Source organism: Phaethon aethereus, assembly GCF_964289735.1.
Source record: "Phaethon aethereus genome assembly, chromosome: 1".
In the NCBI taxonomy this organism is placed as follows: Eukaryota; Metazoa; Chordata; class Aves; order Phaethontiformes; family Phaethontidae; genus Phaethon; species Phaethon aethereus.
In genome coordinates this window covers 82,588,470-82,732,648 of record NC_138575.1, presented here as the reverse complement: position 1 = coordinate 82,732,648, position 144,179 = coordinate 82,588,470, and the positions used below count along the sequence as shown (strand labels likewise).

Here is a 144,179-nt window from a genome sequence, read left to right as displayed (position 1 = left end):
CTGACATGTACATGTGTAAAATGAGGGGGAGAGCACTATGCTGAGTGACATTGAGAAGTCATTCATTGCAACCATAAGGGCCATATATTGTTATATAGATATATAAATAAACCAACTCAGCTGAAGATCTTATACACACACACACAAAGTAATCAGTGTAAAACTGAATGTCCTGATGTGAAAATTCAGATGTTTTGGTACAAAACCTATTTCTCCCAGCTTCTTATTGAGAAATGCTAGTATATACAGTATGTTTACTGATAATGGTGTAGCGTCACACAGCTAGCCATTTTAACCACTGCCACAGTGTGTGCACACATGATCGCTCACATGTGAGTGTGATGAAGTATCAGAGCTAGTTCATACATATGTGTATACATACATGTAGATGTTATTCACACGCACACACACTGGTCAGAATGGGACTTGAGAAATACTGGTGTGGAATCAGGTCAGTCCTAGTACACTGTTGTTCTGTCCTATTTTGCAGCACAGCTTACACCAGTCCACTTGAACCGTATCCGTGAATCCAAATTCTGCAGAAGGAGGAGGTTACCAGTACAAACTCACAGGACACCTCCCTACACCTGTCAAGTTGCGTACCACAGTCTTAGCAGCAGCAAGTATAATTCTGATTTTTTTTTTAAGCCTCCAGCTATGATAGTTTTCTACATCTGTTACCCACCAGTTCCGAGATTCCAGAACAGGCCATGACCCTCCCCGCAGCTTCCTTGTTCCTACCATCCAAGCAGCATTTGCAGAAAACCTTTGCAGGCATGCCTTCCTTCTCTGGTTCAGGGTATCTGTGTGTTCCTTTTACAAGCAGACTCAAGTGCTCTTTGCCTGTGCTTCAAGCTGGCCCACATGCTGTATATGCATAACACAGTCTCCAGCTTCTCAGCAGGACTTACTTAGATTTCACCTTCCCAGCAGGACTTATTTAGCTTTCACCTTCCTGACTGCTGTATGAGACATAGAGCTGGCTTAGACCACAAGCATGGTGAGCCTCCGTACACCTGTGCAATATTATATAGGTCACAACATTTCACCTGCGAGTGGAACAAAGCTCCTTAAGGACCCTATCTGCCATCTTATTTCCCTTGACATAACCACACATGCATACGTTGCATGACCAAGCAGCTTCTCACCATGTGACGTGACGTTGTGCGTTCTCTCAGGCTCCCAGACACCTCTTACGGGGAGGTGGGAGAAAATATCTGCACCTTGGCCATGGGGCAGATGGCATCTAATTCTAGCACTGGGGAAAGAGGATGACAGGGCCTTGGGATGCAGAACTACCCAGGGCAACCACTGCTCACTTTCTGTCCATGCCTGAGGTGCACTGGGAGGAGGAGGAGGTGACTGAAAAGAGCAACATAGGCCGAAGCAATTACTCTGGGCAGCTGCCTATATAATCCAGGGGCCCTGGTGTAGTCTCACCCTTGTCCACCCCCTTGTCCCTTAGGCACATTCTGGACAGGCCTGGATCAGAACCTGCATCCTAGATCACCCCCAGGCCACACGTAGTGATGCTGCCTACCACACGTGCACACGCTGGTGTGAGACTAAGTAGGAGTTGCGACTGAAGCTCTTCCCACAGTGTGAGCACTTGAAAGGTTTCTCCCCAGTGTGGGTACGACGATGACGGATGAGGGTAGAGTTGTCACTGAAGCAGGTCCCACACTCGGCACACTTGTAGGGCTTCTCCCCAGTGTGGGTGCGACGGTGCTGGACAAGGTGTGAGCGCTGGCTGAAACTCTTCCCACAGTCAGGGCACAAGTATGGCTTCTCACCCGTGTGGACACGCCGGTGGATCACCAGCTTAGAGCTCTCACTGAAGCACTTACTGCAGTCAGCGCACTTGTAGGGCTTCTCACCCGTGTGGAGCCGCTGGTGGGCAATGAGGTTGGAGCTGTCACTGAAGCGCTTCCCACACTGGGGGCACTTGTAGGGTTTCTCACCCGTGTGAAAGTTGGCATGGCGGAGCAGGCCTGAGTTCTGGTAGAAGTTCCTCCCACACTTGGCACAGACATAAGGCCTCTCGCCAGTGTGGTTGCGCTGGTGCTGCACTAGGTGGGTGCTCTGGCTGAAGCTCTTCCCGCAGTCCTTGCATTGGTATGGCCGCTCACCTGTGTGAACGCGCTGGTGCTGGATCAGGTGCGAGCGGCGGCTGAAGCTCTTGCCGCAGTCAGCACACATGTACGGCTTCTCCCCAGTGTGGATCCTCTGGTGGCGGATCAGGTCGGAGCTGCGGTTGAAGCTCTGCCCGCACTCAATGCAGATGTAGGGCTTCTCTCCCATGAATGCTCGTTGGTGCACCACAGTCTCCTTACGCTTCCGGAAGCCACAGCGAGAAGTTCTCCTTGGCCCCGTCGCTGGGGAGAGAAGGTCTGACCTCGGATGGGACAATTCCTGGTCGCAGCCCGGAGGAGAAGCTTCCCTCATGAAAAAGTCCGAAATGGCACCGCAGGGCTTGGCTGCCTCCGGCCCGTCTCGCTGAAGATCCCCGTCATTTTCACTCATGCTCCCATCACCAGCTGGGGCAGAAGGAGAGTCCAGACACCACCAACACGTTTAGTCACAGCCGGCAACCCCTCTTCTCCACCCGTCTCGGCCACCGCAGCCGCCCCACACGGCCCCCCGCCAGATGCCGCCCTCCTCCCGCCCGGTGCATCCCGGCTCCGCCGCTTCCAGGGGAGAGCCGAGCGCGTCGGGACCGGCTCCATCCTCCCTCGCTGCCACCCCCCTCACCCCCGACCGACAAGGGCGCTGGGGAGGCGGCGCATCCCGCGCCCGCCCCTACGGCCGGCGGCAGCTTCCCCCCCCGCGGGGCCGAGCCGGGGCACGGGAGGCCGAGGCGCAGGGCCAGGGAAGGAGCTGCCGGGAGCAGGGGGAGGAGGCAGAGCGGGGAGGCCGGCCGGCGGCGGCGGGGCCTGGCGGCGGCGGCGCCCGGCCGGCCCTCCCGAGCTCCGCCGCCCTTCCCTGGGGGCAGACCCGGCGGCAGCGCTGCGGGAAAACCAACCCCTGCCCCGGGCGCGCCCCCGCAGCCCGGCCCCCCCCGTCCCTCAGCCGCCCCCGCCTCACCTCCGCCCGGCGGCGCGGCCCCGGCCCAGCCCAGCCCGGGCGGGGCGGAGGGGGCGCCGGGCGCAGCCCCGGCTGGGCGCGGCGCGGCCAGCGGCCGCGGGGAGGGGACGTTCCCCCGCGCCGGGCCTACCCGCCTCCCTGCCCGCCCCGCCGGCACTTCCTGCGGCTCCCGGGAGGCGGCCGGCCGGCCTCCATGGTTGTAACCCTTCGGGCCCCGGCCCGCCCTGCCCTCCGCTCCTCACCGCGGCGGCGGCGGCGGCGGCCGGAGGTTCCCCCCTGGCCAGGTGCGGGGCTACAGGAGGCCCCGGCGGGCGAGGCCCAGCCCGGCGGCTGGGCTGAGCTGGGCTCGGCCGCCGGTGGAACTCCTCCCCGCCCGCGGCATCTGCCGGTGGCCGCGCCCGACCCGGGGCGCACCTCGCAACCTCTCCCGCTGCCCCGCGGGCGGCCGCCGCCCTGCCGAGGCCTGCGCCGCCGCCCGCCTGGCGCTGCCGCCCAGCCCTGCCAGCCCCCGGGGGATGGGCCTTGCCCTGTGTCCTGGCCCCATTCAAGGACTTGGAAGGGCCGAGGAGAGGCTGCAGCGGGTCTCTGGCCAGGCACCGTGCTGATACGGGTAGGGCTGGATCTAGCCCTGGAGGCAGAGCAGCCCTGCTAGCTGGAAGTGTGGCAGCTGCACTCGGGGGCCACAGGGCAGTGGGAAGCGAAAAGGACCAAGGTTTCGTGGGCCTTCTCAGTTAGCTGTTCTTCTCTCCTGCTCTGCCCGTGCCATGGCTTCCAGTCCTTGCAGTGCTGTCCCACAGCTGCTGCTCTGCTGCGCCGCCTTCACAAGCTTCCTCTGCTGACACATTTTCCTATTCCCTCAGTTGTTTTCTTCACCTAACACTCCCTGGCATGTCTTTGCATCACAACTCTCTCTGTTTCCTCCCTCACATTTCTTTATTTGGGCTCTGGAATAAATAGAAGGCTCCAGGGAGACCTTACTGTGGCCTTTCAATGCTGAAAGGGGCCTTATAAGACAGATGGAGAGAAACTTTTTGCCAGGGCCAATAGTGACAGGACAAGGGGCAACGGTTTTAAACTGAAAAAGGGTAGCTTTAGATGGGGTGTAAGGAAGACATTTGTTACAATGAGGATGGTGAGACACTGGAACAGGCTGTCCAGAGAAGCTGTAGATACCCCATCACTGTTAAGTGTTGAAGGCCAGGTTGGATGGGGCTTTGAGCAACCTGCTGTAGTGAAAGGTGTCCTTGCCCATGGCAGGGGATTGGATGAGGTGATCTTTGAAGGTCTCTTCCAACCCAAACCATTCTATGATTCTGATTCCCAAATTCCAGCACCAGACATGTTCCCAAACTGCTCTATAAATAAGGAACAGTGACTGTTTTGACGAAAGGAGACTTAGAGCACAAAAAAAAAAAAATCCCAAATTTTTGATTTACCAAAAGGCAAGAAAGAAGCCTAGAATTTCGTAAGACTTTCACGCAGTTGAGTCACATAATTTGGAAGTAATGAGTCAACCAAGAGGACAGGACACACCTATTTTTGGCTCTGGATGCAAACGTTTGCAGAACCTGACCTGATACTTGCCTCTGTGCTTCAGTACTGACATGAATATTCCTTAAAGAGTTGACTACAATTGTTAAATAATCAGTGTTAAATGCTAGCGTTTTCCACAGTTATTCAATGCAGAAGAAACAAATGACTTTTTTAAGCTTTGGTGCCCTTGAACAAACTTACCACAAGTTTTCCTTCTGACCTGATATGGTCAGAAGACAATTCTGTTGTCCCTACTGTGCTTGCTGAATTGTTTTCTGATTTATTCCCTGTCCCTTTTAAACGGCTCTGTCTAGTAATTGTTCTGCAGACCTTATACCCAAATGTTGCTTCATTGAGGCATTATCAACCAGGAGAATTAGTCATTGCAAGAGAGAAATTAAGTTGCGTAAATAAGAAAATGCATTCCATGAGATAGAAAAACAAGAGGAAGGATCAGTGAAGTACATACCCGCAGAGTGCCCAGTATAGCCAGCTGGAGGAGGAGAAAGCCTTTGCCAAAGGCTTTCACAGAGGCTGTGAGGGAGCACAGCTTAAAATCCTCAAAAACAGAGTTTAAGGAGCAGGTGGTAAATGGGAAAAAATTTGGTGGCGATTGTGTTCAGCCTCCTCTCCACACGTTGGCGATTTGGTAGTTGGGATGTGTACCTGGAACATAATCACAGGTAGGGAAGATGGAACCTGGGATCAAATTGTCAGTAAGGCAGCTGTGGGAGCACATCACAGAGGAGTATTTACATGTCGATGCAAAAGAAGATGCTGATCCTAGGACAGGACAACATCAACCTCGCAGAGGATGGCAGCACAAAGGAAGAAGACCTGCAGTTGTTTGGGAATGTGTTTTTTCTGTTACTCAGGAGAAGTGCTTCCTTATCTTTGGGGTGGCATAGCTGAAGGAAATGGAAATTAAGCCAGTCGCTCACCGCGTAAGGAAAAGCCGGGAAGATGGCCAGGGACGCATTGCTAAAAGCTTTGAAACATAATACTAACAGACGTGAGCATCATCAGAATAACAGCTATAAAAGGCTGGAGGATGACAGCCGGATGGTTTGTTGTGAATAATTTATAGTAGTTTAATTAATAGTAAAATAAATTATAATAAGAATTTTAATCATAGTTTAAATCACCAAGTGAGCAAGTTTGAATTAAGTTAGTGATGTTAATCATATTTTGTAGGCATACTTTTAAGGGTTTTCTTCCCTAAAGGAAAGATTGATTCTCATTGTTTGCTGAACATTCAGAAGTCTTAAACTGACAGTAATCTTTTCACAAAATAACCCTTTTTTGTTAGCGAGGAGAATACATATACACACAAGTAGTTCTATAAGTTAACATGGATTTAATTAGTTATTTAACCCACATCAATTTTGAATGTCATGATTTTGTAAACTGTTGAATTACACTTCCTATTTATTAAATAATTCCTTTGTTTATTCCAGACTTGTTTGTGGAATTAGAATAGTGGAAAAGAAAAAACTAGAATTTTCAATTTGTCTTGTAACTGAAATATAAGGAATAGATCTAAGGAATGCTTTATGTTTAAAGTTGAGCTATTTATTAAACAAAGCTTAAGAAACTGAGATTATGTTGTAATAAATCTCACACCTAATGATTATTCTGATTGGAAGGGGAAACTAAGCTTTCTGGCTTTAATATTGTCTAAGTTCGTGGCTGATTTTCTTTAAGACCTTGGCAATAGGTATAATGTGCTTCAATTTTTTTTTTAATGTAATATAAGCAAAATTATTTTTATAGGTTATTGTAAATCTGGGCTTTAAAGTGGATGGCCATCTTTTCATGTGTAATTTAAATAGGTTTAACTGGGGAAAAGATTACACTCAGATTTAAAAAAAAAATCAAACAAATGTTTAAATATTTCTAGTTTAAATAAAAAAAAACAGAACCACAAAGAAAATATTTTTTAACAACTTGGCTCGCTGCTCTTTCTTTCACACCATTCCTGGCCCAGATGCTCTCCCATTTCAAGTGCTCCGCGTCCTCCAATATGTTGATAAACAACATGCAGCCTCTTAGTTCCCAAACTGAACTCTCTTGTTATTAAGATAAAGTCTTACAGAAGGACTGGGTCACAGACACTGTCTGCTTGATAGCTCCCCAAGTTCTTCCTTCCTCTCCTCCTTCTTTGAAATGCTGTGCAGATTCCTCTCTCTTTCCTTTTAGCAACTCACACTGTGTCATGTACCAGTCTGTGGTGGTTTGCCACGGTTCCCAGAGTGTGATCCATCACAGGTTTGTGGCCATCAGCTACATTCAGCTGTGGCTCTCCAAGTCTCACAGACTGTGAAGAATAATGGTCTTCAAAACAGTTTCTCTTTTCTTGTTTGTATTGATGGAGAATTTCCTTCTGCATACTGCAGTTCTCCTGGTTGCACTGGAAGGTGTCCTCTTTGTTCCCTGTAGACTTAAATGCTTTGTCTCCTTTGGCACTTTGAAGTGCGGCGCAGGTTGAGGTTTTTTCAGCACTTGATTTTGTCATAGCCCTGTCTGTCCAGATGTATTAGATGGTTACTGCTATTACTTTGCCATTATGTCCATTTTTTTTTTTATTTCATGGTTATATACAGATGTTGCTCACCTGTGCATAGTGTTTTGGGTCTGTTGCTGCAGAAGGCACTCTAGCTAAGAAACCTCTATCCACCTTGTGGTATTAGCCTTTAAATCTGTTTGGATTAGTGATTACTCCTCTTTAAACAAAAACATGTGTTGAACACATAATTTGGGCTTCACACAGAGGAGCAGGAACAGTTGCTCATTACCATAAGGTGGAATGAAAAAAGTATAATTTTAGTCAGTATTATCCCATGCTGTTTGAAATTTGGAGTCTCCCACACAATAATAATCTTCTCATCTACAATCTTGATCATTGAGATTCTTTCTTGTGCCTGGGTTCAGTTTTCACATCCAGAGTTTAGCTGATACCATTATGGACAGATGTAGCTAGTAAATGACTGCCAGCTGTGTAGATGTCTTATGTAGCTCAGGATGACAGAGTTAATTTTTGACATCACAGGCAATGTACCCTTTGTACTGGACACATCGGTGATTTTTTGTCGGTCCGTGTCCTTGTTCTTGCTCCACTCCACTCTGCTCCTGGAACATGGACTTGGAGCTTTGCTGTGCGGAAGGTAAAACACTCAACAGTCCTAGACGAGTTATAATTACAATCTTAGACAAGTTACCTCTTCCCTGGGAGGTAAGGAAATGTGATTTTTACTAATACCTGGCTGGGGAACAGAGACTAAGGTCTAGTTGCAGAACTCAACAAATGGCAGATGCTTAAATATGAGTTGCTCTGGCACTACAGAGCTTATGCAAGGTATCACTGGCAGAGCAGGAAAATGAAGCTGGCACTACAGAGCCTGGAGGAAGCTAAGACACTTCTCTCATTGTTGGTATGAAAGTTATTATTAGTGTTTCAATCTGTGCCTTTTCTATGTGTGAGACTTGTAGCATCTATCAGGAGTGCTGTAGTCCTGGAGAGTGAGTCCCACAGCAGCGACACTGACATTTTCCCATCAGTAGGTACTTCTCAGTGCCTCAGCTGATTTCTTATCTAAACTGCAAGCAGATCCTAGTGTAGCTGAGCACAGGTGGACGGTGTACTGATAGTTCTGTAAGCAGGTCTGTGTGTTCAAATGTATTTGCATGTAGCTGCTGTAGTGTGTGTTGGCACTTGGATTTATGGGCTTCTGTCTTCACTGGAGAACCTGAGACTGAATCCTGCTCCCCTTTCTGTTGAATAAATAAAGAGAATGAATGGGTCATGAAAGTCAGGCTTCATATAGTGTCCCTAAATACCTGTTTAGAGCAGGAACTCCCTCTCTCTCCTGTATTGTGGTGACAATTCATCCAGAAGAGATTGATTATCTAGGAATGAGCAAACTTTGAGAAACATTAGCTGGAGAAGCAGGACTTCTTAGGACTTCAGATGTGAGATGGGGATGTATCTGCTGGATTAATGCTAACAACACAATGCTTTTTTTTTTTATATATATATATATGTATGTCATGGCACATAGTTATCTTTGCAAGTGACTTACATGCTCCAGGAGGCAGGTGCAAATGAAGATATGTCACTACTTTGGATCAAGGCTTTGTTGGGCCAAACTGTGACTTCAACACTGCATTATCATGGACCCTATCTGTGATTCTTTGTCTCCTGAGTTGTCATGATGGCTACACCGAAATCAGTGGTAGTTTCCAATAATTTTGCTTTCAATCACTTTCTCTAAGCATAAAAGAAGAGGCCCTTTTGCTTACTCTGACTCTAAATCCATTTACTGGCTTCTTTACTGGGAGGTTGGCAAAGGAGTCGTTTTCTGGTCTTCAGGCTCCTTTTACTCGTGCAGCTTATAAATCAAGTTATACCCTGGTCTTAGGACATACAGGGTAAGCATGGGATGTGGGTGCATCCCTGCTGAGAAGCTGAGGCATTCTAAAGGCTTTAGATCCCCAAGTCCCACTGAGATTTACCTGGGTCATGGGATAACTTCTAGAAACCTCTGAAGTGCCTGACTTAATGCTTTCAACACAGGGGAAATCTTGCCTGGCTTTTCAGAATTTACCAATGTTTTCAGAAACTGCTGGCTTTCCAGGTGGGATATTTCAGAATTATCCCATTACTTCGGTGTTTTTTTTCCTACCAGTCCTGGTGAGACTGAGAGCGATGTCTGCTGGCATTTGGCTGAAATGCTGTTTGCCAGATTGCCCAGGTGGTGGCAGATTTGGAGTATATTAAATAAAAATTTTCAACCTGTTTGGAATTTTCAGATTGTTTCCCACGTGTGTTAAAGATGCCCTCTTCTAAAATTGTTAGTCTTTCATATGTCTGAAGCCATTTAAATGGCTTACATTTAAAATGGAAAACCTCTGCTTTTGAGTACAATCAGTCCTTAAACAGAAGTGGTACCTGCTGTTATATTTTTTTGTTAAATTTCTGCTAAATCAAATTCTAATGACTAGATTTGTTGGGGAAGTGCTTTTTATTAGTTTGGCTACTTATTTAAGCTGATGAAGTGCTAGTGATTTACCGAGTGTGTGTGTCGAATTAACCCCTGCGTCTGTTGTGCCATGCAGAAAACCCTCAGATTGGCTGTCCCAAAGTTTCTGGTGGGTCAGGACTTGCTCCTAGAAGGGAGTATTTGTCCATTGGTGCTGGGAACACTCCCTGAGGCTTTTAAATGACACCCCCCCCATAATGACACCATAGCCATACAATTTCCTGGCCTCACTCCTTGTTTCTTGAAGGCAGAATTTACATCTTTCTTTACTTTCACCCTCTTCCTGCTGCTGAAGTTTATTCAAGCCTGCAACGTTCTGATATGCTCTCTTTATTAATATTTCTGTAGGTTTTTTTTAGGGGGTACCAGCAAATTAAGTGCCACAGGACTTTGGGGGGAAGGGGAAGCAGAAAGGATGACTGTGATAGTTTGACTTCTTGCTTAATACATGCCAAGGAACTTCTTTGTACTAGTTCTTTCTTCAAACCCAGTAGCTAATCTGTTACTGCTGTAGTAATTGCCTGAGTGACAAATACAGGGTGAATATTTTGAGTGTCTTTAGTTTTATGCAGTGTTCCCTGGTTTATGTTTCTGCGGGCTATGTTAGCTATTTCACCCCAGCATCACCATTGGAGCTTATGTTCTGCTGATACTCACCATGGCTTTTGAAGTCTTTTGCTGAGTCTGTGCTTCCCGTGACAGATTCTCCTATCCTGTAAGTGTGGTTTACAATCACCAAAAATCAAGTCCTTTGCATTTGGGAAATTTACTTCATTATTCTTCCTTGAGAAACAAGAAAATCCTCAAAACCAGGAATCCTGCCCAACTCCAAAATGCACGTACAATATGCTACCAAAACCAAAATGCATGGAGTAAAAATAAATGTGGTGGATCATACTTTAATCCTAATCTTAAAGTCCTTTGAAGCTTTTCCAATTATTCATATACTACATTTTTTCAAATGTTTTTAGCCTTTTTGTCATCCTCAGATATTCAAATAGCCATACTGTGTATAGCCACGCTTTATGTAATTTGTTAGTTTCCTTGGGAATGTGGTGAGCCTTTTTTGTCCTGGATGATTTTGGAAAGCTAAGATTTGTGCCGTATTCAATCACAAAATGCCAAACATTCAATAAATCATGCTAAGACTTCATTATATATGCAAGTGCGTTCCATTTGAGGGAATTGTGTTAATGCTACTCTAGACTGCAAGTTGTTTGTGGCAGGAAACACTGTTTCATTTTGTATTTGGACAGTACCAAAGTACAGTTACGTCTCCTTCCGGTACAGTGTCACCAAGAAGCTGTTGTAATATAAATATAGTACAATAGTAGATCTCCACCTGCTGGTTTATCTCATACATTGCAGCTAAAATTAGACAACCACTTAATTTTAAGAGGGAAAAAGTATTTTGGCCTTAACTTCTGCTTCTTCATTTTAGGAGAGAAAGGATGTACATAATATTCAAGATGATAAATTTGTTATCCTCTGGTGACCTGACAGAGTTGCCACTGAGTCCCTGGGCATCTGCACATTCCAAATAGCTCTGCACTGCTGAGATGGAAAAGCAACCAGTTTGGCTTTTCATTGCGGAAGGTATTGAGTTGCAGCACAGTTTTGTCTCTGTTCTCTATTTAAGCTCTGTGTAAGCAAAGAGTAAATACATGTGTCTTTCCCTTGCCATTGTTTTAAGCTTTATGTGGGTAGAAATGTAACAGGTTGTAGGTTACAGCAGGAGAGTCTGTGGTGGTTGTACTTGGAGGATTATTAGGACTCTTAAGATGACTCCTGAAAAGGGACCTTTGCCTACAACTGGCCACATCTGACACAGCTCTGCAATAGGGCTTTTAAATATCCCAACGGATTTTCTTTTAATTTCTAATAAGTTTAAAATTAAAATGTTTAATTGAAAATAAAGTTTCCTCACTAGCAATAATTATTTGTAGGTCACTCTTGAATCGGTTCTCTGACAGGTCAGTCATGATGTCTGGTTACACACTGGCTGCTTCATTTCTCCCCTAGCAGGTGTTCACCTTTCAGAAATAAAGAAGGAGGAACTATAAGAGAAGAAAAGGCTCATCTGGAAGAAAGAAGGATCATCAGCAAGATTTAGTCTTCCTCTGAACTTCTGCCTTGAGAGTTAAGTGAACTGGCTCCTCCTAGGTGAATTCCTTAACTTTTCCACTGAAGATGAAGGGAATAAGAGATGTGGTTGAAAGGGAGTGGCGTTTAACTCTTGTGCCTTTGCAAGCAAATACAATGGTATTTTATGTTTTAACTTAATTTTTGGAGTTAATGGGACTATGCCTTATTCTCAGGTATAATGAAAAAGAGTTGTTACAGCAAGTATTTATTTTTCTAAAAACTATTTTAACAAAACTGAAATACTTTTTTGGAATGTATCAACTTTGACAGACTTTAACAGTCTTTTGGAAAGGAACAGCAGTCAAAAGCAAACAGATTCTTCTTTTATAATGTGCATGTGTAGAATATTTCGTTTCCTTAGACAAATGGAGAAATGTGTTCCACCTTGCTTTCTGAGCTCTTGATCTGTGTGCAGATGGTATGGAAATGAATGTGAGTGAATGTGAGTGTAAAAGAACTGATGATATCCCTGGATAAAATGGGGAAGCAGAACTGTGATGCAGTTTAAGCTGTGGAAAAGGCCAGCTTGTGGAAAAACTGGAGGTGAAGCAGGGTTCCCAGGGAACCTGGGAAGGGAAGGAGCAGAGCCACAGATAGTGGGTTCTCCTGCCCTTCTGCTGCGAGCCTGCAGCATTACATTTGCAGCACGTGCAAGTCCATAAAACACCACCCATTCAGGCATGTTTTGGAGGAAGCATGTGCTGTTGGGGAGGTGTGACTAATTCAGGGAGCTCATGGGAAGGGTGTGGAGCACAGCACCCAGCACAGGGTGGTGATGCCTTCCAGCATGTTTCCTTACCCATGGCTCCTGCCTGCCAGTGAGGGAGCCCGAGGGCAGGGGAGAGGTCTGGGGGTCCCCTGAGGAGTGGTGCTGCTGAGTGGTTAGCTCCTGAAGCTCCATGTGAAAGGGTGACCACCACGTCTGTCATTTCTGAGCTCTTGAGTTTCAGAACCCTCTCTCTGCCATGGTAGCTGCTGCGTGTTTTCCGGTCATGACAGGGCAGGTCTTCCTCTTTGCCGTCCTTCCTTTCACACCTTGCCAACCTGTACCCCACCAGGCACAAAAGCCCATGGAGAAAACGAGCACCTCTGCCGGAGCAACACTGTCCATCTAGTTCTAGTTGAAGATCTAGTTGTTCTAGTTGAAGGTGTCCCTGCTCACTGCAGGGGGGTCGGACTAGATGACCTTTAAAGGTCCCTTCCAACCCAAAGATTCTATGATCCTCAAAGGGGGAGCCTGGCCTCACTTACGCTCTGTGCTGTGCAAGGGATGAGTAAAACAGCCCCCTCTCACAGTGACCCCGTGGTGGGGCCGGATGAACCCAGACAGTGAACATGGCCATAACGCGAGGTAACAGAACCACAGAGTCACTGGAGAGCACCCAGGCCCCATCCTGGGACAATTAAGGAAAAGCCCCTGCCGTATTTTGAGGGGGTGCCGATACCGAAGGCAAACCCGAGGGGTGCCTGATGAGCAGGCAGCACCCAGGGCGCCTGCCCCACCGCGCCGGGCCTGTCGGCCGTTACCCCACGCCCGCGGGGCCTGCGGCTGCCCACCTCCCGGCGCCGCCGCCGGGGCAGGGCTCCCCGGGGGCACGGGGCGGGGCGGCTCGCCAGGCTAAGGACGGGGGATCGGCAGCCCTGGCCGGCCGGCAAGCGCCGGGGGAGGAGGCCCCGAGGCGGCCGGGGTCGGGGACCAGTCCTGGCGGCCTGCGCCCCGGGGCCGGGCCCGCCGCCCTGCCTCTCCCCCACCTCCCCCGGCCTATCGGCCCCATGCAAGAGGGGTGGGATGGGGCGCACCGCTTCCCCGGTGCCAGCTGCTGCCTTTCCCTCGCCAGGAAGGGTCAGCAGCAGGCCCGGGGAGAAGTAAAGCCCGAGCCCCTGCCGCAGCAGCCGGCCTGGGAGCCCGCGAGAGTGAAGGTACGGGCCCGGCGCCGCTGCCGCGAGGGGCCCGGGCTCCGCCGGCGGCCCCTAAGCAGGCCTGGGGTAGGCTGAGGTGCCGCTCAGAGTCTTTCGGGTAAGGGTGGAGCGGCTCTGATGGGAAGGCGGACGCTGTTAGCTGGCGGGGGTGTATTAAATGCTGGGAAGAAACGCGAGGTTGCGGTGCGGGGAGCCGATGCAGCCCTCAGACGGGGCTTGTTGGCGTTACAAGGAAGGTTGAGGTTAGGTAACATTGCTTTTTATCACGCCGATCTTCTTCAGATCTTTCTGAAGTACGCCCAATTTCAGATCTTTCCAGCAAGCTGTCATCTCTCTGTGTAGGTGGTGGGCAGTAGAACGTGCAGGTTTGCCCCTTTTAGGCAGCCTGTGGGTACTGCCGAAACGCACTGCACCTGTGTCTGCCTCCTCCCCTTCTCCTCCCCTCCGTGTGGGGAAGGTTTCACCTCCAGGTCTCCTCTCTTCTTCTAGATGGAGCCAGTGATAGAGTCTGTATTTTCTCTTCTCCAGGAGCCTGGGAGAAGTGATATGGCAGGATATACAGGTGAGGTGTAAAGTATGCTGGTTAAATCGCGGAGGGAAGGTTGAGGTTCTACCAAGTGGTGCTGAGGACATGGTGTTCCTTTTCAGCTGGCTGCTCTGTCCTGGGTTGCCAGGATGGTGTGGCATGCTAGGCTCGGCAGGGTGGTCAGTGGTATTTTATGTTTCTTTCTGCTGCGGGTTTCTAGCAGCTATTTTAAAATAAGACAGTACAGTTCACTTGGAGTGAAGGAAAGCCAGCACACTTCTCTTTTTCAGGCTTTTTCATGGGTGAGGACAGTCTGAGGGGGTTGCACAGCTGGATAAGAAATGCATGACTCCCCAGTACTAGCTCTGGATGGGACTGGAGGGTTATTTGTTCCCATCTCACTGTTAGAGACCTGGGGTCTCTACATGGGCCTCTGGGAATAATTAGATGCTTGGCTGTAGAGCCTCTGTGAGAGGGAGTCTTCTTCATCCCTCTGGGAGAAAGCTACCTCTTGGGTGTAATTCCTTGGAGTAAGATATGAATCCTCCTCTCTCAGTATGTGTTTCTTTTCTTTTATCGCTGGTATTGGTATCTTGGCAGTTGTGGCCATGTAAATAGAGAGCATTTTTGTCTCTTCAAGGGCATGTTAGTCAAGAATTTTATTCCTTGGTGTCATAGAGGTAGGACTGAATTTGCACTGCAAAGTTTTACCTTGAATGTAGAAAGCCTGTTTTTTTTTGTTAGTGGAATAATTAAACTTGATGTGTTAAATGGAAGTACATGTAGTGTGAGTAATGAGTATTTTAATGCTAAATCAGAGACGCTTATGCCCAAGTCTTCTATTTGAATTCATAGTAAACATCTTAAGATGCTTGCAAAAACAGAGCTTGGATAAGTATATGTCAGGTGATACTTCTATTAATGCTGAACTGATCTAAAAATAAAATTTAGTCAGCAGAGTAAGATAACTGAAGTTTATTGTGGGGTGCATGATCATACATACTCATTTCTGAAATACATAGGTTGCATTCTTTAGGAAAGATAGGACCATGTTTGAATGTTTCCTGTGAGCTTCCTTAGAATGCAATTTTATTTAGCTTATCATTACAAGAAAAGGAGGCGTCATGCTAGATCTAGATATGAAAGGGAGAGATTTTTATTGATAAATAACTCATTGCCAATTAACTATTGCTAACTCCTTTGACTTCTGATGCATAAATATACAGTATCCCTATAATAACTATAACTGTTGTTGTGATAATTAGGGAAAAAACCTGATGTGCTGACCTGTAAAAGTAGTTTAAAAGTTTCAGTAAATATTAACCAACAGCAAGTGAGAAACAACCTAAGCCTCCCCGTTGATTTTGCCTAACGAAGGTTAAGGAGGTTAAGGAGACTTTCTGTTGAACCATCCCCACCCAAACGCACAGATTTAAAACAGAGTTTTAATACTACTTTAGCAGGCCAGAAGGCTTTTGAGCAAAGTCTGCAGGAACAAATAGCTGAAAGTACATATTTATGACATGTAAGACCTTTCAGCAGGTTCCTTTGCCTTCCTTCACTTTGGCAGTTGTCTCTTTCTGTTACCTGAGGGGGAGGAAGAACAAGGAAATGGGGAGGGGAAGGAATAGAAGAGGTAGGTTTCCTACCTCTCTCTTCTTCCCTGTGCCACTTTGCCTTTTCCTTATTTTCTTGTCTCAATCTTCATAATTTTCCTTCCTCTTGGGAAAGGGGAATTTGGTGCAAGTTGATGCTAGGCCTAAGAAATTCAGTTATTTTACAAGGAGCAGCTTATCTGTCTTAGGGAAGGAGGATTGTGAGATTGCTCTCTTACTCTGTCAGGAGACTGGATTTTGAGTGACAATGAGGAAGAGGGAAGCATCCTGGGAGACCTGAAGCAAGATGTACTGCCTCAACTACCTGAAGCCCACAGTCCAGACTGTGGGGCAGCCAGTAATAAACCCCCTCACCAAAAAAGAGACTCCAGGAAACTCGCCCTTATGGCTGATGGTCAGAAAGAGCACACAGAAGAGAAACCCTACAAATGTACAGAATGTGGGAAGGGCTTTAAGGGAACTTCCAGGCTCTTGAACCACCTGCAAACCCACACAAGAGAGAAAATATTTGAGTGTACAGAATGTGGGAAGAGCTTTAGCAGGAAGGCCAACCTGGTGGTTCACCAGAGAATCCATACAGGGGAGAGGCCTTACAAGTGCAAGGAATGTGAGAAAACCTTTAGCCGTACCTCAAACCTTATCGCTCACCGCAAAACCCATGCGAAAAAGAAAGCCTTTTCCTGCACTGTGTGCAGGAGAAGCTTCAGTGGAAGCGCAGCTCTCTTCCAGCATCAGAGAGTCCATATGGATGAGAAACCCTATAAGTGTACTGAGTGTGGAAATAGCTTCCGTCGGTGCTCAAACTTCATCAAACATCAACGGATTCATTTAAGAGAGAAACCCGGTGAACACACAGCAGGTAACTGAATTGAAATCTGTGGAGTTTTATTTCAAGTTGTACAGACTCACAGGGGATGTGTTGGATACTGTGGTCTCTATTTGTTCCTAAACACTTCCCCCTCCTTGCTGTGGGTATGAGTGGGGTTGGTTTGTTTGTTTTTCCTTTCCTATATGATATATTTATCTCTATCATTTGAGGAAGTGCCTTGAAAATGACAAAGTTGAAATTTCAGCTTTGCCGTGAAAGCTGCCTGAGACCTTAGACGCTGCAAAGCTCTCAGATCCCACTAATTCCTGCTTCATAGTGTTGCCTGATGTCTACCCCTAGATCTTCAGAAGTGCTTAGCCAACAAAATACTAAGCTTAGGGAAGTGGAAGGGATTTAGACTGTGAATCAGGGCCTTGGTAATCTTTAGCAGCTAATTTTTGTTATATGTTGATATTAAATGAGCAGCTTTTGTTGTCTGCAGTGGGAAGTGTCTGCTGGCCATCTCTCCATAATACTCTCCATAATACTCTGGCTGTAAGGCCAGTTGATTGTTTAAAGTAGGGAGTTTTCTGGATTTTGCAATATTCCATGTTCTTGTAATGACCAGAAACTCTGGGATAGTAACTGACATTGTGGGGTTTTTTTTTCTGTTGTTGTACCTTTACATGGGCAGTCCTTTTATACTTGGTGAAAAATGTTTTAATTTTTAATCTTGGGTCTTGCCTAGCCACCCATAGAATGGTTCTGAGTGCTGGAGTCTTGACCAACAGGTCATGTAAAAGCAGGGCAATTAAGACATGAAGCCACGTGAGAAGGTGTTTTGTGCGAGGTTTTTCTGTTTGGTGGGTTTTTTTTTTAAATTTGTTTTATTTTGGTTTTCCTCATGAAAAAAATTCCCGATCAGGAGAGCCCTTCATCTTAACAATGGTAATAATAATGAAGTTATAATGAATAATAATGAAGATATTATGAAGTGGCAAAACTGAATTCCTAAGTTAGGGTTTGAGACCTCAGTCCGTATATACAGAGAGGTGGCCTAGTAACTCTGCTAATGAGCCCTAAAGATGGGACCTTACACTCCTAATGCTTCCCCCACCACCACCCCCTTGAGGTCTTTTAATAGTTTTTTTTAAATGTAAGAGTTTTTATAATTGATAAGAAAAAAAATGCAGTCTCATTTTTACCCTGGCAATTGGCCAATAATTAATTCTTTTTTTAAAATACTGCTTTTATGATCAAACATATGCCACATTGGCCTTGCAGCGTGTGGTTTAGCAATGAAACCTGATTTCTGTATCTGATATGATTTCAAAGAAGAGGTTTACATATTCGCAACATAAGTACATTTTTACTAAACCTCAGCTGTCCTATTCCTTAACAGCTCCCTTGCTCATCTCTGCTTCATCTCCCCTATGCCCTCCCACCTCCCAGCAAAGGAAAAAAAAAAAGGTGTGGGGGAAGTAAGAGGAAGGTATCTTGACTATGATAAAACCCAAGTCTGTAATGTTTCATGGGGCTGTATCTGCCTAGTCTTTGCTCTGGTTTGATTTAGTTTGGGCCAACATGTGACTTGAATTAAGTTTTACGTGTAAAATACAGGTGAGAGGAAAGGTTGTTCCTGAGCTGCCTTTTCCTTGTGTGAAAGCATATTTAAAATGCTGACCTAGCAATCTGTGATGAAGTGGGCTCTTGGCTTACACTATCTTCCTTTTAGATGCAAACCATTCTGAATTTACATCTCTGCATAATAAAGAAGAGCAAAGGTGTGGTGCAGAGAAACGTGAGGGGGATCACTTGAATCTTGTTCTTGAAGAATGTAAGTATAAAAAAGCTTCTAAATTGCCATGTGAAGAATTTTTACATAGCAAGCATTAACATTCTCCTCTTTTTGTACAGTGAAGAAAATGAGGGAAAACATGGATATGCTTCTTCTGAATCAGCAAAGTCAGTTGCAGGTCCTGCAAGAAATTCAGAAACAACTGAATATACTCCTCCCAGGCAATGATCTCATTAATTCAAACGTCTATAGCTTAGGACTTTTGCTAGGACGGCAGGCAGCTGCAGCGGCATCTCTTTCTTTTCCCCTTCTTAATCCCAGCAGTCTCCTCCCTGAAAATGCCAGTCTCTTATCCCGGTCATCTGCTCCTGGAGTTCTGCCTAACACTCAGCTCCCAGTGTCTCAATATCCTGCAGCTTCTACAAATTGATCAGCTTTGTGTTGTGAATGTATCCGATGTAAACAAATGTGACTACTGTTTTGTACTGTTTTCTCAGTCAAACATGTGATCTCTGTGTTGTAATGTTCAAATTGTAGTATCTGTGAAGATGCTGACCATACACTCAGACTTGCAAAGATACATGCCTCAAGATGCATCAGCAAACAGCAGTTGATCAAATCCACTGCCCATTCATTCATTGCAGCATGCAGATGTTTTGGCCACCAATGTGTTTGGCCAAGGCAGCTCAAGAGATCTTCATCACTGGGGTGTAGTTAAGTGCAACACCCAAACATAAGATAATGTATAAAACTTAAGCATATTTTTCTACCTGATAGGTCTTTAATATATACTTGGGCAATTGGACCTCTCCTAATAAGCTGAAGCTAATGATAAAATCATCAGGGATGCTTTAAGCAATGCCTATTAAGTCTGATTCATATAGAGGTAAGCAACATGCTTATGTAAAGGTGTTCAATTTAACTGCATTTCTAGTCCCAGCATCCATTTGCAAAAGCTTCCTTCATTCAGGAAGGCTTTAAATTAGGTGACCTTAGCTGATTCTTAGGCCAGCATCACTACTAAAACTGCAAAAAATTTTCTGCTTTTTGTTTAAAACAAACACTGTTGTCCATGTGTCGTGTCCGTCCCCCCCCCGCCCCTCTTCAGGTCTACCTTGCTTTCTAAGAGTTTATGAGGAAAAGCCAAACTGGTTTATAGGATACTTGTTCTTTTGTTCAAAGGTGAACTTGCTTGAGGTGTGTTTTTGGATATTGTGTCATCCTATTTGGATTATTGCATGTTGTTGACTGTTATGTATTAATTTATTGCGGGTAGGACAGGGGTAAATAACTACCGTTTGGGGAGGAACGCTGAGAAGCTGAGGTGCACCATCTTGTGAACTCTGCGAGGAGGGGGGGAGGAGGGAGGATGATGATTTCTGCCCCTCCCCCCCCACCCCGGCCCTGCAGAGCTCTGAGGTGGGGTCTTTTAAGGCTAGTAAGTGCAGAGTTTTAAGATGTGTTAGTCTTTTCTACCTCCTTGTTTCTATCAGTGACACAGGCTAGTAGCAGTGTCAGAGCCTTTGAGCTTCAACAGTGCAAAAAAGCTAAGTATGAGTTACCTTGAAGAGCTGCTGGGATAAAGAAACTTCAGGGCTTGCGCCTATGCCAAACAATCTTTCTCTTGAACTGACATTCTGTTTATGGGTTGTTGGTTTTGTGGGGTTTTTTTATGATGCCTTGTTAAGAGTGGGCTGTTAGTAATTAATAAATATAATTTTGATTTTAAGAATGGGAAACACTGCTGCTTTTAGCAAGTTGCCTTGTTGGTGACAGTGCAATGATGTCAGATTCTGGTTCAAAGATAAAACTCGTTGTGATCAGGTATGACTCTCTGTGTGTGTGAATACAGACTGTGAAAGTCATGCACTGGTTCTTACTATGTAGCATTTTATATTAGTCTTAACTCAGTAGGATATTCATTTAAGCCAAACTGAGAGCCTTTAGAGGGCATTCCTTCAGTGTGAACTTTACTGAAGTGTTTGGGATTTATTTTCCATCAGTTGCGCATATCAGAGTCATGTGGCTCTAGACTTCAGAGCTCCAATGAGAGTTGCTGACGTTCTATGGAAACTCTGGGGTACTGTTCATAATTTCTTGGATGTTTAATTTCATTTTGCTTAGAAGCAGGATCCTCTCTTCAAAGCAATTGTTAAAGTTTGTATTTTTGTGTTTTTTAAGATGTTCAATATTAAAACATTGCCTTTTTGTTAGAAATTAATCTTTGCTGAGTTTCGGTCCTTTATAAAAGAACACTGGTGCTTAGACTTTGATACCTGAACTGGAGTTCAGTTAGTCTAATGTGTGTGTCTTCCCTGGCTCCTTCTGACTTTCTCCTTCTGTCTTCCCCTTTCCCTGCGTCTAGGCATCTCCTTACATTTCTGTCTTTGGAAACTCTTGAAAAAGAAATCATAGCTAAGCCTGCCACTTCTGGAACTTAGACCAGGTAGGAGGAATCTCTTATTTGAGGGCCTAGGTAGGATTTTCACCTGTTGGGAGGGAGTTTGTATATGATGTTGCTCTTTGTAGCTGGCAGGCTCAGGAGCAGTTTCCAGCAGACCTAAGATGAGCTACATCATTTCGTGTTGGTGTTCTCTAATATGTTTGTTGAGTCCCATCTGAACTTGAGGATAAAGTCCTGAAATACTTGTGAACTGCAAGGGGACTGGAAGAAGTGATGGTTTCCTGTTCTCCTCTATATCAATATACTTCCTATTTTTGGGTTACCTCTCTCTCTCCTTCTAGATAAATGAGAGTGGATGCCAGAAGGCCTTCTCTTCCTAGACTCCCAAGCACTTAAGTGGTTCCAAAAAGCACCTCTGATGCTAAAAATATGCTTATTCCTAGGTGGGCTGGGGCCAGGGGGCTTCTTGCCCATGTTGGAAGGTATCTAGAATGCTTCTTGCCTCCTTTTCTTCCTTGCAGTGCTCTGGCAATGATGTAAAAGGGTGTGTGGGGCGGTATCTGATAGCTTGCCAGGGATACTGGAGAGCTCTGCAGTGTCCAGGAATATGTAAGAGGATACCACAAATGCTCTTCTTGTGAACTTTGAGTCTGTGGTCTGTGCAGGTGTATTTGATGTTGTGGACTGGACAGTGTGTAGATGAGCGAAAGGTAATCTGGAGGAGATGCAAGCTTCTCTGACAGCTGTCAAATCCTAGGATTGGAGGTTTAGTGTCTTAGATCATATCCATCTGCTTCTCTAAGGCCCAATAAAAGAAAATAAATCTGTGTGCAAGGAAAGGGCTGGAATTCATTCCATGCTCAAAATATTGGGAGTTCTGCAGGCAGGATAATGTAGTCCTCTTTACAGTCTGCTTTCTGAAGGAAAAGTCTATTAAAACCTCCTGCTTTCAGCCATGTGAAGGAAGTAGGAGTCTAAGATCACATTTGTCTATTTCCATTCCAGTTTAAGTTATAGTGGCTCAGGATCTCAGCACCAGTGAGAAACATATTTGTAAATACAAGTGTTCTCACTGCTTTAGTGCAGCTCTTCTGACAAACTGTAAATAGCTTGTTCAAGGCCTATTAGAGGTGGGAATTTGATATTTTCCTCCATCTTTATCTTCTGTGATTAACTTGTGTGACTTTGCTTGAATCTTACCGCTGTAGTCCTGCAATGATTTTTTTTTTTGTCTTCCCTTAAGCTTTTGTATTTGTTTTTTTAAAAAAATCTAGTAGTTTCATGACATCAACAAATCAATGCAAATCAAAATTCAATCCCTAGAAGGGGACAGTGCCTTTTCCAGTGAAGTATTAGAGCAGAGCTGCCATGTGTGTGAAGTCCTTAGAGTCAGTGGGCCCTGAGAAGAGGGGTGTTGGAGTTCAGAGACACTCTTCTCTTTTGTCCAGAACTCCTCCTTGGTGAAGTCCACTGCTATATCACCAGTGATGCTAGTACCTGCAAGAACGAGCATGATCACTGATCAGGCTTGTGTTGAGTAATCCTGCTGTAAGGTCATGGGCAGTGTGAGTACTGTTGTCAGTGCAGTAGAGAGCAGTACCTAGCTGACCTAAATGTGTCTCTGGCCCTATTTTGTGCAGGAAGATATAAAATAGGTAGAGGAGGTGACAAGAAGAATGAGGCGCTGTGGGTAGGGTTGTAACAGATGCAGAGATATAAGGACAGGAAAAGTACCAAATACTGATGCTTTAAAAAAAAATGCAGCTAATTATAGGAAACAATGTCTTTCTATTTGTCTGGTCATATGGCAGCTCTCTTCACTGTGGAACAGCTCAAGAACAGTCTCCACTCTCCAATGTGTATTCTGGACTATGTTGGGACTATTGTTGGCCTTTTCTTTAGTAAGTCCCATTTGCAGAGTACCAGTAACATATTAATTCTTCAATGCCATTATCAGTTTCCCTACCATCAAGTGGACTTTCCACACTTCCTGCAACCTTAGCATGTTGTCTTCCTCCAGATATTTGGAAATTGCAGTCTTGAGTAGGTAAAGGTGATAGCAAGATCCTCAAACGTGCTAGATTATCTCTGGATGCAGAGTTACCTAACAAGGGCAAAAAAATTGTAGGAATAACCCCAGTGGTAACAGTTTTCTGTAATAAATTATTAAGAATTTACTCCACTACTTATTAACAGCACTCTCACTGATTATAGATTCCCGTAATCTGTTATTAAGATCAGTGGATAACTTTCACCAGCATTACACAATCCCTTGGTGACTTACCTGGAAGTCAGAAATAATGTTAACGCTAACCTCACATCATTGTATGTCTACATTTCACTTGTATTATTCAGACTGGATATTTTTCACCATACTTAGTATCATTCTTACTAATAGTTTTCTGATGAAATCAATGTTTTTAATAGGTGACTTAGATTTTTGCATGATCTGAAGAAGACATCTTTGTTAGTCCATGTGAACTATACTCCAAGAAAGACATGCCAAAGTAGGTACCAGATAATCTTGAGGGCCGCCTGCCATCTTATTTTCTCTAAGATTCCTCAAGAACCTTTGTCTTCATCAGTGTCTGTCTTCAGGGGTTCTTAGGGGGTTTTTGCTGCTGTCCTTTGGCTTTTTTTTTTCCTTGAGTTACGAGACTTCATTTCGCTTTTATGAATGGGATGCAGGATACACATAAAAACTCCACTAAATGTGGCAGAATCTTAGCAGCATTAAACTACTGTAGGAGGAAGGTGATGCCTGTTATATGTTATTATGTAACTCGTTATTCTTTATTCTAGCTAGGTGTTACGATGCTTTACTCCTGTTCCTACTACAGCAAAACTAGCAACTGGTTTGCCCCCTTTTTCTAAACTCTACAATTACTTAATACTAGTTCTTGTTTTGAAGATAAATCCATTCCTTATGGATTTGTAAAAAATAATGACAAAGCAAATCTGGGAGAACATGCATATGCCCTGTGTGCACAACAAACCAAAGAAAGGAAGCGAGGGAAGAAATAGGAGAAGGCAGCATAGGAAGAGCAGCCTCAAGAAACCTCAGCTGTATTAGGACAAACAGAAGAGGAGGTGTATATTGCATCCAGACAGCTGAAGAAGGAAGGTATATTGACTATAAAATACTTGCCCAGCCAGTAGTATGTACATTATACCTGCACTGATAGCTCTGTGTAGGTAGCCTCTCTTGATTAATGCATTGCCCTGCCCCTCTCCTAGGAGGCAATTAGGTGCCAAATCCCATCTGGAAGGCAGTGAAGGATCTAGATGCATCCTTGACTGAGGACCTGGGCTTCCTTTCTAATCTCACTGCCTCTGTGCTTTGGGAGGCTTTGCACCATTTTGTATCAGCACAGCTGAAGTGGTACAGCTTCCTGGAGGAGAAAAGTCTGTACTGAGGCTATGTTTGAGCTGTCAGATGGCCTACATTGCTATTCAGTCACTGAACAAGCCCCTTGCATCTCTGTTGCTCATTCTGAAAACTTGTCTTGCAAGGTTTTGTTGGCAGGCCTTTTTGTATGAGGCAGCTGAAGTCAGTAACAGAAGACTTTCATTTTTGCTGGTAGTATTCACACAGGATCCCAAATGGTGTAAAATAGGCTCTATTTTGCCACTTCAGTGCTGCCCTTCAGCAGGGTTGCATGTGCAGAGCTGTGGTACGCTCCTAATGAAGCAACTTGTGATGGTCAAGCTCCTGCTCACTGAGTGGGTTCAGGTTTTGCTTTTGCCCCATTTCTGGAAGTGCTCGGTCCTAATATATTTGTTCATTACTCCAGTTTACTATTAGTTTAGCTGATCGCTCTCTTCCACTTCTCATCAATTGCAAACCTACTTCCTCATCATTTGCTTGTTGCTGTGCTTGCCTTGTAGTATTTAGTCTGTAAGGTTCCCAGGACATGTTTAAACAGCTCCAAATAAATAGTTGTTGACCATAATAACATCCTCCGATAAGACTTGGGGGCCTGTTTTCTTAATCTTTTGTTCATGTAAAATTATTCCTACTATTATTTCTCCTTTTAATATACTGTTATGAATCCATGCATGATGAAATATTTAAAAAGTAATAAGAACTGCAAGATAAAAAATTTTTAATTTATAGTATCTTCTTGGAACCAGGAACAACTGAAAGAAACAGGAACAAATAAGTCAATAATCCAATAGCAAGGACTAGTCCCTTGCAGTATCACCTTGAATGCAAATAGAACTTTTCCCAAAGACCAATTAATATTTTTGAAACTGGAATTAGTGTAGAAGCAGAGCTGAAGGAATAGCAAGCTTCAGTTAGGGAAGTTTGGATGGTCATTGGGAATCTAGAGCCTTAAACAGGCAGAGTAAATACTGTACCTGATGATAATATTTCAACTGCACAATGTTCCACTTGCTTGTGCAGGGAGGGGTGTGTGTATTGGTTTTCTGTTGTTTGTTTGTTTTTTTTTTTAAGAATAGGCAGACCTTGACAGTTTTAAGTAGGTCAGATAAAAATCTAATTATCAATCCCAGTCAGGTTTCATTTCCTGCACTTTAATCTCTGAAGCCCAGCTGTTTATCAGCATCCGTTGACTAAAAAACAAATAGAAAGAAAAAAAATTCCTTGCTTTCAAGTCTTTTCTAACAATTAAAGCAAAACAGCACATAAATTCTGCTTTTATTCTTTTTCTGCTTAGCTTTAGACATATTTACCATTTCCACCATGTCTCTTCACACAAGTATCATCTTTCAAGAGATTGTTATACTTTGCATCTGTAAGTCTGTTTTGTCATCTTTGCTTTCCTGTGCATTAATGTTTCTATTTAAATGATCCCAGTACACATTTCATGGCGAGTGGAATGCCTGAATACTTAGGGCTCAGCAATTTCAAGAAATGAATCTATTTGAAAAAAAACTCATTGTTTTGCCCACATTTTAACAAGTGCAAATCCTCAAGAACTTCTCCTGGAATATTTCCAGTGTTCCCATGTTGCAGAACAGGAGCCTCCAATGTTTTCCTTTCAGCTCCATGTCCCTGTCTCTTTGTCTAATAACACATCTGATCTCAGTTTCCTTCCCCAACTACTAATTTTCTGTCTCCACTCCCCTTTTTTCTTCTGTCTTGGTCACCCAGTTTCCCTCACAGATTCTAAATTTCAGATGTCTTGCCTGACTGCTAACAGTTGTTCAGCTTTCAATCACACTTTGTTTCTTTGCTGTCTGAGGTTTACCACATGAGTTGTGCCACCTCCAGAGACTTAAACTGAGAGTAAGACATGGGCCTTTTGGAAAAGACAGCAGCCTAACTAGGCAAAGGTGGTAAGACCGCTGGTCAAGAGCAGGAGGGAGGTTAGCAGAGTAGGGAAAACAGTGGAGTGCTGTTTAGACTCAGCTGCAGCAGTGGGTAGCCTAGAGCACAGGTTCTGGTATAGTTACGCTCACCAGCAGCATCTTCAGCCTGAAGGACTGGTGGCACATGCTGGCAGTGTGGTGGGACTCCCTCATCAGTTCCCCAAAATGACATTGTTTTGGGAAGGGCAGGTGGGAGCTGATTTTGCTCATGTGCAAGGCTGCAATTCAGAAGGACCTAGTGAGGCTAGAGGAATGGGTTAACTGGATGCAGTGGGTTGACCCTGGCTGGATGCCAGGTGCCCACCAAAGCTGCTCCTCAGCTGGACGGGGGAGAGAATATAAAATGAAAGGCTTGTGGTTTGAGATAAGGGCAGGGAGAGATCACTCACCAATTACCATCACAGGCAAAACAGACTTGACTTTGGTAATAAATTAATTTACCCATCAAATCAGAGTAGGATAATGAGAAATAAAATCAAGTCTTAAAAACACCTTCCCCCCCACCCCTCTCTTCTTCCCGGGCTCAACTTCACTCCCAATTTTTCTACCTCCTCCCCCACAAGGTGACACAGGAGGATGGGGAATAGGGGTTGTGGTCAGTTCATCACACACTCTCTGCCGCTCCTCCCTCTGGGGGAGGACTCCTCACACTCTGCCCCTGCTCCAGTGTGGGGTCCCTCCCATGGGAGAAAGCCCTCCATGAACTTCTCCAACGTGAGTCCTTCCCACGGGCTGCAGTTCTTCAAGAACTGCTCCAGCCTGGGTCCCCCCATGGGTGCCGTCCTTCAAGCAGAGACGGCTCCAGCCTGAGTCCCCCACGGGGTCACAAGTCCTGCCAGCAAACCTGCTCCAGCCTGGGCTCCTCTCCCCACGGGGCCACAGGTCCTGCCAGGAGCCTGCTCCAGTGTGGGCTTCCCATGGGGTCGCAGCCTCCTTTGGACATCGACCTGCTCTGGTGTGGGGTCCTCCCTGGGCTGCAGGTGGAGATCTGCTCCAGCGTGGAGCTCCATGGCTGCAAGGGGCACAGCCGACCTCACCATGGTCTTCACCACAGGCTGCAGGGGAATGTCTGCTGTGGTGCCTGGAGCCCCTCCTGCCACTCCTTCTGCCCTGGCCTGGGTGTCTGCAGGGCTGTTTCTCTCACACTTTCTCACTCTTTCCAGATGCAATTGCACAGGTTTTCCTCCCCCCCGCCTTAAATATGTTATCCCAGAGACGCTACCACTGTCACTCATGGACTTGGCCTTAGCCAGGGGCGGGTCCCTCTTGGAGCCAGCTGACATTCGCTCTGTTGGACATAGGTGAAGCTTCTAGCAGCTTCTCACAGAACCCACCCCTGTAGCCCCCCCTTCTACCAAAACCTTGCCATGCAAACCCAATACACAGGACATCATTTAACATCATTAAAGGAAAAAAAGCACAAATGCAGAGTTTTTCACCTGAGGTGGACTAACCCCATGCAACAGCAGGGGCCTGACTTGCTGTGTAGCAGCTCTGATGATAGGACTTTGCCAGCCCTGGAAGCAATGAGGATAATAGCTTTTGGGGCCATGTCATCACAAATGTAGCCAGTAGATCCAGAGCAGTCATTATTCCTTTTTTACTTGGCATTTGTTAGACTGCATCTAGCATTCTGCATCCAGTTTGGGGGCCCCTAGGACAAGTAATATATTAAGAAACTTTTGTTTCCAAAAACGGTGCTCAGCAAGTGACCTGTGGGGAGAACTGGGTTTATTGAATTGGGGAAAGGGATGGCTTTGGAGAAGGCATAGGAGAGATGTAATAGCAGCCTTCCACTACTTACAGGGTGTTGAGAATATGAAGTGAGAGACAATGGTCATAAATTGATACAGGGAACATACCTATTGTATACAATGAAAATAATATTTTACCAGGATGATAACAAAGCATAGGAACAGGTTGCCCAGAGAGACAGTGAAGTCTCCATCTGTCAAGGCTTTCAGGATGCCACTTGGCAAAGCTCTGAGCAGTGGTTGGACTTGATGATCACAGAGCTCTTTTCCAACCTTAATGATTCTATGAACCTTGTCTGAATTCAGTGTTGACCCTGCTTTGAATAGGAGTTTGGACTAGAAACCTCCTGAGGTCCCTTCCAACCTGAATGATTTTGTGAGTCTGTGAAACAGCATGGGACCTCCTCACCTGATAGCTATGGTATATCCATTGTATCCATTGTCATAGTATCTTGAGAACCTCTGTAAAATGAATTTGGAGAAGACATTGTCCAAACTCTATGAGAGGAGCTGTTGCAGTAATCTATTGAGCTAGTACTGGCACAGCCATTACTGATGCTGGGATCCTTGTCCCAGAGGATCATTTCCCAGACCTGGGTAGGGATGAATAATTGTGGGGCTATTACTGGAAATGCTGTAGGCCACAGAAAATTCCTGACCTATCCTACCATGAAGGAGCATGCCCCTTCTCCTCTGTGTTAGGGGATGTACACTGCTAGCCCTAGAGACTGAAAGTGTTTAGGGAACGTTAAGTGTCTGGGGTAGTTCAACAGCACAGATCCTGGGGACATGTCTACTCTTAGAGGTAAGAAACTCCTAAGGTGTTCTGGAAAGCAGTTCAAAAAGACCTCTGGGGCAGTTCTTTCTAGCTGGGTCCTGGTGGCTCATTGCATTTGTGAATAAAGGATTGTGGAGGGAGTCACAGTCCTTATTTCCCAGTCCCACAAGCCCACCTTTGCTGTGACAGCCTTTTTCATTCCTATGGAATCATTTCTCATCCTTGCAGGCTTTCCCTCTGTTGATGTACAAAACAGTGCCATGATACACCTATATGACGGGCATCCTGCAGCTGAGTGAATGGTGCTAAGTCCCTTCTGCTTTTAGTAGTAGCCACTCCTTGGTGCTGCTCTAAACTAAGGTTATTGTTTTGTCTGACTGCTGGTTTTCAGGGCATTTTCCTTTATTTGTGGAGGATGTAACATGTTTTATGGCAATCTCAGGTGCTGCTCATTGTTCCAGCTTTTCCAGGTCCCGTTCTGCAGTGTGATTTAGAGGATCTAGGTATCCCATTCAGGGTTGCAGATACTACTTTGCAGTAAAACTGGGTTATTTTCCCTGGAATTCATAGTCTATGATATAGATGTTAATGAGCTTGTTGCATTGGACACTATTGATTGTCAGTAGACCTTTATGCAGCATCCTAATATAGATTCAAATAAATCACAGCTCAAATAAATCACATTCTAGAAAGATCTGTTCTTCCTTGCAGAGAAAAAGAGAAGCCTAGATTAACTAGCTTCAACATGTCTGAAGTTGGTAAAATGATTAATATTCCCAGTATCTAAATTAATCTAGCCTATAGGTATTGCAGTAATCAGTGTCATAGAAAAATGAGTAAAGAAATGAATTGTTTTGTTGGCTTAGCAGAATTTGAATTAGCAGAATCATGTGTGTCATGATTGCTTGTAAGACCGTACATAGGTAATAGAGGTGCAAAAAAGATTCTTGAAGAGTTTTCTCATTCATCCATCAAGTTCACTGAAGAAACCAGTGGTTCTTCATGCAAAAATAGCATGCAAGTAATTAAAGAGCCTGTCATAATACCTCCTTTGGATAGAAAGCTTTGATACAGCATTTTATAATTTTAAATTCTTGAGTCTGGAGAATTAACAATGTTCATTTATATAAAATCCTTTCAAAACTATCTCTGAAATTAGCGTAGTAAGTCCATATTAGATATCTGTGCACGTATTTTTAATTTGAAATACATCATTTTCACTAATGTAAGTAGAAGCCCTGTGTTCCAATATAATAGGAATATTCTGAGTTCTAACTAATCCTGCCCTCCACAGTGCTTGCTTGCAGCCTTCCCACCTTGTGGTCAGCTGCAGTTTTAAAGAACATATGCTGTATCCTGTCATTCAAAGCATTAATGAATCTGTTGAATCTCTCTGGTCTGGGGTAACACATAACATAATTTGCCAAGTTAGCACTGAATTGCAAATAAGTATTGTGATTTTATGACAGGTTTTTGCATTAATTTTATAGTATTCTAGCCTCAGCTTATTCGTGAGAATAATCATGTGAAATAGTATCAAAAACCTTTTAAAGCGTAGACTGTATGCCATCTTCAACTCCTCTGTTTTTAACAATGCCTCTCACTCTATTGTAAGAGAAAATTTGATGTGACATAATTTGGCTTTGGAAATCTATACTGTCTGTTATTCTTTTCCTTTTTAACTGCTATGTAGCTGTGAAGTCTTGTTTCAGTATTGTTCTTGTATTGAAGTCAGGCTCACTAAAATTAATTCCTAGGTTCTTCCTTTTCCTCTTTTATTTCCTTTGGACTCTCTTTTACAATCTTGCCCATCTTTCATGAGCTCTTCATGACATCTACCAGCCTACCTCAGCTTGTTGAAGCCTACAGGTGACATTAAAAAATCTAACCTAAGTACTCTGTAACCTCTTCTCTATCTGCTTTAACCTGAGTTCTTACCCTTTTATTGATTATATTAATTGTGTTAATTGTGTAATTTCTGCAGTTCTTTTTAGCAAAGACGCAGATCTTGGTTTCTTCTGTTGATGCTTCCCCCATCTCACTGAACAGAGAGTCAGCTCTTCCTATAGTCTTTGTCTTCCAATCAATAATATTATAGAATGCTTTCACACTATTCTACTTTCTAGTGACATTACCTTTTGTTGCTTGGTCATACTTGCAGTTGCTTTTTTTTGTTTGTTTTTAATTTTTTTTTAACATCATCTTATGTCATCTGACCTACTTGTCACCTCCCCTGTGGTTCCTGTTCATGATTTCAGACCAGTGGGGAAATTTGTGGCTTGTCACATTTATTCTCTTCACCTTTAGTCCTTTCTCTAGTTTGAGATAGTGCATACTTGCACACTTAAGGTCATTTAAGAAATTGTTAATCTTCCCACTGACTGTTCTCCGAGGATTTGCTTGCCTTGGGATCTTACTGTCTGTTTTCTGAGACTGCAGGTATCTAATTTCTGGAAATACAGTGCCCTTACTTTATTGTTCTCCTCCTTTCCATTGGTTCAGTCACATTTCCAAATGTCACCCAGAAGCTCTCTAATGGTTATGGTGTAGGCTTAAGAGGGACAAATACTACAATCTTGTGGTGAGGGAAATGCAACCGATTTCATATGCCTTGAAAAGTGACCCCCCCAAAAAAATTCCAGGTAATTTTATGGTATAACGCCTAAAGACAACATACAACTGTTTGTCTAGCAAATACAGCATTTAGTAGCCAGCTTGCAATACTTTACATGAAGATATAAAATCTTTCCATGCTCTAGTGGTTTGGTAATCATTATTGAAAGATGGAAATGAAATAATGTGTGTTGGATTCTTTTCTTTAGATATGTTTGCATTTTAAATATTTTCTTAAAATATGTCCTGTGTTATTTTTCTGTATGAAAACACTTGTGTGCTACACCTGCTCTATTTCCCTGTATCCTTATTTGTATATTCATTATCTTGCAGCCAAGTATTCAAATGACAGCATCTTTAAATATATTCCTCAAGCATTTGCACCATGTTATTTTATTTAGAATCATTCTACAGATCATTTATAATAACATGTATAAAATGTTTTCCTCAGAACTGTTTTATAGGCACTTTTTAAAAATAATATAGTCTTTTCAGTGGCAATTTTTTCCTTCTCCGGATTATCTTCCTCAGTTTGTTTTCTATATGATCTGCAAGTACAAATAAAAAAAAAAGTTCAAAAAGATAGGTGGCAAAATAACCATTTCTACTAAACATACTTAAATTCTTTTCCCTTCCATTCCAAAGCCACCAAAGCAAGTCAACATAATAATCTCTCATTATTTTTAGATTAAAATAGATTGGTTATGTAATGGACAATACTATCATTGCCAGATATGTTCACAAATGCATACAAAGTTTGTCTTATAAATGTGAAATATAGCCAGACTAAGAAATACAGACCTGTCAAATTTAAATTTTTAAATACATATTATCACAGATGGACAGAATGAACACCAATTTGGTAGTAATTTTGCTGCTTCTGCAGCTGCCAGGCTCTGAGCTGTCAACCATGGGGTGTTCTTGTCTGCTCTTTGCAAAATGTACCCTCCTTTTACCTTTTACCATCCTGAACTGGACAAACTAACTTCTCAGCTGCTTTCTATCCACCTGTTCTTAAATGCTTTCAGAATGCTTTGGAGAAAACCAAAAGTAATTCAGCTGCCTTTTGGTAAGGAAAAGCTACAGGAAGACAGCCCCTCATGATTTATTTCCTTGCTGTTTTTTGTTTTGGCTTTTCTCAGTGTTCAGATCACTGGCTCCCAAGGATAAACATTGAGATTGGTTTGAATTCCCGAGGTCTAGAATTTTGAATGAGGAAATTACAATTTGTTCGAAATGTTTCGTTCTTCACCTTCCCACTTCACTTCATAGCTTTGTTAAACACTTTTAAGTCCTTAAAGATATAAAATGGTGTTTCTTATTCTTTAAAAAGTCTTTGACATATGGTGGCACAAAGCCTCTGACCTTTAGAAATAGCAGAACTAATATTTCCATAGCAGAAAAATGTAGTCTTATTTCATGAAAAAATTAAAGCACTCAAGACTAGGGAGTTCAGTGTGTAATCGCTACTATGCAAGGAAGCATTATCTTTAAGTTAGGAATTACATCAAAATCAAACAAAATATGAAATATTATCAATACATCTCTATAATTCTGCAAGCTATATAACACATTAATTTACCCAGAAATAAATACATGCTACTTTTTAAAAATCAGCCAGGCCTTTTAAATCCTGATCATTGACTGTTATGTTGGCATTGTTCACATTTTTGTGACAATGGTCATTTAAATTTTAGATTTTTGTTCACAAAAAAAATTTTTTAAAAGCTCCTTCTGACCAGCTATGCAGAGCTTTTTAAAAGAAGGAAAAGAAGAGAAGAATTAAAAAAAAAAAAAAGCACAATCACCAAATAAGTCTTGTCATAGACCAAATAAATCATGCCAAATTTTAAGATTCTGGAAGGCATAAAGGACTGTCACATCAAGGACTTGATTCAGTTCACTCATTTGTCCTTTGCAGTAAGAGGAGGATGGTGAGCAGCCTTTGCTTTGGTGGATATGCATTTTGTATAGCACAGAAATATAATCCGTTCACTGCTGAAGTTGGTGGGACTTCTGCCATTAAAGTGTAACAGCATTAATTGTACATAGGATTCTTACTACTTAGCTGCAATCTGGAGGAAAAACAGCTTTAAAAAAAATCTGAGTACCTTTCACTAGAAAGCTGGAAAGATCATTTTATATATTTGCTTTTCACAGTAATCCTCTTTTCTGCTGAGCAAGAGAATGCCTCAGAATATTACTGGGATTAAAAGAGGTCTCATGCTTAACTCATTTTGTAAGAATGATATCCTCTATTCCTTATCCCATAGTAGTTCTCTGTATCACTAATGCTCGTCAATCATTCTCTCTGTCAGCTGCTGCTCCTTTTCTACCTTATCACAGAAAAGACAACACGGCATTTTCCTATTCCATGGCTTTCCTCAGCACCCATCCAGCCACGTCATCCATTTGCTGTGTAGCTGAGACCTAATGTAAGAAATGAGTGTAACTCAATGTGAGAGTTTATGGAAATAGGAAGGTGTTTTTCTGGTGGTTCGTTTTTTGTTTTTTTTATTTTTTTTTTTTTAATGAACTCTCTAAGCAATTTCCTTTTATTCACTCACATTCATTCTTTCATGGATTTAATTCACTCATACTCTCACACACAGCTACTCACCAAAATACATGTGTCCAAGTGTGGCCTGGCCACAATCAAATGTGTGCAGCATGGAGGCAAAGCGATGGCGGAATATCAAGTTCTCATCATGTGTCTTGGGTTCTTCTTGAGAAGTGAGGAATGGACTTTCGACTTGCCTTTTGTATCCTGTGGCAGCAGATATTGTCTGGGATCTTTTCTTTCATTATTTTGTCTTACTCCTCATAAGTCATAGGCAAAATTCCTGAATTTCACCATTTTCCTGTTCCCTTATGACGTTTGATGGATCCAATCCTGCTCTCAGTTTTCTTCTTACCTTATCTGTAGGTAAATTTGTTCCTCTTCTTTTTGCTGTCATTTGCATGAGAGCACACAGATGGTGCTCAGTTATCAACACTGAATGCAAAAAGAGAAGGCGTTTTCAGGAAGCAAAAAGTACACACAATTTTTCAAGTAATTTATTCCAGAAGCAGAATTGTGCCTTGTTACTGTGTGTATTTCTTTCTTTTCATGAGATGGTGGCAGTATTGGCATGTAGCCTCAGGAGTGATGGAGTGATGTCAGCATAGAGACTTAAATCTTCTACTAAAGGGAATGACAGGTCTTGATGTAGTGATGAGATGTGCACACTCTGATCTGTTTATCTACATCATATTGGTCTTCTCTGTGAACCTGGCTGGTTCCAACAAGGTTTTTCTTGCAGCTGCTTTGTGGACAATACTATATGATGGTGACTAGACAAGAATATCATCATGTAAAAGCAGGTGGATTTCTTTCTCAACACCATTAAATAGCTGGGTGCCGGAGGCAGGAGAATTGGGGTGAGTCCTAATACGCTCACCAGGTGGGACTCCTCCTTAAGGCATATGATCTATTAACATCTTACAGCTGATGGACAAGATAAAGATCTACTGTTCTCGTTTCTCTGGTAACCAAGAAGCTGAGAAAAGCCATGATGTCCTGGCATATAGTGGGGTACTTGTTAGATTAATGATCACAATATCGACTTTCTGGACAACTAAAATGTGCAGTCTAGGTTCAGCATCCTGAACTGTGGCCTCCTCAGTCAGCTTTCTCAGTCCAGGGCCATGTTCACAATCTGGTCCATTTTTCCTCCAAGGCTTTTTCTTCCCCTGAATCGTTTGCCAGTTATAAACTAGACCGACCCGTTTCCACTTCCATGGGCAAGCTCGGTGTCATTCAGATAACTGGAACAGAGCGGAGTGTGGAAGTGTTCCCACTCACTTCCATCACCTCCATTTATCATGATCAGCATTTCTGGAGGAGGATAAGGAGATGCAGGGGTCCTCTCTCTGATACCCAGCAATGGCACAGGCTCAGTTGGGGAAAAAAGGTGCTTACTCAGCACAGCTATCTAAGAGACTTGGGCTGACCAGCGTTTCCTGTCTGGCGGAGGAAGCCAGTTACCAAGATCATCTTCAAGACAACACCTGCTGAGAACTCCACACAGAAAACCTAGACCCTTTGCAGTAGCCAAACTGTCGTTTATGTCAGGACAGCCAGAAGAGTTTGTTGTGGAGGGTATACCCTCCACACAGGTTGCTGTGGTGACAAATGGGGGGTAAGTAGGCTCTGTGGCATAGGCGCTTGAAGAGGAGACCTGGAACTTCATACATTGCAGTTCCTCTGCTTCCATTCAAGTCTGATGTCTTGGCAGGTCACTATAGGGCTTGAAGTGGGCGATTTTTAGCTAGGCTGAAATTTAGACATGCAACTGCCAATCTGACATCTCCGCTCAACGAATGCCTAGACTCTGTAGGAAACGCAGTAAGCAGTTACTGAAAATGATGAATAAGCAATAGCACAGTCTCCTCACTCTGAGGCATCTGAAGCACTGAACCACCACATGAGGAACAATACTTCCATTCTTCTTACTTGCCTTCCTTGCTTTTCCTGTGAATCCCTGCTGGTGGCATAATGACACAGCCTGCCTTTAGGAGTGCAGGAGGTTGTGTAAAGTGAGTTCATTCTTGAAATGTCATTACAGCATCTTTCTTCAGGATTAATTCAGTCTTTAAAATAAATGACATTAAACGTTTTTGGGTGGTCCTCAGCGTTGCTGAACTCGTGTCAGTTGTTTCTAATGTGCTTTATCAGGCCAGTAGGCCTGGAGTAGAAGCAGCAGGTTAAGACATGACAGCATGTTCTAAGTACAATCAAAACATTGCAAATTTTCTGCCTAGGGGCAGGGTGATAAATTATGTACATCCACTTACCATATTTGCCATAATTCAATTAATAATAATCTAAGTTTTTATTAGTGATTAGAGAATAAGACATGGGCTTTGCCCTGGAGCAGTGTTCTTCTGGCAGTGAACTCGTGTTCTTACTGAGGTTTCCACCTGCAGGTAACAAAAGACTCTGTTTTCCTTGCACCTTCACTTCACTGATACATGGGTAAGGTTTAATCCCAGCTGGCTGGCCACCCAGTGCTGTTTATTACTATCTTAAAAGAATTTCTGTGTTCATACTGATTTTTTTTCCTGCTATCTTTGTAACATGAAACTATTTCTATTTTTTCCCCAATATTTTTATTACCTTATTTTTACTTTTCTGGTCAATAATTAATATTTCTAAGTTATATTATTTAAAACGTAGTTCTTTGGAATACTTTTGTGCTGTTTCCACCCGTCCCCAACTTGTTCCTCAAACATCTTTGGTTCTGAATTTGGGCTAGTGAATGAGTAAATTAGTGCCCAGGTAAGGAACATTTGCTTCCAGCTTTGCTAGGGCCAGGGATTTAAGGGTTGTTCGTTGTTTAACTGAATGAGAATCCTCATAACACAATGAGAAATTGTGGACTTCATGGATAAATCATGTAACCAATTCTCTTTGCCAGGAGAAACAAGTAAATATTCTCCATGTTGTAACAAAATGAATTTTTGTTCTCTGTGAGGGACATGATTCTTCTGTGTATGAGATGGTTTAAATGTAATTTTTACAGTACTAGGCAGATTAATTAAATTAATGAAAAAATAACAGTGCAACTACATATACGTGGGCACTTAAGGCAGGAAAAGAGGGGAACGTAATGATCTGTTAATAGAAAATCCTGTGTGTAAAAAAGGATCCAAGGGATATGACTTTGGTAATATTTTCATAGCGATGACTGAACTAAGAGTAGTCTTACAGTTTCCATAAGTTTTAGCAGAGAAATGTGGGGCTAGAATGGGTAATTTCTGCCAGGAAATTTTGATTTTTAATTTGGAATGCTGCAGGTGAAATGATATTATAGAAATTAACGTACAAAGATCTTGCAGTTGTGCCATAGGAAAAACTAAAAAAGGTTTAGGTTGCCAAAATGGGTGTGCTGAAGTGAATTGCACTGTTATCTAGGGATAAATTTGTAATTCATTGTTTCATTTTATAATGATACATATGCAAGCATACATGAGAATATGTAACTTAATTGCACAGTTGAAAGGTGCGATTCTGATAATGACAAAATGCCCGTACAACGTGAGATGTAACGCCTGGTTCCCCAGCGTCGTGCCATTCAACCAGGTCACGTTTCATGCGCCTAGCCTTGCAGGAAAGTAAACATTTGGTTGTAGCATCCTCCATGTGTGTCTTGGGTTTGGAGATTGTCCAAGCCATATTAACCTGCAAAGTCATGTTACTTTGCAAATTCCATCTTGTAAGAATGATACTTAAATATGCACTCCTGATGTGCTGAAAAAGGTATTGTTCAGTTGTTTTTTGCTAATGACAGCAATGACTGGATCTTGCAATACTTGTATGTCTCAGCCCACTTAGGAAGATCTGATCTGTCTTCCCATGAGAAGGCTACTTCTGTCTCTCTCTCAATTTACCATGAGATCTAAAACTTTGCTCTGATAATTTAAGTGTAACAGGTGTAAAAAGGTGTGGGTAGTGAGTATCTTAACCTCTAACTTCTGTTCCTGCAGGGTTTTTTTGGTAACTATCTTGGTTGTTGATCATGGAAGACTGCCAGCGCACACAGAGTCAGGGCGTTCATGCCCATTTTTGTTGCTGAGAGTAAGTAAAAATTATGTATGTGTCTAGTTTAGTAAAACCATTTTAATGCTTCAGCTCCATATTTGTCCTAGAACATAGCACTTCCAAATAAAATGCCAATTGCTATAATAAAATGAATCCTGACAAACAGCTTATCAGCAGAAAATTCTTACTTTACATACCAAAACATATTTGCTATTTTGTATTGCTCATTGGCTGATTTTAGTGCTTTCTAGGGCTAAAGAATATCCTGATTAGAAGAAATAACAATAGAAGCTAGTTTTAATTTAATGCGTACTAGATCTAGTTAATTCTTTTGCTTTCTTTCATGTTCTTTATTTTGAGTCAGTAATCATGCAAATGAAGTTTTGAAAAAATACTTTAAAAATTTCTTTCTAGAAATATTAGACTCACCATACTGCCAAAGATTAATAAATAAATAACAATAATGTAGCTATTGCTTTTATTATATAGTGGTGTTAGTGTGTGCATGGACCACCACTGGGATTGTCTTTCTATCAAATACCTAAGCTCACATTCTCTCTCCCAGCTTTCTCCTTCCTTTTTCTGTTACTTGATTCATTAAAGCTTTTAAAAATCTTGCTGATGGAGGGATTGCTTGGTCATGAATCAGGAAAATACCATCGCTTTCTTAGTTTCATCTTGTTATCTCTCACTTTCACTTTTTTCTAAATAAATCTCAACTAAAGAATTCCCTTTCTTATGGTTTGATTTTTAAATGTCAGATCCTTCCATCCTAATCTTCATCTTTCCATCCTTTTTTGCCCACTGCTGTACAGATCATCTGATTGCTTTTAGACCTAGGAGGGCCCTTTTTGGGCTGTTAACACTGACCCTCAGAAGTAGTATTCATAACTGAAACCTGGTAATGGAATATACTATAGTAACAGCAATAAAATAAGTAGGATTTTGCTACTGCTGAAGTTCTGGTTGGAAAAAATTAAAACAAAACAATAATAAGCTGTACTAAGTTTGGACAAATCAACTGGAGTGATTTCTGATAAAATGGCTTGCTTTACCAAATGGCATTGTGCCTGTTAATTGTTTGGCTGATAATTCCACAGGTCTTTTCATTTACCTGGTGCACCTGAACTTTCACTCGTACTTTGAGAGTGGCTATTTATTGTTTCATATTTATTGTGGTATTAGGGTACCAACCTAGAACTAAGCTTGTTGTAGTTTGGCTGTTTTTGTTTATATTTATTTTATTATTTTATTTTATTTTATTTTATTTTATTTTATTTTATTTTATTTTATTTTATTTTATTTTATTTTATTTTATTTTATTTTATTTTATTTTATTTTATTTTATTTTATTTTATTTTATTTTATTTTATACCTTCTTACCCCAGTGGTAAGCCAAAACCTACATGAATCAACTTAGATTGAATAGATTTAAGCACAATCCAGACTGGCAATTCACTGCCTTACCGATAAGTGTTCTCCCAGAGCTTTAGTCTTTGATAGTTTTGATCATAGGCTAGAAGTCCTAGCTCAGGGTTCAGTTTTACTTTGACCATCTCTGCAATCAGTATTTCAGAGCAGCCAATGTAACATCAGTGAAGTTCTCAGGACTTTTGACAAGCAGGCTCTATCTGCTAAGGAACTAAGCACAGTGTGATATATTGATTTTCAGGCTCTCTGATGAGAAAGCATTTTGATCCCTCAAAGATTGTACTGACATATTACTTTATATCAATAGTTACACTGGTAAGGGAGGTACTAGGTCACAAAAAGATAGGTAATAATATAGAATAAGGTGATAGAGTAAAAGGACTATGTCTACAATGTTTTTCTCTCTTTTATTTACCAAAATAATATAAACGGGACCAAAAATGCTTAGATTATAAATGTAAATGGTTAGAAGTGCAATATTTGATTTGAGGGAGAGGGTTAGTTATCCCCTGGTTATGCATTATGAGCATATTTTAGAAAATTGGAAGCTTGTATTGAAATCTGAAGGTTGGAAAGAATTTTTGATAAAGTTAAAACCTTCTGAAAGAGAAATTGTGTCCATTACTGAAAAAAACACCCCAGTTTCTGTTCTACTATGTCTTGTATGATTTCCTTAACTCAAATTCACATATATTTCAGCAAATTAAAGGGGAAAAAAATTGAGTGTGTTTTACAAGTGATTCAAAACACAGACTTGGGAAAGATGTTAACCTTATTTCTGATGCTATTTAGGCATAAGTTTTGACTCTTACCTTACGTGGACATGGAATGACCTAGGTCTTTTTCTTGGGGTGGCTCTAAGTGATTGTGTGGAGCTCCACGAAGGCAGGGCCCGTGCGTGGTGGGTACAGAAGGCACCTCCAAGTGGGTCTGTCTCCTAGCACTGAGCCCCCCGTGATGTGCATGGGGACGTGCCACACGGCTCCTGAGCAGATCTGCCAGGCAGGGGGGCACTGGCTGAGTCTGGAGCTGGAGCGGGGCGAGCAGAGCAGAGGGTTGGGCAGACCCGACCTGACGCAGGTGGTAACTGGCCAGGGAAAAGTCTTTTTGGGACCATTCTTGGGGTCAGGTCTTTATATGTTGGGAGAAATCCTCAGAGGCTGTGTAGCTGTTGGTCATGCAGCACAGGAGTGAGCTTCATTTTCTCTGCTTTTCTGTTTCTCCCCTCTGCTGGCTTCTCCCCTTAGTGCCCTGGCTCATCTAGCCTGCCAAACCATTTCCTTGCTCTCTGGTTGAACTGGTCGCAAGGAGACTCTTCTGCTTGCACGGCTTTGCTGTGTGCACATACAGTCAAGTGGCTCAGCATTTTGGGCCAAGCCACCATCTTCTCTTGTTGCAAAGGATGTTTAATTGTCCTGAACTGGGCAGTCGGTGTGTGTCTGCTGTACATGTCTTTGTGATTGTGGTTTGAGATAGAACTGGTAGGGCTTCCTTAACCTGCCCCTTCCCTCAAGAGAAAAGAGTTGTCCCCGTCTCCTCAGCTACTCCCCATGATGCCCACTACTGCTACTGCTGCTGCTCTTTTCCATCTCCACCAGGAGCTGGATCATAGTCTCAGACAGCCCCACAGTGGAGGGGCCAAAGCTGAATGTTGCATCTCTTGGTTTCCATGTGGGTCCCAGCCACCTCATGGCCGTGACTCTTGCCACTCTCATAGTTCTCCGCTGCATCCCACTTTATTTCCCCAGAAAGAGACCTAGCTTCACTTACTGCTACTTTGCTCCCATGTTTTGTCCCTCTCTCCCTTTCCCTTGTTTAGTTAAAAATGAGGACGGCTTCCCTGCCTTTTTAATTTATTATTTATTTTTAAAGTAGGAGCCATATTTGAACCTGCTTTGTTTCCTCTGTTTTTGATGGGCAAATACCACCCCTCTGGCTGCTTTTTGGGAGACTCTCATCTAGTGGGAAGGGGCAGCTGCTCAGAGCACCCCAGAGATTCACAAAGCAGTGTTGAGCCATGCGAGGGGAACTTCAAGCTAAACCTGCCCAAGGCTGGTCAGAGCCCCACACCAGTGAGTACAGGCAGTGTTCCTTTGGGAAGAGGCTCGATGCCGTAGGGTGAGTGGTGGCAGAGGGGCCAAGGATGAAGCAAGGTGGGGTGGTGCTTGTGTAGCAGGGCTGTCTGGGGAGGGATGCATCTGCTGTTGTGGTGGTGGAGCAGCTGCTTGCATGCATGAGCAGCTCTGCAGGGCGCTGTCATCTCCTATGGGAGGAAGCAAGTGTTTGTGCTTGGCCCATAGCATTGGTTTTCAGTAGCAGCCAAGCAAAGCTTCCCCATGAAGGACGTGGGAGTAAAAGGGGGAGGAGAAGGGAGAAAAGGAGTGGTGTGGGGAAATGAGAAGGTTTGGCACTGCCTAGGAGTTTAATTTGTGATCTAAATGTTGGAGTACAGTGTGTGCTTTTCAGCTTTGTAGATGACATCAGGCTGGCAGTGAGAGCAGAAACATCAGAGGATATGATTAGAATTTGAAATGACCTTGATGAATTGGGAAGAATGCCCTGAACACCTCGGAGATGATTCAATACAGAGATGCTCAGGCTCAGTGGTGAGGTGGAAATAATGAGCGGCACTGCTCCAGGAGGGGAGCTGAGGTAAGGAGGCCTTGCAGTGGCTCATGGGGGAGAAAGAATATGTGACAAAGCTGGAAAGAGAGTGGTGGAAGGAGAGAAGAAAACCAGGAAAGGTGATTACAGTATTTGATGACTCAGGGTAACCTGAACTGACGCTAACTGCTGTGCTTTCACCTTATTTTCAACATGTTGTCACCCCACAAGCTTTAGCGTGAAGATAATAATGGGGTGATAGATAAGCTGATCATAAACTAAGTCTTTTTGCAGGTGTTGCACCATGGAACAGGTTGTAACACAGAACTCAGTTTCATCAGGGATTGTTAATTCTTACCATATAAAAATCTGCCTGGATTTACAAAACAGAAACAAATTTTTCCTTCACAGCGAAGGAGAAACTTTAAGGCTCTGATGTCTTTTTTCATGGTAATGTAATTAACAATATGAATCAAAAACTCAACGAATACAAAACCAATGCAAGATTACCACATATTTTTCAAGACAGCATACTGGGAATGTGTGGCTCAGACTGCCCAGAAGCAGCCATTTGAGTGACTTGTTGGACTAGATACAAATAGATGTAATTTTCTTTAGAGCTGCTGCCTAGCTAGTTACTTATGCATGTGAATGTCTGTTAGGTCCCACAATTGGCTTGTGAGGTTTGTCTAAGGAGCTCCCCATCAGAGGATGCAGCCATATCCATGGAAAGTCACTCTTGCAATACGATGAGTAACTTTGAGCGCTTATGTACTGAGGGGCTGTGGTATTTGGGAAATGCAACCCTGGCTACTTCCCAGACTGCAGTTTGGTGACGTGGAGCACGGTCACAAATAAAAAGGGTTGCCTGTCCTGCATAGCTCCCTGGAGGTTCCTTACTTCGGCTGCTGAGACAGGCAGCTGGCTTTCTAAGACCACAAGAAATCGAAGAGGGTAAGGGCTGGAGGGATAGGCTCCAGGAGCAGAGAAAAGGGTTTGGAGGATGTCTCTTCATCTTGTCTCTCTCTGTGGAGAAACATGTGTTTTCTAGCTCCTCTTCCTTCACTTGGCCAGTTTGAACAGATCCAAGTTCCCCAGTAGTTCTGGGAGAAGTTGTTCAGATGTGTTTGGGACATAGTGATGCACAAAATTACAAGTTGTCCTGTGCTCTGGCTTGCTTATAAATGAGTTGGCTTTCATTTGAAAACATTACACTTGGGCTAGTGCTCTGCCAAGCCAAGGCCAGGATTTACTGCCAGCGGGGCTGAGGGCTCTTTTAGCACTGGTGGTGCAGCCAGAATCACACAGCGTGGCCCTATCTCCCATGGGGACTGTGCTTCCTTACTTAACCTGTGCGGAGCAGAGTTGTGCTTACCCGACCGCCAGACTCAGGGTGGCTCACGGGAGGCATTGGCAGCGTGACTATGGGGCAGATAAACTGTATGCATGGAGGTGCAGTATGGGTGGCTTCCCAAATTAGTCATTACTTATCATTACAAAACCCAGAACTTTAAAGGTTTTGTGTATGACACCTTGCTCACAAGTGTCACAGCTAATAAAAGGTCTGTGTCTGGCTGGGGTTATCACCTGGTATGTGAAGTCAATCTGTGTTACTTGAGTTTAATAAATGGAACTGAAAGTCATAAGTAGTATGGTTGTGTATATCTGCTTTCTTTCACTAGAGCAAGATGAAAAATTTGTTTATTTCTCTCTTTACTTTCTAAGTTATCTTGTTTGGCCCAGCTTTAGTTTAATTGTTCTCCTGAGCTGCAGAGTATCAAATCCCTGTCTTCAGCCTCACTTGCCTTTTCAAGCTAGTTTACTTTATTAGTCTGTTCACTGCTGAATTTGCCCTTGCAGACTTAATCTTCCTTAGTATTTTTCTTGGCGTAGCCTATCTAGCAGCCCTTTATTTATCAACAAAGTTTCCCCAAAGGTGTTAAGTGGTAGCAAACTTTCCAGAGACCTCCACAGGCAACTGAAATTTCTCTTTTCCCAGACCAATTGTCACATCAACCTCTGCTGGGGAGGGGAGCAACAAAATGTGCTAAAATGATCAATACTCATTGATTGTGAAGGCAGGACTAACTGAAGGAAAAATTTCCCCTTAAGTTCAGTGTTGCATAAACATAGTCAGTGTTGTATAAGTTACTGTCATTCACGCTTCCAAGTAGCCAAACTTTTATTTATTACTCTACGGTTGAAAACTCTAGTTTTTACTATCTCTAGTTGTAAATTTTTCTTTAGTTCCTCAAGGTACAAAATGTCTTCATTTTTGAAGGCCTGAGACAATGAGAAAAACTAAGATACAGACCTTTAAATCCACTTTCCTTTCTCTGCAAGATTATGCCATACTGTTAGTTTTCTATTACTTTCTTTCCAAGATGTAACTGTCAGAAGCACTGGGGTACTCACCCCTTATTTTGGGGCTTTTCAGTGTCTTATACAGCAAATACTGTTACAAAAATGACAAATGACAGTGGCAAAGGACGAGCATTATAACTAGCAAAACATTTGCCTTGCATGCCTCAAATTTTACTTGCTCTCTGACTACATTTACTGGTCTAAATACAGGCACGACAGCAAAACTGCTATCGTGGACTTCTGGAGGGCAGACTTCGGCCTGTTCAGGTCACTGGTTGAGAGAGTCCCTTGGGAGACAGTCCTGAAGGACAAAGGGGTCCAGGAAGGCTGGACAGTCTTCAAGAAGGAAATCTTAAAGGCGCAGGAGCAGGTGGTCCCCATGTGCCGTAAGAAGAGCTGGCAGGGAAGGCGACCGGCCTGGCTGAACAGGGAGATTTTGCTGGGACTCGGAAAAGAGGAGAGTTTATCACCTCTGGAAGAAGGGGCAGGCAACTCACGAAGAGTACAAGGATCTCGTTAGGTCAAGCAGGGACAAAATTAGAAAGGCAAAAGCCCAGCTAGAGCTCAGTCTGGCTACAGTCGTAAAGGATAATAAAAAATGTTTTTACAAATATAATATCAACAAAAAGAGAGGCAAGGAGAATCTCCATCCCCTACTGGATATGGCAGGGAACATTGTCTCCAAGGACGAGGACAAGGCTGAGGTACTTAATGCCTTCTTTGCCTCAGTCTTTAATAGCCAGTCCAGGTATCCACAGGGTATTCAGCCCCCTGAGCTGGAAGACGAGGATGGAGAGCCCAATGTACTCCTCATAATCCAGGAGGAAGCAGTCAAGGACATGCTAAACCACCTGGACACCCACACGTCTATGGGGCCTGATGGGATCCACCCGAGAGTACTGAGAGAGCTGGTGAAGGAGCTTGCCAAGCCACTCTCCATCATTTATCAGCAGTCCTGGTTAACAGGGGAGGTCCCAGAAGACTGGAGGCTTGCCAATGTGATGCGCATCTACAAGAGAGGCCGGAAGGAGGATCCTGGGAACTACAGGCCTGTCAGCCTGACCTCTGTGCCGGGGAAGATTATGGAGCAGTTGGTCTTGAGAGTGCTCACAGGGCATCTACAGGACAACCAAGGGATTGGGCCCAGCCAGCATGGGTTCATGAAAGGCAGGTCCTGCTTGACCAACCTGATCTCCTTCTATGACCAGGTGACCCACCTAGTGGATGAGGGAAAGACTGTGGACGTTGTCTACCTGGACTTTAGTAAAGCCTTTGACAGCATCTCCCACAGCATTCTCCTGGAGAAACTGGCGGCTCATGGCTTAGACAGGTTTACTCTTTGCTGCGTGAGGAACTGGCTGGATGGCCAAGCCCAGAGAGTTGCGGTGAACGGTGTTAAATCCGGCTGGTGGCCGGTCACAAGCGATGTTCCCCAGGGCTCGGTTCTGGGGCCGGTCTTGTTCAATATCTTTATAGATGATCTGGATGAGGGAATCGAGTGCTCCCTCAGTAAGTTTGCAGATGACACCAAGTTGAGCAGGAGTGTTGATCTGCTGGAGGGTAGGAGGGCTCTGCAGAGGGATCTGGACAGGCTGGATCGATGGGCAGAGGTCAACTGTATGAGGTTTAATAAGGCCAAGTGCAGGGTCCTGCACTTGGGCCACAACAACCCCATGCAACGCTACAGGCTTGGGGAGGAGTGGCTAGAGAGCAGCCTGGCGGAAAGGGACCTGGGGGTGCTGGCTGACAGCCGGCTGAACATGAGCCGGCAGTGTGCCCAGGTGGCCAAGAAGGCCAACAGCATCCTGGCCTATATCAGAAATAGTGTGGCCAGCAGGAGTAGGGAAGTGATCGTGCCCCTGTACTCGGCACTGGTGAGGCCGCACCTTGAATATTGTGTTCAGTTTTGGGCCCCTCACTACAAGAAGGATGTTGAGGTGCTGGAGCGTGTCCAGAGAAGGGCAACGAAGCTGGTGAGGGGTCTGGAGCACAAGTCTTATGAGGAGCGGCTGAGGGAACTGGGGTTGTTTAGTCTGGAGAAGAGGAGGCTGAGGGGAGACCTTATCGCTCTCTACAACTACCTGAAAGGGGGTTGTGGCAATGAGGGTGTTGGCCTCTTCTCCCGAGTAACTAGCCATAGGACAAGAGGAAATGGCTTCAAGTTGCGCCAGGGGAGGTTTAGATTGGATATTAAGAAAAATTTCTTCACTGAGAGGGTGGTCAAGCATTGGAACAGGCTGCCCAGGGAGGTGGTGGAGTCGCCATCTCTGGAAGTGTTTAAAAAACGTGTGGATGTGGCACTTCAGGACATGGTTTAGGGGACATGGTGGCGCTGGATTAATGGTTGGACTTGATGATCTTGAAGGTCCTTTCCAACCTAGTGATTCTGTGACCTGTTCCTACAAACCTTTTTGCTATTTTTGCTGCCATTTTTACCGGCCCTGATTTCTCTAACCAGTTCATATATATATTTAGCCCAATGAATTATGTTGCCCTTTGGTAGCAGCTTTCCCCAAGTACCTTCCTAAGCTAGTGGTTCCCAAGGGGTTGTTCTCTCGGGAGTGCTTATGAGCTCAACAGCTCATTTTTGGAGAGGAGGAGCTTGCAGTGAGAAGTGAATCAGAAATACAGAAGCAGGGGCACCAGCTGAGGTAGGAATTTCTGTTGAAAGCCCTCTGCAAAGCTCTCTGTATACCCTGTTTAGAGAAAATTGGGGAAGGGTGGAGTTTGCTGAGAAATTTTAGATGTTACTTTTTGCCCTGGCCCTGAATCGAGTTTTGTGCAGACCAATCTCTATGCAGGTAGACTTTCACTTTTATATGTGTGCTTGCAATCCCTGTCGATGGACCTTCATCTATAATGTTCTTTTTTCACACTCTCCTTTTCCTCAGTGAGACCTGAACACATATCAGGACATAGACAAGGCCAGTGAGTAGGGATGCAGAATAATGGTGTTAAGGCACTTTGGTGTGTTTTCCCCTGTTGTGTATTGTTTTGGCAGCCTACGGAAAGCACTACCAGGTGGCTTTTCAAAGACAGCTTCAGCCTTGATGCTGTCTTGCCTAATCTTCATTCTGCATCATTGTTATAGAAGACTCATTTCTTTGATGTGTACTTTTAACATAGTTTTTACATCTGGGTCTCGGTGAAGCTTACATGATTAGCAGTGTATTGTGTGCTGTTTCCCTGGAAGGAGCAAGTCCCCTCTCAGGTTGCAGTACAGGGAGTTACGGGAATTTGTATCATCAGGTCACTTCTGGCAAGAGAAGCAGATGAGCATGTGCCCCTCTGATGGCTCTGAATGGGACATTCATCTGACCTGCAGGCAGCCATTGCTTCCTTTGCTTTGATATCTCCACTCAAGGAGATAGGGTGTGAATGCTGGAGTCCAAAAATCTATTTTATCACTGTGCCACAGCACTTTTCAGAGTCAAATAATCCTGATTCAGGAGTCTATTCTTAATGAGAAACAGTAACTTCTGGTTGTCCTTAGTTGAGGGAGTTGTCCCCCGCCTTAGTTGGGACAATTGTCTGGGATCCCTTCCCTTGACACCGGGTGCTTATTCTCTCATCTAAGCTACGGTGTATCAGCTAAGAATTGGTTGTCCTACATCACACCACTTTACTCCTCCCTTATTTGCTTCTCCTAGAAAATGAATAGTAATACAATTTCCCTATTTATTTAGTTGATTATTTGGCTTGATAATACTATGTCATCAGAATGTCAGAAGAAAAGCTTTAAATATTGAAGTCTGCAGGTTGACCTTTAAGTCTTTGTTCTTTAGAATGAATTTGAACTTTCTTGCTGACGGCTTTAATTCATTGATGCATCTTAATGGAAAATTGATTTTTTTCTCCCTAAAGATCACATTTACATAAAAAAAAGGAAAATGATATTTTAAGAAAAGATTTGCTAACAAAATGAAAATGATGTCTTTGATGTATTGCAAGGAAGCAAGAGATGATTACTAGACATTTTCTGTTCTTGTTTTACAGAAGACCAACATCGTGAGGTGCGGTCTCTGTCCTTAATTTTCAAAACTAGTAGGGCTGAAAGGCTTATCCTCTATTTGTTCCCTAAAAACAAACAACACTGAGAAACCAACAACAAAAAGCCCTCAACATCCTTCTCTTTTCTTACTGGACTAGGACATGTAGTATGAATCTTACAAAACCTAGAGCAAGATTGGAAAAATGCTGTTCTGATGAAAGAGCATCGTTATAAAGTCAATACCAAAGGCCACTAAGATTGCCATTAACCTGAAAAGAAGAATGAAAAATTATTTCTGTCTAATCTGAATGGGTCAGATTTTGGTTTTGATGCTAAATTCTGTTAGGCAAGACTGGAATAAGGTTGTGGTGGCTGTAGCAGTAGCAGGAAACTGATGCAAAGGTTGAGACAAAACCATGCCTTTTATCTGGAGTCCTTCAGTGCAAACTGGGGCAGCTCCCCTATTGTTTCTCTCCTTTGCTTTAGTCTACATCAAACAACTGTGAACCATCAAGTGGATATTTAGGCACTAAAAAATGTCAAGCTCAGCCCTCTTTCTTCTCCTCTTACAGTGAAGCTGTGACGAGCTAGTTCCCTTCTAATCTTGGCCAACAGACACCCCAGAGCCTCTCTGGACTCTCCTCTCTTTCCTCCTCATCTCTGATAAAGAATGTTCTTATCATAGAATCATATAATCTTTGGGTTGGAAGGGACATTTAAAGGTCATCTAGTCCAACTCCCCTGCAATGAGCAGGGACATTTTCCACTAGATCACGCCCCGTCCAACCTGACCTTGAATATTTCTAGAGATGGGGCATCTACGTAGCACCTCTCTGGGCAACCTGTGCCAGTGTTTCACCACCCTCATTGGGAAAAATTTCTTCCTTAGATCTAGTCTAAATCTGCCCTCTTTTAGTTTAAAACCATTACCCCTTGTCCTTTTGCAACAGGTCCTGCTAAAAAGTCTGTCCCCATCTTTCTTATAAGCCTTGTTTAAGTACTGGAAGGCTGCAATGAGGTCTCCCCGCAGCCTTCTCTTCTGTAGGCTGAACAACCCCAACTCTCTCAGCCTGTCCTCATAGGAGAGGTGTTCCATCCCTCTGATCATTTTGGTGGCCCTCCTCTGGCTCCTCTCCAACAGGTCCATGTCTTTTCTCTGCTGAGGGCTCCAGAGCTGGACACAGTACTCCAAGTGGGGTCTCATCAGAGCAGAGTAGGGAGACAGAATCCCCTCCCTCAACCTGCTGGCCATGCTTCTTTGGATGCAGCCCAGGATACAGTTGGTCTTCTGGGCTGCAAGTGCACATTTCATCCACCAGTACCCCCAAGTCCTTCTCAGCAGGGCTGCTTTCAATCCCTTCATTCCCCAGCCTGTACTGATATGGGGGCTTGGCCTGACCCAGGTGCAGGACCTTGCACTTGGCTTTGTTGAACCTCATGAGGTTCACACAGGCCAATTCTTTGAGCTTGTCCAGGTCCCTCTAGATGGCATCCTGTCCCTCAGGCGTGTCAGCCGCACCACTCAGCTTGGTGTTGTCTGCAAACTTGCTGAGGGTGCACTTGATCCCACTGTCTATGTCACTGATGAAGATTAAAGAGTACTGGTCCCAGTATGGACCCCTGAGGGACACTGCTCGTCACCGATCTCCAACTAGACATTGAGTCATTGAGCACTACCCTCTGGATGTGACCATCCAACCAATTCCTCATCAACCCAACAGTCCACCCATCACATCCATCTCTCTCCAGTTTAGAGAGAAGGATGCTGGGGGGGCCATGTCAAAGGCCTTAGAGAAGTCCTTGTAGATGACATCGCTAGCTCTTCCCTCATCCACTGATGTGGTCACTCCATCATAGAAGGCCACTAGGTTGGTCAGGCAGGACTTGCCCTTGGTGAAGCCATGCTGGCTGTCTCAAATCACCTCCCTGTCCTCCATGTGCCTTAGCATAGCTTTTAGGAAGATCTGCTCCATGGTCTTTCCGGACACAGTGGTGAGGCTGACAGGTTGTTAGTTCCCAGGGTCCTCCTTGCTACTTTTTTTAAAAATGGGTGCAATGTTTCCCTTTTTCCAGTCTCCAGGGACTTAACCTGACTGCCATGACTTTTCAAATATCCTGGAGGGTGGGTTGGCAACTACATCAGCCAATTCCCTCAGGACTCTGGGGTGCATTTCATCAGGTCCCATAGACTTGTGTATGTTCAGGTTCCTCAGGTGGTCTTAAACCTGATCTTCTCTTACAGTGGGAGGAACTTTCCTCCTCCAGTCCCTGTCTTGCAGTCCATCCCCTCGAGAGGTGTGGGAAGAGACACTGCCAGTGAAGACTGAGGCAAAGATATCATTGAGTACCTCAGCTGCCTTCTCATCCGTTGTTACCAGTGTTTGCCAGTCTTGCTCACCAAGGTGGGGTGTGCTTTCTTTGACCTTCCTTTTCTGGCTGACATACCTGTAGAAGCTCTTCCTATTATTCTTTGCATCCCTTGCCAAGTTCAGCTCCAGCTACACCTTGGCCTTCCTGACCTCATCCTTACACAACCAGGAAGTGTCCCTGTCCTCATCCCAGGATACCTGTCCCTGCTTCCACTGCCTGTGTATTTCCTTCTTGCCCTTCAAAACATTCTGAGAGGGGTATGTAGAGTGGGGAAAGAGAACAGATTGTGATGAGAGAGGAAATTTGGGAGCTGCATGACTTCTAGAAGAGTGAAAAAGATGTGATGTTGGGATAGCAGAAGCATTGTTGGGGTTGGGGACAAGACAGCAAGAGCCAAACTGGTTGTCTTGGCAAAGAGGTGCCTTTGAGAAATGTAATGGTGTAGGTTTGGCCCTAGTGTTGTTGCGAGTCAAGTTCCCTTGCCTGCAGCAATGGATTACATCTGCAGAATTTGTGGCACCTACACTTTATTCATATATATATATATGTACACACACACATGCACACATATATGTGTGTGTATATATCTATATACAGGTACACATACACACACAGACACAAATGTCTTTATGTCTGTTTAGCCTAGATGAAAAGATATCGTTGTCTGCATTTGCCAGCATTCTGTCTGCTGTATGTTCCACAAGACCTCTTCTACCACAGTGTTTTGGAGAAATCGTCCAACTAATAATGAGTAACAGGCTGCTTGCATGATTGTTTATACGGTAGGAAGAAAGACTTCTCATCCAGAATTAGTCATATGTGCTAAATACCACCTCAATCTTCGTGCCTTTTTTTCAGAGTTGGTCTGGTTGTTTCTTGTTTTGCTTTTATCAAACTATTCTTAGTTTTCAATGAAAAAAAAAGTACTTTTTGGAGAAATTTAAAGGAAAATATATTTGTGGTTTGGCAAAATAAGACTAAGATGACAAACTTTCTACAAGTACAATTTTTGAAAAGGAGTTAGTAAAACAATTTACGACTCTTGACAAAAACATTTTTAACAATACATGGTGAAAATATTTCATAGCGTGCTTTTTGATAAACAATTTTTTTGAAATCTAACAAATTTGTAAGGTTTTTTATTTTTATGATAATGAAATGCTTTTTTCTTGAATAGTGTTGGACAGAAACTGAAAAATACTATTCCATTCACATCTACTACCTCCAAGTCTTGGTCCCCTATAGCCCCTTTGGAAGTTAACAGCAGACATTTCTGAAAGACATTTTAACTTCTAAGCATTCAACATAACATCTGAAAAAAAATCTAAAGTTTTGGTCACTGAGTATGTATTATTTTAAAAATTAGGTAAGACATGGCTTACCTTCGTACTGAAATTAAGGCAGCTCTGGCTACATTTTCTGTTAAATTAGTTTCCCATTACATCCATTGGCAGTGCATAGCATGTCACTATTTACAGCGTGCTACCGTTGCTACCCTCCTGTTACACTTAATTGTAATGGCAATCAGTATTATAATCCACTCCTCTCCCTTTCCAGAAACACAGCTATATGGGGATTTGACCCTACAGAGATTAGGTCTGCCTTCTTCCCGTGCCTTCCAAAATTTTGTGTTTGTCTATGTGCTCATATGTTCATCCATGGATATATAAATTCCAAATAAATATTACGACCAGTCCTGTCTTGAGACATATGTATAATAGATATATTATTATACATATATATATCTAGAAATATATACACATACATATTTATAAGATTACAAGTTTCTGAAAATGAGATTATTGCAAGGAATTGCAGTCTAGAATGAAAATGGAAGTACTGAAACACAGAACAATTACAGTTTGTGCTCAGCACTTGGGGTCACTGATCCTGCTGTGTTCCCGCTGGGTGCTGGAAGAAGCTCAAGTAACCTACCTCTCATGCATCTTTGTGAAGTGTTGGGGAATGAGCCAAGATCCAGTAGACCCGCTAGAGGAGATGTGAGTGGACTAGCGGTAGGCTGTGCTGTGCATTTGAAAACACACTTTCTGCAGCAGCCAAGGGAATGGAAGTGTTTTGATTTCAGGCTCTTCCAATGCAGATAGCTGGAAACATCTACTAGACTAAAACGTTAATGTTAAAATATAAACAAACACAATTGTTTTTTTTTCCCTGAAGATTTGATAGGGGGGACTTCTGAGGGATGTGACATTCTCTTTATCTACAAATATATGGGCAGACTGCCTGAACTCAGACCTTGAGACAGTGTCTTTGCTTTGGGCAGCTGGAGATTTTTGACTATTGAAGTTCCCAACTGTGAAGATTTTATTTCAGCAAGAAATTTTTTTTTTTTTTCAGAACTGGAAAAGGTAAGAACTGTTCTACTTGTAAAACAACTTTCTAGTTAGTCCTGCTGTTTGTCAAGGTGATTTCATTATCTTTCTGTGCCACTGCTTCCCAATGGCCTTGAAGACATCATTTGAAGTACACTGAAGTATTTATCGTAGAGTCAGAATGTTCTTGGCAAACCTGAGTATTGCTACAGTAAGATCTTACCCAACAGCCTGAAGTAGTATTGTGTACATTTCTTGGAAACACATACAAACCATGATTATTTCCCACCCCCTGACGCATGCCTATGCAGTAACATCCTTAAACTTTTCTCACTGTGTGACTAGGGTCATGAAGTAAAAGCATACCGTATTTCTCTGGACTTTAAAAGCTCTTTATGCCAGAATAGCATTATGGTGTTAACACCAAATGTAAATTAAAGTCCTTACCTTGTAAAACTAAGAAATTGGGGTAATAGTCTCAGGTGCAAATGGTAGGGTCGGGTTATTAGCAATTTGTCTTTACTGAAGATCTGTCCCTATCACCTTCTGGAGGACACTCATCAGAGATGGACCCTTGCAGGTCGTATGTATCTGGGTTAAAGTCTCGCAGTCATTACTTTTAAGGTTTGGGATTTCCCCCTCCTTGTTTTCCCCTTCCTTGCCTGTGCAGCAGGTCCTTGTCCTGGCAGCTGTCTGTAGGTGGGGCTGCTGTTCCAAGCAGGCTGGGACACCCACAGCTATGATACAGATGTGTACAGAAGTGCTGCAGATGCAGCCTGTGCTGAACTGCAATGGCCATCAAGTAACATCTCCTTTAGCAACTTAAGCGATGCAAAGTGACCACAGTTTTAAAATATTTTGTTTTATTAAATGTTTAAAATAACATAAACATCATATTAACAATTTTATGGCTGAGGTTCTCATAATTTGTGACTTTACCATTTTATCTGATTTGAGAGCTCAAGAGATTACACCTTAACATTAGAAACTTTGTAATTAAGATTTGTAACAGTAAGTTGTCTTAGCTAACGAGAATAGAAATAGCAGATAGAACTGTATAAACTTTGGACAGTGGGAGAGTACATATTTTACTATAAACTGGGGTCTGCCAAGATTATATAAGGACAAGAAACCTTTTACAAGCAGTTTCATGTTAATCTGAACAAACCAACTCAATTCATAGTTGACTTTTAAGCAACAGAGAAAAGTGGGATAGTACATCTTTAACTATTCCCCAAATACCCTTTTTTTTTTTCTTTTAAATTCTCTTAAGTAAGTCTGTATCAGCTTCATACCGATATTTAGCACCAGGTAATGGGATATTCACCATTTAGCTTTTGGGGAAATGTACAGTATGCTATTTACTCTGCGCTGGAATAAAGGGTCCAGTTGCAATAAAAGTTCATCCTTGCTTTCTGTGGTAGAACATCAATGCTGGAAGTGCAACAGCATGCTTTCAACCATGAAGCTGTAGCTTATTTACAAACAAAACAATGCCCCCCTCCCTCTTTTCCCAGTTGATTATTCATGATGATGATTTGATTAATAGTACTACAGGTTAGGTTTCCTTCACACTGGAAACTAGGGTAGGTTTTAATCACTTTGTCTTAAACTGAATTGGAACACTGCATACCAAACAAGCACAGCCTGGCATTTCAATATGAGCTCCACTACTTTCACCATCTCTGTACGTTGTATGAGAAGACCGCTGCTGAAAGATGTAACTATATACACCGGCATATATAATCATGTTTTCTTAGAAAATGTAAAACAATAAATTCCTTGAGGAGGTGGGTAATGGGCCAACAACCTGTAATTACCAGTATGTCTGTTACCCACCCTCTTTACCAAGAAAGAATTGTATTTTCTTAGCAAAGTTTTTGGGATAGAGGGCGGAGGGGTGAGAAATTTTAATTTTTTGGTAACAGGCATACTGGAGATAAACAGCTTTTGTTGTCAGTCAAAAGGCAGTTTAAACTTTGATTAATTTCAGGGATTTGTTTTTTTTTTTGTTATCGCAATTTAATTAAAAAAAAAAAAAGATACTTCTTAACGGCAAGCTTTTGTCCATTGCTCTTTGACAGTGAAATGACACTCAGTGTTCCATCGCTTTCACACAGCAGTTCATAGCTGTAGCCTACAGATTAGTGTATATGCATAGTATTAACAAAACATTAGTACATCAGAATCAGCAGTGGTCCATGTTATTTCTGTAGCAGCACTGCAGCCTTCTGACACTGTGAAGCAGTTGATACACTGCAAGTTCTTAGGATACAAAAAATTACAGAGGACAATCCTATTATACTGCCTTGTGGCAGATGGTACTTTCTTTTGTTGGCTGTGCAGAATGACTGCCAATACTGTTCTCTACTCTGCCTGTTGGTAGCTGGGGGAAGGAGAGAGGACCCTTTCATATATTTTATTACAAGTACCCACAACTGATAACAAAATGCTGATGGAGCTCTTCCCCCACTCCTTGGGAGTCAGAGTCCTCTGAGTCTGGCAGCTCATACTTCTCTGATCCCTTGAGTCTCTCTTTGCCTGTCTGGCTGGATGCTCCGTGCCTGGCAATGCTTCTGCTGCCTACGAGCAGATGCTGCATGAATGCTCCTCTCTCCTCCCCATAGCACTGACCACGCTACTAGCAAAAAAAAAAACCTGAGTCTTGCTTCACCCTTCCAGGTATTAAGAGCTCTAGCTTTCAGCCATGAGTAATACCCGCTCCTGAGTTGTTTGCATTAATCTGTGCATGGTTGCCACAGGACCTCCGATTTAACTTAATAACAACTGTATTTGGCTTTTCTTTTCTTTTCTTATACACTTGTGAGTATACATGAAAGAGCAAGAGATAGAAAAGGGAAGAAAAGAAGTGGTTTTCACTGGGTGTTTTCTTTTAGATATTTTCTCCAAGGCTTGGCTTTCTTCAGAGCACATACACATACACTGAGGAGCACACAGTAAAACATCAAAGATAAGTAACTGCTTGAGGTGAGAACAAGTTCTTATGCCAGGTCCAGCTCTCCATGATGACAGTCGTGACTGACTGGCACCCAAAGACCATTGCCATGTGTCAGTCTCTGCATTGAGGTTTTTCTGAAATATTTCTGTGGTTCAATCACCTGAAAACATCTCAAGCCACAAGAAAATGGATTAAAGATTAAGTTTCACTGCATGTTATGTCTGTCTTAAGAAAAGCTAACAAACAGCTTGATCCTCTCCACACTGGCAAGGCCAGAGCTCTGTAGCCAGCTGCTTGCAATGCTGCGTGGGGTATGAAAGGTCTCCAGAAGAGCATACACCAACTGCAACAGCTACGTTTCTGCAACATACCAAGCAGTTCCTGCTGCTTTTTCAGGGCTGAGCAGTAGCTTTGCTGTGGCTGTTACCTTCTGCAAAATGATGAAGAGCTTTCAAACATGATACCACCATTGTTCTCAGTGAAACCTGAGCCATCTTTTTGCATGTGCAGAAAACAGGCCCGGATATGCTTAGGTGAGCAAAAATACATCTGAGACTTGTTGGGACAACACAGCCTGTGCAAATAACTGTGAACACCTACAGGCATACGTGAGGAATGCATGGCATGTATTGGAGGAAGGAAGGCAGAACACTTGTAGTAGGTCTGGTCTACATCAGTCAGCTGTTGTAGGCATAGCAGGTCTGCAGTATTTCATTTTTCTGTAACACTCAAGTTTGTCTATTTTTACACAAGGCAGGCACTTAAAAAGACTTCTAGGATAGGAGTTAAAATGATTACCTACTTTTTTAAATGAAGTTTTTTCCAAAATAATCTGCAGTTTTGTTATGTTTTGTTTTTTAGCCTTTCATATGAGAAGACGGGAAGCTGGCTGGTGACCTTATTATTTACTTGAGGGAATGCAGTCTTTCCAGAGGAATCCCTACCGCAACCCACCTCACTCCGCCAAGGTAGTCACAGTCTCTGCATAGCCAAATTAGCCAAGTATAATTCAGCTAACCTTCACCCTATACACTGCTACAGAAGCACTGTACGTGAAACGTCTGGTCCCCAGAGGCTGAACCCATAGCTCCTAGTTTCCCAGGCAGGGACACCTTGCTAACATGCAATGCACAGCATGAACTGCCAGCTTTCTGAAGGTGGAAAACACATAGCTAACAACCATCACATTTTCATTTTGAAAGTATGTTTTCAAGGCAAGAGCTTAAAAATTTGCATCTTTGTAAACTGGGTGCTTGACCTAATCGAGTATAGATCAGAAGTAATACGTGTGACAAACACAGGAGCCTTTGCTAGGGAACCACAGAATCATTAAGGTTGGAAAAGACCTTTAAGATCATAAAGTCCAACCATCAACTCGACACCACCGTGCCCATTAACCATGTCCTGAAGTGCGACGTCTACACGGTTTTTTGTTGAATTGCCAGAGCCTTGCCATTCTGGACAACACGTTTCTGGTCAGGTTCTGCTGCAGGCGTCCTTTGGCAATTGCTTGAAACTAGACCTCTGGGGCATGCAGGGGAAGATTAATTCCTTGCACCTTTAGAAAGACTTTTGAACTTGCTTGGAGGCCTGATACAAATACACTGTCAGCATAACTTGCTCTTGCCTTCACTGCCAAAAACAAGTATAATTTTTGAAGAATGCCAGCTTTGTAAGCAGTTTGCTATTCTCAGCTCTCCAAAGAGCAACTGTGTCATTTTTGTGATGTAGCATTACTTTTTCAGACATCTAGCATGACACAAGACTAGAGAAATCAGATGCTGCATTGTTTCAAAGACTAGCTGATTTAAAGTCTGATAATCTTAAAATGCTTATTCAGTGTGATCTGAATAAAAAATATTCTGTGTTAGATTTGACTTTGAAAGTCTGATAGCATGATAAATTTGTTGCTGTTGCACTAAGGCCGTTGTTGTACCGGCTACTTGGAAGAAGGCTCTCTTTCTCTCTCCCCCTACAGGAATTCATACTTTACTAGGGGAAACAATTCTCTCCAATAGCCATGAGTGTTAGGAAGATCCTTGGGTTCCTTTCTAAATTGAGTGTAGGACAAAATGCATTACCTTCACAGTGCATGATTGTTTTAACACCGAAGTCAATGAAACCTTTCCTATTCTCAACAAATCCAAGTTTCAGACCTTCTAATTCCTACTGACAGGAGTGGCAGCAGAACTGGCCTGATGGGATTTCCTCCGTACATGTCTTTACATTTTCTTTGCCAGTGGAAGTGATCAACTGCAAAGTGATTTAGCTGTAATGAAAGTGTGAAGGACAGTATTAGGCTGTTTTTGAGCTACAGGGAGAGAAGTTTTCTGCAAACAAATCCGAGGGGGAAAAAGACCTATTCCTCAAAAATAATAGTTTCTGAATTCTTCTTCAATCTTTTAGGAAATCTCCTCTTCATTCTCAGAGTAAATACAGCATTTTTCAAGCCAAAAAATAATGGTCCAAGCAAATGTGATAAATGTAAGAACAGGGTGTTTTAATAGACTGCAACCTTAACCACAGAGAGAAAAAAAAAATCTCTCCATAAGAAAGCAGCTTATGAGTGAGTTGAGTTAACACAGGTACATGAATTCTATGTGTGTCTTCAGTTATGGCTTGAAAGTATCAGTCCTTAGTAACAATATAAAATAAGATCTGAAAACTGTTCAGTGTGTTCACTGGCCTAGTGTAACTGATTTTTTTTCCCCTCTCAGTTTTGTAAAACTGAAACTATGAAATCATGTTTTTCAATAAGGTACCATTTTATGGAATCAGAATGAAGAAATAGCCTCTTTAGGAAGGTCTCTTAACAGGTTAATTTCCTTGGCTGGTTCTTCTCTGATGGCATCGTTTTCTTCCAAGGTTGTATGCTTTAAATTTGCCACTTTTGAGGAAGTAGATGGGATTAAGATGGCCTAGGTAGTACATGGGAAGACAATGACTTTGGTTAATCCTTACTCTTACACATCAGACTCTAGATGAATGGTTCCAGCGTGACCTGTTCCTAAAGCTTCAGTTATGGCTTTAAAAATTGGCCTGGTCCTACAGAAGAAAGACCACCATGTATTAAAGCATTAGTTAAAATTAAAAAGGTGAACATATAACAGTACACAATAAATGCAGGCTGCTGTTGGAGGGAGTGGATTTTTCTGCTACTTTCAGACCCCGATGCCCATAGTTGCTGATTAGAGGAGATGGAGGTCCTTCTGGAAGAGGCTGGTTGCTGATGGACAGCTTCAGTGCCTGAGGGTGCTGGATGCCCTGAAGTAGGAAAGGAACTTGTAGCAGAGGCTCACTACAAAGTACCAGATGTTTCGAGCCATCTGTGACCTTGCAATGAAAATGCGCCAGATGATCACAAGGAGGGTGGTGTTGAATGCATATCGGATGTTCCTCAGCCTAGGAAAGAAAGGGAGGCATCTCATGGAGGAAGACAAAAACAATAAAAAGCATACCAGCTTGCTGCTTTTGCTACAGGTCATTTTGTAAGAAATCCTGTTTACAAGTGGTGCTTGGGCTTTTTGCCAGTGTTATTTTAGTGAAGACACTGTGTCTAAAATGTCCCTACCATCTTGTCAAGGGCTGTGTTGAAGTTATGGTACAGTGAATAGTTAATGGAATAGGTGGAATATTTGTATTGCAAGTCTCTCTTATTCCATGTACTCTCATTTCAGACCAGAAAAGATACCGAAGTCATACTGAGAGTTGTTTTCTTAATGACAGTCTAGGTCCAATACTTTCTGCTTTGATTTGGTATATTGGCTATTTTTTACTTAGTAGGACTGGTGATAATCTGGAGGACCTTTGCAGGAGCTGATGAATAAGGTTCTCCTTTTTTGGTTGAAACCCTGCCGTTAATGTTGGAAAATTACTCAATAATCATAAAAAGTCTTCACTTTCGCAGTACTGCAACACTGGTTTGGTTGGTTGGTTGGTTTTGTTTTGTTTTTTACACAATATATTTAAATGGAATTATTGGGTCTTTAAGATGCTAATCATCTTGTCCTCTTTCTGTCAAGCAAATGTTTCAGCATTTCTCTAATTCTCACTTTCCCAATGTCTGACCGAGGGAAGAAAGCTTCATACCTAAAGTGCCCAAGACCAGTTTAATTTTTCTAAGAGTCTTTTTTTCTTTTTTGGTCAACTTTATCAGAGCACTACACCACACTGACTATTATTTGGGCTATGGGGCAGTTACTGGCCTGTTACAGAGGTTCTTATAAACCCTTTAAAAATGACCCATGTTTAGGATTCCTTACTATGGCAACAGGCTGTTTTATGCTTCTAGAATTTACAGTGCACAAGAATGCTTTGCTTAAAGAAAACAACCAGGCTCTTATTCAAAGAGAGCTGCTCTTTCTCCTTTTGCCCACACTTCTCAGTAAAAGGGCTGGAGGAGACAGGAAGAGCACAATCTTTAACTGAATAGGAGAAGGACAATCTCAAATTTGTCGTTCAGACTCTCTTAAACTGTCACCAAGGATTGAATGCATAAGCTTTCCACCTTTTTTGGAGAATTTCTGCCCATTCCCCGCAAGGAATTAGAAACTTCAACTTTAAAATAAAATTTAAAATAATAAAAATTTTTAGAGTTTTTATGCAATGTCTTTGAAATGCCAAAACCTTCTAGGAGCTTCACAAAATGTAAATCTTCCCCTTATTTTTGTGTTGTAATTTGAATGACCAAGTTCTTCTGCATTCATGTATTCCTCTTATGCATTGTAGCTTCGTTACTTGGGTCTTCTGCTGGGAAGGCATAGTATCTAGCCCCTGATGGTTTGTGTCATCAAAAGTCCTCTTTTTCTTACAGGATGGAAAAACAAAACACTGACAGCTCTCTGCTGTAAGAAATAAGCTATGCTATGTTTATCTCCATATTATTCAACAATAATTCTTGCAATGTAAATAGAACAATTCTCCTCAAAAGCCATTCAGGGTAGCCAGGAGCTCTTGTCCTTGTCACTGGGTATGACTTACTTTCGTAAGTGCTGCTTTGCTGCTGGAATGCCAGCCATGTCCTCATTTAGCAAGTACTTCTTAGCACCTAGGCAGTAGCTTTCAATGTATTCTGACCAGTGCAGCTGACGAACATCAAAGTTGTATAACTGGGATTTAAAGGCAAAGAGCAGAAGTTAAATGCCAGAATTCAAAATAAGTTCACTTTAAGCATCAGTTCTTCACTGACCTCTGTTCCTGACAAGACGCTCTCTGTTAAGTTCTTAAAGCCACCAAGTTTCCAAGAAGACATGGGCACTAACATACTATATTGCACAGTTGTCAATTAATGTCTAACCCATCTGGGAATTTGGGCAAAGCATGCAGAAACTGAGTGCTAGGTGGCAGAAAACAAAGATAAGTTTGTCTTTCAGGTGGCCATCTGTGCATAAATATGTATATTTCTACAAAAACATACACACATATATATTATATATACACACACAAAATCGTGGAAGAAAAATGGTATTTCAGTGTGGTAAATGGATTAATCTGAAAACCTCCATACAGTTTTTAATGTCACTAGAAATATATATAAATAAATGAACGGGACATTGAATCAACAGGTGCTTCTGCATCAGTATTATGCTGTGCTGTGCTGCATTCTTTCTCAGCATCTAAATTGACAGAAGTCCAAGAAATGGGTTACTCTGTTGTTTGGCATCAAAAAATCTCATTGTAGAGCTAATTACCCCAGATACTTTCATATGCTGATATTGGAAGAACTGTTAGCAAGCTCTCAGATGGCTGTCTGTCTATTAGAGCAAAGAAAGGATTTGTAAAGAGGAAGAGGTTTTGTTGTACAGAATTCTTTTTTTTTTTTTTAAATGAATGAGTGAAGTGAATGATATTTCTTATTTACGAGGTCTTACAAGGGAAGATATTCAGAAAAATATCTTCCTTTAACCCCTATGCCAATCCAGGCCATTTGCTTTGGCGCAAGAGCTTTGGTATTAGACCAGCATTAACTTAAGCAAAGAGGGGCTAGCTAACTATGTCAAATACAGGGGGTTAGCTACTGTGCAGATCCTGGGGTGTCTGTCAGATATGTATAGGGATCTGTGCTGCCCATAAATTAACTAGCTTGAATACTGCTTACAAGGTACAAGGGCAATACGGGATGCAGTGCATCTCACAAAGTTCTCATAAGAAGCTTGGTAAGCCTGAAACTCTGTCTAGCTTGCACTGAGTCCTTGATGCTGTAACTTTTTGTTTATCTGCCTCAGAACTAGTTCCTATTATACCATTTCATTCAGTTCCCTCTACATCTGCTGTAGTCACAGCAGTGCCACTGCCCTTAGAAGTTAGAATTTGCTGCATGCACTCCCTCCGGAGACTATGGAAGACGACTCTTGACTATTACTGGGAGTCTGTGAAAGAGTTTAATGATGTGAGTGAGACCAGTTTGATGTGAATGCCTAAGTATCTCTTTGCAAGGAGATACTGACTAAAGGTGCAGTCAAGCTTATCACGAAGCTACTTTTTGTATTCCTTCATTCTTTCAGTTACAATCCCATTCTTAAGGAGTAGTATTTCAAACCTATGAAAACTGCAGCAGAACTTGACAGCCTGCAAAGTAATTGCTGTCTGGGGACTTAAGCCAAACAGGGATTTTTTTTTATATTGTTCAGGGTACGACACTATGTGTTAAGTAAGTATTGTTCCCTGTGCAGTGCCCATTAAAACCAACATGGATGAAAACATCAAAATCTTTCAAGTATCTATAGTATATCAAGTATCATCTGTATCACCCACCAAAAGCTACAGACTGCCAGAAGACATGAGGGAGAAAGTGATGTTGTAAAGGAGCTTCCTAGTTTTCCAAGGGTGAGACACTTAGAAAATTAGGATGAGAAGATATTGGGAATGCTACAGAGTTTTTCAGTGATTAATTAATTACAAGTGAACTCCCCATAGCACATATCTTTGCATTACCATTGATACTGTCTTTCTGGGGTCCCTGTACAGCACGTTAGTTAACATGATAATATCACCCCATGAAAGGAGATGCCTGAAATTCTCAGGGCCCAGAGTTGTGACGTGAAAACTGGAACTGACCTTTTCTTCTTAGAAAGAGAAATATCATGTGTCTATCAAAAAAGGAATGTCCTTAGCTTTCCTGTCCACTGGGTATTCCAGTCTATGTAGCCAACCACATGGGAAGTAGTAAAGTGGCCACTGTTACATATGATGCCCTCAACTTCTCCAACTCAAATGGCTGAGTACAGCTGGGTCACTGAGGATATAAAGTTATGTTTCCTTTGTACAGTCCATTTTGTCTGTGGAAACAAATCTAGCTTGTTTACAGGACGAATAGAATCCTGAGAGCAAAAGGTAGAGAGGTACCATGTTAACTGGAAAGACTGCAGTGACTGACCTGTCTCAGAAGAAAGAGCAATACATCTCAGGAGAAAACATTCTCTTATAGTAACTGGAAGGTTCCTGATAAGTTTTTTAATAAAAAAAGGAGGAAATAAATGATTTCAAGTTAAAGTCAATTCTGGTCATCTAGGCAGATGACAGTTCAACAGTACAATAAAAATAATTGCTGCAGATGAACAGAACTGGATGAACAGAACTGGAGTTTAGCAATCCATATTGAGGACAGTTCAACAGTACAATAAAAATAATTGCTGCAGATGAACAGAACTGGAGTTTAGCAATCCATATTGAGGACATACTTACCTTTTTGTCCTCTGTGTTAAGATGACTCATTAACATATTCATATTATCTGAAGACCAGTCCCAGGACTGGGTGGAGAAATACTGCAGGAGCATCATAGACTTGTGCAGTCGATTGATGATCTTCATCATTCTGAAACAGAGGAGGAGCGTCAGAGGTGGATAGGAAGTTTGACCTTATGCAAAAGCTGTTGGTTTGCTCTGTAGGTGTTTTCACCAATCCACATGAATAGGTATTGCAATTCCTGATGAGCACTGCACTGGTGCTCACCAGGCTGAGAACTTGCTCAGCAAGTCTTACTGCTCCAGCTGAGTCTTGAGCCTACAGCTACCCAGCTTCTATTCTTGGCTGGAATATGGGTGCAAACATGCATTTCCCAGGGCAGGACTGATGCCTAATTACTGGCCTGAACTAAACAAGTGTTGGAGGCCATATCTACATCACGTACCATGTGAGAGGTGACGGGCCCATCTGAACAAATATGAAGTCTGCACAGCAGACTGCAAAACCACAAAGGTATATTGCTTGCCTCCTGAGGGAGATACTTCCCTCTCTCCCACACAAATGCTCTTCTGTTCTCAAGACTGAATTGGCTCTCAAAGCAAAGCTCTGATTTTTGGAGTTAGCTCCAGCACAGAGGTGACTGCATCTGCAGCATGCACAAGCTTTGAAGTCAATTGCTCAACTTCAGTTTTCAGACAGAATCACAGAATGGTTTGGTTTGGAAAGGACCTTAAAGATCATCTAGTTTCAACCCCGCTGCCATGGGCAGGGATACGTTCCACTGGGTCAGGTTGCTCAAAGCCTCATCCAACCTGGCCTTGAAGACTTCCAGGAAGGGGACATCCACAACTTCCCTGGGCAACCTGTTTGGTGTCTCACCACCCTCACAGTAAAGAATTTATTCCTAATATCTAATCTAAATCTACCCTCTTTCAGTTTAAAACAACTACCCCTTGTCATACCAGTACAGTCCCTGATAAAGAGTTCCTCCCCATCTTTCATGCAGGCCCCCTTTAAGTACTGCATTTAAGGCTGCTGTAAGGTCAACCCGGAGCCTTCTCCAAGCTGAACAACCCCAACTCTCTCAGCCTGTCCTCATAGGAGAGGTGCTTCAGCCCCCTGATCATCTTCATGGGCCTCCTCTGGACCCACTCGAGCAGGTCCATGTCTTTCTTATGTTGGAAGCTCCCAGAGCTCAACACAGTACTCCAGGTGAGGCCTCACCAGAGAGGAGTAGAGGGGGAGGATCACTTCCCTTGACCTGCTGACCACGCTGCTTTTTATGCAGCCCAGGATACAGTTGGCTTTCTGGGCTGCGAGCGTACACTGCTGGCTGATACTCAGTTTTTCATCCACCAGTATCCCCAAGTCCTTCTCTGTAGGGTTGCTCTCAATCCACTCATTGACCAGCCTGTATGCATGTTTGGGATTGCCCCAACCCAGGTACAGGACCTTACACTTGGCCTTGTGGAACTTCATGAGATTCACATTCACCCACCTCGCTAGCCTGTCACGGTCCCTCTGGAAGGTATCCCTTCCCTCTAGAATATCAAGCACACCATTCAGCTTGGTGGCATGCTTTTCATGTCTTTGGGCTTCTTTGATCTATCTCTCTCAAAAAAAGTTTTTTTTTTGTCTTAAAGGCCATTCTTCTCTCTGTATAATATAGTAGCAGTTTGGAGCGGTTTTTGTGTTCTTCCTTATACAGGAAGGATCTGATAGCAAGCACTCCTGGTGTATGACCTTGAAAATCGTCCAAGTCCATAGGCTATTTTTTTGGGGGGTGGGTAACTGTTTGAATGTCTTCCTGGAGTGCGAGTGCCCTGATAAAGATGAAAGCTGCTTCAGGGGCATGGCTGCTAAACAAGGACTTTGGAAATGTAGGTTCAGGACTCTCATGTGCCTTGGCCTTTTTTTATTATTCATGTTTTATATAAAAGGGGATGACAGTAATGCTGTCCTACCTTGCAGGATTATTTTACAGTTGTCCCAATGGTCATGAGTACAAAAGGCCTCTGGGAGGCAGTTCAAGTGTGATGTACAGTGCTCAGTCAATTTTGAGAGAACACCACGTTCTCTCAGACTGGGTAAGGGCAAGAGAAAGCATTGAAAGGCTGATTTCTGTGGAAAACAGAGCTGTTTTCATGAGAAATTTTGAGCTGCCCAGAGGGTAACAGTCGCCATGACAAATAGAAGGCGGCAGTTTGGGGAAGAATGGTGCCAGGCTGGCCTCTCCCTGTGCAGATGTGACTGCCACAACGATAAGCACTAAGCACAGCAGAAAAAGACACAATGAGTACATCAGTTCAGAGAAGAACTGTGCAGCTTAACCAAAGCAAACAGAGAACTAAAACCTTACATAGGCACTCCCACTCAGAATTAAAGTGGCTTTCATTTTAGAAGCAAAGCAAACCATCAGATTAAGGGAACCTTAATTCTGAATAATTGTGTGCACATTTAGATAAACTGAATGCAGTTTATCTAAACTACTTTAAAATTACTTCAGATTAATCTTCCTGATTGTGCCTGTGCAGGCAAATACTATGGGACAAAGCTTTGTGAATATTTTAATACCTTTTAGGATCTTGGGAAACAAAATATATGGCTAGATTGCAAAGATCTGAAGTTGCTCCTCAAACTGGCTCCCCAAAAGCCATCGATATCTTTAAAGTGCTTAAGGCTAATGGAATCCATCAGGAAAAATAAGAGAATCAACTATGTTTCCCTACTTAAGTTTAGAAAATAGGCTATCCATCTGGCCTCCTGTCAATGTGGGCAGAATAAGCTCTGACTGTAGATCTACCCAAAGCAACATATCCGAGTGGCTAAAAGCAAGGGTCAAAAAGAGAAATGAAGCATCTAAAGAGGTATGTATAAAAATTGTGTTTCATACTGATTGAGCTAAAATGGTGTGACCACATTAAAAATATTTATTAATTTGGATGAAGGAACAGTCCACTGAAAGACATTAACCAAGTAGAACCATGCTTTTCTGCAGCCTCTGAGAGGCTATGGCAAAGAGTTCTTCTAGAAAATCTTATTTTCCACTGTGGAGAAACCGAGAGGAAGAAAGCAAGTATTGGCTGTCACCAATAGCCTTATTAGCTACACTTCAAAAATGCATCTTGTCTTCTAGAAAACTGTTTACAGCAACAATTTCTTTATTTTCTCCCATACTGAGCCTTGCATGAGCAGATTCTCAGGTGCGACAGATTGCCCCAAGAGACTACTAATGATATAAAACATGTTATTTTCTAAGTCATAGACAGATGATCAGCAATAACAGTAAAGCCGCTTAGGGCAGTTTTGCTAGACGTCTGGCAATTTATGTGAAATAAGCAAACACTTAAAGTAAGCTTCTCAGAAGAGGCAGTATATAAAAATCTAAAGCTGAAGGAGATGACTCTTGTACTTACCCTTTGGTAGATGGGGTACTGCGTGTGATAACTACAGAGGAACTACAACTGAATTCCCCCAAACTACACTTCAATTCAAATTAGTGAAGGGCATAGGCTGGTCTTGAATGAACAGCTGAGTTCTGAAACCATAAGCAGCTCCCAAATAACCTATTGCACGTAATAACCCATCACCTTATGATGAGTACGGATACAGTAGAGAACTGAAGCCTGAGTCTTGCTCCTGGCACAGAAGTTTCTTCTTTCCGCTTGCAAATCTGGCATAGGGTCATGGAGAGAATTCAAGAAACTGCCACAAAGATGGCTTGTACTTCAATAGATGGGAGTGACAAGTGGGAAGACAGTTAAGCCTAGGTGCTCCGTTTGAAGCAGAGGGAAAAATTAAAGGGAAACATTAAAGCAGGTTCAGTGACACATTCAACTTTTTTTATTTGAATGTGGTTTACTGTCCTTAGAGCTTAAAGGCCTGATATTTAGGTAGCTGTGAAAAAAGCAAAGAATGAGCTTCTACTGTGTTTTCTACCACATTGCAGCAGTACCTGGATGAACTTAAGTAGCCTGTAAAAAGAAAAGGGGATTTACATTTTAAAAGGAAAAAAAAGGAGACTCAGCTCACAAGTTCATTGCTGCGCTGTGTTTGCTTAGGTCACAAATCTGACAGTTCAGATGAAGAGATCTTTCTCAGCATGAGTTTCTATTTGAAATTTAAGTACAATGTTGCAGCCAATATCCATTGGCTACTCATGCCAATCAACTTCATGATGCCAAGACCTTACTGCTGCCTGTTTCAGCAGAGCTTGGAGATTCCAGCCTGTTCTTACTCATTTTCAGTTTACCTCTATTTCTAGGGTAATTCTTGCCTCCTGCATAACTGGAAGTCTTTTTATGGACCAATTTCCCTCCATAGCAGAATGTCAGAGAGAAATCAGAGCAATACATCAGCCAGGAATTTCCCTACAAACAGCTGAAGCCAGCTCTCTAACTAGCAGAGGAGCACAGAGTGGCTGCCGTGGAACACAGTGCTGGCATGCCGTTCTTGTCTTGCACAATAACTTCTCTTCTGTGGTGGCAGGGAATAAAGAAGGACGTTGGCTGAGTTATGTTGTTTACACCAGGATTCCTTCCACATGGGACATGTGTGCCTGTGTTCCTCCAAGCCATGACACTGCCAAGGCTCAAATACCAATTGTAATGGTAAAATGTCCTTGTAAATACAATTCAGAATTTATTCATACTCAGAAATGTCCTAGATTTCAGGGTGCTAAGCCAGTGCTGGCAACTACTTATTATGCATCTGATTTATGGAAAAAAATATTAGCTGTAAGTTCTAAACCCTGCCAGTTGCAAGTCTTTATGCAAGCCCATGACAGATAGAGGCAATCGCATCAGAAAGTCTGAACGGTGAAAATCTTGCTGTATAGAGGACAGGGTAACTGCCAGTCCTCTTCTCCGACTTGGGAACCTCTGAAGTGCGTATAGCGGAGTCTAAAAGATGTGCTGTCCCCAGATACTGGAAAGGGTGGGAACCCTAGGCTATGCTTAGCTACAGCCATGTGGTTCCTTTTCTTTTTGAGCAATCTCATCAAGACAAGGAGATGGGAAGAAGACCAGGGACCCCAGGCTGAGGCTGACAGTTCTCAGAACTTGTTAGAGATCTGCTCTCCATAACAGTGGCAGGCGCGCAGGAAGCTGAAGGCGTGTGTTTTCTTACCTGGGCTTTCTCCCTGTGAGCCTCATGTACAGGTCATAGAGTATGGCTGGTGCCTTGTGACTGACAGTTATCCAGTATTGGTTTATCAAGTAGTTGGATGTCAAGTGAGCGTTGGGTGTTCGGAAGGCCTGCTCCAGTGGGTTCCTTTTGAATGTGGACATGACATACTGCTCTGTAAGGGAACAGGCATTTTACTTAAAATCAGGCACTTAATTTGAGTTGAGTTGGGCACAACCATACCAACATGCTGCAGTTACGGTTCTTAACATGTTCAACCTACAGTTCTGCAGACTATGTAACCAGGGTTTGGACAAGATCATGTCATAGTCCCTTCCGGCATTGAAATTGATGACTCCATCTATTGCCTATTTGAACCACAATCTGACTCTAGACTTAATAGCGGCAGACATAAATTTCCTTATCAAAATGCCAAAATGTAATGGAGGAAAAGCCAGCAGTTGTAACCTGAAAACCTATGACTCCAAGGAACTGCAGTTCTGCTTTCACCTGCAGCAGATGTAGTAGTAGATAAGTGTTGTCATATCTTCAGGTCACCAAAAGCAAACTTCGCTCTGCTAGCATAAAACAAAAATGACATTTCTAATTTCTAATTTCTAATCAAATTTTCAAAAGGGCTGGGGTCAATACTTACGGACAGGGTTGTGCTTCTAGAAAGACTTCATTATATCCTTTCAAACCACATCTGACCCACAACACCAAATACCTTAGCCTGTTTTCTGAGGAGCTCTGGATGCACTAAAGCAGCAAATTGTCCTGCTTGTTTCTTAACTTGAAAACTAATGATAGGGTAGCAATCTTTCATTTCCTTTGTATGTTAAGGCACAAAATATGTCGGGTCTGATTCTGAGCTCTTGCAATGGCACAGTGCCACAGAAGTGGCATCTAGATGTGCGTATCTGGGGCGTTTGCATATTGCAGAGGCTTAATAGAACTGCAGCAGTTGAATATGAGACTATCATCTTAGGGACTGATAAACAGATGGTGCTCCTATTCCTGAGTACCAGAGAGCTCAACAATGAAGAATATGCAGGCTTTTGTTACTTTTTTAAAAATGAATTTGAGAGTTATGACATCAATCTGTGCACATATAATAGTTTACTCTCTAAGCTTATGTTACAAATAGAAAATCAGATGAGAATTTGCAAGTCACAAGAAACATCCAGATCATCCTCGGATAAGCAGATTCCAATCATAATATTCAGACAGTACTCATGTATCTGTGGTTGGCTCATTACTGCACTTCAAGTAGTCATTTTGGCTGTACAGCAACTAGAGGAGACTTGTTAGCCACTTAGCTGCTAAGTTTAGACGACAAAGATTTTTAAAATAGTACAATTTAGTTTTAGTGCAAGTTCATTGATAATTTTTGTATCCCGTACGCTGCAAGTGTAATGGCTGAAGACCAGTTCTCCTGAAACTCATCTTGCATCTGAATAGCTAGAACTGACTGCCATCCCTTCTGTTTCACGTAGCTGCACTGCAGTGATGTGGTCATCTTGTGGTCATCTTGTGGGCTGTGGTATGGAAATCTTATCCTTTGCAGCATATTCTCTCAAAATGGCAAGGATTAGCAAAAAACCTCCTATTTAAACTTTCCCATGTAGTTGTGCCTGGCAGGGAGGGCTCACTGGAGCAGTTTTTACTGAAGATTTGGAAAGGTGTTTACTCCTGGCAGGGGAGTGGTGATAAGCAGTTTGGGATGGGCTACTGGGAAGGAAGCAGCTGTCCTGGCCCAGCTCTTGGCAGAGTCTGTGTCTAAGCAGTGTGTGAGAAGTTTCTTTCCTCTGTTAGCAGCATGGCTAAATATTTACTACAATCATAGTTCGACAATGCCCTAGCTGGCTTAAACATAAAGAGAACTGCTCCTAGTTTGGGGTTTGGAAGAGCTGTGTATCTGTACCCATTCAAATAGCTCATGGGTCAGGAAAGCAATCCTTTTTAGGTGAATCCAATTCTCTTCTAGAAGTTTGTTGCTTCTCCCCTTAAGGAATTTTCTCCAAGAGGCACTTTAAATCGCAGTTTATTTACAAACTCTCATCTGCTTATCAATATCTAAGTTCATTTAGTTTCACTTGGTCACTTCATTTCCTAATGGAAGCCTATCAGTTTAACTGGGAACCACTGATATTTTGGAATTGTGATAGTTTTGATATTGCCTGCAGCATGTATTTAAAGCTCTGTTTATTCAAATCCTGATGTTAATATACTGCAGATCTAGTTCTCAGCTGTGAACTGGTTGAGAAGGTTTACCTTTGGAAACATGTTAAAGACATTACTGCCTTTCTTTTCTCTTTGCATTTTTGGCATCTTTGGCCAGGATAGCAAGAAAGAACTAATCAGTAAAGTAGAAAATGCAGCCCTTGTCATTTCAGATCATCAACCATACACCAAATTCACAGAAATCAGCAGCACTCTTATCTTGGTTACTTAAGGCTTGTAAGCAGAAAATGCAGCTGTAGTAAAGGAGCTACAGTATTATGCCATGATATTACTCAGTGCAAGAAGCACATATGTCAAGAGCAGGAGAGATGCCTGCTGAAAACTCAAGAAAAATTCTGAAAGTCAGGAATGAAAGTGGTTTTGTTGTAAAATGCACATAAGAAGCAGTGGGACCAACCTGAAAGACTTACTGGAAGGAAGTCGGTAAAACACCAGTTTCACGTAACTTGGAACAGCTATTGCTATGGGCGTTTTCTTTACAAACCTCCCTTACCCTGGCTTGCACTGACTCAGCACAATTGCACGATCTTCTGATTTCTGGAAAGCATTCAACTTCGCAAGTATAGCAAGTCTCTTACGCTACAACAGTTTGTGTTTTGGAGAGAGAGAGAAAGAATCAGACAGACAGACGGGTCAGGAAGGCAGAGAACCCTGAACCAGAAACTCATCACCTCTAGGAGCTACTGAAACAACTTGGCGGGTGGGTGGTCTTTCCCTCCGCCCACAGCGCAAAACCACAGCAGCAAATTCTACAACTCAAAGGCAGATTTAGCAGGGGGAGAATCGGACATCAGTCTTGCCTAGGTAGACTGTCAAGGATAAATTGAAATTAATTTTTCCCACACTGAACACCATCTAAAAGCCTGCTTTAAAGGTTTAGTTTTGAGCAGAAATTGCAAACTGTACTTCAAAAAGTCAGACTAGCAAGACTTAAATTGCAGCAAAGCAGAATACGCTTCTTCAGAGTAATACTCAGTCGTCTGACCACATTTTTCTAACAGCAGGGAAAATAATAGCAGTAATGGAATAAAGTAAGAAAAAAGTCCCAAGGCATAGCCTTATTTGGAAAAGAAATAAATCAGTTAAGGTTCGTTTTAACACTAGAGGTATGTCTGTATCTGGAGATCTAAAGAATAAACTGGTTTGTAATGGATGTTTAAGAACAAGCTTTTAAGTAGACATATATTTTTCGAATAATTCTCTTCTAGATCTCTTTCTCCTCCTTCCCTTCAAGCACATCACTTTTGTACTCAAAATGTCTGCATCTCGTCACTTCTGTTCCCTACCCAGGGCATCCTCATCTGACTCCAGTCTCAATTTCTCTATTTGATCTTTCTCTTCTTTCCTCCTCTCCCACTGAAAAATCCCTGCTCTGTTGTGTTTGCCTGTCATTCCTACAGCTGGTCCTGGTGTAAGTCTCCCTAACCAGGTAGTCCAGGTCCTCCCCTCTGCAAACCCCATGTTTGAATTGCACTAAAATGCTTAGTCCCACGCCAGATGACTACCATTCCCCATTCCCCGCCAGCAGCTTCCAGTCTTGCTCTCACAACCCTCCATCTTGATGACCGGTTACAGACCCTGCGCCAGCCTGGCCTCCACAGGCTCCTTGAACAGACTCTCTTTCCCTCTGCTGATCCTGTGTCTCCTGTATGTTTCAATCAAACATCTTCTTTCATGCTGGTGAAAAAGAAAAATTCTGAAAAAGTTGAAAAGCCACTGGAGGTAAAGACCTGGCCTCAACAATTTCAACCTGAAAAGTCAGCAGAGTTAAAGACAGTCGGAAACAGGCTTTCAGGAAGAGAAGGTGATGACTTGAGTAGCAGATGCTGCCCCATGTGTGAAGGAGGCAACTGGTGGGTCCTTCTGTGCAGGGGCTGGACTACTCAGTGGTAGCTCTTATTTCAGAGACATCATGGCTCTGAAAGGTCTGTTGAAAGTTCATGCGGTGAGACTGGCTGCCTAGAAGCCAAATAATAGTGATTAGACAGAGAAAGTAATGTGAGTGGCTTGAGAAAGTCTGTCATATATACAAGGAAGATTTTAGAATTGTGTGGATTTACCAGAAAGAAATTGGTAAGAGACTGAATTGAGAATTCACACTGGATGGTCGCAGTCGTAACATCCTAATGTAATAAACCTTTCCCAAACTAATTTCTTAAACCATGCAACATCTTCAAGGGCAAAATTTTGCTCTTCAATACTCCATCCTAATTCCTGTTCATGAATTTATACTTAATAGCCTGCAGCCTGCCAATCTCCGGAAAACTGTGGCTACAACATGTGGTAGAAAGAGCTCCACAGTCTCACCCAGGGAGAAAATTTTGCCTTCGGTCCCATCACGCAGCTGAACTGCTTATGCAAGCTTCCTCTGCACTCAGGTGACTTCATTGCTAAATGCACAGTTATGAGCAAAGTAACAGAGTAAGATTAGTTACAATGCATTAATACATTGCTGTTTTCATCAGTAAAATTACACTGAAAATCGGTTAAGGCAAACCTCAGGTAGTAATGCTATGGTGGCTGTTGCCTGAAGTAGCAGCCTGTGAAGAACTTTCCATTTACTCCTGTGACAAAGCCAAAGATCTGACTTCACATGTTACGAAGACTGGCTACATTTTCCAACAATCATCTATGAAACTTCACCTCTTTGCATGACTGTGACAAACCACAATGTTAGATCTCTCATTAAAAAAAAAAATATCAGGAAAGTGGTGTGATTTTCTCACTGATCAGCCAGTTGCTGAAATCTCTTCCCTGCTAGATCACTTGATCAAATCTCATGGTAGGACATTAATAGGATTTTCAGACAAGCCTTGTTCTGAAAATGCAATTATGGTCTGATTTTCTGCTGACTTACAGTTTGTCAATTAAATAATGCAAAGGCAAATGCAAAGCAAAGGCTGAGAGATGAAACACCACAGTAGCGATTTGCCAGCATCCTGTATTTAACACACAAAGATCTGAATTAATGTATAACAGAAAGCAGATCAGGCCTCGTACACATGTCCATTAATGTACTGACTGTATGTAGTACTTCTGCTGCTTGGTTTCAGTGTGAGTTTTCCACTGTAAGGGTGTAAGGATTTTTCTCCCTTTCTTTCACCACTGCCTCAGAAGCACATCCACTTGAAGAAAAGTCAGCCACAAAAATAATTTTAATTCTTCCACTGACAAAATTCATGATCAAAAGGCAAACTGTTGTTGAAGCACACCTGTCATTTCAAGGTTTGACTTCTCAAGTCTACATCAATTATTTCTGTTTAGAGTTTTTAGAAAGAGGAAGAAAGGCTATTCCCTTAACATACTAGTTTTTATTCACTATCTCCAACGGATTTCAAAGTACACCCCCCCACCCCAAACCCAAGAAAAGGTTCTCAATCAGAAAAGGAAGATGTCCTGTTACGGCTGTGCAGAGCATCATCTCACAGAATTAAGGGGCTGGCTCTCTATTCCCTTTTTCACCGCTAATACCTCAGTGCAGCAAAGCACATACTTTGCTGGGTTGCTATGTGATTACACCCACAATGAAAACTGAACGGATGCTTTCCTGAGCTGAATGCCCAGCACCAGGATCTTTTGCTCACCAACTGCAATTGGGCCTCCCACACGCAGTTTGAATGGCAGATGCTGAATGCCACCTGGATATAGGAAACTACCTTTTCAAAGCCCGGCCGAGGATTGCTATTGATGTTTGACATGTTCTAGGTTTAAATTAGGCCTTACCCATTTCTCCCCAGAAGAAAGGGTTGATTCCACCTGTTGTGCAGTTGTACACCAACAGGTTTTTTGGTCTGGAAAAGAGAAAGAAGTAGTATTTTAAGGTGTGAAGAAAAGCACATAAAGCTTTATTAATGCAGCATGAAAGCTAACAGCCTGAGAAACAATATCAGCTCTTAAAAAAAAGCAGATGATGTAATTTTTCACAAATATGAAAATACAGTATAAACCATGAAGTTTTAACAATGTTCAGTCAGATTCTGGAGAGTATATGAAGTTAACATGGTTTAAAAAACATGCATCACTTATCAAAAATTATAAAAACAACAAGGAAAGCATGCATAGAGACAAGTTTCTGATTTTTAATAGTTTCTTTTCATATACTGTAAATAATTGGCCCAAGCCAACCTCAAGGACACACTGTGTATTTTACAATCATTTACTTAATGGATATGATTTGTGCTACTTTTAAACTCCATTTGTTAGGGTGGTGATTATGAATCAATCCATTTCAACAAAATTATCATTTTAATACCAAATAAAGTTGGGTTGTTATCTGGGAGTGGGACTAAACATAGATCATACTGGGTTTACTTCTTCCTTTGATACAGGACAAGAATTAGTCAAACAGCTTTTTTTGATCTAAGTCTGCCTTGCCAAGGGTGCAAATGATGCCATCAATACCACATTTTTCTTACTCTGCATTAGCAGCTGGAACCATCTGCCAAAATGCTAAAAGAGTTGAGAACTGGCCTTGAACAGGGGATAGGAGCTTGGCTGGAGGACACAGCATCTCAGCGCTCCCAGGATGCCTGTGGTGCTCAGAGCCTTTCTCCACTGGAGGAAGCTGCCTATGAGGAACCCTTCTTTTCAAAACCCCTGTGACTGAAGATACCAGGAGACAGAACCCCTAAACCTGGGATAGGAAATCTCACACAGTAATACTTGAAAACTGCAGTTGGACAGTGCTCAGTTTTAATGGTGCTTTTTTTAATAATGCTTTGAAGTCATGGCATTTGACTCTCTATTATCATTATTATTAATCCTTAGCAGACTTTTAGGGATGGTTAGGACTAATAGACATGTGTCAAGCTCTGAATCCATGATCTCCTGTAACTTTGAATTACTGAGTAGAAGTCTGATGGTGTGTTAAACATAAAAATGCACAGTAGTGCTTAATGTGGGAAACTCTGCATTACAGAAATCAATATGGCAACTCACTAAGGACTAAATCTGTACTATGTGCCCATATAGAAAACTCACCTAGTGCTAAGCCACACACATAACCTGATGGAAAGTGCACTGAAGTGGGACAGGCCCATTAAACACCAATGAAGAGGATTTATCCATTTTCTCAGCTTCCCATGAAGAGTCTCTCCCTGTTGATTTTTTCCCATTCTCTGCCCTCTAGCTGAGTAGTGTGTAGAGCTTTGTAGAGCTTCTACACTGTGTCGTGAAAATTGCAATTCTCTGCTAAGTTTTAGAATCTAATTCCCGTCAGCAATGTCTCCTGCCCTGAAGGATACTGACTTTCTAATTATACGATTTAGAAAAAATTTTAAACCATACATGCTATTCTTCAAGACAGCACCTAAGCCCAAAACTTTCTCAGAGAAATTAAATTTACAGGCGGCTCAGGCTTTTGATTTTTGAATACAGATTGTTAACCTTGGGCTTGTGCCCAACTAGACAAAGCTTTAAATCAAATTCTGCAATTGCCCCTTCAGCCTAATAACTTATGTGTGTAGGAACCAGACTAAAAGCATGTATCTTTTGCCAACGAAAAGTTTAAAAAATGGCACTTCCCTACCATGGCCAGAGCCAGGAAGTCTACCTGTGTGCTGAGATAGATAGTGCTTATCAGCATGTGTTTGTCTCCTTTTCCAGCTTATATGGACAGGCTCTAGCCGTCTTCATCTGGAAGCTCTCAGGAGCGGGTGTGTGCATAAAGAGAAGCTGTATGCATTTTTCCCAGACCATGCTGCTTTGCCTGTTGCCGATGGAGAGGGATGAAACTATGAGAAAAATAAATCTGAAAAGCTGATAACCTGCCTTTTAAGATCCTTTTAGGATCCCTGTATTTAGATTAATGTATGCAGCTTTTCTCCACCCTCAGTTTAGAGGGCTTACTGTCCTTCGAAGTGAAATATTTTGGCCTTTTATTTGCTTGGTATTGATTTCTCAGCTGCATAAACCTCCAGAATAATTCATGTGGTTTACTCTGTAGCTCTTCCTACCTAATGATTAAAGGTCAGAGCCAGAGGTTCACAGGAAAAAATCTAAAATCCTTAATGTCACTGACATGTACCCTTCTCAACAATGCAAAGAATGGGGGTTTTTTTTAGACAATCTCACCTATCATATGAGCCCATAATATATTTATATTGTTTTTCCAAGGAAAACACGCAGAGCATTTTCACCAACAAAATTCTAGAAGCCACTTGAAAAGCGATTCAGTGTAGCTGCCTGAGAAAGGAGGCCCAAAAATGGCTGCTGAGAAGCCACAGTAAAGCTCTTGGCCTTCAGAAAAGCGACTTCCGACAGAGAGACTCGTCAGCTGAGCTTACATTGTACTAAGAAACAGGTCTCACCTTCCTAACTCTAAAGCCTGTCTCTATTGCTTCTGCTACACTCTTAGTCCTTGCCAACCAGAAGAAAACATCAACCAGAAAATTAATCAACAAGGCGCTTGCACAAGTTTTCAATTAGCTTCCAGTTCCCTTTAAAGCCCTGGTGCAGGCAGTAAATGCCCTAGTCCGGCAGAAACGGGAGTGCCTCCCCACCTGTGCACAGCAGTGTACCACCCGGCTGCAAGGGTGAGGTTGATGGCAACGTCTACTGGAATCATATCTGCCACCGCTTCGTTGTTGGCGATGACGGTCCGCAGAATCCCTTTGCCCGCCTGTGGGACAAAGGAAAACAGTCACTGATGTAACGCTACGGTAAGATTTCATCCGCTTGGACTGAGGACAGACCCTCATGTTAGCACTTTTCAAGCCTGGCACATGCGGCAGAAGGTTATTTGGTTTCTGTGAAAACAAGCACGGAACTCACATGGATCCCACTGTTCTCCATCTTCAGAGGAAGTCTAAAACATGATGACATCTGTGCTGTGCATAACAAGAAGAGCTGTGACTTGACTCTTAGTTAACTCAATATGAAATAAATACCTTAGGAAAGAAATACATTTGAATTTACAAAAGTAAAATTCCCATTGATACCTGAAGTTACATTTTCTTAAATGACACAGGCAGACAGAGGTCTGAGCGTCCCTCAAAGAGAGTAGTCACTTTGGAAATGACACCAATAGGCTTTTTGAAAAGTTTACTCCCTCTCCTTTGGATGTATTCACACCTTCCTTTTTCCCAAAGCTGTGTCTGTTAGGCACAAAGATACTGTCAAGACATGGCCCCTGACTTGAAGAGCTCACCACCCAACAAAACTCAGGAAATGAACAAGTGAAAATACGAAGTACTGACAACCAAAGGGAAGAAGCAGCCAAGAACAGAAGATTTTCATTTTGCTCTGGTTGAAAGTGCATTTGCCAGGATCCCCAAAATGTATATATTTAACCTGAATGTTTATCAAGGGGTTTCCTTGATGACCTTTGGAGGTTCCACAGGAGAGACATGGCAACAGGTGCCAACATGGCAGACTGAATCAGAGAGGACAATTCAGCAATATAGAAACATGGAGGTGAAACGGGGTGAAGGAACTTCACCTAGTGTGTCAGGTATGAAGGTTTAACAGAGCAAATAAAAAAAAAAACAGAAACCCCCGATGGCAGAGTGATGGTTGCAATCAAGTTACGTAATATGTGGGAAATAAAATGCGGGAAATAAATAGAATTTGATGTAGAAGCTGAGGACCCAGTGAAAAAGCTGGGAGGATAAAAGCACTTGTGAAGCAAGGAAGTAAAAAAGCTCTTACAATTTGATTCCTGTAAAACCAGAGGGAAGGACTGAGTGGAGGGGCAAGGGAATATGCTCTATAGATCCATGAATATTTAAAAGTTAGGGCAAAGAAAATGTTATAGTATATTTTTTTTTCTTTTCTTCCAACCTGAGACTCCCATTTCATGATGGGATAGCTCTTCATCTGTGAAAGATGAAATTTTACTACAGCAACTAGACATGAAGTGCCTAGTTGTGCAAAAACCCTTGCCCGAAGTCTGGGGAGAAGAAAGGTGTGACGAAAAAAGCATTTAAGACTTGATATTAACTTGCAAAGAACATGCCATCGTCTGCTGGTCATTGGTGGATTTTAAAGGACACCACATCCCCTGTTTGGGAAGTGTTTATCTGGGGTTTTTTGTTCTGTCTCTCCCCCACTCTTTTCCCCTTCTATAATCAGATGGTTTTATATAATCAATCTATAATCCACCCACTACATTTCTGGATAACAGGTGCCCACCAAAGCAGCTCCATTACTCCCCCTCCTCAGCTGGACAGGGGAGAGAAAAATATCACGAGAAGCCTATGGATTGAGGTAAAGGGCAGGGAGAGATCAGTCAGCAGTTACCGTCATGGGCAAAACGGACTCAACTTGGGGAAATCAGCTTCACTTGTTACCAGTGTTACCGTGGGGCACTATGAGGGCTGCTATGAGGAAAATTAACCCCATCTCAGCCAGACACAATACAGTTTCACTGCTTGCAAGTGAGGGAATACCACTTGTGACTGATGTAATTTTCATACATGCTCCTGAGCAGTCTTATCTCACCCTTGGTGCAGCTGGAGGAGCGATCATAGACAGACTCAGACACAGGCAACTGTGTAAGCTTCCCCACATGACTCCATCCTCCTCAAACCCATGGCATGCAGTTTACCTGCGCTGTCCTAAGCTGAACCGCAGTTATGCTTAGACAATAGAACCTTAACTTGCAACATCACTATGATTTTTTTTTTCTTGCTCCTAACTACTGTTTTTTCAAGGGAAAACAAGCAAAAAGAACCAATGCAGCAAATCAAGCTCAGCTACAAATTTTCCACTGCTGTGAACACAGGCCCACTAGAGACCACGGTGTGATCAACTATCATGTTTTCACAGGTACACTAAAGACATTTTTGAGGTCTTCAAAACTAGGAAGTTGGATGAATGTGCTGCAAACACACCTGTATTCAGAGCTGCATGTGATGATCACAGAATCATTAAGGTTGGAAAAGACCTTTAAGATCATCAAGTCCAACCATCAACCCAACAGCACCATGCCCACTAAACCATGTCCCAAAGTGCCACATCTACACGTTTTTTGAACACTTCCAGTGATGGTGAATTAGACATTTAATGTATTGTGTATTTAATAAAGACTTCAGGTTTAAGTGTTTTAAGTTACTTTTTACACTGGAAATGGTTTGGTACTACTTTATCAGGTATGGCTTGATTTCTATTTGTAATTGCTGACTTTTATGTCTTTAGTGAAACAGAAGCTACTTTAGCTGAAGCCTCTGAAACGATTTTTCAGTCTGACATTTCTGGACAGCCTCCCAGCTGAAGCTCTTTGGGGCCAGTTGCTATCCAGAACATGAATTAAACCATGGTTCTGCCCTACAGCTTCACTGCCTTGCAGGGAGGAAGGGCTTTACGTGTAATACGGAACAGTGAGACAGAATGCCTCAATTACAGTCCAGCGGAAATGTAATTTCATTTTGTTTTTCAATCAACAAACAAAGCTGCTGCCCATAGCAGCTGGGGCAACTGTAGGTGAAAGAAACATAAGACTGTCAAGAACCACTTGAACTCCCGTATTTCATGAATATTTAAAATAACTGCATCTATTTGTGGAATGAAATGATCAGACTCGAATATTATGGTGATGAGTGAGGTGGAGGGGAATCCCAAAGATCATCTGAGCCAAATCTGAATCTGTGTGTTGTTCTCCATATAGCATGAGCTTGCATTAGAAGTTGAAAGTGAATATTTAAGTATGGAGGGGGGGACTTAAAAAACAAACAAACAAAAAAAAACCAACCACAAACACCAAAACACTTCCCTTTTGCTTTTTACATCCTTAATTAAGGCAAATAAAGCTACTTGACTAATAAATACACTTTGAAATACAGTTCGCTGAGGGAGCTGGTTGTCATCACACAACTTCCAGGTAACTAAACTAATGCATAACTCAGATGTTCAAGGGTTAATTTTCAAGCTACCAAACAAGAATTGCCCATTCACAATATCCAAGCATATTAAAATTCAAACTATGTATTTTTTTCCCCCCCTCAGAAGACCAGAAGTCTCTTGCTCTCCCTAATGATAAATACCTTTCACTTCCAGATAACTGGTACCAGTCCAACTAAGTTCTGTAGCAAATGGAGATGGTACAAGACAAATATAATCTCTTTATGGCAAAAGATTTGATGGGCATGTTTTTATATGGCTAAAAGCACATGATTTTGGCCTGTGTTTCACAACGTACTGGCATATGATGCACATATGACAGCTAGCTGCCATAATTTGTTACTTAGGTAACTCATTTGTGGGGAATGAAGAGCAATGCAATGGACCTTTTTTGTATAGCATCTTTCTTGCAAACCAATTCTGGACAAATTTTTGTGACAGACATCTGTAATGCTCAAAAGTAATCACAAAAACCCCCGAAACTCACAGATTCATTACAAAAGTTAGAATCTGTCACACCAAAATATAAGGAGTGGATCTGCAAAGTTAAGGAACTGCAAAACCGTTCTTTATTGTGATGATGACAAGATGTCATGAAAGAACACAGAAAATGGAACAAGATACTGGGAGAAGGGAGAGAGAGGCAATACAAGCTTTATGAGCAGTCAGCAAGGACTAAAAGGCTGATAGATAATTATTTTAACGAACCTGTGAGATGAACAGGAGCTAGTAACACTTTGTGAACACAAATGATGCATTTGGGGGCTTTTGAATGTCTCAGAAATGTGTAACTGGGGTTTCAGATAAAAGCATTAGCTGGGATACACCTACTAATTTCACTGGTTCTGAGGATTCCAGAAGTAACTGTTTCTATTTATGCTCTACTTCAGGTATAAATGAGCTTTTTTAACAAGATGATATTTGGAATTTATTCTGCTCTCCTATGATTGTAGATTACTAATCCTTTTATACACTGCATCAGGCCGATTACAATATAGTTTTTACAAAGTAATCAAGTTGGACAGATCATATATAAACAAAAATATCTGCCCATAGCTATACAGCATTATGCATTGACAAATAGGCCTAAGGCAGAGATTTTAGTTCAGAAAAAAAATGTAAGCCAGGAGAAAAGGTACACAACTTTACAGTATTCATATGTTAAACTATCATGATTGTTTTCATATTACACAAAATATTTTATCATCAAGTTATTCATTACTTATGAGTTTGTTCCTTGCCATTTGCACATAGTTATTTACACCAGTGTTAAGCAAGAATATAGTGAATTATCCATGTAACTGGCAGATTCTGAATTGATAGTTACACACACCATTTAGGTGTACTCTGCACATAGAGAAATCATGTATAAAGCAATGACAAGTGAGACACAGACTCTTTCTTATTGAGGAGTGGTCACAAACTGTAGCCAGTTGCTATCCAGAACATGAATTAAACCATGGTTCTGCCAAACTATGAAGATAAATAAGATTTTAAGTAATGATGCCTTGTATTCGTGGTAATCTGGCCTGGAAAATTAAGTTGTGTTGTAAGATTCAAGCTTTGACATCTGTGAATTACTCTAGTTTCAAGGGTGCATCTTTTGCCCTTTTAAAAAAAAAAGTCCATATTTGTCCAAAACTAAAATCTGCAATGCACGTTTAGTGAATCAGCAACGTGAATACTCTTTCAATGTCCTTTTTTTGAATGCAGCATAAATAGACAGTCTTCTGTGTGCCACAGGTATACAGATGTATGGCAAGTGTGTGACATCTTTCTACCAGGTTCAAAAAACGGCTATGATCATTTTGCACACAATTTATAAGTGGGGCCATAGAGTAACTTTAGAGTTGTTTTTAAAATAACTCTATCTCCACTTTAAGGGGAGCTTAAATAGTAACTAGACATACCGCAACAAATATTCCACTTGTCCCATTGAAGCTGTCAATCCAACCCTGCAAAAAAGAAGAATGATTACTATTTCTTTCAGTGACACGTTGCTTATGCAGGCTTTGAAATGGCGGGAGGTCTATAATGATGTGGTGTAGACAAAGAAGCAACGAGACGAGGCTCACCAGCCTATCTGGGACAGCTGCCAGGAAGCTAGCCAGTACCACGTACCTAATTGATTTTAAATAGGGGATGCATTGTATGATACCTTGTTCCATCTGCAATTTACCAATTTACCCATCAACAACAGAATATGATTTTTTTTTTTTTTTTTTAGAAACCCCTTCTTTCCTATAATAACTTGGCTACCACAATAAACTTTGGCTTTAAACACCACAGTTTCTTGATGCTGTCACACCTGCTGAAAACAGTCAGTGCGTTATATACCCACCGACATAACATGCAATTATCACTGAGGCTGATTTTATTACTCCAGCTAATTTCTAAGGCAAGGAATTAAAAAATACCACTCCACTTCTGAATCCCATTCTACTTCAAGTCAGGGAAACTGCCACTTGTGGGAGCTGGAGTTAAGAGCAGTGATGAGCTTTCTGACCCGAAACGGGTTATGACACCTAACAGAGTTCGCTCTGTCTTTCCAAGGTGGGGAGCTTGGCCCAGAGCCTCGGCTATCTCTCAGCCATCTTTGGCACACTTCAAGCTGCATGAAAGCCAAATGTGACTTTACGTTTCCTTTCCAATTTGGCTGCAATCTTTAGGGTATGTTATTCCTACTAGCATATTTAGCTTCGTGAATAATTTCAGTCCAAAAGTACAGCTGCATTTAATTACTGCGTGGCCGACATTTGTATCTGCAACAGGCCCATACAAGTGTGAATCCAGTGAATTCAACAACTACCAACATAAGACAGAGATACTAGGCAACTGCATATGACATTATCAAATGCTTTCAAGGACCATGTGAGGTCTAGGGTGCTCAACAGGACCTCACGAATAGGCTCACTAGACCATGGAAAGACTCGATCCAGAATGTATCAGGACTGTGATCAACCCCAAGATCTCATGTTTCCCCAGCTAGCACAGAAACTCCTGTATGAATGAAGACAATCCTATGCCTGTAAGACTGGCAGCTGCAAGTCCAGCATTTTGCACCATTATTATCCCAGCTCCTGTTATTATTGCTTAAATGTGTTCTCTTCACTTGGAGACAAGAGTCTGTCCTGAAGATGCTGAAGAAGGTTTGCTGATCTACTCCAGCACAGGTCCTCCACCTCTTCTACATGTTTTCCTATGAACTGGAGTACCTGTTTCTCAAGCGGACACTGCTACAAGTAGGGAGAGACTCCTGACAGTACTGCCGCTACATCTGTAATAAGGGCTCTCGGTAGGGAATTGCTATGTATTCATGCTTACTGGGAAAGGCTCATGCCAGCTAGCTCCCACGATGGATGGCCTGATGATAGCAATGTTCAAGTTTCCTTTCTCTTGCTGAATCAGGTATTCTGACAAGGCTTTGGTATAGGTGTAAGTGTTAGGCCAGTCCCCAAGCAGCTTGGGTGTGATGTCTTGAATGATAGATTCATCCAACCACCTACAGGAAACAAGGAGAACATCATTAGCTGCCATGCAGAGAGAGAAGAGATTGAGGCAAAAAAGACCAATGAGACAGGAATCTTCACCTGCAACAAAGGATAAGCAAGTCAAAGCCATTTAAGACAAAGCAAGGAGCAACTAGTTTGGATTTTGAACAGCTCTGCGAGAGAAAGGTTACTTTTGTTTTCAAAATGCAAAATAACCCTGGTGAGCTTCATGCTGTGATGTCCAGCTCAACTTCAGGTATCTATACAATCTCATTCTAAAGCAACCTCTTGTGTGCTTTATGCTTCACTGCAGTCTGTAAAGTAGATATAGCCATGGCTTACAGATTGATGGAGCTTTCCAACCTAGTACTCTCACTAGGTAGCACTCATCCTTAGCCAACACAGTCCCTATATACTCACAGGTATGCTTCAGGAGGTTCTTGGTAACCTTGAGTTACTGCGTTGAGTAGCATTAGAGGTCCCAAAAGCTAGAACAACATCCTACAGAGATATTACTCCAGTAACACTATTTACAATCTTAGATGTTCCTTCCTACTGGTTTTCCACTGGCTTGTTCACATAGGAAATTAAAAAACTATCAGTGTTGGCTGCTTAAAAAACCCCCAAAACTCCCCCCCAAAAACAAGGTGTTTTTTGTTTTAGTGGGGGTTTTTTGGGTTTTTTTTTTTGTTTTTTTTTTTTTTAAGGTATTCAAGTATCTAATCCATCAGAAGTAGTTATGTATATACCCTTAAAAGAACGGCCCTTACCACTATGGTGCTGCAGCAAGGGCCTAAGGCTCCAAGGCTCTTCCCTGGCACACCATCAAGGCTCCACTGGTCCTGCCAGCATTTGGGTCTAAAAGACAGGAACTGGCTGTACTTCCAGAGCCCTTGCACACTGCTGCCAATCCCCAACAGGCTTTCAGCAGTCTGGTGTTACACCACAGAGTCAAAGATTAACTCCTATAATCCAATTTGTAATTAAGTCAATGGACTTACAGTTCAGACTGCACGGGTGTGCGCTTCCCAGGGACACTGCAAGGATACTGTTTCCTGCAAATCCTCACTTCACCCCTCCTTAGCTTGAATCTCAGAAACAGGTAGAGGTCAAGGGGAGAGGAATAAGGTGGAGACTGCCACACCTGGAGAATTACTTGATCCTATCAACATAAACATGCAAATACCTGATGGCTCAGGTGGCACACTGGTTTTCAGATGGCTGTCATTAGACACAGATGGAAATACTACAGGAAAGCTGTTGTATGAGAAAACGTTGATTCACTGAAACTGCCAAACAGTTTCCAGGGGAGGGTTTAACTCAGTGAATCTCTCAGTTTTGGAATGAGTTAAAAAGAATCTGGCATTTTTCTGGTATATAGAAATTAATTTTTTATTTTAAAAAGCCTTATGCAGGCACAAATATTTTCCTTTGCAAGCCTAGTCCCATGCTTCAGAAACAAGGCAGAAGAATTGTTTAAGCACAAAATACAAAGTTGAACTACGCAGAGGCTCTCAGTAGCACACAATATTGACTCAATTTACCAAGTTTTTTAGGCAGCCATTGAACCCAGCCTCCTCAGGGTCTCGGCTAAATTGCCATTGTTCGAATCTGTCGAGTAATTAATTACCAGCCTACCTACCAAAAGGAGATCTCTATTTCTGCAGAGCCTGGAGGAAGACTAGGTTTATTTGGAACTCAAATTAAGCTGCACACAAGTCTCTTCCCCCCCCCCGCCCCCTCCCCGCTTTTTATTTTCTTTTCTTTAAATTGTAGGCACTTACAGGTTAGCATTCTCACAAAGACAGGTGTGGAAGTACAAGGAGAAGCAATTTCCCCTTGTCCTCATCCTTCCAGACAGGCATCTGCATTACTTTAAGTGGTCATCAAGAGGACCATGCTCCTGCCTGTCTCAAGGGTACCACCCTACCAGGTGATCTGATCTATCAGCATTACCATCACAGGAGCGCTGAGCTGACAGTTCAGCGAGGTGAATTGTTCCTACTCCTCCGTGACCTACTTTGAAGATTCTGAAACGCTAAATCACAAAGCTACTGCTTCTGCTCACTGCTGCAATCGCCCCACAGGAACAAGAGATGCAAATTAAACAATTAGTAACCTCTTCTTTCACCACATGCATGCACCAAATTACTCTGCTATAGGAAAACTTAACCTTCTGTGTTAATCACTTTGCATTAATAAGACACTCACTTTCTTGTAAGTGATCTTGCAGGTGATGATGGATCTACATTTCCTGCAGTAACAAAAACAGTTCTGCCTCAGCCCACACTCCACTGTGCACCATGTTCCTTACCTCAGCACACCCTTCAAAGCTGATTTCCCTCAGCTTTAGATTAAGGCAAACCTTGCTTGATGTGGCAGATTATATGTTTCCTCTATGGGCCTGGCAGCACTTAGAAGTGTGACTTTTGGTTTACATAGATTAAGCCTAAGGTTTTACTTGCAGGTTAAATATTGAAATACTGGAAAGCAGGGATATAATAGGAGGATAAGAACAGAAAAAAAAACAGCTGGGAGTCCTACTTGGGATTTCAACTGAATAAAGTCATAAGCGTATCACAAGTGCATGGCCAAAAGCATCATTAAATGGATCTGTTATTGCATCCAGTTGTGTGATCATGCCTCTTAATACACTTGCAGAAGAGCGCTTTCAGACAGGGGTTGTTTGCGGAGGAAAGATTTCACAGCTGGCTGATGCAAAACATGACCTGTATTTCTTCCTCCTTTTTGAAGGCAGTTTATATTTCCTTGTCTGCTTTTTTCCTCCCCCATCCCTTTTTGAAGGTAACATTCTGGTATCTGTTAATCTCCTTTCTCTGAAACTTTCTGTACCCAGATATCCACATATTATTTCTTCCTCTTATATAATGAGTAATAAAAGGTGCATCTCTCCCATCTCCTTCCAACCCTGCTTTGTCTTCTCTCTCCCTCCAAGTAATTCCCTGCCCTTCAAGTCTCTCAAGAGTTTTCTCTATCCCATTCTACCTGTGTCATCCCAGAGACTTTCCCCATCCTGCTCCTTCGCACAGTCTGCAGCCCTGTGCATCTCCTTCCTATATTGCCTTTGATTTGCAGAACACTTTCTAAACCAATGACCCTGGAGACAGTGAGTTTCAAGAAGGCCCACCTGATTTCAACGCCTTTGAAAGCAGCGGTTGTCTTTGCTGTGAGCAATTGTACTGCTACCTGTGAACACTGTAAAGAAACATATGCCATCCTAGCTGAGGGCACGTTGTGATTTCTGTCTCACTGAAAGTCCCAGAAGGTGGTGAACTTCTGGAGTATGGGACATGTGGCAAAGAAAAAATGACCAAACATACCACCAAGATCAACACATCAAAGAACACACCTGAAAGCCCATCCTCTGTCACTCGACCTTTCTTTCGAACATCATCCTCTCTGCTGCACATGCAGACTATGATAAATGAATTCCTACTGTGCAACCTCTGAGGCAGCCAGGCACTCCTGCACGTTTCTGATGAGCATTCAGCCTTTTGGAGTCTCTTTTATAAGAACCATTAACACTAATTGTTTCCAAAGTTGCAAGTGATGGTAAGCTTTTTGGGGCAGTGAAACGTAATACTGATAGCAATGAACTCCAAAGGACATTGTACAACTGAGTCACTGGACAAAAAGGTGGCAGATTAGCTTCATCAAAAATAAAGGTAAGGTGATGCATTTAGGGAAAAGCAGTCCAGCCTGGTCTTAAAAGGTTGCTGAACTCAGAACTGGCAGTTGCAGCTCAGCAAGAGGCCTTGGAACCACAGCTGACAGCTCTATAAAATCCACAGGTCAATGAGTAGCAGCAGCCAAAAAAGTCAGTGGAATGATGGACACCATCAGGTACTGTGAACAAGACCAACGGTGTAATTTTGAAGCTATTTAAATAGTGCCCGCACCTTCAGTACTGCATGCAATTCTGTCTGGTCCCTGCACCTCAGGGAAAGAGTGGAGTTATAAAACAGGGAGAGGAAGGGCAACTAGAAATCATCAAGGAGACACACCTGCCTGCGTATGAGTAGACAGTAAAAAGGCTGGGACTCTTAAGGCTATAGAAGAGATGGTCCAGGGTGAATGCAATACAGAATTACAGAACTGCAGAGGCAGTGAACGGGGCAAATAGTGCAATGCTGTAACTGCAGGACATGCAACGGAACTACTACTGTGACAGTTCGAAACAGGTAACAGAAGACTCATCTTTATGCAGCAGTTAGTAAACTTCTGGAACTTGCTGCCGCACAGGGTTGCAGAGGCGGAATACCAGAAGGTTCAAAAAGGGGAACCGTTTCCATATCCAGGCTGGTGTAGCTACCTGAAACAGCATCTCCCATTGCCACTGTTGAGGGCAAGATATTAGGCCAGGCAGTCCGTTGCTCTAGTGTGCTAGGGCATTTCTGGTGTTTTTACCACACACCACTTGCTCAATAAATGCTAACTGATAGATGACTACTACTAACTGGAAGTAAACATATCCAAGAATATGAGCTACTGGAGAAATTAAAATAGAAAACATGGATTTGTACTACATTTTCTGGAGTAGTCCTTAGACAGTGAAATTACCTCTTTAGACAAACAATTTTTTGAAATAAAACCCCAATGGTTCTCCCAGTGGACATTAATTCACCTCGTCTCCTATCACCCTAAATCAAGGAGAAGAAAGATTTTATACCAGCTTTTTGGGTTACTAGTTCACAGGTCAGTTGCTTATATTGCACAAGTGGAATACCACTAAAAAATAAATGAAAACAAAGTTACAGCTATGGGAAAATCTGTCTAAGGGGAGAGTGTCCTGGGGCCTTTATCAGCAGATTGTGTTATTCTTTCTAATTATTCTTCATTTTGGTAAATTCAATTAAACAAGCCTTTTTGTTGTTCCCTCAAAGTCCTGGATTTTCACACTGAACTCTTTCTAAAACAGCCTGTTTCTGACTCATCCCCATATAGCTCCGGTTTAATACCACAGGATTGTTGAAATAAATAGAAACAACGTTGAGAGGCTGAAGAGATAAATAAATTAACATAAGGTATATGAAAAATTTCAGTTCTTACTAAGGTAGCAACAGAGCTGGGTCTTAAAGAAAGAAGCATCACAACTCCATTCCTGATCGCAAATGCACTTCTGCCTAACTTATTCAATGCTGGACTCTCATGAAATCACAATTTTTTTTTTAAATGGTGTGTGAAAAATTTAGAGCTAGCTGATATCACAGGGTTACTAAGTGTGGTTTATGCTATTTTCTAATACTTGGGTATTTGGAAAAGTATTGTTAAGCTCAACCAAATGTTTATAAAGCATGACTTCATCAGCTCTACATATAAAAAGGCTCCAAAACAGTCTCTATTTCTTCTATTTATAAAAAAACCTCAGTAAAGCTTGTTTCAAGATAAAATCCAGAAAGGACAGAGTTACTGGGTGACACTTGGTGGACAGTACCCCTCAAAACCACCTAGAACGAAAGCTCTCTCTTCCCTTGGTCTCACTCATAGCCAGCATTTCTGGCTGGCATGGGTGTGTGTAGACAAGGCTATATAACAATAACAGCAACTGTGAACAGAAATCCCGCATTATAGGTTATATGAACAACTCAGAGTTCTTCTGCAGAATGAAGCAAAACCAACGTCAGAAGAGGCAATGCAGTTCCTACTTACTCTACTAAATCAAAGAGCTTCTTGGGTTCAGCTGGGGGTGGGTAGATGACTTCGTCTATGCATTTCCGGACACAGTTTGCATAGGCGGTGGAGATGTGGATGAAGGCCTCGAGGTTCTGCATCTGCCGGGCCAGCTCTAGGAGCCGCTGCGTGCCCATTGCATTCAGTTGCAGGGCATGTCTAAAAAGGGCAGGGGAAAGAAAAAAAATGCATTTCACTGGCAAGAATATATTGAACCTGAGCATTATCCGAACACCAAATAATGAAAAGGGAAGTAAGGGAAGAGAAGGGGTCACAGCAGAGCTGAAAGCTTCAATGAAATGCAAGGGGTAAACCAGCTTTCAGAGCAATGCTATTGGATCCAGTGTTACAGCCACAGAATGCGTCTCAAATATTTTACTCAAATCAAAGGATCAGAGGTAACATTTCACTAAAATCTTTAAATCTGACATATTTGCCACCCCCTCCTGGAAATATTTCCAATAAGCATGAACACTGAGGCATTATGGTTCCTGTGGTCCCCATTCAACTTTGTCCTTAAGGGACCACTGCTAAACCAGATGAACACATGGTTCCCGTAAGCAGCAAAGTGTCCTTGGGCCCAGAAAAACAGATTCATACTGAAAGAAGACACAATTAGCGAGAACAGCTTAAATTCTGAAGGAATGGAGAAGAGGACTGATAAGCGTAAGGGAAAAAGAGTCCTGATTAGCAAGGATGACCTTGAAGCACCCAGCATAGCTAGTTGTCCTAGAGACTACCTGCAATGGATCTCAATGAACAGATGTTCAACTCTTTTGCATGCTTTGTACTGGAAGAAAGACACTTTCCTGTACAGAAGGGATAAGGCTGAGGAATATGCAATCTGTTCAGCCCAGGAGTAGAAGCTTTCAACAACACGTACAAACTTATGAATAATGCTGTCAAGTACAGTGTACCCTAAAGAAATTAATTCTATCAACATTGAAGAGAAATTGTAAATAGTCCAGGTGAATGAAAACAGAAGCTAAGAGTATGATTAATGTTTGGAACACTATATCTAAAGCCAGAGACACTGAATTTTTTTAGCACATTGCTATTAAAGAATAGTGTTTTCTATAGATTTCTATTTCCTCCTGCCCTTCTAGCAGGATGAATACTTTAGCTACCCTTCATATGAAAGTTACTCTCACGTGTACATTTCTATTTGATTGTATCCCTTCTGAGATGGGGTGAACAGAATCGCACTCAGAATACAGACCCAGCACGGATTTCTGGTGAGACGTTCAGAGTTCCTTTAGCCTTCTAGGGGAATATCATCTAACCGTGGTGATTTGTAACTCTTTAGTTTTTCTATTTGTATTAAAGCTGCATCTACTAATATTTCAATATAGCACAGTTTCTCAGATTTCTGCCCTCAAGAGTTCCATCTGGAGAATTCCCTAGATGTACTGCATGTTGGTGCCAATAATTAATTTAGTTTCCCTGTTGCTGCTTTTCTATTATCTTGATAGCACTGCTTTTGCACCTCCCTTATCTTTCAGCTCTACCTATTCTGTGGTAGGCTTTGGACTTCTGCCGTGTTTAAAAAATAGTCTTTTTTGGGGGGGTCGTTAGCAAGTTCCTGCTCAAAATTCCTATTTGAGCAGCAATATTGTGCTTTAACATTTAACTTGCTAGAAATTTTACCTGTATGATATATTTTATTATTCATGCAGGAATAATTTGATTTTAACAACTTCTTGTATTTTGCCATTTAATCATACCAGACTTTCCCTGTTCTGTTAAGAGAGGTTTTGACAGATCACATGCAATCAGCCTTTAAATAGTTTCTACACTGCCTGCAGGCAGATGACCATTTTAACTTTTTCTTTTAACTTCTCTTTAGCTATCCTCCCTATTAAAAATGTAGTTTCCCTTTGATGTTACATGTCACTGTAGTGTATTTTTATAGCATGTTCATTCGTGTATCGATTTAAGAACACTTATGGCTATTAATGCAGTGCAGTGCTTTGCTACTTTGAGCCAGGTTCTACATATGGCTCAAGATTAAATCAAGAGCTGCTTCCTTTCTGGTGTGTTCTCTAATCAGTTATTGCAGAAAGCAATTATTTGTGGTGGACACAGTGGATATCTATTTAGCCTACGTATGAGCAAATGAAGACTGATATTAATAATTGTGTTTTCTACTCTCACAGCTTTAGTGTTTTTCAAAATACTGTAAAGAACTGGCAATCCAGATCATCCACCTCAGTTTGATGACCTTTATGATTTGCACAGCAGCACTTATCCATCTCATCTTCGTTTAGTGGCTTATTTCTGCTGTTCTTTCTTAATGGAAAGGATGCCTGGACAGGGAGCTCCTTCAGAAATCGAGCATTTATTTTAAACAGTTAATTATACTGAGTGTTGGGTATTTTAAAGCTTGTGATAGGTTATTTTCTTAAACAACATCACATTTCCCTCTTCAGTTACTCAGTGACAAAGAAAGTCCGTTAATACTAGCTTTAGAGACAACGTAGTTTCACTTCAAGCTGTTTCCAGCTAGTTCTGCCAAAACATCTCCCTCTTGACCCAAAACACCCTTTATGCCTAACCCAATTTTAGGTCATAATTAACTCCCTTACTCTATTACAACCCAAGCTTGCAGTAGTTCCTTCTGTTCACATGGAAATCTGCCAAGATATTTCACTTTTGACATGCATACACACATGGCGTTTTCAGAGCATTTACATTACACATTCAGTGCAGAACCACGTGTAGCATGAAAACGCAAATGGAGAATTATAACCGCAGCTATACAAGAGATGCGCTGAGCGGCACCTTTTGGGCTTGTTGTGCATTCTGAGTCACGCTTAGCAAATACAGAAAGCAGGACATACTTCAGTGGTTCATCAAAGCGAACTGTTGCTGCACAGTGGAAGACAATATTGACCCGGGTCAGAAGCTCCTCCTCATCTTCAGCACTGATAGCCAGCTTGGGCTGAGTGAGTTCAGCATTAATAGGCTTAATCTTCTCGTGGAAATTAGGGCAATCTTCTCGGACCCTGTCAAAGACCTTGAAGTACAAACAGAGAGAGATCAGGTATAGAATTAGGCTACTGAGATCACTTTGATTAGTAGCCAGTCTGATTACATCAATCAATGATATTGGCACAAAAGAGAGTGCCTGGTTCTTTCAGAGGAATGACACAGGTGAAATGATAAAATAGTTATTTCACTTGTTCCCCGCCATGGGAAAACATCACAGGGGAAACAGAACAAAAATCTAGGAGGTAATGCATTGCCCTGAAGAGATGAATGAATCTTCTCTGCAGCACTCTTCCTGGGACAGCCACCGAAATTCCTGTATCGCCACATCTCCTGTGACCACTTGCTATTTGACCTCTAGGGCTGCCTGTGGGACTACAATAGAAGCTAAAGAGGACGAGGGCAGAGTAGGGACTGGGAAAGCCTGTGAAGCATTAGAGTCAAGCAACTTTCTTCATGGTTCTAACAAAGGACTTGAGGAGAGGAGGGCAGCAGGGCACATTCTGGCTCCTCCTCTTCCTTTGCTGCTCCTTGCTGACTGTCACTCTTTGTTCATGTCAGATGAGTCCTGTGGGGAGCTGCCTTTGGGATGGAAAGATGGGGAACCTCAGCTAAGGCTGCTGACTGCCACCAGCAATTTTGCATGACTCTATAAGTGTGCAGCTAGTTGGCCTCTCAACCTGTCTTCCAGCCCTTTTTTTCTACGACTATGATCCATAGCTCTTTCCAATACATGTTTTCTGCCCAGTCTTCTGCAGAATGACAAGACTGTGCATCTGTCCACTAAAAAGATCCGTACATTTCTGTATACTGTTCTGCCTGATGACTTGTCCAAAACCAGCATCTGGCACCCTGCTCTGCCCAAGATCTGAGACAGCAGGTATTCTGAACACCAAGACAACTGTGCACAAACCTCCTGAAATGAGAAGGAGATCAATACTGTCATCACTTGAAAAGTGCCTCTGTGGAAACAGCAGTTTCCCCAGTTCCCATTTTTACTCTGTGAGTAGCTCAGAGTCACTGACTACAGTATAACAGGTCTGGGTGCAGTTCTGCTTGTGCCATGAAAGCAGATGGCTACTGCAGGTTCTCCTTGAAGACCTTTTATTTGGTAAATGTCATAGGCAAATAAGATGAAGCCTGAATTTCAAAACACTATGTGAGTTTGCTGGAATAGGATTTGAAAAAATGATCTTACATTTTAGAAGCATCTGTTCTAAGCATTTTGTATTGCCGGCCAGCATTATTGTATTTGAGCAACTTCAACTGAAATAATAGCAACAGTTAAGTCCAAAAAGCTCCTCCCTTTTGGGGGCAGAGTAACAACAAGAAGGGTAGTAGAAAGAATAAATAGAATAGAGAGGCTGTGTGATCTGAAGAGGTATAATCTAGATTTCAAAGGATAACCACACTTCAAAGGTAGATAGCCTACTGACAGGAACGCCTAAGTACTGGGACAGATTGCTGGTGGATGACGTGGGCCACTGCCTTTGGATGCATATAAGAACTGTCTAGATAAGCATTGCCAGGAAAGGCAGGGAATAGCTGAACCTGCCTTGGGCAGGAGGATGGGCCAGTTGGCTTCTCAGTAGCTCTGTGGTTTTGGGGTGTTCCCTCTACTCTGTAGCTTATTCACCAGTAACACCGAGTTTGTACTACCATGGTCTCTTGTTTTCCTAGAGATTGCTTTTGCCCAGTGCTTATGTAGAGTGGAAATTGTGTGACTTAAATCAAACATACTAAAAGAAAAATACATATGAAAGATTAAATTGATACTAATAGCAATAGTTCCATTTGACTAAGGGATTACCATCTTTCTGCTTATCTGACAACCAAATCTAGATAAACCTCGATGTTCTTAGGGGTAAAGAAGATACAAGAAAATCATCAGCCTTCCCCACCATGCAGCCCCTTGTGTACTTGTCTTCATGTGTTTAACACACAGCTGCACATCCTTCATAAACCTGAAACTTGAGCAAGTTAACAGAAGTTAGGACATGATAACGACATTTTAGTTCCCTCAGGTGCACCCAACTGCATGCATATTTCAGCAATGTAGTCTAGGCCAGATAATAGATTTCTGGACTGAGAAAGCTAATCATAGACAAAGATGTTGGTGCGAGCCAGCTGGACTGTAGGAACTCAGTTCCCAATGACTTATGTTCAGAACCAGGTACTAGCAGCATTAATGTCTGTAAAAAGCTTGTCTTCTAACGAGAGAGTGCTAGACTGGCTGTCCAAATATGCATCATCTCATGAGAGGTCGCACATGAGCAAACCCTGATGAGACACAAAATGGAAAGGTTTCTCAGACAACCCATGTAAGACCAAAGCTATCTTGTAAGAGTTTTAGGAACAATTCTGCATTTGTTTGTTCTATTGCAAAGGGAGTGTAAAACTCCACCCAATGAAAGTTATTTTCTACTTGTTTTACTTGGGCATAAATAATGCAAAGGCAGAGAAAGAATGAATCAACCCTTTCTCCATTTCAGTCTTGGCATATAAAAAGAAGAGTAGTATTTCTGCGGTGCCAGCCTTGCTCAAATTTGGACAGTCATAGTCTGCCTACATGCCATCTTCTCCTGACGTTCCCACTGCAGATAATATCCTCTTCAGTTTTTCTGCCTACTGCTAGGTATTGCCTACTACCACATGCCACTCAACAGCTGCAGTTTTTCACCCTCTCCAACGTTTCACTGCATACCTCTGAAGGATGAAGGTATTTTCTAAATGCCAGCTCATAAATCAGCATACTGCTTTGGAAACCTTCTGGATCACAAGAACATTCAGTTCATCGTCACCATTAAATCCGATAACAGGAGCAGCTGTTTAATCAAAGTCTGCTGCCTCTTCTATGGCATCTGAAGATTTCAGACTTGTCAGTGCTTTACAAGAAAGTGCAAGAAGATTTAAAGAAAAACAAATGCAGCTTATTCTATACTGTTTCTATAGCTCAAGGAGTGCTTAACATAAAGATGATGCTTAGTCTGGAGGTAAACAATAATTGAATCTCTAAATTCTGATTAACTCACCCAGAGCATATATAATAAATCCCCAATAACTGCATGAGGCCTAAGGATTTTTCTATCTCTTCTCTTTAGAAGCCCTCAGCCAATACAAAATATATTTAATAGATGGAAGTGGGCTAGCGTGCTGTACTGTTGGAACCATATGGAAACACTGGCCAAGTCAGCAATACTCCAGAAGTGATATATTAATTACCACAGAATTATAGTGAAGAGAAAGGAAAGATGTTTGATTCAAAGTTGATCAACTGTGTCCGATATTAATTAAACTGAGGGAAATCAGTAATAACGTATCCTGCTCTCAGTGTCTTTTTGAGCATCCTAATGCATTCCAGGGGCAACACTGCTGCCTTCACCAAAACAGAATAAATGAACCTAACAGCTGCTATTCTCATTTTAATCCTCAGAATAGGATTCAAGTTCTGCATAGGCTGCTCTGTCCCTCAACAGAGGTAAGAATTACACTCTGAAATTTGCTGATTTTTTCCTTATGTTATAATCAGGTGATTCCCACTTAAAATAATAATCTAACCTCTGTGATTTAAATTTACATTGTCAAGTGATTATTATGAAAACAGGACTACTAGAATTTCTCCCAACATTATATTTGAGCGTGTTTGATGGGCACCTCTTTCCCCATTCTTGCCCACTTAAGCTTTGACCTCCCTTCCCAAAGGACATCCGTAACTCTCTGTGTTCTCTGCTCTTGCCTTAAAGCATGTAGTAGTTCAGAGAGATTTCTGCCCATCAATCTTTCAATCAGAAATTTTTCCATACCACAAAGACACAAAAACCTCAAAGAAATGGCAAATTGCACATCTCTGGAACAACGCAGCTGAAAAATAAAGGAACCACTGAACAATGTAAAATGCCAAAGGCTTCGCTTCTTCCTCAGGAGACATTTTCAGTGAAGCAAATACAAAATAATGAAAAGTAGAGAGCCTAAGCCATAGTCTGCTTTAAAAAGGAACCTGCATGAGTTTGGTAAAACCTGTGTCTTATAACTGCCTTTCAAAGAGGCCTGGGTAGTCCTTCTTTTTTTGGACATATCAGTCCTCACCCCCCCAAAAAAACAACTTACTGTAACAGGCACCATGCAGGATGGCACTTCACTGAGAAATGTAGGTAGGAGAGAAAGCAGTTCTCCTGTTTGCTTGGTGAGGTTATCTAGCACTATTTCCTGTGCTCTTCCCTGATGTGAAGGGTTCATCTTCCAAAGTGCTGAATAAACATGTCCCAGCAACGCAAGCTGTTGGTGAAGGTGGGCTACTCCTCTTCATCACATCATCAGCGGAGTCTGTAACTCGCTATGGCTCCTTTCTGCAACAAGTTGCCTCTTCAGCAATAGTGCTCACGGCTCTCCCTCTACCAGCGCAGGGCCAAACGCTTTCGTGACTGACCCAGAAAGCATCAGTTTTTTAAGTGTGACCTAGAAAGGTAACCTCTTTTCCTCCTGTGATACAAAACCAACGATCAATCGAGGCATCCAAACGACACTATTTTAACCAGATGTTGCCAGCTTTTTTTTTTTTTTTTTGTGTAAGACCAATACAAAATGGTCTTCTCTGGTGCGCAGTGGGGCCAGGTGTGGGTAACAGGCCCTGGGATATTAGGCTTCTCTAGGAGTATTAGCAAAAGATGGTAACTTACATTATAGTATGCACATTTCCAGGCATTACTGTATGAGAACATTTAAAATGGAGAAGAATCAGAGAATTTCCACAAAATACATCTCATATATGAGGAACTACTGAGAAGATAAAGGTTGAGAGAGTTTAATTTAAAAAAAAAAAAAAAGGCAAAAAGCTTCCATCCTTTCAGATAAAGAAATGGGAAGGAAATATAATTTATTTTAAGCAAGACACAGGCAGGCCAAGGGGTTAAACATCGTGGCAACAATTCCTTTAAAAAATAAGGTGTTCATTGGGTGTGTGGAATAATTTTTAAAAGTCCCTCTTCTGAACAGAGTGTTGGTGTATAAATGCTAGGGAACAGCCTGTATATAGATACACAAAGTAACACCCTGGCACATATATCCATCCCTCTGTGATTTCAATGCCAATATCGTAGATGGATCTGAGTGACCACCACAGATCTAAACTACTGAAGGTACCAAAGTAATGAAAACAGCTCTTTAAGAAAAAACTGATCTCCACAGTTTTATTCTTATGAAAGAGCTTGTGTTAGCCACTGACGAAATCCTCCAGTACGGTCTTGGAAGGAAGGTACATAGCTACTTTTAGAACTGTCAATGTAGCTAATCTGAGAAATAATTGGGCAGCTTCTTGACATAAAGTAATTAGCCTGCAATTAATTTTTAGCCTGGTACATTTCCACCAATAAGCATCAGGATTGCTCAGTTAAGAAAACGCAGCTCAGGCAGCATTAATGGGCATAGACCCTTTTTCTCCCTTGTGCGCTCTCTTGCCTCATGTCCTCTTCAGAAAGTTGCTTTTAAGCATGGTTCTTCTCAAGGCAAATAAAGCATAATTCATCTAATCAGTTAGAAAGCATGCAGCAGAGCGTTCCTCGTTATAGGAAAACAAATGGCTTATGCTTCAGTCTAGAGCTATTACTTTCCCCTGAGTAGAGCTAATGTAGTGGAAATACAGTACCCCTGACCAACATCTAGTAAACAAAACAAAACATGATTATTTAAAGATAAAGACTACAGAAGTAGTCTTCTACAAAGAGATGACAGACAGCAAATTTCACTATAGGTCAGCTAAGGCTAATATGTATAGCCAGCTACTTGGGATGTGGTTTCAAAAGGCCAGTTTCCTTGAAAATTGGCTGCTGACAAAGCCCGATGCTTTCTAGCAAGAATACTCAGATTATGCGTCAGTTAATCTGGAACAGTAAAAGGAGCTCTTTCAGAGCCAGGCGTTGTAGACAGGAGCATTAGAAACTTGACAGACATGGAAAAGCTTTCTGTGGTCTGTAGTACCATCATATAGGTGGGTGGACAAGTCACAGACACAATATGGAGCTTTTTTACGTTCATCACAGATGTTTCTTGTGCCCCTGTGTGGTACTTGAATATCACTATCAGCATTTGATGGTATGCTTGACATTTAAAACGGGAAGAGAGTGCAGGGAAGAGGGATGGTAACACTTGGAGCTTTTCCTTACAAGGAACCATTTAACATAGCTTCCCATGCATTTTCCAGAACTATTTTCCTTCTCATCCCTCCTCCATAGCTATGCCCCATTGTGGGTATAGGTGCAAGGGGAGTCAGTTGCCAAAGGACGGCAGGAGCACTTGGCTCTAACCAGAGTCCCGTCCATCTCCCCTTCCTCAGTTCCTGCCATGCAGAATTCCCTACCGATTACTTAGGTAATCACTCTATGTACTTGGTAATGTTAATAAGTATAGAGTTATCCAGACACAGGATCCGAATCTGTTTTTCCATATCCACTGCCTTAATTGCAGATTTGATGTTTAACTGCCAGATTTGCTTGGGCACCAGGGAACTTCGTGAGTGTTTGCTGAATCCCCAAAGGTTAACCAGCCAGGACTAAAGGCTGTGCCAAACATGGATGCCTACTTCTTGGAGACATTTAAATAAATGAGCATGAAAAACTTTAAAGACATTTAAAGAAATGAACAAAAATTAGTTTCCCATTTGAAAGTATCTAAAAAAAAATCAAGTTGATTTTTAGGAGTCTGTGGAGATTGGTGTACGTAGCAGCTAGACAGTGTGATCTCTAATGCATTCGCACTTATAGGTGCATTAAAACACATTATATATCACAGGTGCAGACCTCCGAGGTTCCTCCCCTCCGAAAATAAAAGTTTCATGTGTATAGACATGCAGATGGTATGGAGTGGGGAAGTGGGATGTAGGCAGCAGCTAGTAAGTGTAAGGTAAGACTCCCTTTCACATGGAGCCTTAGTAGGGAAAGAAGGCCAGACAGAGCTGCCCACAACTACACATCTGGCTGACCAGGTATGCCTGGCTCATTAGATCACACAAAAGGAAAGAAGACACAGTGCCGCCCTGCAATTAAGTGAGATGCAGTCCTGGCTGCAGAAGAGTCGTTCTCAGCTGCGAAGCTTCACAGGACTGAATGACATGAAAAAGAGGTGGCCATCACAGACTTAATACAGCATGATGGCATCCTCCGCCAGCTGCAAAACAGCTGACTCGGCACAACACAATCAGTGTCAGCTCTGCATAGCAGTCCTTGTTTATACAAATGATCATATCCTCTGATGGCTGGAACTGGTTGAGCTCCACAGAAGTCTTGAGGTCTGCCTGGTGGTGTCTTCATATGTTAGACCATGCAGCAACTCAGTGTCACTTTTTAGTGAAAACGGAGCTCTGCCGAAAAGTCACTGAGGGATGCCCATGACTAGAGACATTCAGGCGACCTTATCTCAGCCAGACCCTGAGGGCACTTCCTCTCCTGCTACAGTGCTGTTTCCAGAGAGGATAACCAGGCACACTGCCTGTCACACAGATCCTCAGCTAGCACATAACCTGTACATTACACAGTGCTGGTATGCAATCCAAAATTTTGTTTCAATGACAACTCTGTGGATGCATCTGGGCCCTACAACCCCTGTAAGTACATCTGGGAAAGTCTTGAGGTACTCCGCTCTGAACTTGGCCATGCCAAAGAGCTCTTCCAAAGGAATGACTGCAGCAGTTGTGGCAACCTAGGGTGGATGTCCTGCACTTCCATACTCACTTATTTAAGATCCCAGACCTCTTCCTGAGGCATAAAGGAGAGAATGCCGTCATGAAGAGGATCACAGGTAATGTGGGCACCAAAGTTCACCTTGATGAAAAGTGTAAGGGAGGTAAAAATCCTTTGATGTCACACACAACAGAAGTTGAACAAATCAGGACAAATGCATCAAATATTAAAAGCTACTCAAATTAAAAAAAAAAAACAAACATTGTAGTGAGATGGCACTTAAGCATAGAGAGCTGAACATCTAGGAAATGAGTACCGTAGAGGAGCAAGTCACTCTTCTAGCACAAACCACACTAGAAGATTCTGTGATGTGAGGAGCAGGCAGTCAGCAAATGGTAAGAGCCTTGTGCTGAACCTCTACCACCCAAGGGAGCCAGTGAATTCTGTGGACATATCTATACCTGGAAATTAAAGTGTGGCAGGTTATGCCTTGAGCACTGGAACTCAATCATCTCTATTGTTCCACTGTTAGAAGGATCTTAGCACAATTTTGGCCTGAACCAACTACCAGAAAGATGAACAAGTTCCTGGTCACAAATGCAGAGTTAGCCTGGGACAGGGGCATTTCCCAACAGATATCCCACATGTGGCCATGACGTTTTGGGTGAAAGGAAAGTTTAATGGCATGAATGCTAGCCATTTCATGCCAGCTAGTCTCGGTGCCTGAAATTCTTCTCAAAAACATTCAATTAATGGTACCTCAGCCTGTCAAATATGTTTCCTTTCCCTTGCCGTCACTCAACTATAATCACATTCTCATAGTAAGGCTCCATGCAGCACACACAGTAAGTAAACAAACTGGAAAATTACTGGGAGATGATCAGAAGATGATGCAATTTATGAGACTAATAGGAAGAGCAGGGACATTGTAAGAAGTGAAGGCACTTGTGAAAAGAGACCAAGTCCAGTGAAGAAAAAAACAGTTGAGATTCTAAGAAAACATCTAAGAAAGGATGACTTAACCATTATAAACCGATTTTCTGTAGTGTCACTATTCCAAGCAAGCAAGGAAGTAAGGGAGTTACAAGTAATCCTTGATTTCCATCCAAGCAGCCTTCGGCTTAGGGAATTTAAAACTTCTTTAAGAAGATAGAACCATCTGTCCAAATAGTGTCCGGCTACTTACAAAACAGTGTGTCTCTGCAAGTACCACTCTTACCGGAGACCAGCTGTAATTAATGTCTCTAGTTATGGCCAGTTCTCAGAAGAAACCATGGAAACCCTTCAGAAATGGTTGCAGAAGCTCACATGCAAACCCGACAGCTCTGACTTTCTTTCCGAATCCAACCTCTTCAAATGTTATACAAAATATGGACCGCTTTCTGTATTTGAGACCTCTTTTCACAGTGCTTAGATGAGGTCGGTTGACTCTTGCTGGATGCCAGGTGCACACCAAAGCTGCTCTATCACTCCCCTCCTCAGCTGGACAGAGGAGAGAAAATAAAACGAAGGGCTCATGGGTCGAGGTAAGGGCAGGGAGAGATCAGTAACCAATTACTGTCACGGGCAAAACAGTCTCGACTTGGGGAAATTAATTTAATTTATTGCCAATCAAATCAGAGCAGGGTAATGAGAAATAAAGCCAAATCTTAAAACGCCTTCTCCCCACCCCTCCCTTCTTCCCGGGATCAACTTCACTCCCGATTTTCTCCACCTCCTCCCCACAAGTGGCGCAGGGAGACGGGGAATGGAGGTTGCGGTCAGTTCATCACACATTGTCTCTGCTCCTCCTCCCTCCTCTGGGGGAGGACTCCTCACACTCTGCCCCTGCTCCAGCGTGGGGTCCCTCCCATGGGAGACAGTCCTCCATGAACTTCTCCAGCGTGAGTCCTTCCCACGGGCTGCAGTTCTTCATGAACTGCTCCAGCCTGGGTCCCTCCATGGGGTGCTGTCCTTCAGGGACAGACGGCTCCAGCCTGGGTCCCCCATGGGGTCACAAGTCCTGCCAGCAACCCTGCTCCAGCCTGGGCTCCTCTCTCCACGGGACCACAGGTCCTGCCAGGAGCTTGCTCCAGCTTGGGATTCCCACGGGGTCACAGCCTCCTTTGGACATCGACCTGCTCTGGTGTGGGGTCCTCCCTGGGCTGCAGGTGGAGATCTGCTCCAGCGTGGAGCTCCATGGCTGCATGGGCACAGCCGGCCTCACCATGGTCTTCACCACAGGCTGCCGGGGAATGTCTGCTGTGGTGCCTGGAGCCCCTCCTGCCCCTCCTTCTGCCCTGACCTGGGTGTCTGCAGGGCTGTTTCTTTCTTGTATTCTCACTCTTCTCTCCAGATGCAATTGCACAGGGTTTTTTTCACCCTTCTTAAATGTTACTGCAGAGGTGCTACCACCACTGCTGATGAACTCGGCCTTTTCCACCTTTGGGTGCACCTTAGAGCCAGCCGGCGTTGGCTCTATTGGACACAGAGGAAGCTTCTAGCAACTTCCCACAGAAGCCACCCCTGTAGCCCTCCCACATTCTTAAAATTCACCTCTTCCTGGCATGGGTATAAGTAAAATAAGCAGTCCCACTGAACTGTATCAAAATATACTGATGTCAGTAAAAGACAAATTTGGCCCATGAAGTCCACACCAGCCTTTTGGCATGTGTACTCCCTTTCGTACATCCTCCTTGTGAAGGATGATCAGTGGAGATCTGATTGGAAAGGGAAAAAAAGTACAAAATCTGTTCTTCACAAAAGGATTTTCCACTACTTTGGGTCTCATAAAGCAGGAGGTGTAGTCTTGTTTCAGAATAAGCATACCTGTTGTTGGGAGGGCCATTTAACATCAGCTTGTGATAGTATCACCTCTCCCAAGAGGAGATGTCGCTTACTTCCCGGCACGAAGATCAGAGCGTTGCCACAGATGGCTCAGTTACGGCATGTGAAAATGGTCTCGCTACCCTGCCACTGCAGTTGTACCTGACTCAAATGCTCTGACACGGCCAACGGTAAGAGACAAGCCAGCTGATCTTTCACATGCTCTGCAAGACTTTTTCTCTTTAAGGTTTTAAAAGAGAAGAGTGAGTTTTGTTTGTGGTCAGGTAGCAGTTTCTCTCTGGTTTTTTTTAGAGAAATCCAGATATTTTGGTATGGAAGGAAACACACACACATTGTAAAGAGGAGCAGGAAAGCTATACCAAGTGTCCTTAAGCCAGGCTCAGATTTTATCTTGCTCTGGCATCCCTCAGAGATTTGTTAGAGGGTAATCAATCATTACAAAGCTGACTTACCATCTCTGGCACTCCTATTAATTGTTCCAGCTAAAGCCATACTATTAAAACTTTCTGATCAGAGGATCTGTGACTCAAGACACCTTTTGCACTGACATGAAGTCTTCATCTCACTCACAAAATACCCCAAATACTGTACATCTATTAATAGAAAAGTTAGTTTTCTCTGCAAGTGTATTTTTCAGCTCATACTCCTTCCAATGGAGACCGAAGAGGAGAACTCATATATGCTGAAATGGCATTCATGTTTTCTGTATGCTCTGCCCTTGGCTTCTGGATCTAGATTTCACCGGTTAGTTTTATGCTACTCAGTTCATACAAGGCAGGAAAATGAGCACTTGGATTAATTGTACTTCAAGTGTAACAAATCACTTGCCCATGTGTCACCAGAATGAGCAACATTTTCAACTAGGTTGAACAAGAAAAGGTTGTTTGGGTACAAAATTCTCCCCACCTGTCTCAGTAGAGATTACTGTTAATGAGCCTGTGTCCTTGGGCCTAGTCCTACGAGGTTATAAATTACTTGAATGCTTTAATCTACCAGTGAAAAACTCTGGCTGAAGGAGTGGAGAAGAAACAAGCAGAACATACCACAACCAACTACGTGAACTGCAATACAGCTCTCATTCCACATAGTGGTTTCACAAATAAAGAAATACACAATGTTCTGGAAAGGGCTACTTCCATGAGGCTATACAACCTAACTATATATTTAACTGACGGAAGTACAACGCATCCCTACATTAAGTCTCCACCTGTTCTTCCGTACTGGGCAGCCCATCAATCTTCCAGATTCCCTGGGTGAAAAAAAAAAACCCAATGCTTAAAGATCTGCCCCAAATTACATGGCCCATAAAGTTAGCACCTTTAGGGCATACAACTTTCTGTAGATACTCCTACAGAGTGGTAAGGTGCAAGCAGGAGGTCCTGATGGAGCACCAGGCCTCATAACTAGCTAAGGCCTCTACTGGGAATGAGGAAAGTGATGAAAAGAGTTCAAGGACAACAAGGCCGCATGAGCAGAAAACCAGGTTGTGAGAAATGTGTTACTCTGGTGCTGTGGTAGGCAGACTATGCACAAGATAAGAAACTGCTTGTGCTTAATTGGATCTAGGTAGAAGAGTTAAGGCCAAAATAAAATGATTTGTCTTAGTATATATGGTAAATAGTGTGATACCAGTATGAACTGGATACTGGTAGGGGAGTTTTGGGGTGCAAAGTCTTGCAAAGTCACCCGTGCCCAGGTAATAAGTAATACCATACAAAGTCAAGATTGCCCAAGTAACAGCACTGAAAAAAACACCAAACTTTGGTATGGATGCAGCAGAAATGGGGTAAACCAGGAAAAAAGAAACTGGGGACAGACTGTTTATTTGAGAGGAGTTTGGATGGATAAAGAGAGGTGCAAGGGTGCTGAAAAGATGCATCTAGAAATAGAAAACTGGGAGATAAGATATAAAATCAGGTACAGAATAAAGGAGGACAGGGTTTTTTGTCAGTAGTAGTATGGACACCTACAGATGGTGATGAAGCTGACCTTTGAGTCCAAGCCCACAAGGATGCCAGAGTGACCCCCATTGGACAACGCGCTGGAGCCTCCATCACGTCTTTGTCTGAAAGACTTGGTGTGCGAGAGTGGAAAAAGGAGGGATAGACTTGCATCCTAATTCTAAGTAGTGGGAAGGGAAATGGAATTGTAATTCAGTAGTAGTTGGGTGTGATTCACAAGACTTAAGAATGGTAGTTAATAGCTTTATAGTTGTGTGTGCTTTTAGAGTAATTATCACTTAATTGTTTTATGAGTCTCTTAGTAGCATATTGCTTAATTTAAAAACATCATAGTCTCTTAATTCAGTTACGCCTCAAGCCTGCAACCTGAAGGGGAGAGTCGGACTCATAAAGCAACGTACTGCTACCACCCTTAGCTCACCAGCCTCACCAACCTGCTCTACCCATTAATCAACAGGGGCAGCCTTCAGCCACCTCCAGATGGATGCTCAGACTCCCATCCAGCCAGTCTCTGTCTCCATCCTCCCACCAAATGGCACCTGTAATTCATGGGCTACAAAGCACTTAGAATGAGAAAATACTGATCTTTGTGTTCTCTGTTTCTGTGCTCAGCTCACGACACTTTTATTTCTCACATTTGCATAGGAAAATGGCAAGCCCACTGGTATATTACAATCTTAAAGAGTTTCTGGAATTCCTGCACGATATCATCCCTGTGAACCCGAGGGAACCACGACAGCACGAACAGATCTTCCCCACTGAACTCCTAACTGTGATGGAGGGACTCTCATACTGCCTTGGTCCCCTGCCTTCCCCTCTGCTTTCCTTTTGCAGTACCTTTTTCTGGTAGTGCAATATCACTTACTTTCCACCTCTTTGGAACCCCAAGCGCCACATGCAATTTGTGATCCCCTGAGCACATACATGGGGTGCCCAAGCAGGAAAATGGAAGTACTGTGTGCTATAGCTGTGAAAAATGATCTCTGAGGTGGCACATGCCCTAATGGTGAACTTGTGTCTTGGATTCTCCAGTAGTATGCAGGCTAATGGCCAAGTATCTTATGTATGGATTCCTCTAACTTCAGAGATATGCTATTTTCAGACTCATTTTTGCAGCAAAATTTTTAATGGAAATTTTTAACTCACCAGCTTAGTGGGGCTCTGAGGGAAGAACAAGGAAAGTCCTAGTCCATGCAATTTTCCTTACATTGAACATTTTATGGCAGCTCATCCCTTTCAAATGAAAAGCATTCAGTTTTGGCATCTTCTCTCCCGGGATAATAGCACAGCTATTATCTCCCCATCATTTACTCAATTCAACACTCAGAGCATTGCAGTTTTATCTAATTCAGAGAGAGTAAAAACGTATTAAACCAAGAATATATTCTTCCCTTTTATACTGGGAGAGATGACTCCCCAAAACACTGTGTTTCCTTCCCTCCCACATGCCTAAAAGCATCTCCTGAAGAGGCTGAAATTATATAATAGTATCTGATCATCACTCTCTGAACCAAGAGAAATAACAACTAATGAACATTGACACCGACAATGCTGGAGCCATACATGGTCTATGAGGTATGGAGATCAGCAATGTGCGATTACAGAAAAAGAAGCTCAGATCTTCTCCAAGATTAAAGCCCACTTCCAAAGGGATGCTAATCTACATTGGGGGTTGCAGCCATGGAGATACTCATTTCCTTGCACGTTGCTCAAAAGACCTTGCCAGTTTGGATATGATTTTACCAGGCCAGATGCTAATTCTGAAAAGTTACTGCAGGATGTTTTGTATGGGCAGCCTTTAGCTCTGCAGTTAAATAACAGTTACTGCAGCTAAAATGGTTCAGAGCACATATAGTAATTTATTTCAAAAATGGACATTTTTACTGTAATGCCAAAAGGAAGTAGAATTAAATCTCAGGCTGCTTAGTACTGCTTCTGTTAAACCCAAGTGCAACTCTGCCTTGTCTGCTTCATATTTAGTAGCAGCAGCAGATGATCTTGGACAACTGGTTTATACGTCCAGTTGAGAATTTCCCACTACATTGTGGCCAGCTCTAAATTAAAAAAATCACTGTAGAGATGGACTTTAAAATAATCTGCCCTGAGCTGTGCTGGGTCTGCAGGCCTAATAGACCTAAAATTGCATTTCACTCAATATGGCAATCAAATGAGTCCTAAAAAAATACTGCCAAGTAAGAAGGGACACTTATTTAACTGCTCTCAGTTCTTGCACTGGTAAAATTGAGATGCTGTTTATCTAATTCCCTGCTGGTGAGATGGTTGAACACCCTGAAAATGAAACACCAATGTATCAAATGGCTGGCAAGGAGCTCTTAAGAGATTACTCATGACTGAGCAAATAGCCCACAGTACTAGGTACTTCTTTTGTAAGGGAAAATCTCTTTCATGGGGAGGCACTTTAATCCACCCACTCAGCGACTGGTATCAGAAATCGTTCTGTATTGGTGATGAAAGTCATTATCAGCACTGATAATTAAACCATGGCTTTTATGGAATAAGTATGTTTTTATCAACACCAGTGGACTGACATGAACTTAACTGAAGAATTTGTCCACTTTAACTGTCCGTATTCGTGGGTCTACAGGATGATGTTTTCTGAAATTTTTCTTTACGCAAACCACCACCTCCCTGGGGAGCTGCAGAGAGGGCCATTTCTAGCCTTACAGGCTAGCAATTACTATTGCACCTTTGTGGTTCCCACTGCTCTGCAGCAAGACAGACAAGCTCCTGCTGCTTCAATTCCTCCCACGTTTGAGATCCAGCTAACAGGGCAGTTGCCTGGCGAACAGGTCTGTGCTGCTGGTCATGGAAGGCAGCCCAGGCAAGGCAATCACATTTGAATCACTACCAATGGCTCAAAGGTACCTACCGGTAACCCACGGGTATGGTTTATCACTCTGTTTTTTCTCTCAAGACCTTTGGAGATACCATGTAAAAACTTGATTTACGTTGACCTGCATCAGAAATTCTCAATGGTTTCCTACACCACGTTCCAGGAGATAGATGTTAATCTGTAGAGGCAAAATTTCTGCTTGCGCAGAATTCTTTGCTTTCATTCTGAGTTTCAAGTGCCTGGTTTTCTACCCTCCTGTGCTCAATTATAAACACACCAGCATTTTAAAAAGAGACAGCTCAGAGAATCCTTTCCATAAGAGAGCTATTAAGCAATTTCTTTACCAGGGAGAAATAATACTTTCAAATATACAATAGGCAGCCTTACTTCATAGTTCATTTTTGTGTTTGTATTAAGGTTATCTTTCATATTTCTATTCTTCAGCAAATCAGCTTTATAGATTCATTCTTTTTTGAGAGTCAGTCTTAGTCACTAGAGTCTGTTCACCAAGAACCATCTGTTCCCAAAGATTTCCCTCCTACACACTATGGCAGAATTACGCCTACAACAAGTTTCTTCTATTAGGAAAGAAATGACTATAACAAGCTAGGTGACACGAGTCCCTAGGGAGACAACACAAGTACTCATGTCTTTGTTCATAATTATTATACAGCACTTATTTGCAATACCCATTACTCCAGGACTGACTCTGGAGGGTAAGTGAACCTGTCCACCCTTCCCTCCGAGTCAGAATTTAATACTAGAAATGATGCTCTAAGCCATGGTGGTATCATCACAAGCAACAAATGAGGAAATCTGTCCACCTTCTGTTTGTCAGTCACCTGAGAAACATTTGGGAGAGGAAACACTGTGATTTGATTGTCTTCCCCTTCAGGTATAATGAGACAGCCTGGTCACACAGCCCGTGTCAATGTTCGGTCAGTGCAAACGGGAACAGCTCCACTGACACCACGTATTTCAGCTGAGGACGTAGCTCTTATTTTTTTTATGTGAAAAGATATTATTCTTTTGAATTCTTTTAAAACCTTCATATTGAAGGTTTCCCTGCAGTAAAATATCCACACTTCAGTTAGGGAGGGCAGCTGGCCCGGGGGTTAACACACTGACTTGGGATTTAGATATGGATTTACCAGCTTCAGCTCCCTGCTCTGTACTGATTGCCAATTCCCACTCCCTTGCTACAGTGCCAAGCACTCAAGGCCTGTGCAGGGAGCGGGGATGGGGAACAAGTGAACGATGTGCCAGCCCTCCTTCCCCTTCCACAGCCCGGGCCCTAATTCCGTTGAGTGTGTTTATGTGTGAGTTAGGGGTGACGCCCTTCAAATGCCTTCCTCTGCCTCTGACCGTTTCGTGATCATGCAGAAGTCACCTAATCTTTCTGACTCACTCATCTACCTCACCTCAGTAAGTGTCCGGGAGAGTTTAATCAGATTAAACTGAAAGAGCTAATAGATCTATTATGAAGGTATCATCTCACAGCAAAACCATGACATCTGCCAAATAATAATATAGCGTGGGCCTTATTTTGGGGGCCTCATCCAAAGTGCGGGATGTAGACGACAGACGAGAAGCTAGACTGCAGCCTGCGCTACGCGTTCATGCTTCACCAAGTACCGGGACCAAGGGCACCCCGGGTAGCTGTCACCTTCACTTATGTCACTCAAGCGAGAAGACAAATTGCCGTGGAGGAGTGAGTGAGTAAATACATGCCATGCCTTCAACAGAAAACAAACTAGGAAGGAGTGAGAAAACCAGTTGTTGTTTTCAGATTAACGGGGATACTTATTGAAGAAACAGCACTTCCCTTCCACTTTACCTATCACAGTCCCTAAAGTGACCTGCTGAACCAACCCCCTGGAGGTATGCTGCTGGCCCTAGGGAAAATCAAGTATCTTTTAACAAAATGTTAAAGTTTTCAGAACAGAAATGGCGTTTCTTGGCACTTCTTCTTTCCAGTGTCGCAGCTCAGGAGCCCTGGCACGGGCTCGGCTACGCCTTTGGAGCCGAAATCCATCTGGCCTTGCTGTTAGAGTGAAAACTCATGAAAAGAAGGGAAATCAAGCGCCGAAAATAGATTAAATGCAGCTCCTGTCAAGAGGACAGGAGCACAGAACAAGGTGTGGGCAGAGAAATTATCCAGAGGCACAAGAACTACCGTGCAGGAGCACACCTAAGGTGTATTTGTACTTAGCACCCATCTGACAAGAGCTACAAGGGATGTTTCAAAGAAAGATGTAAGCAGTCTGCATCAGGCAGGTGGGAATTCACATCCTCCCAGTTAGGTCTCATTGTGGTTTATAAGGAGGAAAGGATTAAGTGTTCAAGTTACAACACTATCTTTCTATATATATTTTACTTGTAATATATTTTTCATCCATGCAAATGTTCAGTACAGCCTGAAGCCTCATTTCATTGCCTCAATAACAACATACACAATTAATTTTAAAATCTAGTTACTCTGTAGTGACATAGCCTTTCCTTCTTCAGCATTGAACTTGCTTTTACTTTCACTGAATGTGCCATTTTCTAGACACTGAGTTTATCTTATTTTGGTGTTTTTTTGGGGGTTTTTTTGCATAGATGTCTTTGGCCACTCTGGTTTCATGTTCTGCTGGTTCTCCTGATGCCAGGGATTTGGACATCTATTAGTACATGAGCAATCTGTAGCCAAGCATACAAAGCTGATTGCTTTCCTAGAGAGCATGTGTATTCCAAGGAACTCACTGTTTCCATAGGCACACGGCCCGTGGAAAGCAAATTTAAAGAGGATGGTCTCAAAGTTATATGAGTGGCCAGGGAATGACGCTGATTAAATGCCCCTGAACCTTCCAGATTAGATTTGAGGCAGAAAGGACATAAGGGTAACTAAAGGTCTCCAGACATATCTTTTGGATTGCAAATAGTTTTGTTCATTAAATATTCCATTAATACCTAACTATTGCATAGCCTTTTTCTTCAGTGAATTCTTTATAAAGCAGAGCCATATAATTTTTCAGGGAAGGAAAGAGACACATACATTTGAAGTGACTTACTCAAGGTCACATAACTAAGCAGCGGAAGAACTGAGAGGAGAACACACAGCTATTTTAAAGCCCTTTAAGAGGCAATACTCCTTTCTTAACTAAGTGCTTCTTTCCTGAGAGCTGCCATTTGAGTGCCAAATTAACATTAAAATTATGGCACCAACTCAAAACCAAACTTATGTTTAAAAACAAAATACATCAGAGACATTTGAGAATTAGAAAAATTATTTCTTTGTAACTGGAGCATAAGAAATAATTTTTAATAAAAAAAATAGGTGAATAGTAACAAACTTGGGTTACAGGCCTGTGAAAGAATCTATTCTTTTTGTAAGTACCATGTGCTGTTCATTGCTTTTCTGTCAGACTGTGGACATGGTGGTGTTGGGTTGATGGCTGGACTTGATGATCTTAAAGGTCTTCTCCAACCTTATTGATTCTGTGATTCTATGACTGCGGGGAGACCACAGGCCCCCAGGGAGAAGGAAGGGGGAAGCTTATGGGTGAGGCAGGGTAATGCCAGCCCCAGAGAGTACCAGCCCTTGGGGAAACATTTAAAGGTGGCGTTAACTGGAGAATACCTCTGCTTGCCTCCAAGCAGGCTGGGTAGATCACTCTTGCCAGCTCCAAGCTTACAAAGAAAGCGGGTACAAATAACTGCTTTGCTCTTCATGCCTTCCTGCCCCCCCCCCCCCCCCAGTTTTGACCCACTCTAATCAGGAGCTAATATTTATCTGGTGGAAAACTGTCTAGAGGCAGCAATCCTAACATGTCCTGCAGAATTAACATAATTAACAGTCAGGAAATGTGGAAATTGCCACATTTCACATGGTTTCACGTAAACAAAAGGGAAGTGGTGGAAACTGCCTGCAGACGACGCATCTGAGAGGGACCGAGGAGTGACTGATGTGTGACTGAGGCAGACACTGGCAAATGAAATAAATGTATGTATATAGCAACTAGGGTAGAAGATCAAAGGAATCTTCTCTGCAATTCACAGATCAACACAGAGGCAGCTGTGTCGGCTCTCGTTTGATACAGCACAGATCCCAAATCAGCGCTGAAGTAGGAGTGTAATGGTACAAGAAGAACATTTACGGAAACAATCTCAGATCTCAAAAGCACCTCTCCAAGAGCTTTTCGTGTTGCCCATTTTGTGTAAATGGATGGATGACATTCAATTGGATTACGCTAAATGTATGTCACTGCTATAAACAGCAGCAGGGAATCGAAGCCTTAGGACTGCTGGAGCTTGTTTTCTCATGTCCCCTTTCAGCAGGAGGTTAATCTTTGCACTTTATTACAGATATAAGCAAGGCTTCAGATTAGCCGCACCATTGGGGCCTCTAGCTTCAAACATATTTGCTTGCTCTTGCAATAGTTGCTCAGCTCCACCCCCCCCCCCAAATAATGCTAAATAATAAATCAAGCACATTCTCTAAAATATCTTTTTGGAACCTCACAAGGAAACTAGCCATAAATCTCATTTTGAGAAATTACATACGAATGCATTTCTACTGCAACTGATTCAGTCCACCACAAAGGGTAATTTAACAGCATTTATTTCTGTGTAAAAGTTGTGACTTCTGTCTAAATTATTTGCTTTCTCCTACTGTCGCTGGGGAAATGTTCACCTTTGAATCAAAGACAATGTAGAGATTCACAGAAACACAGAAACATGCCCTCATTTATGTGCACCTACTTCAGGTTATTCACTGCTATTTAAAATACACAATGGCACACTTGGAGAGTTAATATCACGTACAATTGGCTTTTCAGTTAAATTGAAAATTTACTATGAGAGAATTTGGTTTTCAGCCTGGTTTCCAAGGAAACATTTCTAGCTACTATTGGTGGAGGTTACAGGTTGACTGTCAAGCCCACGATCTCCTTTGTTCCTGGTCCATCAATTTGATTTCTTTTATTATCTGGTCTTCCCTACTGAAATACATGCTAATACAGGAGGAAGAGTTTCTTAATGCATTGTGAAATAATCACAATTCCCCAGACAGCCTCCACAAGAGAGAGACACTTAAAAAGCAGTAGCAGTGATTAAAGGAGAATAAAGTAAATGAACGTATTTGAATTAATTTCAAATGTGATATCCAGATTTGTATATGTACAAGTCTGCACAATGTTGATAAATATCTACTGGAGATAATCTACAATTTTACTGTTTATCCCTAACAAGCAGATGGGCTCCCACATTGTCATTTTCAGGAGTACAAACACATTCCGAAAACAAAAACGAAACAAAGAAGAGTTTAAAAGTACGTGTGCAGGTTTTTAACTAAATGTGCCATTACTAAGGTTGGATTTTATATGTTTTATCCTTTAGGATACCCACATTTTCTGCAATTACAGCATTAGGAGATGATGAGGACTGCAGAAAATCAATCACCAATGTCATTGCTTTCTGAAGACAAGGGGCAATACACATTGGAGCGCATATATAGGACAGAAAACAGGTCCCAGCCCCACAGGCAGGCACTGACCTGGGCCAGAGGCACACTGCCTCGGTCTGGCCCCTTCCTGGCTTTGTTTCTTACCAAAAAAGTGGTGGGTACAGAAGAAGAGAGGGCAGCTGGATATTTTCATGCATACAGAAATGAAGCCTTGCTCGTAATGAAATTATACAGACTCAAAGATGTATCACTGCTGCTGTTTCTACTTTTGTCCTTAACTCGTCATTCTGCTCACTCTTTCTTTTTGCCTTGGCAAGGAAAAATATTGGGGATCATGGTCGTTCCCTTCTTGTTCCCAGGGGGAAGGTGGTTGGACCCCCTCTTCTTCCCAGGGCATTCACATGAGCCCATACTGCAGTATTTTTGCTCCTCTTTTACCTTTTCCAAAAACTCTATGGTTGCAGAAGGCTGGGTAATAGTGTCCTTGAAAAGAAGGATCTTTTCAAGGACACTATTAATAATATCCTTCAGACACTAGACAAGATTTCAGGGGCTATTCCCTCTCTGTAACACTCAGTCTCCTACCTAAACCATGTCAGTCATAAAATAAGGACATACAGGAGGTTGTTGGGCTTTTTAACAGCCATAGGTCATCTTTTCCTGATGGCAATATGTTATTCTCTATAAGTGCCTTGCACTGCAATTGTCCCCCCTCATGCTTTCTCTATTCCTCCCCTCTAAATTGCATCGTAGCAAACACCTTCCACTGCCGCATACAGAGCTCTTTTGTGTACATTTGATTAAAAAGCTCAAAATTTCTCTTCTTGGGCCACGCACAACATCTCCAGCGTTCTTCCGACCTGCTTCCCAGGATACCTTTAGCTCACGCACCCTGTAACAATCATGGCAACCAGGAGCAGAGATTAAGGACTCTGCTTTATGTTGATAATTGGGTGATGAACCAGGCCTAATAGCCCCAAATTGGAGTGAGACGTGCCCTGTTTGTGTAAAAACACAAACACCAGCGCTGCTATGAGCTGAACCTGACCTTGTGAAATGGCTGCCTTCATTCCTACAGAGCAAGACATACCCTCTGAATTTTCCCTTTATACATTCATAATTTTAAAAAAAGTCTGCTATGACAATTACCTTCAAACTTGTGTTCTAATTTTCCACCTCTTCTCTCCTATAATGTATAAACAGATTGAATTCCTTTCTCTGTGGGCTACACTGAAGTCAGGAAGAGAATGGAAGGGGAGGAAGGATAATATTTATTTCATTCCTGCAGAAAGCTGGTAGAAGAAAGTCTTCCTCTGAAGACGTGGTGCTAGACACCGCAGGAAATGCAAACAGAAATGAGGGGTGCTTTCAGGAGGACGGCTGAGAACGAGTGCAGTCTAGGGGTGGCAAGGGGTACCCAGTGTTGGCACTTTGTTTCGCGGGCTGGTGACAGAATTAGCACATCACTGTAACCCTGTCAGCAGACGTCCCGCATCTGGAGGCAGCGCTGGCACCGCTGTTCCCACCTTTTACCCTCCTGACCTCCATGGGCCCAGGAGACTGGGAGCTGGCCAGTCCCACCCCAGTGCCACCCACCCAGCCAGGTCCCTGCCAGCAGCAGCTCTTGCAGCACAGCGTGCTGAGGCTCCCAGCACCCTCACTTGCGGGTGGTTATTGCTGTTTTGGTGTTGTTCCAGGATATTCCTCCCTTACTGTCCTTGTTACTGCTTTGCTTGGTGGTAATAAACACTATTTTATTGCCCATTTCCTTTGTGGCAGGTGTGTGATGGTGCTGGGCAGGCACAAGAGACACAGGAGGGCTGGACCACAGTAACGATGTGGGGTTAGACATTGCTCCCAGGACTTAAAGGCGCATGGTCTTGAGGGAGCCAAAAGCAAGGGGAACTGCCCTATAGACAGGATGGCCAGTGGTTCACTGAGATGTTGCTTAGAAACTTTTTGTCTTTTAACTGGCGTCCGAACATTATCACTGGCAGCGCTTAAGGCTTGATTTACCCCTGTTCACACGACAAGTTTTAAGCAATCTGTGTGGGTCTGCGGGCTGATCTATCAAATTTTGACACAATGTCATGGTAGCATAATTAAAAATGGAGGTCCTGATAAATGCTAACATTGCTCTAGTTTCATTCTAGCGTGAATCCACTTAGATTGATCCAATTTGGATCACTCGGGATAAAGGCGAAACTTTTCCAGTGTCATCCAAGGAATGTCAGAACACCGTAAGGGTTTACCTTCCTCTCCTGAACTAAACTTGGAGATATTACAATATTATGAACAGATTGTGGATAGGATAAAAGCAGTATAATAATTTGATACTAATCAACACTGAAATTGCTAGGGAAATAGGAAGCTGTCATTGTGCTTACAGCCTGCAGCAAAATTTGCTCAGTTGATAGTAAAGTGAACATTACACAGGTTCATTTGTTTTATGCATTTCCGTTCTCAGTGTGACATGCCTTCTATCCAGAGATGCGAGTGTATTTGCAGTGTACCTCAGGAGATGGGAACATGTCTGTCAACAAATTCCACTGTAGTTTATTTATGGTTAATATTTTACAGCAAATTAACATTAAATACACTCCTCTGAAAAGATAACAATCTGAGGGCAACACTTTCTCTTTCAAGGCTCCCAGTAAAACGATAACCTTTGAAACATGTCAGCTGCCTGATGTAAGAACTAAGAACTATCTCCGTCAGGCAATTTAACAACTGATCTATATCTTTATGACTACAGCTTCTCATTATAGAGATATATATCTCCTAAACCACTACCAGAAAGACAAGCGAAAGTTAAAAACTTGTTTTACGTCCCCAGGTGGGGTTAGCTCAGCATATCAAGATACTGATGTAGTTCTGCTGGGAAGTCTTCCCGACCAGGCAAACCCCAAAACACACAGCATTACTCTGGTCAGTACCCATGGGCTGGGCTGCATAGTTACTATATCTGCAGTGCACTTCAGCTGTATATTTGACTTGGTGTTTTGTTGCTTTCCTTCCTACGGGCAGTAAATTTTACAAGTTCTAGTTCTCTTTTTTTCCCCAGAACTGCTAAGGACTCTCAGACTGATATGGCATTCGGGTAAGTGACACAGCATCTTGCGTGGGTAGGCTGCAGCCTCAGTGTGCATGTGTTCTTCTGAAAAAATAACATTATCATTCACAGGTAGAAATGAAGAAAAACAGGGTTGGAAGGAACCTCATAAGACCATCCTCTGTCCAGTGAGATACCAGATTCTGACTCTGTTGAATATGGGGTTCATGTTGCAGCTGCAGTTGGAAAATAAAAGTGTCCTTAAGGTGGTTGATCTGTTGAGATTACAGTGCTAGCTGAAATCTTACTCTACTCTGAAACATCAATTTGGGTGTTAGTCCTCTGTAGTGAAATACATAAACACAGGAGATGATAACCAGTTCATACAGGTTAGGCAGCCCCAAACCATAACAATTAAAATAGAAACAAAAAGAGAAGGATGAAAAGAAAGGTGAGAAATAAATTTCTAGCATGGTTGCCCAAGGTACCAGGAAGAAAGGCACACAGAAAACTCTTTAGCTGAGGGAGGGAGAAAAGGAGAGCAAATAGTTAATCTCATTTGGAAAAAGGCAGGCATTCAGGAGTGAAGGATGTGTATTATGCTGAGAGGGAGAAAAGACATACAAAAGGGTATGGAATAAAGGACTTAGCTTCCTAAAGGGAGATGTTCTTTAAGGTCAGCTGTCCAGGTCCTTCTGGACATACACTTATTGGGTACATATTTGATCAGTATCCATGAGAGTAAACATGAAATGAGTTAGCACTGTCTTATAGAAGATGCCCGATTCAGCTGTAAAAACACTACTTTAAGACTTTGTTTCTAAAGAGGGACTGCTGTCGGGGGAGATAATTCTCCCCTTCTACTAAATGTATTGCTTTACTCAAACCTCAGAAGATATCAATGAAGACAACGGCTACCTCTCTCTTTGCAAACTACGCTATTAAAAGCATTATCCAACCCTCGCCAGGGCATGGGCGCCTAGCCAAAGGAAACAAGAGTACAACAGTCTCTTCAGCAAGGTGGATGGTGTAACATGTAAGGACCAGGGGACAGCACACTGCCCGGCAGCACGTTTAGTGCCACCGCTCAGCCACCTCATTTCAAGCGTGACATATGTCCGGCCATATGTGCAGAGCGCACCAGTTGAGACAACTGCCAAGTGAAGATATAACCAAACATTCTCCTTCCGAACATACTTGGCCAGCAGCCGTTCCAGCACATCAAAGAGTCAGGAAAGTCCTTTGGGAGACTCTCTGGGGCAGGCACACTGCCTATCCCTAAACTAATCAGCAGTGGCTGTGAAAGCTGCCTAGCTGCAAGCGCTTCAGGGAAGCTGCTTTATTTCAGTTCTCCAGACTCCGCATGCGAGTGAACAAGCAGGTGCAAACCATCAGCTGTGTATGATCGATAGCACTGTCCAGGCCAAAACCAAGATACAAGATGTACACCCATTTCCTCCAACTTTCACAAAGACTGCACTTAAAATGCCAGGTTGCTGATAGGAAAGAGTGCAGCTCTACCACCCTGTTTAAAGGGTGACCTCTGAAAGCATCTGCGTTGTTGCTAGTGGGAAAAGTGAGCTGTGGAAGCGTAGGTTGGTGAGGAAAGGGAGTTGCTGGCCATCACCCAAATGTGGTGATGGCTCACTGTCAACAGGAGCACACAGTCAGCAAGCCCTGAGCCTGTAATTTTTCCCCTTTCTGCAGCTGTAATGATGTCCTAAAATGGCAAAGAATTTATGTACTGTTGACTACAGTTTTGGGGTATATAGGACGGATAGGTGGGAACAGATTGCCCAGAGAAGTTGTGGATGCCCCCTCCGTGGAAGTGTTCAAGGCCAGGTTGGATGAGGCTTTAAGCAACCTGATCTAGTGGAAGGCATCCCCACCCACGGCAGGAGGTTTGGAACTAGATGATCTTTAAGGTCCCTTCCAACCCAAACCATTCTATGATTCTATGACAGCTGACCTGGCAATGCTGAGAGCTGAAGGAGATCCATGAAGAAGGAATGGAGCAGATGATGGCTGTAATGCTCTAATCATTAAAAATAAAATAGAAGTAGAGCTGGACAGAGGATTTGGGTCACAGTTGACTTGGAAATGTAATGGTGCAGTCAGAATAGCTGATGTTAGAATGATGTTGCGACCAAAACCTTCCCTGTGGATTTCTGAGGCCAATGGCAAGCAGGGACATGGGTTGCTAGGCCCTGAAGCAACAAACTCTGCCTGTCAGAAAGAAACAGAAGAAGTAACAGGGGAAGGGTGGAAAGAATTATAATTTTCCGAGATTCAAAAGGAAGGGCCGGAAGGAAGAATTTTGGAAGAACGACAAAATGATTTACTGTTTCCATGCCCTATTGAAGCTCAAGGTCTCTGTGATGCTAAGAATGGTTATTGTCCTCTCGCTCAATGTACTGTGCACATAGAAAAATTCGACAGAGAACAATCTAATTACTGTTCCCTAAAGGCTCAGAGACTCCCCATTGATAAAACTCCATCCAAATCATACAGGGACTACATTAACAATTCTGAATTGCAGTAAACTTGATTTATTCTTTATTTCTTTGGTATTCAGGCTACAGTGTACAGAGTCCTGATGCCCTTTGGATGTCATTACCAAAACTAGTACATTGACTTTGATCACAGTTTGTATTTCTGCTCATGCTGAAACAGAAACAAGCAAAATCGGCACTCAAGATTTGCAGCCTGCTCATGCTGAAACAGAAACAAGCAGAATTGGCACTCAAGATTTGCAGCAGACACCAAGCTTTTGAAGGATCACATATACTGGGTTAAAAATGTTAGAATGAGAGTAATATCTACATGCCACAATCTATTTTTAGAACCTATAAGTCTTCACAGACAAGAAGTTTTTCCCCCTTTGAACTTCCATGCTTGATCTCTTGTGCATCCTTTCTTAGTGTAAATTCTTCAAATGGATTATATTTAAGAACTACTTATTTGATGCTTGGAAGACATGCTAAAGCAATATTTTGGCACATATTTATAAAGTGATTAAAATCTTCTATTTATTCCACACAGATTAAAAAAAAGATGGTCATGTATGTTGATAATTGATACGAAATGGTAAGGACTAGTACTTCAAATCAATGGAAAGATAGGAATTAAAACCTGACTGTCCTTTCTTCAATGAACATAGCATGAACCCTGCGCAGAGAAAATCCCTTCCTTGAAGAACTTGTATGATGACAACATGCAGCAGATGGATGAAACAAAAAGGGTGGAGATGAAGAAGACAGTCTTGTGTCTCAGTCCTTTGAGCAAGCCTGTATTTTCTCCACTTATCTTTCTGGATGTGCCTAGTCATGTTACACATCCCTCTCAAAATTCTTACCTACAATACACATTACCTCCGCAGGCTATTTCTGTATTTCCCCACACTTTTAATGAAAAGGAACTTCAATAGTTACTTGCATTTATGGTTCTTTGCTCTTTTTGCCAAAAAAAAAAAAAACCAAAACCACCAAAAAATAAACCCACCTCAGCTTTTCTACTCTCTCAAAAATAGTAAAATAGCAAGCCATATTTTCACAGAGGAATCCTTGGGTATCTCAGACAAGGCATGTTGTGAGTTTAGGACTTAGCTTTCAAAAAGATGCACCATACTTCTAGTATCACTTATGTGGACAGTGTGTGACATGGTACGTAGTCAAGTGATAATGATGGTGATATTTTAGAAGAAGAAGTTACTAGCTCCACCTCCACATTCTTAGAAACTTGGGTAACTTGAATAGCGTACCTAGAAAGCTGAGCTTCATTTTGGGCATGACGTTTGATAGAGAATCAACTGGCAAGAGCATATTTGAATAAGCAGCCACATGAACGAGCTCTAAAACACATTCTGGTTATCTTTGACTGTGTAATGTGGAATTCTGTGGCTGGGTAAGAGCTTCTACCCATAGCACAGGAAAAGATGTCACGGCTTAGTATTCTTTCATTGGCATATTCTTCTCCATGTCTCACACACTTGTAATATCTTTTCCAGCTTTAGGCATCCAAAAGCTAGGCATTCAGTCTAAAATGCTGCCCAGATTAGGCTAAAGACTTAAGAGTAAACGCATACATACTTAAGCTACTCTCATTCCTTATGAGAGCTTAAGTCGAACTCCACGTTGCCACTGAGAGCCCAAGCCTCTCCCCTGCCTTCCTGTCTGCTGCCACCAGTGTCTGATGTCCACGTCAGAAGCTGAACTGGTAGAGGCAGGAGTTTACATTTTCAGCCAGAGGGTGGGTTTTTTTGGTTATTGCTGCCAGGTTTGGGGGCTGTTTTTTGTACAGGGGATGGAGAGAGTTGCCTGTGGGTTTTCTGTCAAACCAGTTGCTTACCTGATTTGCTATTGCTGTGTATAAGGGCTAACAGCAGCACACGGGAAGTAGCCAGATCATGTGGCACGTGGAGAACCCATCCTTTTTGGTGGAGTCAGCAGGGACTTTGATTGGCTCGGGTCAATCGTGAAACTGCACCCTTTAAGTAAATGCCTCTTTTAGAAGCTAAAGCTAGGGAAGATTAACCCTGCTCTTAAAGGTCTTTGGGTTAAAGCCACAAATCAGAACTCATGAGACAGAAGCTCCCTTGCTTGTTTTCTGCTGATAGGCTCTGGAGCTTGACCACAGGTCAATTAAACCTTGCTTAAGGAAAATGCCTAAGCAGGTATTTTATTTAAGGCATGTTGGTTGTAATGGGAACTCACTGCAAGTTTCATATTAGGTCAGCTTTTAACACACTGGGTCCAGAAGCTTGTACATCTGTTTTGTCCCTCATTAAAACAGGGAAAATAATATTAACTTATTTGACAGAAGGGGTAGGCTGAAATGATGATTCATCTAGATATTTAAATAGTTGTCCTGAAGGAAGAATATGATAAGTTCTGATATGTATCTTTCACATCTCTAAATTAAAGCAAGTGCATACCCACTTCACTGAATCAGACCTTTAATTACATCAGACCTTTAATCACACCAGGCCATATTCTGGTATGCCACTGACACCTTTGGTTGGAAGCTACATAATAGTATTGTTAATGGTACTGCATCTATTTTAATCCCTTTGCTGCCAGCCATTCACTTGCTTCACTATCACCAATTGCAGTAATTCCTGTGACTTAAAACACCCCACCAGGATGTGCCTGATGCATTCGGAAGTGTTAATCTGACTAAGGTTTGTTTAGTGAGTCACCTCTTGCACACAGAAACTTCCTTGCACTGAACACTGCACATCAGTGGCATAAGAGTAAATGCCAAGAGACGTATAAAAAGACCAGGGAAAGCTACCAGCCCTCAGAAGCACAGAGGTACAGAATAGGGTTATTCCTCTGTTTCTCTTCTCCAGCTTCCTAAGTTAGATATTATTTATGAAAGCACTGACAGTTATCAGTAGGCTAGCATAAAGAATGCAGTATAGCCTGGAGGTTTTTTTAAGGTATTAAACACAGAAGGTCCTCAGGTAAACCCCTAGGGAATTCTACTTATAACTGGCCTCCAGGCAGAACATGAGCCTTTAAACCCTTGCAGTCTGACTGTCCGGCTGGGTTTCTTTTACATATCTTGACTGTAGCATCCTAATTTGGATGTTGGCATACTGTTGGAGACTACGCTGAAAGCTTCGCTAATGTCAAGGTAAATGATATCCATGGCTTTCCCCTCATCCACAGATTCAGTCATTTTATCACAGAGCTTGACCAGGTTGGTCAAGCCAAGGGTACCAAGGCTAAATACACACTGACCATTCTCAGTCACCTTCTTCTCCTTCCCATATCCAGAAATGTGCTCCAAGAAAACTCTCTCCATGATTTTTCCAGAGACAGAGTGGAACTACCTGGTCTGCAGCTGCCTGAATTACCCTTCTTGCCCTTTCTGACGACGGGTGCAACATTTGCCTTTCTCCGGACATAAGTGTCCCCTAGAATCTAGAAAGCCTGGAGGCTTCTCAGATAAATGAAATACATAGTTTTTCATACTCTCTTTGTCCCTGTGGCAAAGAAATTTGCTGCAAAACATACACACATACACACACACTTTATTAATAAAGTCAGCTTCCTGGATCATACCCAGAACAGCGGCTTGCCCTTGCCCACATCCAACGAGGAGTCAAACATCAGGGAGACAGTGTGTCTTTAAGCATGGATACAAGACAATAAGTAACAGAACAGATTTTTAAAAAAGGTATTTCCTTCATGTGAGCAACTTCCCCAAACAGAAATCCACATGTAAAAGTGTTTTTTCCTGCTTCACTGTTGAAAATTTTGTCACACTTTGTATTAAAATGCCCTTTCTGGTCAGTGCTCCAATTATTTGTGGATGGATAGTTCAGGTAGTTAATTTCTTGGGTGCACATGCAATGACAGAATTAGTACAGTTGTATTCACCTGGTCTTCTGAAACATGACCGTATCATTATCACTTGGTTCAGGGGTACTCACCGCAAGAAGCAGTATGATAAAACTTTTGTTACTGCACCCCTATTGTATGTTCTTACAGCCTAGCTTACACTCAAATACCTTGAATAGTAAGTGAGGTACTTTTAAAAAAGGTCAGACTAAGATGTTTTACAGACGAGATCACAAAACTTTTGAGTGAGGAGTCTAGTTACATGCTTACAGTGTGTTATCAGCTTTTTATACACCTTTTGTAAACAAAATGTTAGTTTATACTTGAGACCAGTACAAAGTCCTCTGGACACCTAACTTTTCAAGATGCTTTGGCTATTAAAAAGACAACCTATATAACCTAATTCTTGCTTGAGCTGGAGGGGAAATTTTCAATGAAATTAAGAAAATTATCACATGACTAGAAATTTTTGCAGTAATTTTGAGCTCTAGTTCTGCAATTTTTAAAGTAAGAATCTGAAATAATTTTCAAAATAAAAATATCCTTCTGAATGAAAAATGGGAATTGTTATTTTAGAAGAGGTCATCTGAAAATATTTTGATTTTTTGTTTTCCTCTTTCTAGGACCCTGTTGTTCGAGTTCCACCAAAGCAATCCATGCAATACAATACAAAGTGCATTTTGCTTGTCCTTATCCATGTTTTCTTTGCCAAAAACATTTCTTTTTTTTGTAGGAGGGATGTGTTTCCTTCCCTACTAGGAAAATACTGACTGTTCACCATAAACATTTGATTATATATGTTTATATATTATTATATGAAGTATTACTATATGAATTATTATGTATTATTACATGAAGTACCTGTAGTATTACGCAATTGTAATGCCTAGCAATGCTCAGCTTGGAGCCAGATTCAAGCTCCTGTTTTGCTGAGTGCAGCAGTACTATGATGGCTTGAAAACAGAGTTTAGGGTTTTGCAGATACAAAACCAAAATAAGGGACTTGTCCCTAAACTAAGCCCTGGAACCCCACTTTTAAGCCAAGGTGGCAATAGAAAGTGAGTAGACAAGGAGAGTAGACAAGCAGAGTAGACAAGAGAAATGCGAAGAAACCACATGATAATACAGATCAAATGTACACACACAGTTAGCTAGTATCAAAGGTTGGTTTGGTTTTTAAACAAGCAACATGTCATTGTTTTTGTTATTATTACTTGCTATTTATACTGCAGCAGTGCCCAGAAATCCCATCTGGACACACCAAGCTCAGTCCCTGCCTTTAAATCTTCGTGCATCACACATGGACAAGTGCAAGTTACTGAAATCAGTAACTTCTCTCAAATGCATGCCCCCAGCAGACCGTAAAAACGATGACCATAGATTTCTGGTAAATCCTGCCATTCTAGCAACCCACCTTGTTTCTTGTTATCACAGATAACATGTGATACATGTGCTGTGCATTGCAAGCATACACCTGCCTTGGTCTCAGCCCAGAGCCTTTATCCTTTGATAATTCCCCTTGGTGCATCCTCTGCCCCTCTGCTATTCTCCAGTTCTATGCTTTTATAATTCTGTGCTCTTCTAAGCATTTCAGTGTGCTGCCACTGTGGGAGCAGATTAACACTGGCATCAGCTGGTTTCCCAGCTCTGATTTTTCCTTACCGTACCTAACACTAAACGAGTTACCAATTCTTCAAGCTCAAGCTTTTGGCATTACCAATCTATTTTTTGGCACATCTCTGAACTCTTCCACCACCGCTGCCCATCACGTGCCTCCTGGGATATTTTAGGAACTGACAGGCAAACTAGTTGCTTAATCCAGTGATTATCCCAAAGCTTAATGTATGAGGAGATCATTCTAAATTTTCTCTCTCATCCAAATCACACCCGTAAGTAATGAGCCATGCACTTGGCAAAACTCACTCAATTCAGTCTGTATCAATGCACGGCAAGATTCTGTTAAGTCTTCAGTGGTACCCACCTCAACACAACCTCCTTGAGTTTAGGATAAAACAGACCCAAACTACATCACAAAACTGACACACCAGTGAAAGATGCACCAACTTTCTTCTAAGAAAATGAATACTGTGAGGCTTGTAAAATATTTCCAGACTCTTCTGCAGGTACCTCAGCATCACAGCCTCCACCAGCACAACCCACGTTAGTAACCACAGTAGCTGTAGGTCATATTAGACTTGCTTAGAAGCCACTGTCACTTTGCTTGCTGCAGGTTCCCAGCAGATTTGCAGGTATTTTAACTTTCTCCGTTTAGGTGACATAAACACACAGGACACAATAAAAACGTGGGAAATCACATAATTCCTCCTCAGGAGAAGTACAGGCACAAGTTGTGACAGCCAGGCAGGAACAGAGATGCACAAAATCCCGTCAAACTGACACGGAGTGGCACCTGGCATGGCGTGGTGCTAGGTGCTATTATGTAGGAAAACATTAAAACCCCAAAGTACACCTTAGAAGCAGTTATCTTACAGTGAGGATTTTTCAAGTGGAAGCTTATAGTAACTATACAAATATTTCTGCTGTTAGGACCAAAAAGTCAGTCTAATGACAATTTTTGACAGAATGCATAAGGCATGCTTAGATTTAAAAAATATTTCGATAGAACAGTAACCCTGTCCCTATACCAACTCCACATCAAACACAAGTCTGGCTCTGGACGGCCGCCTCTACGGTCCAGAGTATGGCAGTGAATCATCCGTGGTCACAGAATTAACAGGGTTCCCCTCCGCAAAATCAGACCAGCTTACTCTGAATGTCTGGCTGTAGTCAATCAGTTGCTGCTCGTAATCACACCATCGTTCACATTTAACTATGAACAGAAGAGCTGCTTTGCCACAGCAGTTTCTCTTTCAAGAAGCAGAATTAATTTACAACAGGCTAAAACTAATAATACCCCCAACCATGGCTCCCTCAAAAGAAAACAAAAGACCTAACACAATCCCCCAGAAAATTACCCAAAAAACATTTTCACACTTGGGTTCCTTGGCACAATTCAGACATTTTGATTTGTGTATGCAATGATGCGAGTCAGAACGTCACATTTTTTTAAAGCATTCTCCCTAATATACTTGGCAGTCCTAGTGGGTTTGGTAACTGAAATAAAAACAATAGCTTGGATTTGCTAGGGTGAACTGCAGTCGAAGGTACCCTTCAGCCAACTTTTAAGCTGTCTGACGTTCTGGAGGATCAATTTTGGGATCAATTATTTGGTACATACTGCAGCAGTCAGTACCTGTACGAACGGCCTTACGAGGACCTTCTGGCAATCATGGCGTTCTGGTATACAGGGATACCCTGCATCTGTTCTCACTCTTCCAGTGATAGCTCCATGCTGGGGACTGGGAGGAGGATGATGCATGAGCCAGCAACTCCTTTTTGCAGGCAGGATGCCTAAAAGATCAAATGCTCTGGAATGTGCATATCAAGATGTACCACTGTTCCACAAGTGGGAGCTCTCTCTTAGGGGTCCTACGGCTTTGAATATTCCCTGCCCCCATCTCCCCAATATTTTACCAAATTTATTATTTGTAGAAAGTATTACCCAGTGATCAGGTCGGAAGGTTCTGACTGCAAGTCAAAATAGAGGACTAAAGTCTCTGCCCCACTCTATCTAGGACTTCTTCTTAAACTGCAATAATTTGTTTACAACAAACTTTGGTTGGTTTTACCTTTCATCATGCAGTCATAGTCAGCTGCCAGATAAGAAAAAACACAGGTAAGGAAGGCCAGGGTTAAACTCAGGAAAACAGGAAAGCTTTCTTTAAGAAAAACTGGAAGAAACAGCTGGGACTAGAATGTAATAAAATCAGACACAAAGAATGAAACATGACTTAACTTTATATTTTGCTGAATGACCAAATAGCAAATTCTGTTCTTTGTGTGCTGACTGATAGCTCCATTACCAACCCATTTAAGAAAAAGATAAGCCTCCCTTCGTAACTATGATTTGCAGGCCAAGCTGTTCCCAACAGAGGTTGCCTGAGGTTAGGTGTCCTTATTCAGCTCCAATTCAAAGCAAAGAACCCAAGCTGGCGTATGAGCTTTGGTACATGAGCAGCTCTGTTGGCGTTCAGACTGGTTCTGAGGTGCAGCAGCCCAAAAAGGAACGGTGCCAACTCACACATGTCAAGAGCCAAGTCACGGGCTCCAGCAAAATGACAAACATTGTTTAAAAACACATTTGCTGAAGGCCTTGTTGGTGAACGGGTCACTTGGCAAAATTGGGAACACAAAACATGCTGTGCAGCTGCCTAAAAACTCAGCTCGTCGGCATGCTTGAGCAAAACCGGGATACAGGAGAAATCAGAGGGTTACAAAGGACGCCAGACAGGAATTCTCTAATGATGTTGCTCCATAGCCTTGATGCCAGCAAAAGCTGCTGGGAAATAGCTCTGATTTCTGTTACCGATGTAAACTCCTGAGCCTGTGAAGTGGCAATTTCATCTTCAGTGCTCTTTGTACTTTTCCTGTCATCTTTGAAAATGCCATGCTGAACTCTTGCTCTCTCCTGTGCCATGTTTCTTCCATACCTCTAATGCATGCTGCCTCACTTCCTTGACTTTTACCGCTTCGGATATGCAGACAGCAGTGGTGGCAATGCTGGAAACATTCAAGGTGAGGCTGGATGGGGCTCTGAGCAACCTGATCTAGTTGAAGATGTCCCTGCTCATTGCAGCGGGGTTGGACTAGATGACATTCCAACCCACAGAATCACAGAATCATTAAGGTTGGAAAAGGCCTTTAAGATCATCAAGTCCAACCATCAACCCCACACCACCATGCCCGCTAAACCATGTCCTCAAGTGCCACACCCACACATTTTTTGAACACTTGCAGTGATGGTGACTCCACCACCTCCCTGGGCAGCCTGTTCCAATGCTTGACCACTCTCTCCATAAAGAAATTTTTCCTAATATCCAGTCTAAACCTCCCCTGGTGCAACTTGAGGCCATTTCCTCTCATCCTATCGCTAGTTACTTGGGAGAAGAGACCAAAACCCACTTCACCACAACCTCCTTTCAAGTTGTGTTAGAGAGTGATAAGGTCTTCCCTCAGCCTCCTCTTCTCCAGACTAAACAACCCCAGTTCCCTCAGCCACTCCTCATAAGACTTGTGCTCCAGACCCCTCACCAGCTTTGTTGCCCTTCTTTGGACACACTCCCAGCACCTTAACGTCCTTCGTGTAGTGAGGGGACCAAAACTGAATACAGTATTCGAGGTGCGGCCTCACCACTGCCGAGTACAGGGGCACAATCACTTCTCTACTCCTGCTGGCCACACTGTTTCTGATAGAAGCCAGGATGCTGTTGGCCTTCTTGGCCACCTGGGCACACTGCCGGCTCATGTTCAGCCGGCTGTCAGCCAGCATCCCCAGGTCCCTTTCCGCCGGCCTGCTCTCCAGCCACTCCTCCCCAAGCCTGGAGTGCTGAATGGGCTTCTTGTGGCTGAAGTGCAGGACCCGGCACTTGGCCTTATTAAACCTCATACAGTTGACCTCTGCCCATCGATCCAGCCTGTCCAGATCCCTCTGCAGAGCCCTCCTACCCTCCAGCAGATCAACACTCCCACTTGGTGTCATCTGCAAACTTACTGAGGGAGCACTCGATCCCCTCATCCAGATTATCAATAAAGATATTGAACCGGACCAGCCCCAGAACCGAGCCCTGGGGAACACCACTTGTGACCGGCCACCAGCCGGATTTAACATCATTCACCACAACTCTCTGGGCTTGGCCATCCATCCAGTTCTTTACCCAGTGAAGAGTACATCTGTCTAAGCCATGAGCCATCAGTTTCTCCAGGAGAATGCTGTGGGAGACGTTGTCAAAGGCTTTACTAAAGTCCAGGTAGACAACGTCCACAGCCTCTCCCTCATCTGCTAGGCGGGTCACCTGGTCATAGAAGGAGATCAGGTTAGTCAAGCAACCAACGCTTCTCGGCCTTTCGGCTAGGATCAAGTGTAGTATGTGTAGTAACCCAAACCATTCTATGATTCTATGACACCACCTCCATTTCCAACTTCACACACAGTGCCAAGTTCAGATGCAATCACATGGGCAAAAGAAGTGGATGAGAGTTGCAATAAAACTGTTGCTTCTTCCATTTAGTAGCTTTCAAACTCAGAAACTGTCTAACTTGCTTATCCTCCAAGGGAAATTTTAGGCTGGAGTCAGACAGTATTGGTTTCCCAGACATAGAAGAGTGATTAACTGCATTTGCATTTCTCTAACAAGCATTTCTTACTATGGTTAAATTGCTATCATCTGAAGTTGAAATATTGGCAGTGAAATAAAACTCATACATGCATTTTTCCTGTAAGAAACAAAATATCCAGAACAAAAAGAAAATCCAACACTAATTGAAGGACAACTGTAAGTTGCTTATTTGGGCCCATCTTCTCTTTGAAATCACCCTTCACAAGGTACTCAACCACAGCTAAATGAAAATACCAAGAGAAATTCCACTGATTTCAGGAACTGGGCCTTGGCTGCAAACCAGAAAGCATATAGGCATAAATGCAAATTCAAGCAATGTTATGAAGATCTTTTAAAGTTGTGACTCAACTGCTATCTTAGTTTGCTAACTGCCTGATGAGACTCCCTCTTCCTTCTGTAAGACACCCTTGCACATTAAAGAAAAAATATTGTTAAGTAAACACAGTCTAGAATAGTCCCAAAATATCACTGCTGAAGGGGAACTAAAAACGCATTTCATTTTATGTACAGTTGCAAACGCAGCATGACTGCAACCTCTAGGCTGTTACTGACAAGAGAAAATCTTATTTTTGAGGGTTTTTAAAATTGCATCATTTTAAATGTACTGCCTGCTCATTTGCTTTAAAGGCTGAATCCTTCTTTATTTTTTCATTTATCAACTGGCAGAATTCTTCACTGCAGATATCATCAATAACACATGAATCTCTGGTCATACCCACCATTAAATAAAACAAAAATGGCTAGCTTGAAAGAGTGTACCTTTATGCATATGTGTGCATTTGTGTGTATACAAATGTGTATACACTAACTGGACTGCAGAGCACAGTTTTGTGTTTACTGCATAAGAAACTTGTCCATAATGTTGCTTGGATAAAATGAGGTCCCTGGCCATGAGAGTTCTCAAAGAACTGCGTAAAATTAGCCATTATATCTTTAAAAATTTAGCAGAATACTTGAATATTGATATATAAACTTGTGCATAAATCTCCTGTTAGATATTTAATGTAAAACTAAGAGATTTCTCCTTTCTTTTCAGCTTTTTTCTTTTCTTTTTTTTTTTACTTTATTGCATTAGCAAAACATGCATTAGCACACAATTGGCTTGATGGATTTTCTTGGAATGTTGATATTTGAGGCTCTGTATTCTCCCCTGGAAGTGTTGCTGTTCAGATCATGAAGTGGTTTTAAGTAAAAAAACAACCAACCAACCAACCAACCAAAGCCTTTAGAAATTTGATGATTTATTGTGATTCCAGCCCAGGCCAAGGAAAAGTCGTACAAAACCAGGAGGTAAAGATAAAAATGAAGGCCAGCTTTCATGTAGCATTCTGTAGGTGGTGGGTATTTGTGCAGGATAACAGCATGCAAGACAGAAATCAGTGACTCCCTCGCTGTCGCAGCTCAGCGCACAGGTATATCGAAAGCTGAGCTCCAGAAAGTGATCTTGTTTGGTCCTTTGCGCAAGATTTATCTTCTGCGCACGCACCTAGCAAAGGCCACAGGCACCTTGCGGTAAGAGGCTGGAACGCGAGGTGGACTTGGTGCACAGCAGGGCTGCAAGGCCGCGCTCTGCTGAGATGGCAGCTGCCACCAGGCAGGTGGCCTCTGGTCAGACAGTCAAGGTGGGCCACCGTACTTCATGCTGGGTTTGTCCTGCATGTGCCTGAGCACCTGGACAAGTGTCAGTGCTACTGTCATTCTGCTGGTCTCGGTGGACGTGCCACATCAACGCCCCTAATGGCTGTTTTGAGTGACAGACGAGGAAACGGATGTGTCAGATTGTGACACCTAAACATTTTAGTTCCCACAGTGAAAGACAAACACTCTTGAAATGAATTGTGAAGCATTTTTGCTTTCAAAAAATTACTCATTTGAGAATAATTTGCCTTGATTCCACTGTTTCATTTAGCACTGTGTCCTTGTTTTTCATTTAGCAACGTATGTTAATTTAACAATGCTAATTTCATTGTGATTTATTGTGTAGCTATTGCAAATGACGTATAACTGGAGCAAATTTAAAACTGCAGTCTGTTTTAAAAAAGGAAACACAAGTCGACTTTACGACTCTGAATACCCCCAGGAGCTGAAGTACCGAAGGCAGGTCGCAAAGCCGGAGCGCTAAGCTATGAACTCTCCCCAGCAGTGACAAAACTGAGGTTTGTGTTCTGTACCACCTAGAGAGCTCGTGACCCGCAGACAGATGGCAGGCCCCAAGGCTTTTCTGTCTTTCAGCCGTACTGCTTGTTGTAATAAAAGATAACGCATCACATAATTAGGTCATAATCCTTCCTACGCCCTCCAGGTACCGCGAGTTCTGCTTTTAAGGGACCACACCAGCAGGAACTATTTCGACAACACCTGAGAACTGCATCTCTAAGTGACCACAGCCTGATGTTTCAGGGAGAGACTCAAGCAAGAGTACAGGGACAAGCCATGTAATAGGGGACCCAGCGTCTCCCAGCGGGAAATGCCTTTGTGACCTGCACAACTTATTTGCACTTTGAGCATGTATAAATAGGAAAGATATTATCTCGGTCTCAGTCTTAGCCTATTGCATATAAGATGCTCTGAAACCCCTGCTGACAGTCTTTCCCCTGCCTCCGTTGCTACTGCCTGTGTTAAGAGAATCTACAGAGTGCTCTGGAAGTCAGATTTAATGGATGGAGTTTTCGTCCTCAGAGGAGGCACTTCAGAACTGATTATCCCAACACTTCGCTGCCAGCAGCACTGCCCAAGTGATTAACCTTCCTCGCTACTTAGCAACGGTAAGGCCACAACTGGAGAGCAGCGTCCAGTCGTGGGATCCCCAGCGCAAGAGAGAGATGGACACAGTGGTGCAAGTCCAGTGAGGGGCCATGAAGATGATGAAGGGACTGGAGCGCCTCTCCTATGAGGAAAGGCTGAGAGAGCTTGCAGCCTGCAGAAGAAAAAGCTTGGGGGGATCTTACCAATGTTTACAAACACCTGATAGCAGGGGGTAAAGAAGGTGGTGGAGCCTGGCTCTTCTCAGGGGTATCCTGTGGCAGGACAAGAGACAATGGGCAAAAAACAAAACACATGAAATTCTGCCTAAGAAAACACTTTTTTTACTGTGAGTGGTGGAGCACCAGTATAGGTGCCCAGATAGGTTGTGGAGTCTCCCTCCTTGGGCACTCAAAACCCAGCTGGGACATCGTCCTGGGTGACCGGCTCTATCTGACCTGCTCTGAGCAGGAGGTTGGACTAGACAATCTCCAGAGGTCGCTGCCAACCTTGGTGGTTCTGTGATCCTGTGAAAAGGTGTAGAGAAGGGAGTGCAAAAACAAGTTAGAAAGGAAAGTGATTTGCATTTTCAAGCTTATAAAAAGCTAGTTGAAATTGCAGCGAATAGATTTTTTTTTTTTAAATAATAAAGGACACTATAGAAGTTTTCTCATATTCCCTCCTGATTAAAAAAGGAGATGAAATTTCCTAGGAATAGCTACTGTACTATGACGGTATCAAAGACTGATCTTAATTAGAAGACAAGAAGGAGACTATTTTCCCCTGAAACTGGAGAACAGCACCTCCTTCAGACTCCTGGTATCAGCGGCTGGGAAGAATGTAGAACTATTCAGGCCGCAGGGATGTGTACATGATACTACGATACAGGTGGAGAGGAAGAGAGAAATGGACAATTTAACTGGCCAAGGGAAGAAGAAAGAGTTCAGAGCTTGTTCTGCAAAACAAAACATTAGTTCTGCATAACTTTCAGGAGCTGCAAAGACAGAAGAGGATGGGCAGTTCTCGTACTTAACATCTTGTGTTCTGCAGTGCAATTAAGACTGAGGGGTAGAGAATAATCTCTGTATAGTTCAACAGATATTCATCAACAAATCACTTTGCTTTTTCAATAAAAGACCACAAAACAAAAGTATCATCTAAGTGAACGATGAAAGACTTCTTTTACAGACTGTCTTAAATGAGGCCTAAAAACTCCTCTCCCATGCTCCTAAAAGCTGAATGAAGATTAACATATTTAGCAAAATTTGTGATAAGCAGGCAAACATTGTCTGATCACCTTGATACAGAAGAAATTATGAATTCAACAGGACTGTATGACAGGCAGAAGAGTTTTGGCTTTAAATCAGGCATAATCCTTTCTATAATTCAAAAGTCATGGTGTTGATTCATGCCCATGGGCTCTCTGATCACACTAAACTACTTCTCTCCTTTCTACTCATGACCTTACCAGGCTTTTCATTCAGACTGAAAAATCACAGAATCACAGAATCACTAAGGTTGGAAAGGACCTTCAAAATCATCAGGTCCAACCATTAACCCAACGCCACCGTGCCCCCTAAACCATGTCCCGAAGCGCCACATCCACACGTTTTTTTGAATACTTCCAGAGATGGTGACTCCACCACCTCCCTGGGCAGCTTGTTTTGGGCAAAGACCTGTGCTTGTATAGCTATGGCTCCTGAATGCCAACATAAGGCAAATAAATTTTATCGAATATCAATACCAGAAAAGAAGGTTTCCTCTTCTCCCTCATCCCTACCAACATCCTTTTCTAGTCCTCCATTACTTTTTTCCTCCCTCTAGCTGCCCAACCCCATTCTCTTCCAAATCTTTGCCCTGACTTTCACCGATGATAATACCCCACTCCTCACACTTTCCCTCTGATGCTTTTTACAAACTCTTTTTTGTCCAAATTTTATCTCTGATAGTCTCTGCAGACCTGCTCTCTTCTCTTTTTTCCTCGAACTGTTCCTTCAGGTTCTCTTCCCATGTTTTCATACTACTGCAGCCTTTTATTAGTCCTTTTGTCTTCTGCATCTATACTGGTTTTCCTCCATTACGAAGATTTCCACTGGTGTCACCATTATGTCATAAACTTATTCCCTTACTCTTCTTTTCCTGACCCACTTCCCTCTCTGTCTGCCGTCTTTGAACTTAGTTGATATATCTCCTTTTGGACATCTTGACATTCAGTGCAACTCCTCATAACCAAAGCGTAAGTCCTTTCTTTAGCAGTATCACCAACTCGTTATTTAATTGCTTCCTCTCTCTGTCCCGGAATGTCTAATTTGCATCACAATCCTGTCACCCATGTTCTCTCTCCAGCTTCATTAAAAAATGAGCGCTAATCTTTTGAGAATGGTGTACAGCTAACTCCCAAGATTTTTCATGTCTGCTTTTGTATGTACGTAGAACCTTACAGAATAAGGTTGTGGTCCTAAAAGGAGGTGTATGGACACAGCAATGCATTTTCAAAGGTTTGATTTCAAACCAGGAATGGTTTTCAGACTGTTGATCTGAGGTGCTCCATTTTTAACATTTGTAAATTAAAGTATCCTAAAGAGAATCAGTCTGCAAACGGGCAGTGAGATTAATCAGACTCACCAGGTACACTGGAAATTTTTAGAAAAGAAATACATTACATAGAGAAAAGTGTAGTTATTATTGTTTATAATAATTTCATTAGTCACATATAACAAAACACACACAGCGAAGAAGATTTAGGATTGTTCTAAATGCATAAGTCTGAACGCATCTCTGACCAACTTATACAGTGTGTGGAGAGATTCTAAATTTCTGCTGTGCAGCAGTCACATATACTATGTAGTGATGGAAACTGCACTATGAATACGAAACTCCGTGATGAACCTATTTTCTCTGGGAATTGCCTCAGTCACAAAAAGACATTCTTCCTTCCTTCTTCAGCAGATCACGGCCTGAATTTATCGGACTGATGCAATGGAGGCCTCAATTTCAACCACCACCTTTCTTTCACCCTTCCTCTTATCATGGTTTCTCCTCTGCCATTTGAGTATGCAAAAAAAAGTATCTAAAAAAAGAACAAAAAACCCCCTGCCATTTCCACCTAGCTGCACTTCCAGCACTTCTGCAGAATGCAATTTGTGCTGACAGCTATGCAAGTGCAATGGAGAAAGGAGGTGTGAGAAACCAAGTTCTGCTGGTGCTAATTGACGATAAAATGGGCCTTTGTGCTTCTCAGCTTCTCCATTAGCCTCCTGGTAAGTACGGTTTTGCATGCAGGACAGATGAAAGATTAGGTAGGGCTGCCAGATCTCCCAACTTAGCTGAAAGCTGATGGGTGAGATACTACACCTTGAGTCATGACACAGGATGGATGTCCATCAAATGAGGAGGAGCTGTCACCATACGAGGCTGCAGCTTTAATGCAGCACCCAGAAAAGGCAATTCCATTGCACTTTGCTTGTTCCAGATGCCCATGTTCCAGCAGAGCCAAGTGCCAAGGAGCAGCAGCAACAGCAAGGCTGCAAACATCCAACAACAGAAGGTGCCACCACGGACATGTGAGAGAATCTTGAGCTTAGGACTAACGGTGGCTTTGTTTTTGTCCAGTGTGAAAGGTTATCTCGCTGGAAGCACCAGATGTCTTGTTGGCCCTTCCTTGCACTTTAGAAAGCAGGCTATTAGCCAAAAATATATAAAGCGAAATCTTACCAGCCTTCTTCAAATAGAAACACAAATTGGAGAAGAGAAAGAAATGAAATGGAACAAGGCAGCAGACGGTGTTAGCTTCAATAGTGGCACAGAACAGTTCGAGACCCTTGCCTTCATTTGTGTCAGTTATGTTACCACCCTTAAGATTTACCTCCTCTCTACCACATGGCTTACAAATCATGGGATCAAGTGAAAAATAAAGTTTTGTTAAAATGACAGATTCATTCCTGTGGCACACAAATACCAGAGTTCTGTCTGCTAATCTACTGACAAAAGTGAGGAAAATTATATAAATAATAAAAAAGAAAACATCTTCAGCTCTGTTTCACTCCAATTAGCAGTTTCCACACCTCTTACTGAGCAAGTGGGATCCCATTACATCCACCAGAAAACCTCATTACTCTGTTCCGAGTACTGATCCATGCACTGTTGCAGTGGTCGCAGCAGATTTAGGGAACACTAAACTTCCGGGGGGAGTGACACTGCCCTGGTGTGGCGTGGAGAACCTTTACTGCTTATGGTGATGAGAACGAGGGAGTAGAGAAAGAGATAGTCAAGGGAGATGGAAAAAGAATTCTCGCATGATTTGGTGAAATTTATAGAGCTAACGGAGGGTCTTGCTGTGTATTTGCTGATAAGCATAGCACACTTGACAACGAAATACCGAAGAGGCAAAGGCGTCTGATAACATTGAACTTCTGCTGTTTTCAGTGGTCAGTCCCATCACAATGTGTAGTTCCAGACAAAGCTTTGCAGGAAAGAGAAGGTGGGCTATCTGTATCATCTACCGTAACTCTAAAGGTTAACAATAAGGGTTAACTGTGGTTGGACAACATGAAAATGCAAGTAGCACTTTACAGTATTTCTGGTCACACTCAGAAATATCTGCTCCCCATTTTCAGCAGCCTCACAGCCTCCCCATCTTCCCTCTGAATTATCAGAGACATTAACATGTGTCTTTTCCACTCCCACTCTGACTGATCTTTCTAATTAGGAGCACTGAACAAACAGACCTGAGAAACAGCCTGGCAGCAGCACGCAGCCTTGGTTCATTGCACGCAGGGCATGGAAGAAGCTCTGCTCTCCCAGGGACAACGTGAAAGCAACAACCAGTGACTCAGTGTTAGCCCAGTACTGCTCTCCAGGGAATCTGAGACAACCCCTCCAAGCATTCCTACCTATTTCTGCACATGAAGGCATCAAAAAAATACTCCTTGAAACAATTTCCTACCTCCAATAAATACACACCTGCCATCAACTAACAAGTTAAACAGCATTGTCAAGCTTTGCCTTGTGATCCACATCTATGGAAATATCCAGAGTGAAGACAATACTGAAATGTGTTTTTTTTGTGTAACAGCTGTGCTCTGTGCCATGCAGACATGGCATTTCATTAAGCACAGGGTAATAGCTTGATTCCCTTAGGGACTCGCTGGTGGAAAATAGAACATCTCCCTTCATAAATAGGCAAGGTCACCATGAGCCATGCATTCCTCAATGCACACACTCATTTTGGAGTTGATGCTGAGATAACTGAGTATCTGTTCATTATACATTTCATATTAGTGCAATAACACATCTTCATGTAAAACTGATTTTACAACACCGGAGGAAAACCAGCATTATATTACATTTCAATGCCAACTACTCCAGAATACAGTGGAAGAATTCTGATTTACGCCCAAATTATTTTTTATATTTTACTCTTCATGTTGGATTCAGAATTTGAAAAATTCCATGTAATAAGCATTTGAAAAGTACAAACTAAGGTATTTTGCCCATTCACACTGCACCACCCTTTTCTAACTTACAGTTGCTTTTTTATTTAACAGGAGTCAGCTTCCAGCGTATTCACATGTACACACTGTGAACAAGACCGTTCACAAATGTGACCCCTCAAAATTTAAACCCCTGTAGATATAATGATACAAAACAAAAAATTTCACAGAGATCTATGAAGAGAGATTAAAAATGATAGGCAATTTCTTTCAAAATATTGTTAAGTACTACCAAAAATCAGGAGTCCCCAGAGGACCTTACCTGAAGAACCTAAGCATTATGCAGTGCAACTAATTCCTGACAATCTACTTCTCTGCCTTCATCTTATTTCACCCCAAATACTATTTTTATCTGTTAAATATTCTAAACAAGAATATTTAGAAGCTGGCAACCTGTTTTTCTCTATTCCTCTGGTTCTTGGAATACTTCCCTTCTGGATGTGAAAATAAGAAATTCCAGAGGATAAAACTGGGCCAAAGCATAATGTAAAAGAAGAAAGAGTTACTTTCAAAGTGAATGTGTGATTGGTCAGTAAAGAAGATTACATAGAGCAGAATATGAAAGTAGAAATAAAGTATTTTCTCGTAAAACCAGACACAAATACTGTATTGCATTAACTCCAACAGTTTGTGGGGGAAAAGAATAATTATGCAGTAGAGATTAGAAATTATGTATGTACACATGAGGAAGAGAAGGGATTTTATTCTGAATTTTCCTATGCATACTCAAATACATGCATTCATCAGAGATTATGATCAGGAATGTCAAATACAAATGTTGCCTGAAGACTTGGAATAAGCTTTTGCTGCAAAAACCAGAACTGTAAATGCAAAGTGTGGTCTTCTCTAGCTTGTGAATAACTGATTATGTGGCTTAAAGGCATTCAGCAAACTTAACTGGAAACAATCTGCAAAAATGTTAAGAATAATATTTCTTGCCCTCTTCACCTGCCATAATATTAACAGTTTCACTTCTAGAAAAAAACCAAAGGCTGTCAACATTTTCACATGGAAATAACCTTTGAACAGTTGGGTTTCTGCCTTAGGGAAGTATTTTTCTTATTTTAAAAAGAACAGCATCAAAAAGGCACCTGCTTCCTTGAGGGGACCTGAATGAGTTGTGAGCATACCCCTATAGTTTTTTTCTTTTCCAGGCTGCAGCAACCTAACTTAGAGACTTGCCCCCTTCTTTTGTTCATTTGAAACATGTCGAAGCAGGCTGTCAAAGGTTCAAGGAGAGGTTATCAAGTCCTGTTTGCTGTTGGCATGTCTAAAATTGTTGACACATGCTAGGGAAAAAAGGGGCACCTTTAGTACAGCTGCAACAATAAAACAGCTAATAGGGAACCTCACCTAGAGCTAAACACCACCACTAAGTTGTGCTGGCCAACTAAAGAGATAAGCCAGCAATATTCATACAGAAAATGCAAACAAAACTTACAGAAGTCTATAAAAAAAAAGCTTGGTTTGCCATTTTCTTAGCGGATTAAAAAAAAAGGCAAAAAGCCATGCAAACATGCCACACTTGGGATTTTGTTGTTTGATAATGAAAACCATTACCTACAGTCTTCAGTGATGAAAGCTGTAGAAACAGCTGAAAAACATTCATTGAAAAGAAAAATAATGAAAAATTGTGCACTTGACAGACTTGCAAAAAGCAACCAATGTGATACTTTTCTTTTATATCACTTAAAAATTTTCCTGAACAGGAAAATAACCTACCCTCTGTTGAAAATACAAAGTCAAACTCTGTTGTTGGACATACTTAAGATTTTCTAGCTTGATGCCTCAAAACATTAGGAGGAAAATGCAAACCTCTCCCAGACCTACTTGTCTCTAAGTAAGTTATCTTACTTATAAATAGCCCTATTTTACCTCTAACACCAACAGAACTAGGAGGAGTACTTTTCCAGTCAAGCCTTGTTCAAAGTTCTAGATCAATATTCTAAAGATACGTTGACCTTTCTTGGATTAATTCCAAGTAATTCCTTGTCTACTAGGGCCAGATCTGTTCCCTCCCCTCATTTCAGATCAGCTATGTACAAATTCAGATTAGCAGTAAGCATTAGCTTGAACTCTGGCACTTATCATGGCTGGAGGAGTCTGAGCAAGTTGATGATCTCACCACTGGCCTAAACTCCTGAGGACCTTGAGGTCCTCAAGCCAAGTCCACTCGATATAACCAGTCTAGCAGTGTCTCCGTACAAATCTTTACATTCAGTACAGCAAAGGGCTTTGATATCCTTCTTGACACTGGAGACCTCCTTTTCCTCACCAAAGCACGCTACATGAGTGGAGGTCATACAGGTCTGTTCCTCAAATTCACAGGGCTGTCTTAGCCTTTGCGTTCTGCTGCAAGCCACTTTGGAAAGCGCCCTTTTAAAACACAACAGTATTTTTATCACTTCATAAGTAAGGTTAAACTGGAGCTGACATAAGAAGATGGCAGATGCCCTACTGTACTGCAGCAGTGCACAGCCCACTACACATTGCCACCAGGCTTTGCCTTATGACATGAGTTTAATGCCCCATTATTGGGCAAGTATCGAGCGTGAGAGTCTCACAGTTTTATTTTTGAATGTTGGAACGTTATGTTTTGAAAGTGGGGGAAGGAAAAGAGTTAGTTCATGAGAGCAAAATGCTGCTCTTCTCGCAAAAAGGAAATTTGCTAGGATAACATGTTTTTGAAAAAATTAATTCTCAGCAAAAAGCAATGCAGAAAAGAAGAAGAATTATATCACTACAGTGCAAAATCCTGCATCACCTATCAAAATAAGACAGATCCAGGTTCATTCATGTACAATAAAACAAAATATACAACATTTACAGTAGAAGATGGTACTTTGTTCTTCATTAATTTAGGATAACAGAAGTCCTCTGCTTCACCCAGTTAAATGGATTTCAGATTAGACTCTAGAATAAAATACAGAAACTTACCTTGCATTTCAACATGTTGGCCACTCTCTCTTGCATTGATTGTCCAGCCTTTGGCCTGACAAGTATATAAACTGCTTTTACTTCAGGGCTGGAGCGCAGAAGCTTTTCCACCAGTACTTTGCCCATGAAACCTGTAGCTCCTGTGATAAGTACGGTCTTTCCATTGTAATAAGCTGAGACTGAAGACATGGTGGTTTCTTGTTCTGTCCTTCTTTTAACTTCCTGCAGGAGGTACCTGAGAAGATGCAGAAATAAAGCTTAAAAGGCTTTTGAGTCAAGACACTGATCAGTTATTTGCTAATTACAGTCTGAGATAACCTTTATCAGTCAGCTATAGCAGCTCACATTAGGTCAGTCAATGGCAATTTTAAATATGATCCTTTTAAAAGCCTTTATTATGAAAATACACCACAAAAAACAAACAAGCTAATCTGAGAAGCTTAAAAAATCAAGCTTGGCTTTATCCTCCACATTATACCATAGCTGTACCCAGCCGTCACAGTTTAGAACATAGCTTATGCTGTCCAAGACTGCTAGAAGTAGATGCCCACTGCAGTGTTGAATAGCATTTATCTCATACACTGTGAAGTGGCAGTCATGAAGATATGCAGTCATCCCTACAAGACAAAGTAGAAACAGATTGCTTCACAAACACTGCAGATACAAATGCTGTGTTTTCCACTTTAATTCCACTGTGCCAAGCAGCTCTATTTCTTGTCAGCCATCACTCAGCGATGTGTTCTTGTTCATTGTCTTGGCTTGGAATAAATCCATGAAAAATGCTCTTCATCATGGAAGATACAGTGCAATGACATTACTCTGCAGGACTGCAATACCATGCTCCTGTATGTAGCACATCACCCATTATTAGCTGTTAAGGCCAAAATTCATCCCACTTAATTCTAAGGAGCACAGATGTCATATGCTTTCTCTGGAGAGTTTAGGTTGTTGGAACTGCCCTTTGGAGATCTATTGACTATGTAAGGGAGCTGACATGACTAGGCTCCCACATGAAGTGTCCCAGTTAAGTATTTTAATTATACACACTGGTTTCAGGCCTACATGTCCCCAGCCATCCCGATTCAAACTCTAAGTTGATTAGATGACAAACATGGCTGGACTGAATCCTCCTAGAATAGCCCCTCTCTCTATTAGACTAACTGAAGGAAAAAACCTTCCTATCCTTGAAGTGCTGCAGATCACAGCATGCACAAACCACTTCCATTGCAAGTGAAAGGCTCGCATACAATATAAATAAATGTTTTGAAAAAAGCCTCCTAAATGTGAAACAAAAAGAAACAAGAACAGTTGAACACTGTCAATCAAGTATTCAAGAATGAGGACAATGATCTTCAGGTACCCCAGAAAAACTTCTCTTTCTCCTGCAGAACCTTCAGAGTCTCTGTTGGCCATTTCAGGTTTCTCAACACGACATGAGTCAACTGCATGCTAACAAAATGCAAATATACCAAACCAGAAATACAGCATTTGTTGCTTTTTTGCAGTCTGCGAAGATTCCCTGTTCTCACCAACCCTTTTGCGTTTCTGAAACCCAATAAACCATTCGGGGACAGTGAAGTAGCCTAACTTAGAGCAAAAACTGCAAGCTTTCGTATAGGAACATCTTATACTAATGAGTCCTTGGCTTGGACCAACACAAATGAACAACAGCAAAGAGTTTAAAGTACTGTAAGAATCCTGTCTACAGGTGATGGTAGGATAAATTCCCTTCACTACATGGGGCCACGAGAGAAATACAGCTTGTCCTACAGCCCATGCCTTACTCAGGATGCAGTGAGGTGTCCTACCACAGAAAATTGACCACCAGCTATGTGAAGAGAGACACCACGGATCAGCCCTTACAAGTTGTACATTGTTTACTGAAACACTCAAGAATGTGCTTAGCTGGACTGCGATCCCCAAGGCATTACCACCCACACCAGTGAAAAGCGATCCACAGTCTGTGTTAATGTGCTTTACACTGTACTGCTACAGGGAAGCATTGAAAGTGTATTTCTAATGGGCCCAGAAACAAAAATGAGGGACTCAAGACCAATAAAATATTGCTTTTTTTTCCTCAGTGCTGCCTGGGACTGCAGTACATAGCATCAAACAAATGAAAATCCCAAATTTCTTTATCTGTAATGAACCATGAGGTGTACCATCCCATTTAGAAAGTGGGGCAAGTAGAAAAACTTCTGAAGGACACTATTTTACAAATTAATATCTGTGGGTACTCTGGCTCAGTGAATTTTGGGTACTAGCCTACTTTCAGATATGGCCTAGATCACAATTTAAATGAATGTAACAGACTCGTCTATGCCTATTAAAAACCTGTTCTTATCAGGCTACTGATAAGCTGGCCACTTGGGAAGTTAAACAAACAGGTTAAACTATTAGATAATTAACTTCTTTATTACAAAATGTCACATCTCATTCAGGTTCAGAAAAACAAGTGATATTGGAAGACAAGAACTTGCAGAACCTGGAAGTGTGGGAATCACAGAATCACAAAATCACAGAATTATTAAGGTTGGAAAAGACCTTTAAGATCATCAAGTCCAACCATCAACCCAACACCACCAAGTCCACTAAACCATATCCTGAAGTGCCAAGTCCACACTTTTTTTTTAACACTTCCAGTGAAAGGGTGTTATGAGTCCAAACGTAGTTATTAGTTCAGTCAGATGAAGACAGAGGTGACAAAAGACTGAAATTTGTTATGACACATGCCCTGTAAAGCAGAAAAATTGATGAGAGAAGTCATTAGTCACTAGAGGCTATACAAATTCTACTGAACATAAGGAAACAAAAAGATGAAATATCAGCCCACTTTCAGTCACTAGATACTTGCTTTGAACTCGTATTCAGAAGATCGTATTTACCTTAACCTCGCCTAATATTCTGCTATAAAAACGGTACATTTATAAAGTACTTTGCACCACAGACTTGGAGATTACCACAGTGTTTAACAGGAATTACTCTCCTTCCCACGCTTCAGTTGTACAGAACATTTTCAACTGCCATCACTAATGAACTAGTGTTTATTAGTGCTTTGCAATTATAGTTGTAGGCTACGGCAAAAATAACGGTTAAGGTATCCAAATGTGGACATCAATTTATTATGTTGTTTCATTTCGGTTCTCCGAGTTACCCAAACGGGGCTTCATTTGTTTTGTCCAAACATTTGATGCCTACTAGAATAGTTAAAAAAAAAAAAAGAAAAAAAAATTACACTACTTTAAAGCGTCCCTAAAATTAGCTGTGCAGCCAGATTTCATTAAGTGTTTGTGGCAAGGACTACATACACATAACTGACAGTTTCTTCCCATGTAGTCTGAGACCATTTAAAACATTTGTCTCCAAAAAGTCAGGAAAACAATTGCATCTCCCAAACCATCCTTGCATGATGACAATGGAAACACCAAACACAGCCATAGAAAAACTGAACTTCTAAGGCAATCTGCTGTTCCTCTTGATTATTGGCTTAAACCTATAGGGTTAAAAGAAAAGGTTATTAAAAATACATCCTTTCTATTTTCTATAATAAAGCAGTCCAAGTCAGGC

At 42.3% G+C, this 144,179-nt stretch overlaps 1 protein-coding gene across 1 annotated transcript; it reads right to left on the bottom strand.

Annotated features, from left to right (window-relative positions):
• Positions 1-59,229: 59,229 nt before the first annotated feature.
• Positions 59,230-140,801, bottom strand: FAR2 (fatty acyl-CoA reductase 2; the record flags this gene model as incomplete). Its single annotated transcript, XM_082009394.1, has 11 exons — positions 59,230-59,392; positions 60,971-61,098; positions 63,674-63,803; positions 68,802-68,973; positions 74,766-74,833; positions 77,543-77,661; positions 82,790-82,834; positions 84,204-84,381; positions 90,041-90,220; positions 92,902-93,077; positions 140,613-140,801. 11 exons carry the CDS (start codon positions 140,799-140,801, stop codon positions 59,230-59,232), a joined length of 1,548 nt encoding a protein of 515 aa, XP_081865520.1.
• Between the last annotated feature and the right edge of the window lie 3,378 nt (positions 140,802-144,179).